The following is a 113,114-nucleotide window of genomic DNA, read 5'->3' on the forward strand; positions in this document are numbered from 1 at the left end:
GTCAAAACCCCCCACTCTATACACCAATGCCCGCCCGTAAATTAACATGAATTCCGAACTGGCATCCACCCCCAACTGTACTTTGAACCGTCATTCTCCCTATTATTTAATCCAAAGGGATTTTTTTTTTCTATGAATCAATATAACTCCCGGAATGCCTCAAAATTGAGGACTCTTGAGGAAGTAATTTTGAGGAATCAATTCTTTTTGCCAAACGCTTTGGAAGACTTGAGATTTTTTCCATGAAACACATTCCAATCTGAACCTAACCCAATTTTGGAGATTTCTTGTGGTCCATATTGTTGTACTATCATATATACGTACTGTCTCAGAAGTGTTTCCTTGTCCTCGGCCATTAAAAAAATACTGTGAAAAACACCACCATTTAAGGCTTGCATTTGATGCCATACTGAATCAAATGTGGGTCCTATATCATGATTCTGCATGTTTTGTATTCACATCAGATCTGGTCTCATTTGATTTGATCTTACATAAGAGAAGGCCAAGTACCCTTAGAGGTGGCAATTTTGATCTAACCCACCTTATCCATCCAAACCCATCCATTTAAGACGTGGATTGAATTTGAATTTCATGGATGTATCCATTTGGATCTGTTATGAAAGAAATTCTTTCTCCTTTAGTTAAAATGAATTCACCCAAATAACCAAAAGAATGAAAGAAACTACACAACCAAGAGGTGAAACAATCTAAGGAGGAAGATGTTCCCAATCAGCTGTACATTGGGAACACCTTCCCATGAATGACATCTTATATACCCTAATTTTCATGTTCAATTTCTGTGGCTCTTCTTTAAAATTCATTATTTACACTCAACTCCAATCTTATTCCTATCAAAATCTCTTAAACCCGAAATATTATACTTCTGGAAAGACATGATATCAGATGGGCTTTAACCAATCAATTTCCAGTGAATTTTGATAAATACCACCTGATTGATTACCACTTTAGTGATATTCATCAATTGGTTACAAGTTTTTTCAGTATCATAGTTGAACCCCTTCTAAACATACCTGAAATAAGAATCAGTACACAATACTGGTCCAACTATCAGAGGACTTAGGAGGGGTGAATTAGATACAAACCTAACTTTCAGCATCATTAGAAAGAAATGATCACTCTCAGATTCAAGCCTTCATTCCCATCACACCAAGCAATGACCTCTATCAACCACATAGAACTCAGACCATTCACTATTTGGAATGTACTAAACCCAATCCACATCAAGGTTGTGTTTGGTACCATTGCTGTTTCCACAATGTTCTGTGTTGATTAATACAAATTGGTGAAAAATTATGTATTAATTGTCAAATAAGATATGAGAGTCATTTCAATTAGAAATATGAATGTATGAGATTAATAATTGACATTTATAGCAAGTAAAAACAATAATTTGTTTGGATCAATCGAAAATGTTTCACCATAATATCAAACACAAAAAAAAAGTTAGGCTCAGTTTGGAAAGAGTACAAATGTAAATATGTATAGCGTAAATACAACAAAATAATACAAAATATAAGGTCTTGCACTTTACATCATGGTTTTCAAAACCGGATCGGACCGAACGGTCGAACTGGAAAACTGGAACCGGTTATCTGACTGGTTCCGTTTTTTCCCAAAATCGTTGATTTTGATCAGCAAACTGCTGAACCGGTCGATTAACCATTCGAACGATTTTGACCATTTTTTAATATTTTATTTATTTTTTATTTTTTGCCAGAATGGGCCGACCATTCAGGTTGAATGATCAGACCATTCGACCCAGTGACCGAACCTCAGACCGGTTCGATCACCGGGTCAGTTTTAAAAACCATGCTCTACATATTTATATTTGTACTCCTTCCAAACTCAGCCTTAAGGAGGGTTTTGTCAACCTGGAGACCAAGATGCCTACTGAATTATATGTCAGGAAGAGGAAATGTATGAGCAATTGAGCACTAACCAAAGTCTAAATTGGGGAGTTATCCAAAGGCAACCTCCATGGTTTTCTGGACCTTCTTGGTTCCTGAAGATTACATTAGTTCTAAAATTGCAAGTTGCATTAGGTAAAGCATCAATCAGTCAATTTTCTTGAGACCAAAAACTGACACTGGGACTCCATCAATGAGACCAACCCCACTAGGACTACGATGTCGGAGGGACGTCAATCGACAGACCACAGTTTTGATTATTATATATTTATATTAAGAGCTTTGCTGCAAAGAGAACTTAGCCCAGATAAAGTCATCTCTGCAACTGCAAGAGCTCCTTATCAGGGAGTCAAGGCTCCCTTTGTTTGTTTGCACTGGTGTAAATGCAAATTAGTTCAGTTTTGTTATGGTTCGGTTTTGACTATTTTTTTTAAGTATCAATAATGCTTGATAAATTGAGTATTGAGCATATAAACCATTCCATGCTCATATATATATATATATATTGTTTTAGTTTTATAATATGCAAATAAGTATATTAGGATTATAAGTATAATTTAATTTTATTAAAAAGCCCAAACTTCATGTATTTCACATATCATTGAGCCTGTTAATACTTTGAACTTTTGTTTGTAAAAATTAAAATACAAAGTAAAATTATGTAGTCCCCATCTTATTAGAAAGAGGATGGAGGTAAGAGGAAAGTTATTTGTCTGGGAGTGAGGTAGGAAATAATATGATGTGGTCCCTAGTCTCCATTTTAATTATGAGAGAGAATTGAAGTAGGAGTACAAATGAAATTTGCATTGCCAGTGAGCATAAATGAGACAAAACAATACAAATTTTACCTTAGATAAGAGTGCAAAACTGAATTGAGTGTAAAATTTGTATCCAATTCAGATTAACACTGCAAACACATAGAGCCCAAAGGAGGAAATTATATGTACAAGACTGCTCTCTTATACTTAAACTTTATGGATAATTAACTTCCTAATCTACTGAAATTTTGAGGAAAACCAACTTAGTAGCAAGATTTACCCTTTATTTCTCATTTGCCTTGTTCTCGCTAGATTTTCCAAACAATGTTACCAGCTATATATGCTACAGATGCATTTGTATTTAACTAAATTTTGCATTAAAAGATTGGACCTAAAACCGATTTAGCTCCAAGTAGGGGTGTCAACGGTATTCAAAAATCCGATTGCGAATTATTGATTTGACATAATCAAATCGAATTCAGATCATTCGAATATCTAATCGGTCGAATTCAGATATTCTATTCATACCGAATAGTTAATCAGATTCAAGTTCAGATATCACTTGATTCAATTCGATAAGTATCCAAATTTGATTGATTATTTAATTCTTATATATAATATATAAAATTTTTAAATATTTTATATAATTTATGTATATAATAATTAAATTATATAAATAATTTATATATTTATATAAATAAAATATTTATTTTATATATTTATTAATTACCTAAAATAATTAATTAATCGAGTCTGAATCAAATTGAATATTTAATCGGATTCGAATTCAAATATTAATTGTCAATATCCACTAGATATCAAATCAAATTCGGATATTGAAATTTTTAATGAGATTCAAATTTGAATATTATTTGATCTGATTCGAATTCAATCCATTTACGCCCTAACTCCAAGCTTAAGTTTTTAAGTATATTTTGTATATTAGTGGGTATTCTAAGTAAATAGGTTTGCAAGAGTAATAACTGCAAGAGAAGGTAGTTTTCTTTAGTAAATATGATGGGGAGGAAATGGATCACATTAGGGAGATTAGCAATGCTGAAAGTGGGGCCAATTTATGATCCTGGGCCAGCAAGCATGAGAATGCATGTTTTAGTTTGAGACGGGCCACATCGTGTCAGTTTGATGGGGACATTAATAAATAGAAACAAGCAACAATTAGTTCGTAGCTCTTCTTCAAGTTCATTTAATAAACTTCATTTTTATTTATAAAATGATTTTAAAAGCTTCCTCATATCTAAGGAATTGAAAAATTTTACTTTTAGTCCAATAGAAAGCATGCGAACATAATTATGACATGTTTGTCGCTATGGCTTGTAATCCACTAATCCCTCTGATGTTTATATTGAAGTATTGTTTTAGTGCTGATATAACAGAGCATTGGATGATAGGAGACGCCATATGACATATAAACTTTGGAAGTGTATATATGTCTCGAAGATTGGCTAAATACAAAGGATAGATTACAATATCATGACACTTCATCGAGTGGAACACTAGAAGACCCAATCAAGGAGATGGAACTTGAAGACCCAATAATTGCACAAAATTTTTAATATTATTTCAAATTTTGATTTTCAATTTTATTTGTAAATTGTAATCTAAGTTATTTATGATTTTTTTTTTCAATTCCATTGTAAATTTTTATTTTTAATTTTATTATATCATTTTATTCCAATTTCTTTGTATATTTTTTTCCAATTTTAATTTATTGTTTCATATACGAATAATCATATATATTAAAATTTATATGGATTAAAATTTTAAGATTTTTTTTTCAATTTGTTGTCTATCTTGTTAAGTTACTTTTTCAAGTTTCGTTCGTTATTCTTTCAATTTTTCCTTTCATAGAAAAATGTTTTGGACCCATACTAGGCCTCCTTCCTTGCTCTACTGTGCCTTGTCATGCGGAATGGAAACAGGGTTTGGGGTGGGGACCATACTCCCCGTCCCTAACTCTGATCCCCATTGGGGATAAAAAAGACCTTTCATCCCTGATCTTGAATAGGGACCTGAATCCCCAAATTTTTGAATTTAAAATTATTATATATAATGCATGCGTGCATGTAATATTTATAATCAGGGTCGGGACAGGGCAAGGAATTCATTCTCCATCCCCGTCTCCATCTCCATGTCATTATGAATCTCATCCCTGCCAAGAAAATCTCCATCCCTGATTCCATCGGGCCGGGGAAGCTGGATAGCGGATACCCAATAAGGACGAGAAAAATTGCCATTCTATCGAGACCACATTACACCTAATCGCGAGGGCTGCAAGGGGTTAGGTAAAAAAAGTGATGATCCCATAAAAGAGACACATGCCACAAACCCATTTGAATCAAATCGTCTCAAATCTCATTATCTCTGTGTTCATTATCTTTGTGCTGATATATGCACCAAGGCGATTTAAAGCTAATAGCTGCTTCAGAGGTCAACAACTTGGAGATGGTGTTTGATCAGGTTAGACTATTAATATCAGGCTCACTTCATACCCAAATATCAATGTGAAGAACACACAGCTCACCCGTTTATATATGCTGAAGAATCAGATTTAGAAATGAGACTGATATTAAAGGTGCCCATGTGAATATATAGCATGGTTTTGAAAGTAGAGCTAGACCGGACGGTCAGATCGATCTATAATCGGTCAGGTAATGGGATTTGTTTCATCCTAAAACTGTCTTTTGTTCAAAAACCTTTGATTTGGTCAGCAGTCTGCTGAATTAGGCAGTCTATTCATCAATCCGGATAATGGTTTTTTGACTTTTTTAATTTATTTATTATTTTTTTTAATTTTTAAAATCAGAACAGGCTATCTGTTCGAACCAAATGATTGGACTATTCAAATTGGGGATCGGTTCACAGAGCGGTTTCATGTCTAATCCGATTTTTAAAACCTTGATATATGGTTTCTTTATCCCACCCTTTGTTCCCCATTCAAGCTAGGTTACTCGCACTATCAATATGGATTTTTCTAGGTTTTCCTTTCTATGGTTACTGCAACTGTGTTCTAGTTTGAACTCAGGGTTGGTTAATTTATAGATTGAAAGAATGAAGGGAAGCAAACTGAACTTTTCTAAGCTTCAGTTCATGTAGTGTTTCTATTTGAGAAGAAGTCCTAATCACCATGGTATTCTTCTTTCTTTTAGAAACTAGAGGTGTAAATTGGGCTGTGCCGCCTGTGGCCTGGCATGGCCTGGCACGAATTTGGACCGGCCCGGTACGATGGTCTGTGGGCTATGCCAGGCCCAGTACGATCATGCGGGCTGTGTTGGGCTTAGGGTTTTAGGTCCATGGGCCGGCATGACCTATATATATTATTTATATTTATATAATAATATACATTATATAATATATTAATAAAATAAATATTTTTTAATTTTATATACTAATTTATTTAATTGTTGTATATATAAGCAATTTTATACACAAAATTCATATAAAATTAAAGTTTTAAGTTTTTTTATCAATTTTTTTAAATAAATAGCATTGACCCGATACACGGCTCGGCACAACACAGCATGGGCTAGACCGGGCCTAAGACTCGACACAACACAACACGGGCCCGCATGAGCCTGGATTGTAGGCTGGGCCGGGCTGATTTCCAAATTTTTCACCGAAAAGGGCAACATGGCCCGTAACGGCCCACGGCCAACACGGCAAGCGCGGGGTTGGAGCCACTTTACACCTCTTTAATCACCATAGTTGTAGCTAGCTAGAAAAGAGCTTAATTATTGTATCTATGTTTTCTCTCAAAGGTTCAGTATTTTGCTTATTTTTTATCTTTTGCCGTTTTGGAGTATTCCAATATCTGAAAGTGCTGACCACAGTAATCTCTCTCAATTAGTCACGACTCACGAGCTCTGTCGGGTGAAATAAAGAGAGGTGGAACGATTCTAAGGGATTGGATTAGTGCTTCAAAATTCAGTTCAGTCTCAATCAGAGGGAGAGAGAGAGAATGTTTAGTTGGTCACGGGTGTAAGTCTGAAACAGGACCCAGTTATATTATTCTCTCTGAATTATTTTGTCTTTGATGAATTGAGTTCGGCACCTATCCATTATTTATTCTCTGGTGCTGAGTCATCTGGTATTGACTACCAACTCCTGCTCATTTTTGGTCAAGAGACAAACCATTTGATGTTTACAGCTATTTATTTTCTTTTGCAGCGACCCATCACCATCCATCTTTATCACAGCCTCTTTGATGAAAGATGATGGAAAATCAGAAGTTAAAAAGTTATAAAAAGAAGGGATATTATTTAATGACTTTTTTTTTTCATATTTTTCTTAAATTCATCAATGATTTTCAAAATCTGGAGAGAGCCCCATTTATGTTAAAAAATAAACTGTTTTATCAAATTCCCCATACTATCCTTATAAAAATTGTTTATTTTTTTGGTATTTGATGTCATATACCACTAATAATTATGTTTTTCCCCGTATCCATGGTTGCAGGAATCGATTCTACGTCAATACCCGAACAAACCACTTAACATATTAAGAAAATAGCCACTCCTTGGTTGATATAGCATGTGTTTGGTATAGCTTCCGTTTATTAAATAAATATTTGTATTTGATTTTTTTTCAAATTCGAAAAAAAGTACTTGATAAACCGTTTATTAACAATTAGGCACCACATCAGCAGAACAGTGAATAAACACTTAACCGTCGGAAGAAGCTTCCTCCAATAATTGATGCACATATAAATCAAGACCAAATTTTATTAATACCTATACATAGGAATCGGCATAATGGGATAAATGTTGATTTGACAATGATATAACACCATTTGTCAAATAAACCAAAATCATACCAAACACCACCATAAATATCATAAAGCTTCATTACCTTCTACCTTAGACACCCGAATCTCTCTCTCCAGAGAACCCAAAGTTGGACTAACCCAATTAAGAACTTTGTACTGGGGCCTTGTTTTACTCTAGCTAAACACAAATTCACCAGTCATTCTTGTTTTACTCTAACTCTATTTATTATTATGCTTGCGAATCCATTTCTAATTAACTATGTAACAAATTAAAAGGTTTCCTGTTTGAGATGAGCTTCTGGAGTCGATGTTGCTGTATCACACTGTCACTGCTTTTTGAGATATATAACAACATCCATCCATTCTACTATTTCTCAAAGAAAAAATATGGAGAAATTGCAAGTGACTGTTGAAAACATTGAAACACCAGTATTGTAGTCAATGGCACTCATCACCAAACCCTCCTGAGAGAAGAAATGTTTGAAGATTTTAGTTGTTTTCCTCTGCCCTTTTCCAAAATGGTAAATAGGGGCTTGCCGTTTTACATGAATAACTCTTCTAGCAGAGATGATGAAAGCAAAGCCAAGATGATAATGAACTTGTTAGTTCATTAAAATCAACCACAGTGGGGTTTTCATTATTACTGACATTTACTTCTGATTTATCAAACTTGGATTTTCAAAGTCATAGTGTGATTCTGAAGTTCCTGCCATCAATCTAATGGTCAGAAATTAGATCACTATTTAGGGGTAGTTTGGTCATGCAAATTACTTAAATGTTTATGTGTACAATTTCTCTTATGGTCACTAACAATTATTTGACCAAAGATGAGATTTAAATAATAAAAATTTACTGACATGGGGCTTTTTATAAATTTTGAAAAGTCATGGTGAATTTCAAATAATATCCCTAAAAAGAAAAATTGAGAGAGAGAAAGAGAATTGTACAGCCCACAGCTGTCACATCCTTAGATTTTATACTTTATCCCAAAGATTTGATGATTCAATGAACGTGCTCTCAGGGAGTAAAGCCATGAACTAGGTAGCTAAAATTGATTGCTCAGTTGGTTTAGGGTGCAAATTTCATATGTATTGGTGTATGAAGAGAAAATTGAGGTGAGGTAAGGTGAAGGTGGTGTAAAATTTGCATCAGTTTTTAAGATAAAAAAATTATACCACCGATAAATACAAATGACACAAAAATATAAATTTCCACTAGAAAAAAAGAGGAACACAAACCATAATTACATATAAATGGATGTAAAACTGAAGTGGATGCAAATTTTGTATTTTGTTCAGATTTTTTTAAGCAATGTAGACGGTTGGCTATGCATTATGTTCAGAGTTATACTGCAAACCAAGGTTCAAAATTGATACACCCCGAAACACCAAAACATTCACATCAAGTGTTTCAATCACCCTCTACCCTTTTTTAGTTTTTTTTTAGAAAATTTACAGAGATCAGTCTATTTAATTTCTATTACATCAACATATTACCGATATATTATCATTATACACCCGATACGCTTCGATACAGAACGCCCTGGTTGGATGACCGGCCTTATATGAAAACATGGCCCCACTTCCCATACCTGCATGTAGTGAGTACTAAAGTGGAACAGAAGGAAGGAAGGCAGTCATGGTTGGGTGCACCACACGTGAGGAACACATGAAAGATGGCCAATATCACCAACATACAACATGGGTGGGCCCCTGACTCCCTCTTGCGTATATCCACAATCCTCCACCATCATCATCATCATCAGCAGCATCCGCATCCGCATTTTATATTATTTATATTCCCCACTTGAGAGTAGAGACCCAGAGGCAACCCTGTCTGTGCTCTTATCAAACGTTTGATTATTGATAAATTGACCTGAGCAGTTGAGCATTCTTCTCAACCACAACCAGTCAACCACCACACATGGCTGTTCCGCCTGAGAGAAGGAAGAGCAGCAGCATCTGCAACATTGTGAGGCTCAGACGCATTGCGTTGCTGTGGCGTAAGCTTGCTGGAGGGAAGAGGAAACTGCCCATTGACGTCCCTCCTGGCCACTTGGCCGTCATCGTTGGAGATGCTGGCCGGAGGTTTGTCATCAGGGCGTCTTACTTGAACCACCCACTGTTCAGGCAGCTCTTGGATCAAGCCTATGAAGAATATGGCCACAGTCACAGCGGCCCTCTTGCTCTCCCCTGCGACGAATTTCTTTTCCAAGAGATCCTGCGTTTTCTTAGAGATGGCCATGGCCAGAGTTTGAGTCTCTGCTCCTATCAGGCAGCTGAGAAGGAACCTGGGCTAAGCCCGTGGAGAGATTCTAGACCTCTTCTCCATGGTTTTCAGAGAAGATCAACATGGTAGCCAGAGAGCCGAGGGAGGGCGATGCACGCACATTTCTCATTAGAATTAGATAAGCTGTGGACAACAGAGACCCAGTTCGCGATTCGCATTCCAATTCCACTCTGCATTATTCAAGTAAACAAGGGAGCCCAAATTCGAACCTTGCTCGGCCAACCCAGAGCAGTCACACACATTTGATGCGGGATTTCACTGCGCGCTCATCCAGCTGCATTACTTTACAGCGTGAAAAGCTGCTGTCAACGCTGGATAGGAGCTTGGTATTATTTTTATTTTTTCCATGTTGAAAATTATTAGCCTCGTCGTGTACTGTACGCAATTTTCCAGGAATCGTAGGTTTTAATTTCACCTCACCTGTACATATTTGTTGCATTGGTCAAAGACGCCAGCTCAAGAACAGTAGAACATCTCACCATGAGTTAGCTACTAGCTACTCTTTGAGAACATCAAACCTTTAGAGCGGGGCAAGCCTGTTTTAAAGATGTAGTTCCAACCCTTGAATTTGAATGATTATAAAATAAAAAATGAGGATGACAGTAAATATTAATTTGTATAGATATCGATATTTTAAGAACTATCAATTTGGCTTTCAAAAAGCACTGAAAATGATCAGTTTTTCATTCGCTAAGCCCTCATTATCCTGTTGCTTGATCATATCTGCTCAAAGAACAACCAAGCATTGAAAACGATTCTCTCGATTCTATTTTTAACGTTAAGCTCAAAGAAACACTGTTGTAGTCTTGTAGAAGGTCCCAAGTCCCAACTTGCTTCAATTGGTAAGGTCTAAGGTATCTGAATTAGCCAACAACGACTGAACTAGCCATTGCATCGGGAATGATAAGAGTTCGAAAGGACTCCCCATAGACTGCACCCACAGCCCATCTCCCTCGCATTAGGAATCAAGAGTATCGGTATCGGGTATCGTAACGTTTTGAAAACGCATGGATACTGACAAAAGATATAAAAACACATGAATACACTAAGAAAATGATACAAATTTCATAAATATATCAATTACACTAATTTTAAAAGTCAAAATAACTACATCAAGAATCCAAGACTCATATTATATAGCTTTTACAAAGTAAAATATGCACAAAGTCATTATCATGTTAAATTCTATAGGTCCAAAGTCACAAAACATATGCAATTATTATATTTTAATTACTGTATCAATTATTTTATATTTTTACTTTTCAACATTACCAAAAAAGTCAATTAAATATTAAATTTTGAAATGTTTGATAGTATCAAAATTACTATTATATGAAATTTAAAATTTTTCTAAGATACATATATTATTATTATTATTATGTTTTTACTTTTAATCTTAACTAAAAGTATATCAAAATTATTAAAATTTCTAAGATACACATCATATGAAATTCATAATTTTTAATTATTAAAGTAATGATTCCATCATTAACATTTTTATTTTCTATAGTTTTTTTCTGAAATAACAAATCATTTTTTATATAAATTTAAATTAGTGGATTTGATAAATTCAATTTACTATTATATTCTTGAATATTTTGTAAATAGTTCTTTTTATTTTTGTAAATAATAAATATGTTATTTTTAGTCTAAATTAAAATATCAATGAAATTTATAAACAAATATTAAAACTTGAAGATACATATAATGTACAAATTTATGAAATTTAAGTACTAAAATAATTATCTAATATTAATATTTTTATTTGTATAAAGTTATTGAGAGTAAAAAACAAATTTTGATATAAATGTAAATTTGATAGATTATTTACTTCATTAATGTTTATAAAATAGAAATTTTTAATACTATTTTTTATTTTAAGTTAGAATCATTGAACATAAACATATAATATTTGTCTAGGTTCATGTCAATGATAAAGTTAATAAGTTTTATTTTATATCACTTAATATCACAAATTGAATGATGGCATAGTGGCTTAGAATGTTAGCGCACAATGGCATCGTTGCCAATACTTGAGTTTGAATCTTCGTAAGAGTGCTTTTTAAACAAGACAAGAGATGCATGCGTATCGTGTATCAAAACTTATCGATCTATATCGGCCAATACGATGCGATACACTGATACTGATCTATATCTTGTTGATACACATGACTGGACATGAATTGTAACAATCGTAGCATATCTCGTATCTATTCATATTGATATTGCATCAGGAATATCATGTCGATATTTTAATCCTTGCTGGGAACATCTCACGTGCATGTCATGGGAAGATGATCACAATGCATGGGAGGGATAGGGGAGCCCATCCAAATTTAAAAGTATCGTTACATATCGGCCCATATCGGTCGACACGTATCGTTCTGGGACCCTTCTGATATGCCCCTACAGTGGGTCTATCGGGGGTTTGACCGGTTCAGAGGATGGAAGGGTCCTAGACCGGCTCCCCTGAACCCGCTTTGAAAAAAATAAAAAAAGGTAAAAAAACGAGTATCGAAACGCCGATACCAGCATATCGGGTGTATCGATATTTTGAACTTGAGCCCATCCCATCTTAAATAAGGGAGATGTTCCTAATGCTTGACTATAGTGGCCCGTTGGGACATATTGGAAACGTTTAGTTGGTAGCAGATCCCTACCCAGGTTGGGGGGTGTCAGGGGTAGCCCCATGAAACAAATAAATAACAAAGAAATACAGACATAAGATGTATAATCATAAATGTTATAGTCCTTGAGAAGATTATCAAGATCGACTTCCACTATGTCTCCCCTACTGTTGCCTCAAAATGACAGCAACAGTGACAATAAAAACAATAAAGCCCAAAAGGTTTACATATAGCTCTCTATACAAACAATTAGTACATTTAAAATAAAAATGACATCCCGAATGCTGGTTACAGTTATCCAGGGTCTTCCGAGAGGTGAACTGGATACAGACCTAACCTCTGGCATTTTAGCATGTAGTGACCACTCTTGGACTCAGACCTACGTTCTCATGCTTGTCAGCCCAAGATTTTACCATCTCACCAAGCATTGACCCCTAATTAACACATTAAGAATCTGTACACAATCTTCAGCCATGTATTAATTAAAAAGAGGGCCACAACAAGCCCCTGCTGAATATAAAGAATGAAAACAAAGGAAGCGGGATCCACCAGAATATGTACTTGAGCATGGGACAAAGAGTTAAGCCATTCTTGTATCATCCTTCAGCATTAGTACCAATACTGAGTGGCGTGGTGTATAATTAGTCCACCGTCTATCTACACATAACAGAGACCTTTCTCAGGTGACACTACCTTCCCCAAAGTTCTATTATACCGTCAAATACCTGCTCATTCTCTTCATTGTGGATGGGAGTAAGCATACTTTTGTCCAATAAAATCAGTAACCAAAATGCAGTATATATGATACAGCTGAACGCAATACTACATTTGATTCCTTGAGAAAATCCCAAACTGAAAAATTCTTTGAAGAATTTGTCCCTAAATCCCAGATCTTGAGAACCACTTGGTTAAACTGTGAAATAGATGAAGTGAAATTTTTTGTGGAACATCCTATTCTGATCCAAAATAACAATCATAAATAGAAAGACTATCAAATGCATCAAAGTTTGCTTTCAGCCCAACAAACTGGCTCCCAAATTGTGCACAACCAGCATCTGGCCACTTGCAACCACCTTCCCTAGTGCGCAGTGGACATAGTGTTTCACATACCCAACTGATTGGGTTGTCAGAAACAGTATCATCTGACAGAAGAGAGACAGATACAGAAAGATCTGATTTCTCTTTCACTTGTCTATTTCCATACGAGTCTCCCTTTGGAGGATATATAACGTTCTGCTGTATTTCTTCTAGAGTGCTTCCTATTTCCAAGGAACAGTCACCATTACTTGAGAAGTTAACCTTGCATCCTAGTGACTGTATTGCCCGTTTTATGGCTGCATTCTCCCTGCAGGCCCTCTTAGTCAAATCCATTGTAGTGCTGCTAAGCTGCTTTTCTTTTTGTAGTTCAGCAGTTAAGGATTCCATGCTTGTTATGATGTCTTTAGCCTTCCTTTCTGCCACTTCTTTCGCCTGTATTCTCCATGCAAAATAATAACAATAATAATAATGTGCATCAGTGAGATCGTATAGTTATAGACTTGTAGCAATAGCAGTCTATATAGCCACTATGAAATCTTGAGTAAATTTATCTTTCCACTTGTCTGGAAAGTTTGACGAATGGTGCTAAAAGATGCTATATTGTTCCAAAACTATCAAAAGTCTTGCTCATCAAAAGTTAAATAAATAGAACAAATTATCAAATGTCTCAATAAAGACACTAAAGGATTAGGTAGGGAGAAATATTTGATAATCCCAAGCAGCAAAGGTACTTGCAGTGATCATAATACATGTTGTGCACTCTTCCATCTATTTAACAACACCTTTCACCTACCAAAACCACCTCTTTGGCCCAGAATTCTTGCCAATTTATTTAGTCGATTTTCTGAAAATTTTCTCTACAAGCATGAATTCAGTGAACCAAGTTCTGGTTTCAAGCTTTCTGGAGCAGAGGATTAACAAATCCAAGTAGTATGTCCTACCTAAAATATACCACTAATTGATGGGTTCAAATTGACACATAGACTGCTACATCTACAAGTCAGGGTGGAATCACAAATACAAATTCAAACTGGTATGCTTAGAATCAGATGTCAAAGAAAGAAAAACAGAGAAGAAATTAGAAGCAGGTATAACAATCACAAATTTATAATTACCTTTTGCATTTCAGAAAATTTTTTAGCCAAAATCCTACATTGAGCTTCGAGCTCTCCAGCTTGTGCCCCTGAGGGACAGGCCCACCGAAGATGGAATTGAGGCCATAGGGTTGGAGCCAGTGCTGCTGCTGGAGGTAATAATGGCCCCTCATGTTTCAATGGATCATAGAAGGGGTTATAGTGTGCATGAGACTTTCCCTCAGATGCACACAACTCATCCAGGTAGATCCATAAGCATCCACAAGCATTGGAAACACCAGCCTGCTGCCTTTCCTTTTCACTGAAATTTTACATTAACCATCAGAGAAATTAGTATGTAATTTCAATCAGTTTCAATATAGTCAAAATAGCATTTGCAATTGCCTTTGATGAACATTAGTTATACTTCAACCAAAAAAAGAAACAAACATCAGTTATAAATTTATGAATGTCCTACAGAATGTCAAGGAACTGGATGGTTACAATCAAGTACGATTGTGGGCCTAGGACACACAAGTAGGATCTACACACATATCTCACCCCTAATGTTTTGATGCTATATACTACCTGTAAGGTCTAATAATTGGGTGTCTAAAAGTTTCCTATTTCATTTAACTAATGTTTATACTAGGTCTAAACCTAATTTGTAGAACCAGATCCAGACATTTAGGAGGGGATCTTGCATTGCACCAAGGGATGATGTGATCCTTCCTTAATGAACAAACCTAGATACTGTATGTCCTCTTTGAGATTAACAGAAGCAGTCTCCATACTGTATCTCTCTCTCTCTCTCTCTCTCTCTGTATATATATATATATATATATATCAGAGAGAGTTTTAGATGATCTCTTCTTTAACCGACAATAGCCGACCTCTTCTTTAACCAGTGGCATATTACAGAGGTCTCTCTCTCCAGCAGTATTACAGAGAGTGTTTTCAAACCATTTCAGTAACGATCTCTCTCCTTCTATGTTACAGAGGCTTTATCTCCAGCAACGATTCTAGCCTGAGGCTTTATCGCCCTCCGGCAACGGTCACCCATAGAAAGGCACGGGATGCGACCTTTCCTTTAAAGTTAGTTATAGAGTTATAAGTACAAAAGAAATTACACAGAAGCCCAAAATAAAGTATCCCGGAGAACCCCTTGTTTTGCAAGTGAATCAGCCATTGAATTTGCTGATCTGCCTACCCACTGAACTCTGATTGTCATATTCCTTGTTAACCATTTAACCTTTTTGAGAAGATCTCTAGAACCCCAAATCACAGTGTCCTGATCCTTCAGCCAACCCACTATGACCTGGGAATCCCCTTCAATGATTAGATGCTCTATGCCTAGCTGATTTGCAAGCTGGATTCCTTGTACAGCAGCAAGTAATTCAGCCCTTAACGAGTCTCCCACACCCGCAGGACCTGAGTACAAAGAAATAATGTTACTATCTTTGTCTCAGCACTCCTCCTATGCCTGAAGGTCCTGGATTTCCTCGGCTACTCCCATCAAAGTTCAGCTTGATAAACTCCTCCCCTAGTGGCATCCATTCAACCCCACGTCTGTCCTTCCTGGTAGAAGTATTAGCCACTGCTAACCAGCTTCTCCATAGGTCATCAAAAGAGTATGCACCAAAGAGCTTTAGAGTTTTCAGTCACTGAATTGCCCTTGTCAGAATACATTCTTTTCCGAGAAGCTCCTTTCTTTTTCACAAAATATTCTGGTGTTCCTTTCTTCCCAAACTATCCACAACAAAGCTGCTCTTATGCACTCCCACATAATTCTCCCTCTTTGTATGCCATTCAAAAATAGACGGACTAAACAATAAGCTAGTATCAGATGGAAGGTTCCACCTACACTCAAACAACATAAGAATCCAACTCCATAAAGCTGTAGCAAAGGAGCAAGAGATCAGTAAGTGGTGACAGTCCTCATTCTGAGATTTATAAAGAACACACTAATTAGGGGATAAGCACCAATTTGACCCTCAACTGGGTCACCTATCCCCTTGACCCAGTTCGTCCCATTACACCATGACTACAAGCTTCACCTGAGAATCCATCATGTGCTCGGATTGGAGAAAGCAAGTTCAGAGAGAAGAAGTTGAAGGCCACTCGCTCAAAGCTAATGTGCACTGAACGATCTCTATCATTGTGGAAATTGATTTTCTTTTTATATTTTTATTTTCTATTTTGATACATTTTATATTTTGTGAAATTTTTAATCAATGTTTTAAAAACCGATCTGCAACTGGAATCGCTTTGGCCACCGGTTTTTGGGTCAGCGGTTTAACCGTTCAATTCAAATGGATGGCCCCTTCCAATTTAAAAAATAATAATAATAATTAAAATAAAAAATGACCAAAAATGGTTAACAGTTCAACTGCCCAGTCCAACTGACTGGGTTTGGTCCAATCCATTTATAAATGGATCAATATTGGATTGGACTGGATTGGACCAAATCCAGTCCAATTGACAGCCCTACCAAGTGCAAATTCACTTTAGTTCAGCATTTGCACCCATACCAAACGCAACCTAACACACATGCATAGTTGTCAAGGCAATGCCTAGGCGACAAGGCGTCCTTGGAGGCTTGCCTCGCCCAGTCGCCAAGCAGTTTTGGCATACTGTGTAATAAAATACTTTTATATTGTTATTTTTGAGATTATAATTATAAAATATACATTATTAAAGAAAAATATTCATTTTTTGTGTTTATAAACTAATTTCTTTTTATTATTTTCTTATTTGTTATGGTTTAATCAACACAAACATTGCTAACTGCTGTATTGAACCCTCAATGACTTGAAAATCTGAACCAATAAGGGAAGAACTTAAAATTTTGTCTAATCAACACATTTCTTCTTCCACATGTTCTTCTTCTTCTTCTTCTTCTTCTTCTTCTTCTTCTTCTTCTTCTTCTTCTTCTTCTTCCACCTTTTCTTCTTTTCCTATAACAAAAATAGGGTTCAGCCCCTATATTTTTTGAATTTTCTTTCCTTTCTTCTTTTTCTTCTCATAAATATGTTGATTTTCTAGTCTTAAACATGAAGTTTATAATTTTCTTATGAAAATTATGGATAATTATTAAAGAAAGTTGGTCATGGAACCTAGGGAACTACCCTAGGATATGTGATATTTACTTAAAAAAATCCATCGCCTAGGCGACTAGGCGACAAGGCGCCCCCCCTGTCACCTAGCCTCACCTTGGCGCCTTGAAAACTATGCACACATGTGATGTGAGGCATTCCACTACCTGGAGGCACAAGGTGTAGTTCAGAACACAAGAGGCGTAAGCCTCCAGAGCACAAGGAAGTGTAAGCCTCCACAAAACAAAAGCTTAATCTAGATAGACAGGTCTGTTAGCTTGTCATATAAATGCAAACTCTTCAAGAAATGCATTCTGAGAAACCTTGGAAGATTTAGAAATGGAGGAATACTTGGCATCAAAGTTGAGAGCACCTGTTGCATAAGAAGTTTCCAAAACGACATGAAAGTATGCAGTCCAAGAAATCAACCAAGAATGCCTGGATCACCAAATAAAAGTCAAAGATCAGCAAGTAATCCTCCAAAACAACAGGAAGCATGTAGTCGAAGAAATGTGCAGTTATCTCATTAAAAACATGTAAATTTCATAAATTGAAGAAACACACATACCGAGGAGAACTCAAAAGCAAAAGGATACATCCGAAGTAACTGTGAAACACAATCAACCCACTGCATACCAAGTAAGCACATTATGAGCATTTTAATATTCAGAAGCATAAGCAAATCAAAATAGCAATAGCATATGTCCTATTCTACATCTGTTTGGGAATAACTAATAGCATAAACTACTGAGACCCAGTACTGAAATAATGTTAATATATGATAGATGCAGCCAGTGGTTCAAGGAAAGTGGTCTCCAAATGATTTCATGGACTTGCAAGGAAACAAAGATGTACTCAGTTTATTTTAGTCATCATCCATATTTTGTTAACAGAAGTAATCCAATATGCAAAAACGCAGTCCATGATTGGCAAATCAACAAAAGTATGATTGCACTCTATGTATAGTTGACCATGTGTTTCTATGTAATCCAATTTGTAGTTCATTGTTGTATCTTCCTCCTATTACCTATACTTCTTAACATTTATTTTAAATAACAACCAAGATATAAGAATAATTTCATTTATCAAAAAAACATATAAGAATAATTTCTGCAGTAAGAGATATCCCATAAACCGAAATTCTTTTTTTAGTAATAAATAAAAAAAAACTATTAAAAAGAAGAAAGATTACAAGTTATTAGAGTCAAGGGTCAGAGGTATTCTAGTCTTCATACCTTATTTTATTAAGAGGTGCTTTGTTCTTTTTGTTTAAGTAATATGCCCCATACCTAAGTATTCACCCACGAGAAAAGAAAAAAACACCCCAAATCAAAACTAACCCCCAAAACAGACATCCAAACACATTCACAAAACCAAAATCAAAGAACACCAAAAACTACAACACTAGCCTCTACACCCCCAACAACCAACAAAACCAAACAAAAGAGCAAAAAAACATTACGGAGCCAGCAGACATCCTCTTATACTTGCAACTCAGATACTTCAGACCAAGGTTCTAAATATCAATACGCCCGATACGCCGGTAGGGGTGTATCAGGCAGTATCGGTACTTTTTTTTTTACTTTTTTTATTTTTTTGTAAAACTGGTTCAGGGGAGCGGTTTAAGGTTCCTCCACCCCCTGAACCAGTCAGAACCCCGATACACCCTCTGTAGGGGCATATCAGGGTGCTCCTGATACGATACATATCGGCCTATACGTGTGGATTTTTTGAACCTTGCTTCAGACTCTTGAATAGGATTTTCTTTGCTCCACTTGCACCCCTTCTTTGCCTTCTTTGCCTTCTTTGCCTTCTTCACCATTTTGCAAGGCCTAATACCAAATAATCCCCCGTTTAATCTTGTGAAAACCTTTGAAACCTTAACAGGTCAATGTGTTTTTTTACTTCTGAATCATCTAATGGCATTGGGAACCTTCTCATACATCTGCAAGTCTTTTGATCTGGCATTGATTCTTTCCGTCTCTAAGACCACATTCTTCTTTAAGATTTGACCAGAAGCCATCTCAGCAGCCCCTTTGTCAAGAGCCCTGCTACTCCAATTGATCTCAATTTACTGTGTTCATTTCCCTTTTTATTTTCCACTTTATCAGCAGATCCAACACCGCTCCTATTCATAGGCATCCTATATTTCTCCTCCAGTTCTTTCAAGATTCCCCTAGCAAACACCTTCCCTCCTGAGAAAAACAACCTCAATGACTTTTTCTAAGTCAATTGACCCGTCAACAACATGAGTCTATTCCACTCTAACATCGTCATCACTCAATTCACTTGAATCACTATCTCCATCATTTCCTTTTTTGTCCATTTCAAGAGTGTTATTTTGTTAAGAACTTGACAACTAATTGCTATTCAACGAGAGCTGGTTCAAGGGAGATCACCCTCCTGAAATGGATGGAAGAAAAAAGAGGAAAGAAGAAGAATAGAACTGAGGAAGAAGTAGGGTTTTCTCTTGTTGAAGATTAATCAGTTTTATGATGTTTTTTATGAGTAGATGTTTTATGTTAGTTGTTAGATAGGAGGTGGGGACCACAGTAGTTATGTGAGTCCAAATTTTATTATGTTTTGGTGTCTTATATATGCTGTTTTATGTCTTGCCACCCTATAAGGGCATAGTTGTCTTTGTACTGCTCTATTATTTTTAGTATAAATAATAAGTGAAGGGGGTGGCCAGATTATTGCTCTCCTTTCTTTTCAACTTCTCTTCTTCTCCTTCTCTCTTCCTTCTTTCTTCAAGAAACTCCTTTTATTTCATATTTTTTAATTCAGCAAGCTTTCTACTTCTCTCATTGCCTTCTTGAGCTTATTACAATGATATTTATATATGCTTTTCACATCGAAGGATAGTGACGGCTAACAACCCATGTCCACTCCTCTTGACGTGGATGACGCATGTAAACAAATCTCAAGGGAGGCTTTGAGTGGGTGATCCAAGGGACACCCGAATAATTGGTCATGTTATTCTGGGCCCGGGCTCTATGGGCCTGACTGGGTGTCAACCAAAATCTATCATCCCCCTCTTCATCAAGTATGACCTTGGCCTCAAGGTCAACAATAAGGAACTGCCGTTGTAGTTGCTCAAAATCTTCCCGGGTGGCATCTTCCTTGGGCAGGTGGTTCCAGATGACTTGTGTTTGTTATTGGGTTTTCTTGCCACGTTTAACCCATTGAAAATTGATGGTCCTCTGGGGTTCCATCACTGTTTTCCCCTCATCTATGTACTGGGGAAGGGAAGGGCTCACAACATCCGATGTAGCTAGGCATGGTTTCAAGAGACTGACGTGGAAAACTAGCTGCAGCTTGGAGTCTAGTGGATGAGCCAAGCGATACGCCACCTGCCCTATGTGCTCCACCACTTGGAAGGGCCCAAAATAACGTGAAGCCAGCTTCTATTGGGCCAAAGAGGTCTTCCTGTATGGTTGGAGCTTTAAGTAAACCCAATCACCCAAAGAGAACTCCAGCTCCCAATGCTTCTTATCATAGGCCAACTTCATGCGTTGTTGGGCTTGTTGGTGGTGGAATTTGAGTGATTTCAGTATTTGATCTCTGGCAGTCAACTGTGCTCCCACTTCAGCTACAGCAGAGGTGCCTTGCTCATAAGGTAGGAGGGAGGGTGGGTCATGGTCATAGAGTACCTTCAAAGGGTGTGATCCTGGCTGAGACTTGATAGGTAATGTTGTACCAGTACCTTCAAAGGGTCACTTCAGCTACAGCAACTACAGCAGAGGTGCCTTGCTCTTAAGTAGGTCTCAAGACATCTGTTCACTGCCTCCGATTGGCCATCAGTTTGGAGGTGATAACTGGTGGTATGTAGCATTTGCACTCCTTGAGCCGAAAAGTAGGCATCCCAAAATTGACTCATGAAAAGAGGGTCTCAGTCTGTGAGTATAGAGTGGGGCATCCCGTGAAGCTTGGCAGCCTCTTGTATGTATGTACAGACTACGGTCACTGTTGTGTATGAATGGGGAAGGGCTATGAAATGTGCATATTTACTCAGTTTATCCACTACTACCAACACAACAGACTTCTCTGCTGATTTGGGTAGGTCGGTTATGAAATCCATGGTTATTTCTTCCCAAACTCTCTCTGGTATAGGTCAGGGTTCTAACAGCCCTACTGGGCTTGGGTGTTTTTTGTATTTTTTCTGTTGGAAAATCTCACACCTGGCTATATAGTCCCAAACCATTTGGTTCATCCCTTTCCAATGGTAGCGGGCTGCCAGTCTTTTACGGGTCCTAAGGACCCCTGATTGACCCCCAAGTACGGAGTCATGGAAGAGTCTCAGTAATTCTTGATGGAGTTGCGACTTTTCTAGCACTACTAATCTTCCCTTGTAGAAGAGGGTATCATTCTTAACTTCATACTGTTACGATCCATTTGTCCCATGTTGGTAGTATGGGATGCTAATGTGAGGTATCCCACATCGGTAGTATGGGAAGCTGTTGTGCTTGGGTTCCCTCCCTCTAACAGCTGGCTTTTAGGGGTGAGTTCTCCTAAGGCACATAACAAATGGTATCAGAGCCTACACTATGCCTCCCAGTTGCAATTGTGTGGCGCAGGTGGTGACGTCGGTATTGCAGTGTTCGGCCGAGACTAGATGGACTAGTGCAAAGCCAGCCTGCGTGGGCGCCAGGACTGTGGAAGCATGGTGGGGTGTTACGATCCATTTGTCCCATGTTGGTAGTATGGGATGCTAATGTGAGGTATCCCACATAGGTAGTATGGGATGCTGTTGTGGGGTATATATGTGCTTGGGTTCCCTCCCTCTAACAACTAGCTTTTAGGGGTGAGTTCTCCTAAGGCACATATCACATACCTTGGGGATTGTTGAGACACTGGGCCCTGAGATGAGATAGGTGGGGGTCTTCTTGGGCCTCCTATCTTACCCAATCAAGTAGTGGATAAATGGGTCGAGATAGGCCCAACTGATTAAACCCTTCCACCCAAGAAAGGGCATCAACCACTGCATTAGAAGGCCTTGGCTTGTATTCGATTTGAAAGTCACACCTTAACAACTTGTAAACCCATTTTTGTTGGTTTGGGTCCAATACCCTCTGCTCCAACAAGTGTTTAATGCTCTTATGGCCTGTTCTTACCGTGAACCTGCAGCCCAAGAGGTAAGTGAAGGGATGAGAGATCCATCGTATGGATGGCCGAACCCTACAGGAAGGTTGGGCGAAATTTCAAAAATTTCTCTCTCCCATCTGGGAATCACATTCCCTATTTTAGAAAACTGCATTTTCAAGGAGAAAACCAAAAACTGCTTCCACTGAAGATGACACAGTGTGAGGTGAAGCAGGATTAGCAGGACGACTCTTCAGCAAGAATGGGGTAGAGGGCTGGTGAGCACGACTTCAGATTGCTTCTTCTACCAAGAAGCAATATCAAGAACAATTCTTGATCACTCCCACAAGTGGAGATCGAACTGGGTAGGGGCAACAAGAACAAGGAAGAACTCTACAAATTGCTATGTCTTGTCTGGTGTGTTTTGCATGTCCGCCCTGCTCTCTTATTTATAGCCTTAAAGAGACAACCTCCTAATCTGATTAGGAGTTTATTGATCCAAATCTCTATTTGGATCTGGACTCTTTAAGTGATAAGGATAATCCCTTATCTTATCTGCAGTTTAAGATCAGCTTAATCCTAATTAAATTAGGAGTTTCCTGATCCAAATCTTTATTTGGATCTGGACTCTTTAAGTGGATAAGACTTATCCTCTTATCCTTATCTGTTGATCCAAACCCAAATTTGCCCCTATTTAATTAATCTAATTAACCCAGTTCGAAAATGGGCTTTAGGCCCATTAAGTTTATGTGCTCACTTAACCTCTTAACCTGCTGCCCCGTTGGCTCTCCTTGTATGGCATGGGACCCAAATGTTGATCTACACATCAGCCACATGGGTTCAGCCCAGCCTTTGTTACAAGGCCTGGCCGAATTCACTATAGGAGACAGTGTGTTATGGACGCATTCCTCGGGAAGACGTACCGTCGCCACCGGCAGCAATAGGCACCTGACCCACCGCCAGCAACAGCAGTGATTCAATGATTCTCATCCTACCCAGTTCGGCAACAACAACCTTATCTAGATTGGATTAGATCATCTTGCTTGTTCTTATCTTATTCTATTGCTCTTATCTTATCTTGTTAGTAGCTTATTAGATTAGGATTAGCTTATCTTATCCTTAGCAAGATAGTACTGGAAGTTTCCCTATTCAACAAGGAGACTCCCTTTGATTAGGACTCTTGTAATCTCCTATTTAAGGAGACCCCATAATTGAATGAGGATATCAAATTTCCAGTCAAGAAAGAGAGTAAAAGAAGAGTTCGGTGATCTCTTGGACAAATCACCCTCTAGGACGCCAAGATAGGTTCGGTTAGGAAGGGGAGGAACAAGGGAAAACAGGAGCTTTTCCCCGTGGACCGACCCGTGACGCGATCCTACGCCCGGGCCCATAACACAATGAACCCCTGAGTCCATCACCATGGGCTCTTAATGGGCCCAACATTGACACTAAATGGTCCTTGGGTCCAGCCACTTTATGAAAACCCAAGGACTGTGGGCAGATGCAAGATTAGCAAATCAGGTATTACCCTCAATGGTCTTACACTTAACCTCTCAGCCCATAATGATCAAACACTGCCCGACAAGAGAGGACCTCTCCCTCGGCTACAAGGAATAGTGTTGCACTCTCTACTCACATGGATCCCGGGAATTAAAACCTTCTGCAAACATTTTGAAACTGTTAGTGGTGTTAGTGAAGGGGTATTTCGGTCTTTGTACTTGTTGAGAATGTTGATGTGTACTGTTATGTTAGTTCGAGTGCCTCTTACTTAAAGAAGGGCACTTAAGTCTTTTCCAATAAGTTAATAATATAATAACAGGTCTGGCCAAATCTAGGGATTACTTTTTTCTCTAATTCGAACCAGCCTTTCTCTCTTTCCTCTCTTTTCTCTCTTCCTCTTTCCTCTTCTACTTCTTGCTGTTTACTTTACAATCAACGAACAAGACAGAATTCTAGGGCAAGTCAAACTTTAACATGGTATCAGAGCGAGGTTCAACAAATCAGACTTGCTAGAATTTTGTCTTCTGCGCATTCGAATTAGGGTTTCTCTTGGGTTCTCAGCTGTGAGTTGGAGACTGGGAAAAGGGCTGAAAAGGAGTGATCGCCCTCTTCCCTAGGAGGTTCCTATGCCTCCGATTGTGTCGTTGGTGATTGGTTGCTGTGGTTTCTAAGCCCTAGTTAGGGCTGGTACGTGTGGTGCAGTGGTGTCTCAGCTCTTCGTGTGGTTGGCCTTCAGACGATGAGGTAAAGTTTTGTTTTTATGCATATTATCTGTTATGGAATACATGAGAGGTGTAGTACAGTTCGCATGATGGGTTTTCAGATTGCAGTATGCTAGGGTTTATTCTGATTTGTGTGTGATTCGAAGGGCAATAGTGTCTACTTAATGGTGTTGCAGTTTTCAGCATTTAATACTGCTGAAACCAGTGTGCAGATTTCGGTGAGTAGGGTTTGTGGTGTTGCAGTTCTCAGCATTTATTACTGTTGAAATCAGTGTGCAGATTTCGGTGAAGTGTCTGTGTGTAGTGTGCAGTGTGTAGTGCTCAGAATTCAGTGATAAGGGAGTTCGGCAATGGCAGATAATAGTGATAGTAAACCTAGTGTCATGATATCTACTGACTACCTGAATGTCCAAATGACCTCCATTAAACTGAATGGAGAGAATTATGTCCCTTGGGCCAAGTCTGTAGAGGTTTTTCTGAAGGCGAAGAAGAAAGTGAAGCATATAAGAGAGGAGAAACCCCCTGCTAATTCTCAGGAGTATGAAGACTGGGAACAGGAAGATGCACAGATCATTACATGGTTGTGGAACAGTATGGAACCCAAAATCAGTGTGAACTTCATGTTTCTTGACACAGCCAAAGAGGTGTGGGATCATGCTAAGAAACTGTATTCGGGTCAGGATAATACCACTAGGGTATATCAACTGTATCAGGAATACTTCAATCTGCAACAGGGAAACCAGAGCCTTGAGGAGTACTATGCCAGTGTGAGGAATATCCGTAATGAGTTAAATGTCTATCATCCTCTCACTTCTGATGTCAAAGTTCAATAGCAACAGCGAGATCAGCTTGATGTGACACGGTTTCTGGTGGGGCTGAAGTCTGAGTATGAACCAGTACGAGCCCAGATACTAGGGGGATATGCTCTTCCATCTTTAGAGGAGGTGTTTGCTCGTCTTCGGAGGGCTTCCATTGGATTTATGGATTCTAATGTCTCCGATAAATCAGCATTCGCAGTGTCGAGAGGTCGAGGTGGCAGAAGTGGGGCTCGAGGAGCCCAGTCTGGCAGGAGTGGTAGTGGTGAATCTACACATATCCGTGGTGGTGGTCGTACTGGAGGCAGAGATTCAGGGGGAGCTCATGGTAGAGGACGTGGCTCGGGTCCACGGAAGTGTACTCATTGTGGTTTGGATGGACATACCATTAACTACTGCTATGACTTACATGGTTCTCCCTCGACGTGGGCCAACCATGCCACGACTAGTGACACCAGTTTTAGCTCTAGACAGGAGAACCGTTCAGCTGACCCGATGCCTTCTACTCCCTCAGATGGTCCAAGCAAGGAGATGGTGAGTGTTCCTCGGGATGAGTATGAGAGGTTTGTTCAATCCAAGTCGCAGCAGAACACAGCTTCCTTTGCACACTCAGGTATGGCTTGTTTGGCATCCACACCCAACCCCTGGATTATTGACTGTGGAGCCTCCGATCACATGACGGGAACTCCAGGTGTGTTTTCATCTCTCACTCATTGCTCAACATCACAATCTGTTACCCTTGCTAATGGCTCCACATCATCTATATGTGGTGTTGGTAATGTTGACCTAGACCCTGTATCCCTATCCTCTGTTTTATATGTACCTAAGCTTCCATTTAATCTTATGTCTGTTAGTAAGCTGACCAAGTCCCTTAAGTGCTCCATCACTTTTTACCCTTCTATGTGTGTTTTTCAGGATCTCAAGACGGGGATGAAGATTGGTGGAGGGCATGAAGCCGGTGGACTGTATTATCTTGATGGTGGTGGACGAACGTCAACGGCCCTTCAGTCATCCATTTCTCCTCTCCAATGGCATTGTAGATTTGGTCATCCTTCGCTGAAAGTGTTGCAGTCCTTAGTCCCTTCATTGAGTCAACTTTCTGTTTTAGATTGTGAGTCATGTCAATTTGGGAAACACCATCGTGTTCCCTTTCGTTCTAGGGTCGATAACCGTGTGTCGAGTCTTTTTTCTTTAATTCATTCAGATGTTTGGGGTCCTTATAAAGTGATGTCATATAATGGATACCGATATTTTGTTATTTTTGTTGATGACTGTTCAAGAATGACGTGGCTCTATTTAATGAAAGAAAGAAGTGAATTATTTGCCATCTTCCAAAAATTTTATGCTGAGATCCGCAATCAATTTGGCGTTCACATCAAAATTTTCCGTTCTGATAATGGTTGTGAATACTTGTCTTCATCTTTTCAAGAATACTTGGACCAACATGGCATTACACACCAAACTTCATGTACCTACACTCCGCAACAAAATGGGGTTGCTGAGAGAAAGCACCGCCATCTTGTAGAAACGGCACGCTTCCTCATGCACCACATGAATGTTCCCAAAATCTTTTGGAGCGATGCAATGCTCACCTCTTGTTTCTTAATTAATTGGATGCCCACGTCTATCCTTGATGGCCGTTCTCCTTTTAGTGTCTTATTTCCCAACATGTCTCCGTTCCTTGGTATGTGCTGATGTTACATTCTTCGAGTCTACTCCGTTCTTCGTGGGGTCCGGTGCTGCTACTTCCTCCACATCACCACCTCCTCTTCCTCTTCCTGTGGTTGATCCACCTCCTCTGGTTCCAGTCATGCCTACGTCCTTGCCTCCGGTGCCACCGTCGGTTGACCGTCCACCCATCCGTCACGTGTATACACATCGCCCGCGTGTACCAGCTGCAGCTCCTCCAGCTTCACCGTCGACAGATCCAGCTCCAGCTCCGACACCAGCCTCCGACCTAGATCTTCCTATTGCCTTCCGGAAAGGTAAACGTACTTGCACCCTTCACCCTATTTCCAATTTTGTTTCACTTACCCACCTCTCCGCCTCCCATCGCTAGTTCATCTCTTTGTTATCCTCCGTGGTTGTTCCTAAGGATGTCCAAGAAGCCCTTACCTCTCCAAAGTGGTGTCGTGCTATGGAAGAAGAGCTCTCTGCTCTGCATCATAATCACACTTGGGATCTCACCGCTCTCCCTCCTGGGAAGCAGGTTGTCGGTTGTAAGTGGGTGTATAGTGTTAAGTACTTGCCAGATGGTCGTGCTGAGCGCCTGAAGGCACGGCTGGTTGCCAAAGGGTACTCCCAAACCTATGCCATTGACTACACAAAGACATTCTCCCCGGTTGCTAAGATAGGGTCAGTTCGTGTCGTCATCTCCCTTGCAACTATGTATGATTGGCCTCTCCATCAGCTAGATATCAAAAATGCTTTTTTGCATGGTGATTTGCTCGAGGAGGTCTACATGGAGCAACCACTAGGGTTTGTTGCTCAGGGGGAGGATGGTAAGGTATGCAGACTTAAGAAGGCTATTTATGGACTTAAACAGTCCCCTCGAGCATGGTTTGGTAGGTTCAGTGAGGTGGTCAAGAAGTTTGGTATGAAACAGTGCCAAGTTGATCACTCTGTCTTCAGTTTTGACTCGTCGGCAAGCAAAATAATATTGGTGGTGTATGTGGATGATATCGTTGTGACTGGGAATGATAAAATAGGCATTGACAGATTGAAGGCATTCCTACAGGAACACTTTCAGACAAAGGACCTTGGCAAGTTGAAATACTTTTTGGGCATAGAGGTAGCAAGATCTAAGCATGGCATTAATTTGTGTCAAAGGAAATATGTGCTTGATTTACTGGAAGAAACAGGGTTGTTGGGTACTAAACCGGCTGAGACACCTATGGAAACAAATACGAGGCTGAGCAGTGATATAGGTGAAGTATTTGAAGACCCTGGCAGATACCGACGACTTGTAGGCAAACTAAACTATCTAACCATTACTCGGCCAGATATTTCATTTGCGGTTAGTGTGGTGAGTCAGTTCATGCAGAAACCTTTGGTCCCACATTGGAATGCAGTGCTAAGGATTGTGAGGTATCTGAAAGGAGCTCCTGGTCGTGGTTTGCTGTATAGGAGTGGTGGAAAACTGGTAGTAGAAGGATACACTAATGCTGATTGGGCAGGTTCTATGTCTGATAGACGATCTACCACAGGCTATTGCACCCTTCTGGGGGTAACCTGGTAACGTAGAAAAGTAAGAAGCAAACAGTTGTGGCAAGAAGCAGTGCAGAAGCAGAATATAGGGCCATGGCACATACTGCTTGTGAATTAGTGTGGCTGAGGAACCTTCTACAGGAGATAGGATATGACATCAGTACTCTAATGAAGCTCTATTGTGACAATCAGGCAGCGGTTCATATCTCTTCCAATCCGGTGTTTCATGAAAGAACCAAGCACATCGAAGTTGACTGTCATTTTGTGAGAGAGAAGGTGCTGAATGGGGTGATAGAAACTGCATATGTTAGTACGGGAAACCAGTGGGCAGACTTGTTTACAAAAGGTTTGAGTCGGGGGAGAGTGGACTACATATGTAACAAGCTGGGATTATATGATATATATTCACCAGCTTGAGGGAGAGTGTTAGTGGTGTTAGTGAAGGGGTATTTCGGTCTTTGTACTTGTTGAGAATGTTGATGTGTACTGTTATGTTAGTTTGAGTGCCTCTTACTTAAAGAAGGGCACTTAAGTCTTTTCCAATAACTTAATAATATAATAACAGGTCTGGCCGAATCTAGGGATTACTTTTTTCTCTAATTCGAACCAGCCTTTCTCTCTTTCCTCTCTTTTCTCTCTTCCTCTTTCCTCTTCTACTTCTTGCTGTTTACTTTACAGTCAACGAACAAGACAGAATTCTAGGGCAGGTCAAACTTTAACAAAAACCATAATATATATGTATGTATATCTTTATATAAATATATTTTGCAAAAACAAATTTCAACGGTTGAAATCAACCGCCGGCAGTTTTAGGTTTCCATCAAAGAGAGTGCATCCCCAATCGTTCACTTTGTCCGACAAAGGAGCTGATCCTGTCACTATGATCACCCACTAAGATGAATTCTCGGACTGTCCCAACATAGCCAGGTTTTGACCCCCTCAAAGGATCTCACTGATTGGCATATTAAAGACAACCCAATCCAACACCTGGTGTAGTACCATAATCGAGTCTAGGGGTTAGGTGTAACATTCCAGTTTTGTCCATCTATCTCCAAGGTCCAGGGCAATACTGGAATTTCGATCTGGTTCAGGGCTTCAAGAAAACCCACACTGCATGTACCTCAGGTCTCACCCTGGTAGCTGAGACAAGCCACCCCAACCAACTTGGCAATACATCAGTGTCAGCCTTGGCAGGATAAATCTCCCCAGATCTATCCAACGGCTGTGAAGATTCTAAACTAACACGAGTCTCATAAGTGTCCAGTTTAAGGGTATTACACAGAAACACACCACAATGACATGAATCAATTATGTACTTTATTCATTTACAATAAATGTCAAAAGGTACATCAATCTGATTGGAGCTAAGGGCATAACTGTCTAACAGTAAGCCCTCCATTTTTGGATGTTTAGTGTGACTGCCATTAACTCCTCATAGGTTGATTTGGCCTAAGCTTGGAGAGACAATGCCTTGCTAAAGTAAGCCATCGGCTGCCCTTGTTGCATCAAGACAGCCCTGATGCCCCTTCCCGAAGAATCAGTTTTCACCACAAACTCCTGAAATCGAGCAAGGCCAATGTGGGAGGAGAGGTCACAGCTTTTTTGAGTAGTTGAAAGGCCTCATCAACCTGATTATCCTATGTAAAGGCTTGCTTCTTTAGAAAACTAGTGAATGGGGCAGCTAAGAGCTCATACCCCTGGATGAACCAATGATAGTACCCATCAACCCTAGGAAGCCCCTTAGAGATCTGGGTGAAGTGGGTCGGCCCAAATAGCCATGCAATCAATCTTTTCTGGGTCGGTAAAAACCCTCTTGTTAGTTATCACATGCCCAAGGTAGTTCACCTGAGTTTGCCCAAAGGAACACTTAGTGGACTTGGTAAATAATTGGTGTTGACAGAGGAGGTCTAGAGTGCATTGTAGATGCTCCATATGGGTGGCCCAGTTTGGTCTGTAAATGAATATGTTATCAAAAAAGACCAGTATGAAACGACAGAGGTGGGGCTTGAAGATTTCACTCATCAACCACTGGAATGTGGAGGGAGCATTGGTTAAACCAAAGGGCATCACCACAAATTCATAGTGTCCATCCGATGTCCAAAACGCAGTCTTATGTATGTCCTCAAGGTGGACTCAGATCTAGTGGTATCTCGACCTTTGGTCTAGCTTAGAGAAGTATTGGGCCTGGCCTGGTTCATCAAACAACTCTTCAACTAAGGGAATAGGGTACCAGTTTAATGGTGACATTGTTTAGGGATTTGTAATCAACGCAAAACCTCTAGTTTTCGTCCTTAACCAGTATCACAGAGGATGAAAAGGGACTACTACCGGGCCTAATAAAACCCTTATCTAACAGCTTCTTCACCAAGCGGTCCACTTCCACCCTTTGATACTAAGAGTACCGATATAGCCTCACGTTAGCTGGTGGGGCCCCAAGGAGTAGAGAGATTTGATGATCCTGGTCTCAAGTAGGGGGCAAGGTGATAGGCTCTTGGAAAATATCTCCATAGGTTTGCAGCAGTTGTTGTAGTTGGTGGGTTTGGGTTGGGTTTGTTTGACTATATTCAAGAGAGGTTATGGTAGGCCCAACCATCATTGAGCATGTGTTCATCAATAGAGGGGTGTTTGTGTGCAAGCAATTCTTGAGGATCACGTGAGGGGCAGTTGAGGTCACTGGAGAAGTTTTGGTTCCCTTCAAGGTACATGGTTTCCCATCATGTGAAAATTCCATGGCTAGACCAATTGTATATGACTGGGCCCAATAACTATAGCCATTGCACTCCCAACACAATATTAGCCCCTGAAAACTCCAAAGGGTGGAGATCGATACTAAGTACATGCCCTTGGATTTTAATCTCTATGGCTCGACACCTTCCTTCACAAGTAAGGTAGTGGCCATTGGCCACATTGACGGCAATAGTGGCATGGGTTCAACCATCAATCCCAATCTCCTAATAAGTTTAGATGGGATGAAATTTAGCGAACTACCACTATTGATCAACACAACCATCTTTCCACCAAGCACAATCCTGTGAACTCTCATTGTTTTTGGAGTCTAGTGACCTGTTAAGGCCTATAGGGAAATAATGTAATACTCCACTTCTGGAATCACTTCCATCTGTTGAACCCCTGGCTCCTCTTCCGGCCCATCTGATTCATCCTCCCCTTTAACTTGCAATAGATAAACATGTTGGGCGTTGCATTTGTGCCTCAAGACAAATTTATCGTCGCAATTATAGCAAAGCCCCTTCTCATGAAGGGCATGCGTTTCAGCCTAAGATAATTTTCGATGGGGTAGGGTCATCAATCCAAGTTTCTTAAAGGATTGGGGGCCTGTAGCAGTTTTGGGTGTTAGCAGAAGGGGGTCGAGGCCCGGTTCAGCCTTGGGTGGTGGAGTCTTCAAGACCAGTCCAGTCATGGGCCAACTGGGCCGGGATATTTTTCTTAATTTGTTCAACATGTCCTCCTGTAACTTCGCCAACCCCACTGCATCTATTAGAGTTGAGGGTTGCATGGCCTTCACCTCTACCCTTATGCCATCCCAGAATCCACCAATGAAACACCCGACCAAAGCCCTTTCTGGCCAACCGGGAACCCAGTTAGCCAACCTTTCGAACTCAATCTGGTATTCCCTCACTGTGCCAATCTGTCTCAGCCTGGAGAGGGATTCATCAAAGTTCTCATATCTAGAGGGGCTGAATCTCACACACAAAGCCTCGGTAAAGTCTAGTCAAATGGTCTGGGGATGAGTTCAACAGTATTGGTACCACATACAGATCTCCCCATCCATATGGATGGAAGCAATAGGCACCCAATGGTTAAATGGGGTAATGAAATTCAAAATAACGCTCAGCTCTATATATCCAAGGAACAAGGTCGTCACCTGGATATGTAGGGAAGATAAGCTCAATGGTCTTGCCTGGAAACCCTCCACTTCGATGGCCGTTGTTGCTACTGCTGGAACTGTTTGGTTCAACCTCCTTAGTCATCGAGGACATCCACTCAAACTAACCAACCAAAGCTGATAGGGTCTCCTTGATATCTCGAAGTTCACCGGAGGTCTTGTGAAACCTCCACTTCAATCTGATCAATCTGCTCATCAGCTGCCATGGATATCGTGTTTGGCATCAAGTAAGTTGGGCTCTAATACCAATTGCTAAGAACTTGACAACTAATTTCTATTCAACGAGAACTGGTTCAAGGGAGCTCACCCTCCTAAAATCGGCAGAAGAAAAAAGAGGAAAAAGGAACAGAAGAAGAGAAGAATAATAGAACAGAGGAAGAAGTAGAGTTTTCGCTCATTGCCTTCTTGAGATTACAATGATATCTATATATGCTTTTTGCATGGGAGGATAGTAACAACTAACAACCCACATCCACTCCTCTTGACGTGGACGACGGATGTAAACAAACCTCAAGGAAGGCTTCGAGCGGGTGGTCTAAGGGACACTTGAATAATTGGCCATGTCATTATGGGCTTGGGTTGTATGGGCCTGATTGGGTGTCAACCAAGCTCTATCATATTTTTTTGCAAAGGTTTAGTTTGATACATCCTCTCTCTCCATCTAGAACTTCCACCTTAATTCCTTCCTCTTCAATCTCTACAGACATTTCGCCACTTCTGCTTCATTCAATCTCTCAACTAATCTCCTCCCAATCCCTATTTCCTTTTTTTAATCAGCAACACAAAAAGATTCATTAGATTATCAGAATGTTTACAACAAGAAGTTGTGGGTAGACTTAAAGTCCACCTAAACCCCACCAATTACAATACAGACCCAAGCTTAACCAACAAAGAAATTCATTAGTTACAAACAAGCCCCAAAAGGACCCGAGGGATATCCCACTAGCTACAATGTAGCCCAGAACATAGATTGCCTTTGGACTCCTTGCTTAGCTAGACCATTAGCTATGCTATTAGCTGACCTCCTAATCCGTCTTATGTGAATCTCCATGTCTTTAGAAGCCTGCTTAAAGCGCCTGAACTCATTTCTTAATCTCCAGATTGCTCCTTCCTCTTTTTTCAGCCAGTTTACAACAACTTTTGATTTCCCTTCAATAATCAACCTGTTAATCCCCAACTCTTTAGCTTTCTCAACACCAAAAACTGCTGCCTTCAATTCTGAATTCACCACATCACCATACTGGGTAGGGCCTGAGAACATGACAATGATATTTCCATTCTCCTCCCTTATTACCCCACCAATGCCCGATGGGCCAGGGTTTCCCAAACAGCTCCCATCAAAGTTTAGCTACAATAGATCTTCTAGAAGCCAAACGTGCAATTGTTCCCCATGATCTGAAGAAACCTTTTGTCTTAAAATCTGCAAATATTTACAGAGTTTTCACCCAATGGCCCACCCTTATAGTTATCCTATTTCCTTATTTTGGTCTTGCTAAGGCAACTCTTCTACTTCAAAATTATTGAAACCCAATTTTGAACCACCAGACAGCACCCCTCTGACATCAACACCAGATCTCTCCTCCCCAAGCCCAACCCCTCTTCTTTCTCTTCTAAGTCTCGATTCCCTGAACTTTACAATCTCAGCTCTTATGAATCTAACAACCCATGACTTATCATTGGAAATATCATTTGGATCCCCTGACCCTTCCAAGCTATAAATATTTACCTATGTTGGATCTTTGGGCTCTAAATCTATCCTTTTTTTTTTTGATCAATAACACTTTCATTAAATCATCAATAGAAGATTTACAAGAGGAAGACAAACACACTTATCTTCCAAGAGCAACAAAGAACCTCAAGAAAAGGAAAAAAAGAAAAAAAAAAAAAACACTAAAGTTACAGATTATCCCAAAACAGTGAATCCCTTTCTGCCCCTTGTTTAGCTAAACCGTCAGCTAGGAATTAGCTGATCTTTTAACCCAACATGTCTTGACTTCCATCTCCCGCACCAGCCACTTGAATTTCCTCCTCTCATTGTTGTACTTCCATAAGCCATTGTGATCTTTAATCAGCCACCCTATCACCACCTCTGAATCCCCTTCAATTATGAGTTTCCTGATGTTCAACTCTTTAGCTTTCCGGACTCCTTCCATAACTGCAAAGATCTCAGCTCTAAGGAAGTCACCCACTCCAATTGGGCCTGAGAAAATGACAGAAATGACCCCATTTTCATCCCTTAAAACACCCCCAATCCCCGATTGTCCCGGATTTCCCCTACTACACCCATCAAAGTTTAATTTCAAGAATACACCAGGTGGAGGGGTCCAAACCACACACATTACTGATTTGGTCTGTGTGCAATTTGCAATTTCACCCTGCTTCCTCAACATGTCATCCACAGTGTAATCTGTGAATAGCTCCAAAGATTTCAGCCACTGTACCGCCCTAATATGTATGATAGCCCTCAGATCTGCTGCTCCTCTCTCCGCTTCTGAGAATATCCTGGAGTTTCTTTCTTCCCAAAGTGTCCAACATACTGCAGCCCTTAGTCCTCTTCACATAGTCCTTCCCCTTTTTATCCGCCACCTGAAAAAAGAAGGGGAAAAAAGGCCCTGCAAGTCTGATGGAGGATTCCAGCTACATCCAAATAGGGAGAAAGCCCAAACCCAAATTGACCTCACAAAATGGCAAGACACCAGTAGGTGAAAACCAGTCTCCTCATCCGCTTTACAAAGAACACACCACTGAGGTGACAAGCAAGTATTGGGTCACTTCTTTTGGAGTAGATCACCAGTGTTGATTCTTTCCAGATAGGCTTCCCAACAAAAACTACCAACCCTACGAGGTATTGCTCTGCACCAAACCTCATCAACAGGGAAAGGGGGGAAAGTAGGACTGGTGGACTGACTTAAGACTTTGAAGAAAGAAGCACAAGAAAAGATGCCATTGGGGGTAGGTGTCCAAATTCTAGAATCCGCCCTAGTGGGGTCTAAGACAACGTTATCAAGAAGTGCAATAAGACTCGAAATACTGTCGAAGTCTGAGTCCCTCAAATCCCTTCTTAGACTCAAGTTCCACCCAATCCCAGAAGTGGAAGAGGAACGGGTGGTGAAAGACGAGATTGGCTCATTTTTCAAATCAGAAAGAGCATACAAAGAAGGAAACTGGTCCTTTAGAGGGGCATTCCCCACCCAGGTTTGTTCCCAAAATTTTATGGAGTTATCGGAATTCAAATCATACCTGATATTAGGGGTGAAAACTGGTAGCAGGTCATGAATGGCTTTCCAAGGAGAATTGCTTGTGGTCCTAGCTCTGATTCCAGTGTCCCATCCATTGTGCTCCAGCCCATGTATACTTGCCACTATTCTAGCCCATAGCTTCTCCTTCTCCATAGGAAACCTCCACAACCACTTTCCCAACAGAGTCATATTCCTTCTCCTAATACTCCCAAGCCCCAAACCACCACAAGTCTTACTCCTACACACTATCTCCCAGCTAACTCTATGATCCCTCTTCTCCTCTCCCGGCTCCCACAGGAAATCTCTCATTAGCTTCTCCAATCTGTTAGCAACCTTCACTGGGATTTTAAACACCGACAGGAAAAAGATGGGTAAGTTAGCAAGCGTGGCCTTAATTAGTGTAATTCTCCCACCAAGAGAGAGGTAGTTCTTTTTCCAGGATACCAGTCTTTTTTCAAACCTTTCCACCACCGGGTTCCAAAAGCTCTCTCTCATAGGATTATCACCTAATGGCAACCCTAAGTAGTTCAAAGGCCACCCCGAGACTTCACACCCCAGCACTTCAGCACTCTCCCTGACCTCTCCCTCCTCCAAATTCACCCCCACTACACAGCTCTTCCCAAGGTTAACCTTCAAGTTGGACATTTGCTCAAACAGTTGTATCACCGACTTCAAGTTCCTGATAAAGCTCACATTACCGCCTTCACAAAACAGAATTGTGTCATCAGCAAACTGTAAGTGAGTGAGGGGGGTTTCCACCCTCCCAACTCTCCAGCCTTTAATGAGCCCCCTAGAATCTGCTCTGTGAATCAGTTTCCCCAAAACCTCCGCAATTAGAATGAACAAGAAAGGAGAAAGGGGGTCTCCTTGTCCTATACCCCTACTGGCCTGGAAAGAAATCTACCATTGTCCCATTCACTAGCACTGAATAATGACAATTCCGGAAACAACCCATGATCCACTTACACCATCTAGCCCCAAACCCAAATTTAGTCAAAACTTTCCTCAAGAAATCCCTGTCCACCAAGTCATAAGCCTTTTCCAGGACCAATTTACAAACCACTCCCTTCTTCTTATCCCTCTTAAAGTTCTCCACACTCTCATTAGCAATTAAAATCTGATCAGTAATTTGTCTTCCACTCACAAAAGCTCCTTGAAAGTGTGCAATGATATCTGGCAATACCTTCTTCAGCCTCAAAGACAACACTTTTGCAATGATCTTATACAAGCTATTAACCAAGCTAATTGGCCTAAAATCCTTCGGGTGGGATGCATCTTTCTTTTTCGGAATTAAGGCTATAAATGTAGAGTTCACACCCGGATTGACAATTCCTCTCCCGAAAAACTCCTCAAACACCTGCAAAAGATCATCTTTCAAGATATCCCAACAGTCCTAATAAAAAGCCATTGAGAACCCATCCGGCCCTGGAGCTTTTGTTCTATCCATAGAAAACACAACCTCCTTGATCTCTTCTAAATTAAAGCTTCTTTCCAACCTTCTCCTGTTCTCCACCCCTACATCTGGCCAATCCAATCCTTCTACCCACACCCTTCTACTCACAGGCCTTCTTAGGATAGACAATTCCTTCTACTCATAGGCCCTAAATCTATCCTACTAGTCGTATCGCAACCTTCCACTTGGTGTTCTGCACTATTCTCAAGGTTTACAAAATTTTCATCACATCTTACCTCTTTTCTCCTTCCTTAATAATCATTGACTTGACCTCACCTCCTATTTCATTCTCTTGCATTTTTTTTCCTTTGAACTGAAGGCTTCAGTTGATCCTCTCACATCTTTCTCTTTGTTTTCTCTTCTCTTCTCACCATGCGTTTGAAGACTCTGACCAGTTGAAATGATCTTTTGTTTATTCCTTATCTTGTAAAAAATTTCATAATGCACCAGATGTAATCTCCCTCACCTTCAATCTTCAAGTCTTTCTTCTCTCCTTCCTTCAACTCTCCTTTCTTCCTTTCCCAGTCATTTTGGTCAAATCTCGCCCTAGTCTCAACTTCCCAACCATAACCAAACAAGTCCTGTTAAAATCAACCTACCCGCAGCTCAAAGCAACATAAAAGCAAAAGAGGCCCATCTCTATTTAATCCCCTGTCTGGCCCACCTCAATGCCCCAAACCAGATGGCCCACATCGCTCCCCCCCTCCCCTTTCTCTGACCCCTAAACATTACTCAGCCCACTTTTAAAGTCAAAAACACTTTTCATAGTATCCTCCTTCATTTCCAAAATTACCACTTTAAACTCCCCAACCTTTCATCTTCATCCCTTACCTCTCACCCCCCCCCCCCCCATCTTGACTCCACTTGTTCATCTTCCTTACCCTCATTGTCCTCTAAACTTCGCTTAGAGAAACCTTATTATTCTTCTCTACCCCTTTCAAAATTGTAACGGAAAATGTAGGATCTGTTTCTTTAAGCATTATTCTCTAAGGGTGCAACTTGGGTTGCCCAAGTTAGCATTTTACACTGCTTTGGATTGGGCTTTCAGGTAGGGCCCATTCAAATTTTGATAAAAGCCCAACCCAAGCCCACCCAAGTTGCACCCCTACTGTTCTCAATTCAAGTTGTTCCCCTGCATAAAGTAAGTCTATTCTTGTAGGAATCAAACATAAATCTTCAACATCAATCAGTATTCCCACATACTGCACCTGAAGCCAGAACCTATTGCAAAAATCAAACCTCTAAAATTTTCCAACAGCTTCATCAACCGATCTGAAAGTCTGGCTACCCCAAGAATGCAATAGAACCCAAACACATTTTATCCAAATAAATGATGTCTCCTCTGAAGTCTTCAATTGCCCAACCTCGACCTATCTATCAAGTCTTAGCTTCGGAAATCTCACCGCACCTCTTCTCTCCCTCTCCAAAACTCTCTGCTCTTTTTCTCTTGAAGCTAAACAAAAATAAGCCTGTGTTTAACCTTCTTACCTGCAAGAAACCAAAACGAAACCACTCTGTGTGTGCCCATCTCTGAACATCAACAGTATCTGGATCTGAGTGCATAAACCATCTGACCAAGCATCAATAAAGAAACCCTATCCTTTGACAGCTTCCCAACCTCTTTCACCACCACTTTGACCAATGCCATCTTTTGTTCTTCAAATCAAAAAAATAAAAAAAAATCCTTTGTCTGAGAAAATTTTTCTGAAAAAAAATTCTCAAACAATACTTGTAACTGTTTATTGGAGACAACTAAACTAAATATACTAACAATTGGCTATAGGGCTCAAAAAATTCAGACTCGAACCTTCTGATTGTAACTGTTTTGTGAGAAAAGGTTTTACAACCCTGTCAATTTCTAGAGATTTCTAAAAAAGTTTATAAACTATATTATGCACAGCTTCTCATAATTCATAGCAAATTTGGTCCAAGCTTCGTCTCAATACACTATTTCTTCACTGCTGAAAGGTTTTTTCTTTCACCTACATGGAAAACTCCATAATTAGTAAGAATATATCAATAGATGTTCATGCACTAAAAAATTATTTGATAACGTCTGATATGCAACAGCCATCCTGTATTCTTGTAATTAGCGCACCTGCAAAAATATGGGAGAATAGTTGCTTGATGTTTGTGCAGGCGATGAACTACCAGCTGGTGATGATCCTGATGAGGAGCGCATGGGTGATGTTGGAATATTCCCACCTGAAGATTGTCGAAAGAGCTCTGGAGGCATGTTACTGTTTCCAGATATTGTTGGCATTCCCATGCGATCTGAAAATGGATGGCCAAATGCAAGCCAATCCTTTTCAACTAGTGCCTGTAAGATGCCACATTCTAATTACTATTTTAGGCAATTCCGATATGTGCAACTAAGCTAATGATATTATGTTTGTAACCTAAATTACATTTCTAACATTGTATCTGTCCAGGAGCATAAATGTAAAAAGACCGGGCCGAATGGGCCCTAACAGCCTCTCATGTGATATCCTTTATTTTATCTCTTATTTTATGTTGATGGGCCTCACTTAATGGGCATGTTATTTGTACTTATTTTACTTTCTTTATGTAACTGCCAAGCTGGCCGCCCACTTAAGGGTATACTTGTCATCATCAATTTTTTAGAGATTAATAAAAAATAGGGTTAGAGGAGAAGGGTGATTAATTCGACCTCTTCTTCTCTTACCTCTTCTCTTCGCCATCTTCCTCTCTTATACAGTTATTCAGATCTGTTCTATTCTGCTAATCACTAAATTTAATCTTGATATTAGAGGACTGATTTACATCTTGGTATCAGAGCGGGTTCAGTTCCTCTTTCTTCTTTTTTTCTTTATTCCTGTACACTCTAAAATCAAGAGTGTATGGAGAGATAGGTTCTCTATAGTATAGAGAATCACTTGCCTAGTTGGTATAAGGGTTTGGAGAGTTTAGTTCTGGCCAGATTTTGCCAAGAAGTGATGCTGTTTTGCTGCTGCCCAAAACCCTAGCCGACTGGAGATTTTCGAGTTACCAGGAAAGGTGAAGCTTGGGTGTGGCACTCTGTGCTTGGAAGGTGTCTTGTGACTGCTAAAGGAGGGCGGTTCAGGTTTGGAAGAGTTTGGGTTACTCTGGTAGGTGCGGCAGTGTCTTCTCTCTCCCGCCCATCTGTTGGACGGAGCAAAACCCTAGTTTTTCAAGCACCCAAGTTCTGGTTTGACTTCAAGTAAGTTTACATAGTCAAAATTTTTTGTTCTTTGATTTTCGTTTGATTAATGGAGACATACGGAAGTGAGTTCAAGCAAGTGCCAAATTCTGGACCTGCTCCAGTAGATTCCGTTTTGACAGGTGTTACCACAATTAAGCTATATGGGACGAACTATCTTGCTTGGGCACAGTCTATAAAAATCTATGTTTGTAGTAGAGGAAAAATCGGGTATCTCACAGGAAGCAAGGTGAAACCTGAAGAGGCAGACCCTGAATTTGAAAGATGGATGCAAGAGAACTATACTGTTATAGGATGGTTAGTCAACTCTATGCAACCTCATATAAGCCAGCACTATCTTTGGATGTCTACGACTAAGGAGATATGGGACAGTGTAACTAAGACCTATTCACAGAAACTGAATGTAGCCAGAGCATACAAATTGAAAAGTGATGTGAAGAACCTGAGACAGGGGGAGAAGAGTGTGGCAATCTACTACTCTATACTAAAGTCCCTATGGCAGGAAATTGATGTTATGGAAACAGTGGTATGGGAGAGTAAAAAGGATGCTGAAATGTATAGAAAGCTAGTGGAGAGAAATAGGGTGTTTGAGTTTCTCACTGGACTCAACCCTGAGTTTGATATTATCAGACAGAACATTTTGGCCAGGGATGAGGTTACTCTTTCACAAGCATATGCTATGATAAGTAGTGAGGAGAGTAGGCGGCAGGTGCAGTTGCAGAGTCCATCTACAGAACATTTTGCACATGCGGGAATGAAACCGAAGGGCCCTACTGAGAAAAGAGAGCAATTGTGTGAATATTGCAAGAAACCACGGCATACAAAGGACACCTGCTGGAAGCTTCATCCTGAACTTCTTCCTGATAGATTTAAGAACAATAATAACCCTAAGAAGGGCAGTCAGGTGGGAAAATCCAAGACTGCTAATGTTGCTACAGTGCCTGAAGGGGGAAGTAAGGAAAGCGAAGAAAAATCAACTATTGAGCAGTTGGCTGCAATGAAGCTGGATTTTGAGAAGTATAGGAGGCTCCTAAATCACCTGGAAGCTACGGTTTCTTCAACTCACCCTTCCGACAGTACATCATCTTCATCGGCTTTTGCCCACTCAGGTACTCGTGCTTCTACGAATCATGCTTTAGCTTCAGGTAATCGTAAAATCCCTTGGATTATTGATTCCGGTGCATCAGACCATATGACCAGCCTATCTAACATGTTTTGCTCATATCACCTCCTCTCAGGGAAAGAGAAAATATCCCTTGCCGATGGGTCCATTGCCCCCATCTCTAGTAAAGGTGATATAAAGACCTCTGAAACCATGTTCTTATCTTCTGTTCTTCATGTCCCTAAGCTTAACACAAACCTCTTATCTGTTAGTAGCTTAACAAAGTCAATGAATTGCAGCATAACTTTCTTTCCCACTCATTGTGTTTTTCAAGACCTGCAGTCTCAGAGGATAATTGGGAGGGGCCATGAGGCGAACGGAATATACTTGCTGGACACACCAGATCAAGCTTTGGGACCACCTCATGGAGTTACCTTAGAGTCAGTCGTGTCAGAGTCTGTTAACAAAATTTTATTATGTCATTTTCGGTTTGGTCACTTGTCCTTTTTTTGCTTTGAGTCATCTGTTCCCATATATGTTTAAAGGAGTGTCTTTATCGAGTCTTCATTGTGAATCATGTGAGCTGGCAAAGCATTGTAGACATTCCTATTCAATTAGCAATAAAAGATCATTTTCTCCTTTCCATATTGTTCACTCTGATGTGTGGGGGCTATATCACATGCCAACCATGGGGGGTTACAGGTACTTTATCCTTTTCATTGATGATTACTCACGTTACACTTGGATTTATCTCATGAAATCCAGGGATGAAGTACCAGCTATTGTGAAAAATTTTCATGAACTCATCCTCACCTAGTTTAATACCCGTATCAAAATATTCTGCTCTGACAATTCTAAGGAGTATTTTGAGCGAACCCTCTTCACCTATCTTGAAACTTTTGGGGTTATTCATCAAAGTTCTTGTTCCTACACTCCACAACAAAACGGGGTGGCGGAAAGAAAGAACAAGCATGTGGTTGAGGTTGCCAGATCCTCCCGGGTCCTTTCTGATCAACCGTATGCCCTCCCGGGTCCTTGGCTTTAAAACCCCTTTTAGTCTTCTCTTCCCGGATGAGGATCTCTTTTCTCTTCCTCTCCATGTGTTTGGGTGTACTTGCTATGTGCATATTCATAGTCACCAAAGGCACAAGTTTGAACCCAAGGCTCATAAGTGCGTGTTTCTGGGATATGCTTCCACACAGAAGGGTTATTACTGTTTTGATCCGGTTCGTGGCACCCGCTTTGTATCTCGGGATATCACCTTTCCAGAGTTGACTCCCTTCTTCTGTATTCCTCCTGAGGGGGAGAAATCTGATGAGTACTTTGCTATGTCTCCAGCTGTTCCGCTTCCCATTCCTTGTGAGTCCGATCATGGGGTGTCCACCTCTTCCACTGGACCTACCCCTGATGTCCCTACTCCCCCTCCTGCTTCTGCTCCTGCTCTCCAAAGGTGGTACCAAAGGCGGAGATTCAGACATGTGCAGGTTGTTTCCACTCCTTCAGAAGAGCATCTTGCCACTCCCATCATTCCTGAGGAAACAGGTCAGCCCTCTACTGACCCATCTCTGACTGTTCCAGACCTTGACCTTCCTATTGCTCTTCGCAAGGGCAAGCGGAAGTGCACAGCCCATTGTATATCCAAACACTTATCTTACAGCCTTCTCTTCCCTTCCTACTACTCTTTTCTTGCCTCTGTTTCTTCCCATAAGATACCCAGGTCTATACCGGAAGCTTTATCTCAAGCTGAATGGAGGGATGCTATGATGACCGAACTTGATGCACTGCATAAGAATCATACCTGGGACATTGTGGACTTGCCGGAAGGAAAGGAACCAGTGGGTTGTAAATGGGTGTTTACTATTAAATATCACTCTAATGGCTCTATTGAGAGGTTTAAGGCTCAGTTGGTTGCTAAGGGTTACACCCAAATGTATGGCATTGACTATCTGGAGACATTTGCTCCTGTAGCTAAGATGACTTCAGTCAGGGTTTTACTTTCTCTAGCAGCTACTTTTGACTAGCCCCTACACCAGTTTGATGTTAAAAATGCCTTCTTGAATGAAGAACTGCATGAAGAGGTCTACATGTCTCTACCTCTAGGAGTGTATGGGAAAGAAATGAAAGGCAAGGTGTGTAAACTACACAAATCCCTTTATGGTCTCAAACAATCTCCTCGGGTTTGGTTTGAGAGATTTCGGGCTGCTCTTGTCTCCTTTGGCTACATTCAAACACAATCTGATCATACACTGTTCTTGAAGAGAAATGACTCTCTGGTGACCTTCTTGATTGTTTATGTTGATGATATTGTGGTCACGGGTAATGACATTGAAGAGGCCAGTAAACTAAAAGCATTTCTCAACTCTGAATTTGACATCAAAGATTTGGGAGATCTTCGGTATTTCTTGGGCATTGAAGTTGCTCGATCTAAGGATGGTATATTCATATCTCAGCGCAAATATGTCCTTGATCTTCTTGCTGAAACTGGTAAACTTGGAACTAAACCCATCTCCACTCCCATTGATCCTAATCATAAGCTTTCTGCCATAGATGGTGCATCTTTGTCTGATAAAGAAGTGTTTCAGAGACTGCTTGGGAAGTTGTTATTACCTTTGCATGACTCGGCCAGATATTTCCTATGCAGTAAGTGTTCTCAGTCAGTTTATGCATTCTCCCAGAGATACTCATCTAGCTGTTGCAGAAAGGGTTTTGTGCTACTTGAAAGGTACTCCAGGGAAAGGTATTCTATTTGCTAAGCATGGTCACATGAAGCTGGAAGCCTTTACTGATGCAGATTGGGCAGGATGTATTGATGACAGAAGGTCCACCTCTGGTTATTGTGTGCTCTAGTTGCTGGGAATATTGTGTCTTGGAGTAAGAAACAATCAGTAGTTGCTAGATCTTCAACTGAAGCAGAATACAGGGCAATGGCTCATGGTGTGTCAGAATTACAATGGCTACGATCCCTTCTAGAGGAGTTGGGGGTGGACTACGAAAAACCAATGATGCTCTATTGTGACAACCAAGCTGCTACCAACATTGCACATAATCCTGTCCAGCATGACAGAACTAAGCACATTGAGGTTGATAGGCATTTCATAAGGGAAAGAGTCTCTTCAGGAGAAGTTTTTTTACCATTTATCACATCAGAAGAGCAACTAGCTGATATCTTGACCAAGGGAGTTCCCAGGGGGAAATTGACACACTATATAAGCAAGCTGAGCATGATTGACATCTATGCTCATCTTGAGGGGGAGTGTAAAGAGACTGAGCCGAATGGGCCCTAACAGCCTTCCATGTGATATCCTTTATTTTATCTCTTATTTTATGTTGATGGGCCTCACTTAATGGGCCTGTTATTTGTTCTTATTTTACTTTCTTTATGTAACTGCCAAGTTGGCCGCCCACTTAAGGGTATACTTGTCATCATCAATTTCCTCTCTTAGACAGTTATTCAGATTTGTTCTATTCTGCTAATCACTAAATTTAATCTTGATATTAGAGGACTGATTTACATCTATAAGCATTGATGATTCATACGTCTTACAATCAAGCATAAAACCAAAAGTAAGACTATGCAACAAACTTTAAAAAAAAAAAAAAGACTCAGAATGTAATACCTGAAATCCCTTAAACGTCCGATAATAAGAATCAAGCAGCAAACTAGCAAGTGAGACCAACTGTGTTGTTCTATCCCACCCATCACTATGCAAAACAATAAGCTTGTGACAGTCAAAATCTAATGCTTGTTCCAATAAAAAAACTTTAAAAAATATAGAAGGGCTCAAGGTTTCTAATAAAGGCATTTTTTTCCAATCTGCACAAGATGGGTAAGAATAGAAACAAGGAATCAAATAGATAAATTCAGGGTGCAAAGCTTCACAAAAAGCAGTAACAAGAAAAGATTTGCATTCCTCACATGAAGATTGGAATTCTGTAAAACCAACCAATCTAAATATCAAAGATAATAGTTTAAGCCTGTTGTCACTGCGACCTCATTGAGAGAGAACTAGTGCTTATGACCAATGTTTTCGAACCACCATTGACCCAGACAATCGGACCGTTCAGCTCGGGAACTGTCCAGGCAACCGGTTCCATTTTACCCCAAACCTGGTCCCTGGCCAAAAACCTATGAATTGGTCAATGACCCATTGACCTAGGTGGTCGAACCATCGATCATTCGACGCGTTCAATGATTTTTGACCATTTGTAATTTTAATTTTTTTTTTTTGTTAGAATGGAGGCGGTCGAACCATCGACCCGAAAACCGGTGGCCAGAACAGTTCCTACTCTGGATCTGAGTCGTTTTTTAAAACATTGCTTATGACTATAGTATTTTTTATTAGTAATGATACCAGAAGAGCTTTATTATCTCTGAAAAATAAAGTATAGAAGACAATAACCATCTTGGCCCATCATTGACTGAGATATATCTTCAAAGGTATAGGCTAACAACACTTATAAAGCAAAGCAATAATTAAGGAAACACGTCTTCTAAAGCAATAATAGAAGAGATGCATCAAGATTGAGAAGCAGAAAGAGAAAGAAGAAGATAGAAGAAAATAGTTAAGAAAAAACTCCAAATTGTAGGAGCCATTAGGTCTCCCACTGCCTTTTATAATTGTTGTGGGAAATAAAGGAAAATTACAAATATGCCCCTGGTTAGGAGGCAGCTATAGAAAAGTAAAAACAAAAGGCCCATAACAAGAAAAACAAGCCCACTAACAAGTAATAATAAGAAGAAAAGCAAGCAATTATAGCCCACTTTCAACAGAAACCATACCAATAGGGATACTTCCCAATACAAAATTCCCTTTCCACACCATCACTAGTTATCCCATCAGAAAGGGAGTTAGCTGATCTCCAGATCCACCTAAATGAGATCTTCACATTAGAAACCATAGCTCTATCCGATTTTGCCAGTGTTTTTTAAAAGGGTAGTGGCCAATACACATGAAAATAACAGACGGATCCAACCCAAGTGGAGTCATAAGTCATAACCAATCTAAATAGAGAAGACATGGCAAGGGACCTAGTTTAGGCACTACATGACAACACGTCCATGTCAAGTATGACTTACAAAGTTAGCTATGTGGTTAACTACAGCTAGTAAGACACTGTAGAGATGTAACATATGCAGACAATGGTTTCGTGTGGTAACCTAAAGCCAAAAAAATAACCTAACCTGTGGTCTGGATCTTGTATTCAACATAGGACATGATGATGGTTAGTCAAAGGACTGGATCAATGAATGACACTTATATGCATTTTTCTTCTTATTTTGAACAATAGTGTCTTAGTGAATGATATGAAAATAGTAAACAATTATCCAATCACCAATTCTCCATTTGGTTCTTTTAGAAAAATGCTTTTAAAAATTATGATGATTTTAATGAAATATCAAAAATTTTTTAATAGTATTCTAAAATTTTAAACCTTAAAAATATAGTCTATCAATGAAATTTGAAATATCACCAATATATCAGCAAAATATCAGGATATTTGGAAAAAAAGATTCTAAGAAAATTCCATTTCGCCTAGCAAAATGGGATATATCAGAGATATTTCACCAAATATCATTGATATTGCAAACCATGTTCCCACTTGGAAAGAATCCTATTTCACAAAACCATTCCTCTCCTAGAAGGAATGATACTGTAGTAACCCATCCACAGTCTACTAATGATACAATTATATTCTTTGAGGATGGTGATCACCAAAAGGCAATGAGTTTAAAATGGGTGGTGAAATTATTTGAGCAGTTATTAAACTTTAAAATAAATTTCAAGAAGAATTGTGTGGTTGGAGCGAATCTGGAGAGGAGATGAGATTTATAGTAGCATCATTAGGGTGTGTAGTGGTGTACCAATGCTTCTTAGCCCTTAAAATACTTGGGTATGCCTTTAGAAGATAACCATCAGAAGGGAAGGTTTTAGATCCCAATTATAGAAACGTGTGGTTTGGCTGCTTGGAAGAGGAGCTACATTTCCTTGGGTGATAGGGTAACCCTAATAAAGTCTACCTTAGCTAGCCTACAGATTTATTATTGCTGCCTTTAGGATTCCTCAAAAGGTGGTGTACAAGTTAGAAAAAATTATGAAAGATTTCTTGTGGGAGCTAGGTAAAGATAGAAAGGACCATTTGTTAAGTGGAAAATTATTTGTGGAAGGAGGGAACAGGGGACTTGGGCATAAGTAACATAGGAAAGAAGAATAGAGCACTATTGGGTAAATGGTTGTGGATATGACCTTTGGATAGGGTAAGATTGTGGCACCAGGTGGTGGATAGCATACATGGACAAGCTGACAATGGTTAAGATATTGTTCTGTCTTTGTGGGCTATGATGGTCTCACCTTGGAAGGCTATTCATGGTGTCCTTCCTAACTTCTTAAGCCATACAAGGTATGATGCGTGTATTGGAAAATATCCTCTTAAGGATCGTTTTCTCTCTTTACACTCTTTCCTTTTTCAAGATGGAACCTATTTCAAGGATAGACTTCAATCTCCCTTGTGAATTGATTAAGTTGGAATTTGGGTTATAGGAGATGGTTGAGAGATCATGAGTTTTGACTCAGCTTCTTTGTTACTATAACCTCTTGATCTGTTTCTTTGGACCTTTCTAAACCTGATAATCAGATTTGGGTTCCTAGCCCCAATGGCCTATTCTCTTGTGCTTCTTTTTGCTCTTCCCCCCTCTCCTCTCAGCCTTTCCCTATCAAAGAAGTTTGGTGTAGACCTGTCTCACCAAAGATCGGTGGAAGATTTTCATGGGAAGATAAATACCTTGGATATCTTGCAAAGAAGACCTTTCTTGTGCATCTCTCCAAGCTGATGTATCCTTTGCAAAGTCAACAGTGAGAGATGTTACTGCCTACTAATCTCCTATCCTTTTGTTGTAGGTATTTGGTAGAGGTTATTTTTGGACTTTGCCTTTGCAGAGGAGTAGCTTATTTGACCCATCTACCATCATATGGCCCAAGAAGAGGGGAAGGGATCTTGTGCAGATGTGTTACGGCTGTGGTGATTTGGACAATTTTGGGAGGAGAGAAATGCAAGATTGTTCCTTGAAAAGGAAAGAAATGAGGTTGCAATAATTGATTGTATTGTACAAACTACACTAGGTCAAATCCATGGTCGTCTTCTCTCCTTTCTCCTTTAATGACATTTGGAGAGGAACTAGGAAGCTTTAAATGGATGACTATCATAAGCAAGCATACCTAGCACAACAGCTTTCTCTTGGACAAACCATTTGTTTTAATACCCCTATGGAGTCTATTTCTGATTAATTTGGTGTTCCATCCTCATTCTTAAATCTCAGCTGGTGTTGAGTTCTCAAAAATGTGATAGCCATTCAGCTACAAGGTCCAGATTTCAAAACCACTAAGAGAAGTAACAGTGTAATATTCGAGTACATAAATAACATAATACCTTGAACAACCACCTAGCAAGCAAATAAGTAGCAAGTGTGTTCTACAATTGTTTGCAATCGTTGACACAAGAAAGACATCAGAAAGAGGATTCAAACAAACCTGCAATGCACAAGAACTGAGGATGACTCCAAAGCAACACGTGCTGCAATCCAAGCAGAACCAGCTAGAACACTTTGAATATGTATTAGCCATCCACTATCTCCCAGGGTGGAAACTGAAGCTGACATACTGCTAAGATGTCCCCCACCCCAGGTCCATCCACCATTTCTCTGATCAATTTAAATAATATAAATGGTTATAATAACATTTACGACATCTAAGTCATTATACATTATTGAAACAGCAATACAACTTCAGAAGACAGTGAAATAGTGTAAAGATACCCTTCAACCTTTTTATTTTCTTATTGGATCAAGATAATTGCACATATACTCCAATAAGATTACAGGTTTGGTTCACAAAAAAATTTAGCTTCTGAACTTTATTAATTTACTTGCATCTGCCCTACATCCTTTCCCATAAAAAATTCAGCTAATATTGTAATAAACCGACAAATTGAGGGCAATACCAACCACACCAATCAAGAATCAATTGATGCCCAATACACAGTTGGCTAGGATGATTAAGCATCCACTAGGTTGACTAGCAACTACCTAACATAGATAACCACAAAATTATGGCTCAGGACTGCCATAGTTTTTGATGGTCCAGGACAGGTTGGACATTGGGCCAGCAATGGCCCAGTATTCAGCCCTAACCACCAAGTTACAAACACGAAGAATAAAGCCACCAAGTTACAGACATGAACAATAATACATATGACATCCTTTAATGATATCGGATGAAGTGGACTCTCTCCTCCCATATGTGTTTTTCATGTGAGGCAGACAGCGAATTGACAATATCACCCCTTCAACCAATATGAGTATGCTGCAACTAAAGTTTTTGACTTTATATCTATCTTGGGAAGACAATGGCATATTTCAGACATGGAGGACCTTTTTAAGAATGGTTGGGGTGGTTAATGTACATGCCTGTAGGAATTTCATTTCATGTTTCTATTTCTTTATATCCTTCTCAAATATTGACCCCCAACCCCAGTGGGCAACCTGAGCTCCTTTTGCTTCAGACCAAATCCCTGACTTATATGTGTTCCTTGTATCCTCATTTGCTCATCTATGATCTCTTAACTTCTTTTATTGTTGATAGAGAGAAGCATGATATTGTTTTGCAAGGGAGCGTATTGGATGTGTGCCCAGGGTTTGGGGGCTTAACTGCATTTTTTGCACAGGGAGATGTAATGTCATCGTTTCATTTTCAGGGTTTGGGGGCTTAACTGTATTGGGAGTTCTACTCTCCCTCTTTGCTTCTTTGTTGCCTTGTATCATTCACTCCCAATCTTTAATTGGATCCTATTAACTACCATAAAAAAGTTCATGGAACACTCATTTCTAATCCACCCTTTCTACTCTCACCACTTCTATCTCAATTCCCCATTTCTGTGCTATGCACATTTTACATTCTGTTTCATTCAACTCATTTTATAATTTCTCCTCAGTCTTCATGGTTCATGGCATCCCCCAACTCTCTAAATACATGTCACCATCTTTTCGAACCCTCTCTCTTATACAGGCATTTTCCTCTCTTTGGTTTCCTCTTTGCTATGGATTCAAACAAGGCAGTGAAAATGGTTGTGTTGAGCTTGAGTACCTTGGTTGACATATTTAAATGAAATAATAAGATTGTGGTCTGTGGAAAGCCTATCAAAAGAGCAGGAATAAAATAGTATTGGTAAAACCATCAATTCTCACAAACCGTGAATAACATGAAGAACATCACATGCCTTCTATATCAAAACTTTTAATTTGAACTGTAGAATTTCCCTAGGGTAATCGCCAGTACAGAAAACTAGACAAACATTCTTCAAAACTAAGTTACTAATACCATATTCCAACAAAAACACATAAATTATAACTGCAAAGTTATCTTAGTAACTTAGTGATTGACATGCAAAAGGCACTAGTATCAACAATTTCAAGTTCATACATAACTAACATTTGTCTCATTTGTTTCTAAATTAATGTATTTCCATAAATCGTCATCATCCATGCCCTATCCCAACTATATGGGGAATGTATTTCCATAAACAATAAATGAAATATATCCAAAAAAGAAACTCAGTACGGTTAAATCCCATATAACTGACCAAAAATGACGACACTCCATCTGAAGAAGTGGCACCGTGAGTATCTAAGTAGTCCCTGAGTCGAGCAAGACTATCCCTCATGGCATGGATATTGTCTATTCCAAAGAAAACTATCTGATGGCATAGTACAAATGCATCAATAGTATAAATAGAAACATCACAAAAAAAAACAAGGAAGAAATACAGGCACAAGTCAAACCAATGACAGACCTCAGATTGGAAATAATTAGAAGGTGACTCAGAACCACCTCCCATTGCCCCATTCGCTAAAGCATTTTTTCTTGGTCTTGCATCAGCAATATAGAGTTTCCTACCAAAACAAAACTTCGTTTCTTAGAAAAAACAGAAATAACAGGAGAGACATTACATAAAAGCAAGCTGAACAAGAAGCTATTATTTGTATTACAGTCAGGGAAAAGATCATGCAAAAGTTTCTCCCTTTTTTATAAGTTAAATGGTAGCATTTTCAGGGCCTCAGATGAGAGATCACTATGGTTCTCGAGCCCAATAGCAGAAGGTGATGCAAAGATGGAAGCAAGGAAAGCAACCACAGAAGAAGATTCTCAACAAATCTCAAAGAGAAAAAAAAAAAGACTATTTGGTCGGTCAAACCTTGGCCAATTTGATTAAAATTTGGTGGAGTAAAATACACTTAAAGTACTTAAATACTGTAAAATATCAGCTCAATCAGATGCAGAAGTGTCCCAACTGAAGTCTTCAAAATGACTATTATGGATTCTGTATGTCATGGTCAAAGTCAAAGCCAATGTTAGACCAGTACTGGCTGTGTCGTATAGTAGAGTTGTGTCAAGTTTAGTCCATGTTAGTTTAGCCATTTGAGAGTTAAACTTCAATATTCTAGAATTTATCATTTATAGTAAAGTCCAAGCTTACTATTTAGTAATTCCCCATATTTTTGCAATTATTGTTTATGGTAAAATCATGATTTGCTGTTTTTAGTAATTTCTGATTTCTTATATAAATTGAATTTTTATTTTTAATGAAATCTGTACACAAAGAGTTAAGAGTCTAAATACAAGTAGGAATTTGTATCTAATTGGTCTATAAAAGAATGTTTACAGGGCTTGTAAAGAAAGCATTCTATTCTATGGCTTTCTTCCACTAAGGTGTGAATAAACAGTTCTTTTCCTTATTCTTTTTTACTTGTTAATACCTGTGGCCAAAACCTACTGCTGTGAGTCTGAAATTTTCTGCTTTAAAGGGGTCTTGATTAGAGCAGAGACGGAGGCGTATTGTGCCGATATGCATGGCTCATGAGATACATACCTAATCATGGCATATCCCATATCTGTGGCCATGGATATGGATACGGATACAATATGCCCCATATCAGGAGTATCATATCAATACTTTAATCCTTGATTCTTATTGTATAGGGGGTATTTATATCGTTCCTCTTTACTTTAGTTAACCTAATTCTTCCTCTCAATCACATACTACCAAAATCAAGAAATAAAGCTCATCTTGGTATCAGATCATCACAACAAAGGATCTAGAGGACCTGAAGCCGAGCTTGCTCCACAGATGGCCTGCTGACATCATCAGGCCATAACAATGATGTCAGCAGCCATACTAGGCAGGGACCTTGGAATTCAAAAAGAATGCACACATAAGTAGTACTCAATCTATTAAGTTTTTAAATATATTGGTCATTTGGTCAGGCCTGTTTGGGAAAAAAGTACAGTTTGTCAGCCCAAGTTTTTCATTAAGGCTATTTCCCTGTTTTTCCCTTTCTTTGACTGCTTTATCAGTTCCTTTGATTTGGTGGCTGTTTGCAATTGGTTATTGTTGAGGAGTTGTTTGTCTTAGATTATAGTCATGTCATATTGTATATCAGCCAGAGGCTGTTTATGTGATGGCTTGTGTAGTGTTGGGCAGCAGGGTAGTTTAGTCTTTTCCCTTTCTTTAATGAAGAACCCATCTGCCTTTTGGGAGAGATTAATTAATTGTATTCTCAACTGAACAGAGCAAGAGGGTTCTCTTTTCGCTACAAGGAACTAACAGGTTTCATGGTATAAGAGTGTTAGCAAAACCTGGTTGGTGTCCTCCCTCATCTTTCTTGTCCTCTTGTTCTGCTTCTCCTCTCTTCTTTTATTTGTTTTCTGAGGAATTGAGGATTAAAGCAGAATTGCTTGCTTCTTAAGACAGTTTATGGTGGTTCTAACCATCACTGTGAGCATGGAGATGTGAGATTGATAAGTTCCCACTGCTACTCTGCTTCCAGTGAGCTGGTTCGAGGGAGCTCGCCCTCCTGAAGTGGTCATGAGGTTGAAGACGAGAGAGAGAGAGAGAGAGAGAGAGAGAGAGGGAGGGAGAGAAAATATCAAGGGAGTTATTCACTGTCTTTCATGCATTCGTTGATTGGCCTATATAGCGCATGGCCAGCTAACAACTTGTAACCAACTCTGAGCGTCTTACACAGACTATGATTGCTTTCCATTACGTGGACGTCGGGGTATACACGAATGTAATGGGTGGTGCCGTACGCGTGATGTGTGGTGTTCTGGGCTGACACTTGGGCCTGCTGGGCCTGAGTTGCTCCGTCTGGGTTTTCTCCTCCACTGGGCTTAACAGAGACCCTTCATTCAGACTATCCAATAGGGGTTTTGTGATTGTTAGTGAATGGAACAGGCTGTGATGTGTGATGTACATGTCAACTGAGTTGAGTGTGGCTGTGAGAGTATTGTTGCAGATCATCTGTGTTTGTGAAGTTGAGTTAGGTGGTCCTGTGATCAGAGAAGAAAAACAGTCCCAAAAGAAATAAGAAATCAGAAAAGAAAGAAGAAACAAAAGGAGACAGCAAGAAGAGAATAAGAGGAAGGGAACGATTGAGAAGAAAGGGTGAAATAGAAGAGTTGTTCATACATCTCCTCCTTTCCCTAATCCTTTTCATTATAGAATAATCACTAATAATTGGAAATTACAAGTAAATCCTTAGTTAATTAAACATAACAGAAACTAAAGTTAACAGGCCCATAAGAAAGAGGCATGTTAACAAAATAGAACATAAACATAAAATTAAAACACAATTGTGGACTATGGGCCATTCGGCCCATCTTCTCTATACTCCCCGTCAAGCTGAGCATAGATGTCAATCATGCCCAGCATGCTTGTATCATGTTGTAGCTTGGCCTTCGAGACTCCTTTGGTAAGAATATCAGCTAACTGTCCTTCAGATGTAATGAAGGGTAGACAAACTTCTCCAGAAGCCACTCTTTCTTTGATGAAATTCCTGTCAACTTCAATGTGCTTCATTCTATCATGTTGTACAGGATTGTGGGCAATGTTAATGGCGGTCTGATTGTCACAATACAGCATCAGTGGTCTGTCATACTCAACACCCAACTCCTCCATCAGGGATCAAAGCCAAAGTAACTCAGAAACTCCATGAGCCATAGCTCTGTACTCTACCTCAATTGAAGATCTAGCAACCACAAATTGTTTCTTTCTTCTCCAAGAAACAATATTACCTGCCACCATACTATAGTACCCCTAGTTTCACCTGGCATGTTTAGCAAAAAGAATACCTTTCCTCAGAGTACTCTTCAAGTAACATAAAATCCTCTCCGCTGCTGCCATATGTGTATCTCTAGGGGCATGCATGAACTGGCTAATGCAACTAACAGCATATGCAATGTCAGGGCGAGTCATACATAAATATAGCAATTTCCCTAGCAACCTTTGAAACGCTCCCCTATCCTTTAACAGTTCTCCACCAGAAGCAGAAAGTTTGTGTCTCGTATCAATAGGGATAGCCACCAGTCTTGCACCCATTTTACCTGTTTCAGTGAGCAACTCTAGCACATACTTGCGTTGGGATATGAAGATTCCATCTTTAGATCGAGCCACTTCAATACCTAAGAAATACCTTAATTCCTCCAAATCTTTGATCTCAAACTCTGTATGGAGGAAGGCTTTAAGGTTAGCAATCCCTGTCACATCAGTGCCAATCACTACAATGTCATCCACATAAACTATAAGATACACCACCAATGAACCTCTCCTCTTCACAAAGAGAGTATGATCAAATTGAGTTTGTGTGTAACCAAAGTTAACAAGAGTAGCTCTAAACCTCTCAAACCAAGCTCTAGGTGACTATTTGAACCCATAGAGAGGCTTTTTCAGCTTGCACACTTTACCCTCCATGTCTGGGCCATACATCCCTGGTGAAAGAGACATATACGCCTCCTCATGTAACTCTCCATTCAAGAAGGCATTTTTCACATCTAGCTGATAGAGGGGCCAATTTGAATGAGCTGCCAAAGATTGTAGGACCCTCACAGAGATCATCTTCGCAACAGGGGCAAAAGTCTCCAGGTAGTCAATCCCATACGCCTGTGTATAGCCTTTTGCAACTAGTCGGGCTTTATACCTCTCAATAGAGCCATCAGCATGATATTTGATGGTATACACCCACTTACAGCCTGTTGGCTCCTTCCCTTCAGGAAAATCCAGTGTTTTAAAAGTGCAAGGCGCAAAAAATGCGCAAGGGCCATTTTGCGCTTGAGGCACAAGGTGAGGCACGCGCCTTTTTGAGGCAAGGTGAACAATTTAAAAAAAAAAAAGCTAAAAAATCAAAAAAATCAAAAAATTATAAAACATAATATTAATAAAAATATAAACTTAAGTTTTAAAATAAATGTTTTAAAAAAACTATTATCTAAAATTAAAATACATAAACATAATATGTAAAGCATATTCAAATGAGAATTTAAAAATGAAATCAAACATATAAAACATTTTCAAGCATATAAAACCAACAATCTCTTTTTTTCTCAATTGCATCAAGTAGTTAATGTGACAAACTTAAGTTTTCGGCTACTCCTTTTTATTCATGAGTACGAATGCAGGAGCTTTGGTGGATAACCCCAAAGTCAGTGAGATAAAAAGTAAAGGTTTTTCCCAAAGTATTCTTTTGCATTACCGAACCGAAATATCTCGATTCTTGTACCAAACTGGGTAAGAACAAATTCATGGAATTGTCTCACAAGTTTGGGAACTTCATCACGAGATTTCATCAAGAATAACCAAGTATACCAAGAAAAATCGTCAATGAACACGATAAAATATCGATAGCCACCCATAGAAGGTAAGTGGTACAGCCCCCATACATCAGAGTGCACAATATGAAAAGGAAAAGTGGATCTCTTATTACTCAAAGGATGAGTGCTTTTACAATGTTTTGATAACTCACATGACTCACAATGAAGACTAGACAAGTTAATTCCCTTAAACAACTCTGGGAATAAATGATTCAAAGCAGAAAATGATAAATGACCCAAACAAAAATGACATAACATGACACGACTAAAAGACTCTGAAAAGTAAACCCAAAAGCAACTCTCTCAGGTTGTCCTTGCCTTTGTCCAGAAATATCCAACAGATATATTCCATTCGCCTCATGGCCACCCCCAATTACTTTCTGAGACATCAGGTTCTAAAAAACACAATAAGACAGGAAAAAGGTTATACTACAGTTTAAGGATTTAGTTAGGTTGTTCACTGACATCAAATTAGTGTGCAACTTAGGGACATTAAGGACAAAAGTAAGGGAAAGGAAGTCGAAGGCCTTAATGACTCCCTTGCCAGAGATAGGAGCAAAAGAGCCACCGGCTAGGGTAATCTTATCACGGTTAGAAAGTAAGTCATAAGAACTAAATAAGGTAGAAATGTTGGTCATATGATCAGAAGCACCAAAGTCTATAATCCCAGGGATCCTACTTGAATAAGGTAGAAATGTTGGTCATGTGATGTGTTCTCTCTACTTGAATAGTGGTGAAACTATTTCCCATATCTTTACTTCTTGTTCCTTTGTGCATTATGTTTGGGAGCAGCTATTTTTTCTATTTGTGTGCAGACGGATTTCTCCTCAGCATGCAGTGGGCCTTTTTGATCCTCATTTCTTGAGACAGCCAACAAAAAGACGAAGATTACTTTGGAAAGCAATGAGAGCAGCAATGGTTTGGACCATTTGGAAAGAAAGAAGTGGGAGAACTTTCAATGATAAGAATAAGACCCGGGTATAAATCCTCAAGTTAGTTAGGCTGAAAGCTGCATGTTGGGTGAAAACTTTGCATTATTTCAAAGTCTTTTCACTTAATGGTATCTTGAGAACCTGGAAAGATGTGGCCCTATCAGCTATAGGCAAGGCAAGGACAGTGATGGAATGGAAGCCCCTGGCCCCCAATTTTATAAAACTCAACTTTGATGGAAGCTTCATTGATAATAGGGGATTGGCAAGAGGTAGGGGTGTCTTTAGAGATATAAAAGGTAGAGTGGTGACTTTATATTCAGGACACTCGGTACATAGCGATGCATTGACAGCTGAACTGGTTAGTCTACTGCAGGGGCTAAGGCTTGTGAAACAACTAGGCTTCCATAATCTAGAGGTGGAAGGGGATTCCCAAGTAGTCACCTCATGGACCAGAAATAACTCCCAGATTCCTTGGGTATTCCGGTATAAATTCAGGGAGATAGTAAGCCTAACAAGGGAACTAAATGTTTTCTTTAAGTGGGTAAGAAGAATAGCAAATGGAATGACAGATTCTCTGGCCAAAGAAGGGGCTGTGAGATGGCAAATGTTTTGGGAAAATCTGTAATCTTTGTTGATTTGGGGTGGAACCTACACCCTAGATCTTGTAATTCCTAATCTTTCATTAATAAAATTCCTTTTCTGCTAATAAAAAAAACTGCATTCTGCATAGATGCTTATATATTACATGCACAATCACATATACTTTACCAACCAATAAAAGGAGATCACGTATGACCTATAATAGGATTTGGACCAGCTTTAATTAATTTTTTAATTAGTAAATTTTGAATTTTATTGATTATAAGAAATATAAAGAAATGATGTACAAGGTGTAAATTCTTTTATACAGAGCAGAAAAATGAAATCAACTAGCATCATGCTTCCCTTGCTCCACTATAGAGCTCCCACCCCATACATAGATCAGTATTAGCTCAATGGGTATTTACCCCACCTCGATTCTTGTCTACCCACTCTCTCTTGGGAAAGAGAGTCTACCATTGAGTTAGCAGACCAAGGGGTCGAGGGATTTCTGCTTGTGCCACATGACATAGGGCAGTGCCAGGGATTGGTTTTCTTGGTGTTGCCCACTTTTTTCTTCAACCCCACATTGATTCTGTCTTTCAGCTTCAATGGTTATTGGCATTGATTGATTCTCATCCTCATGGACCACATTCCAGCCTCTCACTTTGACATACCCATTTCCTGTTATAGTATCTTTTTTTGACATCATTTACTTGATCTTGATGCTCTAGATCTTTGCAAATTTCTAGACCAAAATGTTCTTTTTGTTGTGGACATTGATTGCTTTTGTTACTTTTTTTTTCTTTCTTTTCCTATACCAATCATTACAGGAAATTGGAGCTCAGAAATACAAAAGTTGAAACAGTTCCTAGAATCTCAATTTGAGGTGAAAGATTTGGGTCCATTAAAGTACTTTCTTGGAATTGAAGTTGCCCACTCAAAAAGGGGCATCTTCATTTCTCAGAGAAAGTACACCCTTGATCTGTTACAAGACACAGGCAAGTTAGGTGCAAAGCCAGCAGATACTCTTATGGATGTCAACCATAAATTGGGTGACTGTGATGGTGAACCTCTGAAAGATGTAAAATAGTTCCAAAGGTTAGTGGGAAGGTTGCTTTATTTGTCCATGACTCTTCCAGACATTGCTTTTTCAGTTGGGGTTCTAAGCCAACTCATGCATTCCCCTAAGAGACCACACATGGAGGCAGCAGAGAGGATTCTTAGGTATTTGAAAAAGTATCCAGGATCAAGTCTACTATTTAGTATACATAATCATTTGAAGGTGGAAGTCTATATAGATGCTGATTGGGCAGGTGTTGTGGATTACAGAAAGTCCACAAGTGGGTATTGCACATTTGTGGGAGGAAATCTAGTGACATGGAGAAGCAAAAAACAAAGTGTGGTAGCAAAGTCAAGTGATGAAGCGGAGTATAAGGCTATGGCACATGGGGTGGCTGAAGTACTTTGGCTAAAATATCTTCTAAGGGAGCTTGGAGTAGCTTGGAGTTACTGCTCATAATCCTATGTCTCTTTACTATGACAACAAGGCAGCCATAAGCATTGCCAGCAATCCGGTCCTACACGAGAGGACCAAGCACATTGAAGTGGACAAACACTTCATAAGGGAAAAAATGGAAAAGGGAGAATTATGTCAACTCCAAGGAGCAACTAGCTGATGTCCTCATAAAGGGGCTTCCATACTCGCGGCACAATGAGTTGTGTGACAAGTTGGGCATGATAAGACATATTCAGCCCAACTTAAGGGGGAGTGTTGTTAGTGTGCTGTCAGCCTTTTCTTCTTTTAATTAGTTTATTATTAGGGTGTGCCGCCAGGGGTATAAATGTAATCTCCCATTTATTATTATATTATATCATTATAAATAAGAAGTTAAGTGCCGCCAGCAAAACTTTTTGACTCCCAAACTATTTTCCCTCTCTCTTCTTCTCTTCTCCTCTCTTTTCTCTCTCCAAGAAAGAAACTTCAAAGAGGGATGGGCATTCCCAACAGCTTACATGCTTTGCCCCCCCCCCAAGATCCAGAATCATCAAATCTTCTTGCACTGCCCCAGCACCACAATTTGGTCCTACTCCCACCTCACAGCCTTATTTGGCCTTAGTAAGTGATGATGGATCTATAGCCAGGTTGGTACCAAATATCTTGAACTAATCTCCACTTATAATCAAAAAATCTTTAGACCTAATATTTTCTTTTCTTTTAACAATTCAATACAATTTCCTCAAAAGCCTACATACACAGCACATGTTACTTTTGGCTCTTAAATTGTCCAACATATCCAAATATCTTACCCCCATTTTCACTTGGAAACCAAAAATTCTTAGTCTTTGTTCCGCTTTATTAGTTCCCATTAACACACTAATTCATCCTATTAAATTAAACTGAAACACAATGAACCAAAAAGTCTACAGCCTTCTAACTCACTCAACCAAGCTATGGTGAAATAATGAAATCTCAGGCTGACAAACATGAGAATGTGGGCACTAGTCTGAGAGCAGCCACCTCATGCTAAAAATTCCAGAGATTAGGTCCTTATCCAACCAACCCCTCTCAACACCTCTGATAGCCATTACCAGCATCGGAAATGACCTACTTTTGGTCCAAGTTGAACATCACTTCCACTAACGTTTGAGTTGTTAATCATCTCACTATAATTTGTAATTTGTAAAATTCTTCTGATTTCTCCTCAAGGCAATCATCTTCACCTTTTTCTTGCATTCTCTTCTTTCTTGAATGAAATGTTCTACTGGCAAAAAAACCCACCAATGCATTTAATCCTTGAGATACTCTATTTTCTTTTTTTTTTTTCTTTTTGCAATCAACACATTGATCCCAAGTATTAAATTTCTCTTTTGATGAATAATCTCAAATATAACATTTTACACATAATAAAAGGCATGATGAAATTTCACCTTCATGTGCAATATTTGTGGAGAACAGAAAAACAAAATTCATATAGAGAAAATCTGAACCCCAAAATAAAATAGAATATAGATGAAAAAAATAATAGAGAAGACAAATACACACCTTCGTGGTCCCCTCATACTTGCAGTTTGAGTGCAAAGTGCAGCAACAAGCTTTTCATCAGCATTGCTGCAGACCAATTCAAAGAAGCAGATCAAAGAAATCTCAACCAAGAAACAAAATGAAATAAAAGAAAATAGGATGGTTACCAAACCAAAGCAGTTAGGCTGAACATCTAATTCAGCCAACTTAAAAAAGCACACAAGAATCCTAAACTAAGAAATTTTAAATGTTTAAAAAAGGGGGAAAATGTCCCTTAACCTTGCATTAATAAGAAAAAACACCAACAATAATTACCTCCTCATATTCATCATGAGACCAACTAAAGGTTGGGATGAACGTGCAATAACAGCACCAGTTCCTACAACACAAAATGATTTTAGAACTAATAGAAAAGTTGAATGGCATGCATAGTAAATAAAGGAATGGCATTAGATGAAGACCTGGATGACACCACGAAATCACAGGTAACCGACACCTTGCACGAAAAGTAGAAGCCTGTAGCACTTCTTCATCACTAGTAGCAGCATTCCAGAGAGTTATTAGGATGGCAAAATCTCCCATAAAGTTATATTTCTTACAGTTAAGGGAGCAGAAGACAAATAATGACTTGCTCACAAGTCCAACAACCTACCTTACACTTTTAGGGACAATGAAGGAGAATGGATATGTTGGACACATTGTATAATTGGAATTCACCCAACTTATTCTCCACCACTCATTGGACAAAGACGACGACCCATCTTCCACTATACTACTTGATACATGGTAGGAGCTTTTTCCAAGGAGCCGACAATACTCATCCAATAACCGTGCCTTTGGATTGGTATTGGTTGACTTAGAAGGTCCGTGTATGAAGGTATAAAGATCCCCTAGTCGTGCGGGCCTTGTACATCTCCATAATGCATCAAAAATAGCATGCCTCTGTAGGAGTTGGAAGTTACAAAATAGAATAAGCAAATTTTGGAATTCATATGGAACATGGAACTAGAAAGATCAAATGCAAACAAGAAGCAGATCAAGACACATTTTACAAGTTTTATTTGAATGATATGTTAGCAACAATTAGCTTAGTTTTGTTAAAAATATAATTGGATATAAAGTAAAGTGGACAGCATGTATTTACCCTTATAAAAGAAAAGTGGGCTGCATGTATTTACCCTTATAAAAGAAAAGTGGACGGCATGTAACCCCAAAATGCTTTGTTACCATCTTTAAGTCAACCGGTTACAACTTTAGAATCACCTTCAATGACAAGTTTTGTGATATTCAATTCTCTTGCCCACTGTAAACCTTGTAACACTGCCAAGAAGCTCAGCCTTTGTGAAGTCCCCATGGCCAAATGGTCCTAAACACAAAGCAATGATGTGCCCTTGCACATTTCTAAAAATACCTCCCACTCCTGAAGGACCCAGATTTCCAGCACTGCTCCCATCAAAGCTTGATGAACTACTCCTCAAGTGGTGTCCAAAGTATATGGACCTTTGGTTTCTTTAATGAAGATGCTGGCATTTCTCCCCACTTCCTCCACAAATCATCATGTGTATAAGCTAAGAAAAGCTTCAGAGACTAAACCATGAAGAGAAGACTAAAAGTCATGTAAAGTCATCATAAGCTCCAATCAGATTAAACCATTCCTCCACAAATCTGTTAGACAGTTATGCCCTTAGCTCCAATCAGATTGAAGTATCTTTTGACATTTATTGTAAATGAATAAAGTACATAATTGATTCATGTCATTGTGGTGTGTTTCTGTGTAATACCCTTAAACTGAACACTTATGAGACTCGTGTTAGTTTAGAATCTTCACAGCCGTTGGATAGATCTAGGGAGATTTATCCTACCAAGGCTGACACTGATGTGCCGCCAAGTTGGTTGGGGTGGCTTGTCTCAGCTGCCAGGGTGAGACCTGAGGTACATGTAGTGTGGGTTTTCTTGAAACCCTGAACTGGACCAAATTCCAGTATTGCCCTGGACCTTGGAGATAGATGGGCAAAACTGGAATGTTACACCTGACCCCTAGACTCGATTATGGTACTACACTAGGTGTCGGATTGGGCTTGTCTCAGCTGCCAAGGTGAGACCTGAGGTACATGCAGTGTGGGTTTTCTTGAAACCCTAAACTGGACCAAATTCCAGTATTGCCCTAGACCTTGAAGATAGAAGGGCAAAACCGGAATGTTACACCTGACCCCTAGACTCGATTATGGTACAGCACTAGGTGTCGGATTGGGTTGTCTTTGATATGCCAATCAGTGAGATCCTTAGAGGGGGTCAAAACCTGGGTATATTGGGACAGTCTGAGAATTCACCTGAGTGGGTGATCAAAGTGACAGAATCAGCCCCTTTGTCGGACAAAGTGAATGATCGGGGAATGCACTCTCTCTGATGGAAACCTAAACTGTCGACAGTTGATTTCAAACGTTGAAATTTGTTTTTGCAAAATATATTTATATAGAGATATACATATATATTATGGTTTCAAAATGTTTGCAAAAGGTTTTAATTCCCGAGATCCATGTGAGTAGAGAGTGCAGCACTGTACCTTGCAGCCGAGGGAGAGGTCCTCTCTTATCAGGCAGTGCTTGATCATTATGGGCTGAGAGGTTAAGTGTAAGACCATTGAGGGTAATACCTGATGGGCTAATCTTGCATCTGCCCACAGTTCTTGGGTTTTCATAAGGTGGTTGGATCCAAGAACCATTTAGTGTAAATTTTAAGCCCATTAAGAGCCCGTGGTGATGGACTCAGGGGTTCACTGTCTCCTACAGTGAATTCGGCTAGGCCTTGTAACAAAGGTTGGGCTGAACCCATGTGGCTGATGTGGAGATCAATGTAAGGGTCCCACGCCATACAAAGAGAGCTAACTGGGCAGCAGGTTAATGAGTAAGTGAGCACATAAGCTTAATGGGCATAAAGCCCAACTCGAATTAGGCTTAAGTTAGTTAATTAAAAAGGGCAAGATCTGATTTATAATCTGATGAGGATTAGCTGAAGGATAAGATAAGTCTTATCCATTTAAGAGTCCAGATCCAAATATCAGATTCGGATCAAGAAACTCTCTCCTAATTAGATTAGGAGGCTGATTCAAAGAAGACTATAAATAGGGGGCGAATTCCTCAGTTTTATACATAGCAATCTGCAGAGTTCTCTCTTGTTCTTGCCATCCCTACCCAGTTCGATCTCCACTTGTGGATCTGATCAAGAAAGGTTCTTGATATTGTTTCTTGGCTGAAGAAACAATCTGAAGTCGTGCTCACCAGCCCTTGTTTCATTCTTGCTGAAGAATTTTAGTTCTTACTGAAGAGCCGTCCTGCTGATCCTGCTTCACCACACACTGTGTCATCTTCAGTGGAGGCGGGTTTTGGTCTTCTCCTTGGGCGTGAACACCTTCATTGGGAGTTACTGTTACTTCGTATCAGGTATATCCCTCTCCTCCCTTTTGCTTTCAGATCTGGTTCGGTTTTGGATTCAAGAACGAAATTTAAAAATGCAGTTTTCAAAATTAGTGAATGTGATCCCCGGATGGGAGAAAAGAAACTTTTGAAATTTCACCCAACCTTCCTGCAGGGTTCGGCCATCCATATGATGGATCTCCCATCCCTTCAAAATCATCATGTGAATGCCTCCACAAAAAGCCATGAAGATGCTGGAAGAAGGCCATGAATGTATTTCCAAGGAGAGACAAAGGTAGTCCAACTGCCAACGTGATAAGCCTGCACCTCTCGCTTTCAAAAGGAAACCTTCACAACCATTTGCCTATTACACAAGATGTTTGTTCCAAAAATTCTTAAAAGTAACGCTATCCTTATTTCTTGTTTCTTGATAAAACTGCATGCCTTCTTCAAAGTTCAGTCATTGATGAGAAATCCCCCTTCCCCATTTTGATTGCATCCTTAGCACCCTTTTCCCTTCCTCATGTATTGGTTGTATATGTACTATACAAACAGTTGGGTCCAAGTTCTGATAAGCTAGACTCCCAAGCTATATTCCTTAATTCTTTTCTTTTCTTTTTTTATAGAAAAGGTAATTTTACAAGTAGGATATACAAGAGCTACATTCCTTGGTTATTCCAGAACCAAAAAGGGCTATAAGTTATAGTCTAGAGCTACGTTGTGAATGCATGTCACTTTCTTTGAGAATGTCCCTTTTTTTCTTTGAGAATGTCCCTCTTGCAACCTTTTATTGCACATCTTCTTTTGATTCTTTGACATCACCGTCTTAAATCCATATGCACCATCCACCATATCAGTAGAAATCTGCTGAATTAAAAAATATGAAAGAAAAGTAGTTTCTTGAAGAGAGAAGGAAGAGAGAAGAAGAAGAAGAGAAGCTGAAAAGAAAACAGAGCAATAATCTGGCCGCCACTTATTATTTATACTAAAAATAATAGAACAGTACAATGACAACTATGCCCTTATAGGGCGGCAAAACATAAAACAACATATAAAACACTCAAAAACAAAATAAAATTTGGACTCACATAATTACTGTGGTCCCCACTTCCTATCTAACAACTAACATAAAACATCTACTCAGAAAAACATCATAAAACTGATTAATCTTCAACACTCCCCCTCAAGTTGGGAGTAAATGTCACACATTCCCAACTTGCGTAGATCATGTTCAAGCTTGTTCTTTCCCACCCCATTAGTGAGAACATCAGCCAGCTGCAACTCTAAAGAGACATAAGGCAAACAAACTTCTCCGGTTGTTACCCTTTCTCTTATAAAGTGTCTATCAACTTCAACGTGTTTTGTCCTATCATGCTGAATTGGATTGTGGGCAATATTGATTGCAGCCTGATTGTCACAGTATAACATCATAGGTTCCTCTACTTTCACCCCAATCTCACTCAAAAGAGATAACCCAAAGAAGTTCTGAGACACCATGAGCCATGGATCTGTACTCAGCCTCTGCACTTGACCTTGCCACAACCGCTTACTTCTTACTCTTCCAGGAGATCAAGTTTCCACCTACAAAGGTACACAGTCCTGATGTAGAACTCCTGTCATCTAAGCATCCTGCCCAGTCTGCATCTGTATAGGATTCTAGCTTCAGATTCTCATGATTTGAGAAAAAAATGCCTCTGTGAGGGTGTTTTTTCAGATATGCAAGTATTCACTCAATAGCTTCTCAATCTGAACCCGAGGTGCATGCATGTACTGACTCACAACATTGACAACATAAGAAATATCTGGTCATGTCATACACAAATACAGCAATCGGCCCACCATTCTTTGATATCTCCCATCCTTTACCAACTCACCATCCACAGCATTAATTCTGTGATTTGGATCTGTTAGTGGTGTTAGTGAAGGGGTATTTCAGTCTTTGTACTTGTTGAGAATGCTGATGTGTACTGTTATGTTAGTTCGAGTGCCTCTTACTTAAAGAAGGGCACTCAAGTCTTTTTCAATAAGTCAATAATATAATAATAGGTCTGGCCGAATCAAGGGATTAACTTTTTTCCCTAATTCGAACCAGCCTTTCTCTCTTTTCTCTCTTCTCTCTTTTCTTCTTTCCTCTCCTACTTCTTGCTGTCTACTTTACTCTACAGTCAACGAACAAGACAGAATTCTATGGCAGGTCAAACTTCAACATGGTATCAGAGCTAGGTTCACCAAATCAGACTTGCTAGAATTCTGCCTTCTGCGCATTCGAATTAGGGTTTCACTTGGGGTTCTCAGTTGTGAGTTGGAGACTGGGAAAAGGGCTGAAAAGGAGTGATCGCCCTCTTCCCTAGGAGGTCTCTATGCCTCCGATTGTGTCGTTGGTGATTGGTTGCTGTGGTTTCTAAGCCCTAGTTAGGGCTGGTACGTGTGGTGCAGTGGTGTCTCAGCCCTTCGTATGGTTGGCCTTCAGGCGATGAGGTAAAGTTTTTTTTTTTTTTGTTATGGAATACATGAGAGGTGTAGTACAGTTCGCATGATGGGTTCTCAGATTGCAGTATGCTAGGGTTTATGCTAGGGTTTATTCTGGTTTGTGTGTGATTCGAATGGCAATAGTGTCTACTTAATGGTGAAGCTTCCTATAGTTGTGGATTAATGTTGGTGGTGTTACAAGTGTGGTTTTCAGCTTTTGATATCGCTGAAATCAGTGTGTAGACCTCGGTGAGTAGGGGTTGTGGTGTTGTAGTTTTCAACATTTAATACTGCTGAAATCAGTGTACAGACTTCGGTGAGTAGGGTTTGTGGTGTTGCAGTTCTCAGCTGTTGAAATCAGTGTGCAGATTTCGATGAAGTGTCTGTGTGTAGTGTGCAGTGTGTAGTGCTCCTAATTCAGTGCTCAGAATTAAGGGAGTTCGGCAATGGCAGATAACAGTGATAGTAAACCTAGTGTCATGATATCTACTGACTACCTGAATGTCCAAATGACCTCCATTAAACTGAATGGAGAGAATTATGTCCCTTGGGCCAAGTCTGTAGAGGTTTTTCTGAAGGCGAAGAAGAAAGTGAAGCATATAAGAGAGGAGAAACCCCCCGCTAATTCTCAGGAGTATGAAGACTGGGAACAGGAAGATGCACAGATCATTACATGGTTGTGGAACAGTATGGAACCCAAAATCAGTGTGAACTTCATGTTTCTTGACACAGCCAAAGAGGTGTGGGATCATGCCAAGAAACTGTATTCAGGTCAGGATAATACCACTAGGGTATATCAACTGTATCAGGAATACTTCAATCTGCAACAGGGAAATCAGAGCCTTGAGGAGTACTATGCCAATGTGAGGAATATCCGTAATGAGTTAAATGTCTATCATCCTCTCACTTCAGATGTCAAAGTTCAACAGCAACAGCGAGAGCAGCTGGATGTAACACGGTTTCTGGTGGGGCTGAAGTCTGAGTATGAACCAGTACGAGCCCAGATACTAGGGGGATCTGCTCTTCCATCTTTAGAGGAGGTGTTTGCTCGTCTTCGGAGGGCTTCCATTGGATCTATGGACTCTAATGTCTCCGATAAATCAGCATTTGCAGTGTCAAGAGGCCGAGGTGGCAGAAGTGGGACTCGAGGAACCCAGCCTGGCAGGAGTGGTAGTGGTGGATCTACACACATCCGTGGTGGTGGTCGTACTGGAGGCAGAGATTCAGGGGGAGCTCGTGGTAGAGGACGTGGCTCGGGTCCACGGAAGTGTACTCACTGTGGTTTGGATGGACATACCATTAACTACTGCTATGACTTACATGGTCCTCCCTCGACGTGGGCCAACCATGCCATGACTAGTGACACCAGTTTCAGCCCTACACAGGAGAAACGGTCAGCTGACCCGATGCCTTCTACTCCCTCAGATGGTCCAGGCAAGGAGATGGTGAGTGTTCCTCGTGATGAGTATGAGAGGTTTGTTCAATCCAAGTCGCAGCAGAACACAGCTTCCTTTGCACACTCAGGTATGGCTTGTTTGGCATCCACACCCAACCCCTGGATTATTGACTCTGGAGCCTCCGATCACATGACGGGAACTCCAGGTGTGTTTTCATCTCTCACTCATTGCTCAACATCACAATCTGTTACCCTTGCTAATGGCTCCACGTCATCTATCTGTGGTGTTGGTAATGTTGACCTAGACCCTGTATCCCTATCCTCTGTTTTATATGTACCTAAGCTTCCATTTAATCTTATGTCTGTTAGTAAGCTGACCAAGTCACTTAAGTGCTCCATCACTTTTTACCCTTCTATGTGTGTTTTTCAGGATCTCAAGACGGGGATGAAGATTGGTGGAGGGCATGAAGCCGGTGGACTGTATTATCTTGATGGTGGTGGACGAACGTCAACGGCTCTTCAGTCATCCATTTCTCCTCTCCAGTGGCACTGTAGATTTGGTCATCCTTCGCTGAAAGTGTTGCAGTCCTTAGTCCCTTCATTGAGTCAACTTTCTGTTTTAGATTGTGAGTCTTGTCAATTTGGGAAACACCATCGTGTTCCCTTTCGTTCTAGGGTCGATAACCGTGTGTCGAGTCTTTTTTCTTTAATTCATTCAGATGTTTGGGGTCCTTATAAAGTGATGTCATATAATGGATACCGATATTTTGTTATTTTTGTTGATGACTGTTCAAGAATGACGTGGCTCTATTTAATGAAAGAAAGAAGTGAATTATTTTCCATCTTCCAGAAATTTTATGCTGAGATCCGCAATCAATTTGGTGTTCACATCAAAATTTTCCGTTCTGATAATGGTCGTGAATACTTGTCCTCATCTTTTCGAGAATACTTGGACCACCATGGGATTATACACCAAACTTCATGTACCTATACTCCGCAACAAAATGGGGTTGCTGAGAGAAAGAACCGCCATCTTGTAGAAACGGCACGCTCCCTCATGCACCACATGAATGTTCCCAAAACTTTTTGGAGCGATGCAATGCTCACCTCTTGTTTCTTAATTAATCGGATGCCCACGTCTATCCTTGATGGTCGTTCTCCTTTTAGTGTCTTATTCCCCAACATGTCTCCGTTTCCGCTTTCTCCTCGGGTATTTGGGTGTGTCTGCTTCGTTCATAATCTGAGTCCCGGGACTGACAAGTTAGATGCACGTTCCCTGAAGTGTATCTTCCTTGGTTATTCCCGAACTCAGAAAGGGTACAAGTGTTATCATCCTAGTTCTCGTCGTTCCTTGGTATGTGCTGATGTTACATTCTTTGAGTCTACTCCGTTCTTCGTGGGGTCCGGTGCTGCTACTTCCCCCACATCACCACCTCCTCTTCCTCTTCCTGTGGCTGATCCACCTCCTTTGGTTCCAGTCATGCCTACGTCCTTGCCTCCGGTGCCACCATTGGTTGACCGTCCACCCATCCGTCACGTGTATACACATCGCCCACGTGTACCGGCTGCAGCTCCTCCAGCTTCATCACCGTCGACAGATCCAGCTCCAGCTTCGACACCAGCCTCCGACCTAGATCTTCCTATTGCCTTACGGAAAGGTAAGCGTACTTGCACCCTTCACCCTATTTCCAATTTTGTTTCACTTACCCACCTCTCCGCTTCCCATCGCCAGTTCATATCTTTGTTATCCTCCGTGGTTGTTCCTAAGGATGTCCAGGAAGCCCTTACCTCTCCAGAGTGGTGCCGTGCTATGGAAGAAGAGCTCTCTGCTTTGCATCATAATCACACTTGGGATCTCACCGCTCTTCCTCCTGGGAAGCAGGCTGTCGGTTGTAAGTGGGTGTATAGTGTTAAGTACTTGCCAGATGGTCGTGTTGAGCGCCTGAAGGCGCGGCTGGTTGCCAAAGGGTACTCCCAAACCTATGGCATTGACTACACGGAGACGTTCTCCCCGGTTGCTAAGATAGGATCAGTTCGTGTCGTCATCTCCCTTGCAGCTATGTCTGGTTGGCCTCTCCATCAGCTCGATATCAAAAATGCCTTTTTGCATGGGGATTTGCTCGAGGAGGTCTACATGGAGCAACCACCTGGGTTTGTTGCTCAGGGGGAGGATGGTAAGGTATGTAGACTTAAGAAGGCTATTTATGGACTTAAACAGTCCCCTCGAGCATGGTTTGGTAGGTTCAGTGAGGTGGTCAAGAAGTTTGGTCTGAAACAGTGCCAAGTTGATCACTCTGTCTTCAGTCTTGACTCTTCGGCAGGTAAAATAATATTGGTGGTGTATGTGGATGATATCGTTGTGACTGGGAATGATAAAATGGGCATTGACAGATTGAAGGCATTCCTACAGGAACACTTTCAGACAAAGGACCTTGGCAAGTTGAAATACTTTTTGGGCATAGAGGTAGCAAGATCTAAGCATGGCATTAATTTGTGCCAGAGGAAATATGTGCTTGATTTACTGGAAGAAACAGGATTGTTGGGTACTAAACCGGCTGAGACACCTATGGAAACAAATACGAGGCTGAGCAGTGATATAGGTGAAGTGTTTGAAGAGCCTGGCAGATACCGACGACTTGTAGGCAAACTAAACTATCTAACCATTACTCGGCCAGATATTTCATTTGCGGTTAGTGTGGTGAGTCAGTTCATGCAGAAACCTTTGGTCCCACATTGGAATGCAGTGCTAAGGATTGTGAGGTATCTGAAAGGAGCTCCTGGTCGTGGTTTGCTGTACAGAAGTGGTGGAAAACTGGTAGTAGAAGGATACACCGATGCTGATTGGGCAGGTTCTATGTCTGATAGACGATCTACCACAGGCTATTGCACCTTTCTGGGGGGTAACCTGGTAACATGGAAAAGTAAGAAGCAAACAGTTGTGGCAAGAAGCAGTGCAGAAGCGGAATATAGGGCCATGGCACATACTGCTTGTGAACTAGTGTAGCTGAGGAACCTTCTACAGGAGATAGGATATGACATCAGTACTCCAATGAAGCTCTACTGTGACAATCAGGCAGCGGTTCATATCTCTTCCAATCCAGTGTTTCATGAAAGAACCAAGCACATCGAAGTTGACTGTCATTTTGTGAGAGAGAAGGTGCTGAATGGGGTGATAGAAACTGCATATGTTAGTACGGGAAACTAGTGGGCAGACTTGTTTACAAAAGGCTTGAGTCGGGGGAGAGTGGACTACATATGTAACAAGCTGGGATTATATGATATATACTCACCAGCTTGAGGGGGAGTGTTAGTGGTGTTAGTGAAGGGGTATTTCAGTCTTTGTACTTGTTGAGAATGCTGATGTGTACTGTTATGTTAGTTCGAGTGCCTCTTACTTAAAGAAGGGCACTCAAGTCTTTTTCAATAAGTCAATAATATAATAATAGGTCTGGCCGAATCAAGGGATTAACTTTTTTCCCTAATTCGAACCAGCCTTTCTCTCTTTTCTCTCTTCTCTCTTTTCTTCTTTCCTCTCCTACTTCTTGCTGTCTACTTTACTCTACAGTCAACGAACAAGACAGAATTCTATGGCAGGTCAAACTTCAACAGGATCAATAGGAGTGTCTGTTGGTTTGATCCCCAGCTTCCCAGTCTCCCGCAGTAGGTCAAGTACATACTTTCTCTGTGAAACGAAGATCCCATGCTTGGATCTTGCGACTTCAATCCCTAAGAAGTATTTGAGCTCACCAAGATCTTTGATCTCAAATTCTTGCTGCAATGATTTTTTGAGATCATCAATCTCCTCTAAATCATTTCCTGTCACCACTATATCATCCACATACACAATCAGAATTGACACCAGAGCATCTCTCCTCTTCACAAAGAGGGTGTGATCAGACTGTGTCTGTGTGTATCCAAAATGGATGAGTGCCCCTCTGAACTTGTCAAACCAAGCCCTAGGTGACTGTTTCAGTCCATACAAAGATTTTCTGAGTCTGCACACCTTTCCTTTACCAACATTTTCATAAAAGCCTGTTGGAATGTCCATATATACCTCCTCCTGTAAAACACCATTGAGGAAAGCATTTTTTACAACAAACTGGAACAAGGGCCATGAATAGGTGGCTGCTAGAGATAAAAGGATACGAACTGAACTCATCTTGGCTACTGGTGCAAAGGTTTCCAGATAATCAATACCATAGGTCTGAGTATACCCGTTTGCTACCAACCTTGCCTTGTACCTCTCTATCTTGCCATCGGCTTTATACTTCACTGTGAATACCCATCTACATCTGACTGTCTCTTTGTCTGGGGGGAGATCAACTATTTCCCAAGTTTGGTTTTTTACCAAAGCATCTATCTCATCTTGTATGGATGTTTTCCACTCAGGTTTGGAGAGAGCCTCAGTAACATTCCTAGGTATAGACAGAATCCAGGGAAGAAAGAAAAGCATGGTAGGAGGTTGATAAGGCACTGTAGGAAAAGATGGTATGAAATGCAACAGGCTGTACACTTTCTCTTCCTCTTACGAAGTGCAATGGGAAGATCAAGGTCAATGGGATCAGCTGCAACAATGGAGTTAGGGACAGGAACATTATCATCAGAAAACATAACAGGCTCAGGCTCAAGAGGAATACCTGGAACTGTATCTGCCGAATTTGGAGTTTCAGAAGGACTGATAGAGAGTGATGTGGGTTGAGGATGTGTGGAGTCAACCATCATTTGCCGGCGTTGATATTTCTGTGAGGCTGCCCATAGTGGCTCAAGTAATGAAACTTGAGATGCAGGTGCTGGTTGAACTGATGCAAGTGCTGGCTGAACTGATGGGGGCACCAAAGAAACAGGAAGAGGAACAGATTGTGAGTTCTCCTCCCCAAAACTCTCCCCCTGAGGAAAACCAATCGAGAAGAATAAGGTGGATTCAAATAAGGTAATATCCATAGTGACAAATCTGCTCTTTGACATTGGGTCATAACAACAATACCCCTTTTGGTTCTGAGCATACCCAAGAAAAACACATTTCTTGGCCTTAGGATCCAATTTCTTGTGATGAGGGCCAAGAATGTGAACAAAGGAAATACAGCCAAAAACCCTCAGAGGTATATGAAATATCTCCCCATCTAGAAAAAGAAGATTAAATGGCACCTTAAGCCCCAAAGTCCGTGAAGGAACACGGCTGTAAAAACTGCATCTCCCCAAAACTGCACAGGAACTGAAGCACACACCATAAGACTCCTTGCCACCTCCCCAATGTGTTTGTTTTTCCTCTCAACAACTCCATTCTGTTGCAGTGTATATGCAAAACTGCTCTGATGAACTACACCATGTTCTAAGAGATGTGTGGTCAGGTCCTTCTCAAAGTACTCTCTAGCATTATCTGATCTAAAAGCCTTAGTTCTCACTCCAAATTGTGTGAGAACCATCTGGTGGAACTGTCGTACCAAATTAGGAACCTCATCACGTGATCTCATCAAATATATCCAAGAATATCGTGTATAATCATCCACAAACAAGAGAAAGTAACGGAATCCTCCCATGGATGGAATATGATATAGCCCCCATACATCAATGTGAACAATATTAAAAGTAGAAGTACTTCTTTTATTACTTGGTTTAAAAGACTGTCTACAATGCTTTTCTAACTGACAACTTTCACACTCTAAAGTAGAGAACTGAATAGACTCAAACAACTTTCAAAAAAGACATTTCAAAGAACTAAAAGAAAGATGTCCCAAGCGATTGTGCCAAAGCATAATCTGGTTCACTAACTCTGACCCACTACTACTGTTGTTGCTAACATGATAGCCCTAATGTCTCGGAATCTCGTCCAGAAGGTAGACTCCATTCACCTCACGACCACTCTCAATCATCTAATTTGACTCCAAATCCTGCAAAACACAATTACAAGGAAGAATGGTCACGGAACAATTCAACTTTTTTGTCAAAGAACTAATAGACAGTAGGTTGGTATGAAGTCTAGGGACATGTAAAACAAAAGACAGAGTTATATCATTGGTCACTCTAATTGTCCCCTTCCCAGCAATGGGCATATGTGAACCATCTGCTGTAGAGACTCTGTCTCTATCAAAGCACAACTGATAGGAATTGAAAAGGGTAGGGGCATTAGTCATGTGCTCAGATGCTCCTGAGTCTAGAATCCAGGGAGGTCCCTCCTGACTTGAAGTGGATGCAAGATTTGCATTTGCATATGAACTACCTGTATGTGCAAAGGAAGTGGTGTAGTTGGCTCCTGCATTCTGTTGTCCATCTGGAAGGCTAGAGCTAGGTGAACCTTTTTTACTCGTAAGCTATCCAAACCTCTCCAATTATGTTCTCATTGTTGCTACTGCAATGGATTCCCAATCAGTTTGGGAAAGAGGGGTCGAAGAGTCTCTTACAGTGGCTACATTTGCATTTCCCTTCTTGTTCCTTATCTGAGCAGGCATAAGATTTGGATGAATCTTCCAACAAGTGTCCCTAGTATGCTTAGGCTTCTTGCAATAATCACACACCAAGTCCTTCTTATCTTCCCTTCTACTCTTACTACTCCCCCTGTCTTCATTCGGCTTAGGTTTTGTTGTACCAACCATAGCTAACTGGTCAATCTCAGGCTGTCTCAGCATTACATTCCTCCTACTCTCCTCTCCAAAGACAAATGCATAGGCCTGAGAGAGTGTCACACCCTCCCTAGAAAGAATATGTTGCCTAGCTATGTCAAATTCAGGGTTCAGCCCTACCAAGAACTCAAAAACCCTATTCCTCTCTACTAGTCTGTGATAAGTTGTTGCATCATTTACACTTTCCCATACCACAGTTTCTAAGTGATCTATTTCCTACCATAGGGTTTGCAGCATGGAGAAATACACAGCAAGAGCTTTTTCTCCCTGTTTCATACATATCACCTGATTTCTTAACTGATAGGCTCTGGCTTCATTTTGCTTCTGAGAGTAGGTTTCAGTCACTCCATCCCAAATCTCCTTAGCAGTATTAACCCATAGGAAATTTTTTGCAATATGAGGTAACATAGAATTACATAGTCAGGACATTACCATGTAATTCTCCTACACCCATCGGGAAACGTCTGTATCAAGTTTCTTCTCCTCCCCAGTAAGATACCCTAATTTTCCACGGGCACCAATAGCCATCTTAGCTGATTCTGCCCACTCCAAATAATTTGTACCATCAAGTTTTATTGTAGTAACGATCCTAGACCCAAAAATAACACTACTACCTCCAACACCCAGTCCCACGGTACCGGTAAATTTCATCTCGGTATTCCAACTCTTCATCTTACTTCAAATAGTTCAACAGTAAGAAAAAATAGATTGGAGACCTTCAAAAAATAGTTTAATATCACACACAAAGAAACCAACCCTTCCGGAGGAAAAAAAAAAAACCCTAGCTGGAGAGAAATCTCTCTCCTCCCCACACCTCCCAACAGAGAGAAGAGTGAATCGATCACTCCAAGAGGCTCAGAAAATTCCAGAAACCAAACCGCCCTCTTCAGAAAATCAAAAGAAAACTAACAATACCTAAGCGCCCAAGATCAAACCAAAAACAAAGAGTCCAACATTTCTGGGACTCTTCCCCGAACTCCAGTTCTTCCTGATTTTGATGTCGAACAGTAGATCACCTTCCTGATGACTAGATCCCACCAAAAAATCCAAGAACTGGGCAATCTATAGCAGATCAGTCAGCCCTTTACTACTTCATGCAATTGGCTGATCTAGGGCTGCATGAGAATGTTTCAATAAACCCTAGTTGATGCTCTGATACCAAGTAGGAATCTGCTGAATTAAAAAAATATGAAAGAAAAGTAGTTTCTTGAAGAGAGAAGGAGAAGAAGAGAAGAGAAGTTGAAAAGAAAAGAGAGCAATAATCTGGCCGCCCCCTTCACTTATTACTTATACTAAAAATAATAGAACAGTACAAAGACAACTATGCCCTTATAGGGCAGCAAAACATAAAACAGCATATATAACACTCAAAAATATAATAAAATTTGGACTCACATAACTACTGTAGTCCCCACCTCCTATCTAACAACTAACATAAAACATATACTCAGAAAAACATCATAAAACTGATTAATCTTCAACAATATCTCTCATATTTTGCTAAAAGAAAACATGTACAAACTCTAAAATCATGTCCTTGGGACAAGTTTAATTACTATGAACTCAGAATCAGAAGGCTTATGGGTCAGAAGATTGAACACATTTTTTCTTTGTTCAATTTACATATAAAGAAGAAGCCATAAGTGTGTATTAGAATTAGAGGGAGAAGGAAAGCAGATCAAATGGCCAGATTTTTGTATGAGTCACGGGTATCCTTTGGCGGGATCACTGAAGTAGATTCAGGGCTTGATGCTACTGTGGATTAACATTGTCAACATTCCTCTACATGCCTGGTGTATGCAACACTTTTTCTGCCATTGGGATTGTATATGAATTGATCATAGAAACCTTACTTTGGAACAACCTTCAGTCAGCAAGAATTATAATGAAGATAGAAGATTACTATTCAATGGCTCACTACCATCACTCATAGAGATGATTTTTACAGGGTAAATCTAGAAAGTTAGGATGTTGATTAAAGGATATATACCATTGGGCAGGTCAGAAAAGGAAGGGAATCCAGTGGCAGTACAATGACAGAAAATGAATATCTCAGAAATCTTGTGTGCACAAGGGAAAAAGCCAGTTGAGAAAGAGGTAGAATATGATGCAATGTCATGTATGGAGGGCAAAATAGTATATTCATCAGGGGTATTAAAGAACCAACAAATATAAAAGATAAGTGATGAGTAATGATAATCACCATCATCATCATCATCTAAGCCTTGTCCCAACTACATGGGGTTGGCTACACAAATCCCGTTTCACCATCTCGTTCTGTTTAGTGCCATATCCATTGTTAAATTATGTGCGCTTAAATAATTTTTCACTACTAGAACCCATGCCCTTTTAGATCTGTCCCTAGCCCATCTAGCCCTTTCAACTTGCAAGTTGCAACAGGTTGCTTTGTCTTGCTGGGTGATGTAGATGGTCTTCTATGCATGTAACAAAACCATCTTTGTCTACTTTCTCTCATTTTATCACTTATTAGGACTACTCTAGGTTTCTTCAACTGACTTCATTTCTGACCCTATCCTCTAGTTTTTCCACTCATCCATATTAACATATGCATTTCTGCTGCACTCATTTTTTGGATATTTTGTTTCTTGACAACCCAATACTCAGCTCCATACAAATGTGGGTGAGGCACCAATAGAGAATAGTAAGAGCCCAAAAGGTGATTGGTACAGGAAATGAAAGAAAAAAAAGTAACAACCGCAATCAATGTCCACAACAAAGAGAACATTTTGGTCTGCTAATTTGCAAAGATCCAATAGAGCATCAAGATCAAGTAAACGATGTTAACAAAAGATACTATAACAGGAAATGGGTATGTCAAAGTGAGAGGCTGTGATGTGGTCCATGAGGATGAGAATCAATCAATGTCAATAACCATTGAAGCTGAAAGACAGAATCAATGTGGGGTTGAAGAAAAAAGTGGGTGACTCCAAGAAAACCAATCCCTGGCACAGCCCTATGTCATGTGGCACTGGTAGAAATCCCTCGACCCCTTGGTCTGCTAACAAAATGGCAGACTCTCTTTCCCATGAGAGAGTGGGTAGACAAGAATCAAGGTGGGGTAAATACCCATTGAGCTAATACTGATCTATGTATGGGGTGGGGGCTCTATAGTGGAGCAAGGGAAGCATGATGCTAGTTGATTTCATTTTTCTGCTCTGTATAAAAGAATTTACACTTTGTACATCATTTCTTTACATTTCTTATAATCAATAAAATGCAAAATTTACTAATTAAAAAATTAATTAAAGCTGGTCCAAATCCTATTATAGGTCATACGTGATCTCCTTTTATTGGTTGGTAAAGTATATGTGATTGTGCATGTAATATATAAGCATCTATGCAAAATGCATTTTCTTTTAATAGCAGAAAAGGAATTTTATTAATGAAAGATTAGGAATTACAAGATCTAGGGTGTAGGTTCCACCCCAAATCAACAAAGAATAAAGATTTTCCCAAAACATTTGCCATCTCACAGCCCCTTCTTTGGCCAGAGAATCTGTCATTCCATTTGCTATTCTTCTTACCCACTTAAAGAAAACATTTAGTTCCCTTGTTAGGCTTACTATCTCCCTGAATTTATACCGGAATACCCAAGGAACCTGGGAGCTATTTCTGGTCCATGAGGTGACTACTTGGGAATCCCCATCCACCTCTAGATTATGGAAGCCTAGTTGTTTCACAAGCCTTAGCCCCTGCAGTAGACTAACCAGTTCAGCTGTCAATGCATCGCTATGTACCGAGTGTCCTGAATATAAAGCCACCTCTCTACCTTTTATATCTCTAAAGACACCCCCTACCTCTGCCAATCCCCTATTACCAATGAAGCTTCCATCAAAGTTGAGTTTTATAAAATTGGGGGCCAGGGGCTTCCATTCCATCACTGTCCTTGCCTTGCCTATAGCTGATAGGGCCACCTCTTTCCAGGTTCTCAAGATATCATTAAGTGAAAAGACTGTGAAATCATCCAAATTTTTCACCCAATGTGCAGCTTTCAGTTTAACTGACTTGAGGATTTTTACCCAGGTCCTATTCGTATCATTGAAAGGTCTCCCACTTCTTTCTTCCCAAATGGTCCAAACCACCGCTGCTCTCGTTGCTTTCCAAAATAATCTTCCTCTTTTTGCTGGCTGTCTCAAGAAATGAGGATCAAAAAGGCCCACTGCATCCTGAGGAGAAATCCATCTGCACCCAAAAAGAAAAGATAGCTGCTCCCAAACATAACGCACAAAGGAACAAGAAGTGAAGATATGGGAAATAGTTTCACCACTATTCAAGTAAAGATATGGGATAGGCATCTGTTTGGCCTTCTTTTCTGCAACACATCACAGGTGTTGACCTTTTCAAGAAAGAGCTCCCAACAAAGGGCCTGAATTTTAGGAGGGATAGGCTTGCTCCAAATTTCTTTCACCAAGAAGTTCATCCCCAAATCATTCGATTGTGTTAAGAAATTGAAAAAAGAGGAACAAGTGAAAAATCCATCCGATGAAACTGATAACACCCTATTGTCCTCCAAAGTTTGATCCAAATAAACTGACTCAAGTTTAGCTAACAAAAGCATAAGAGAGTCACAATTCTGAATCCCTAAGCCCTCTTCTAAAGCCAAAATCCCAACTTAAATCCAATTCAGAGAAAAACACAAATTTTAATTGAAGGAAACATTTCATCATGAGACATTTTTATAGGAGCAAGGAGAAGAATAGTAAAATCAATTAATCAATTGAAGGGTTGTATGCAAAAGCAAAAAGGAAGGAGGGTTAGGTTTGAGAAGAATCATCCTCATAAGTTCTACTCCCCTTAGATTCTGACAAGTTGTGGCAAGCTGTTACAAGAGTATACATGAGCTGTTGGCCTATGGCTGGGACACAAGTTTTAACAAGAGAATTTCTAGACTCTAGGTTCTCCAAGAAAGCTATCATCACCATGCTTCTAGTTTTTATGCACAATGCATGTTATGATGCCCTTTCCATAAATAGAACTAAATTCTAGGAACACTCTTGATTGGAGGATATACCACTTAGGGAAAATTTTCCTACCCTTTATTCCATACCCATGCAAAAAATAAATAACTTGATTTTAGTTAAAAGAATGTATGAATCAATATCCAATCTGAGTTCCATAAGTACATGGCATGAACCCTAAAGATCCATGGAGGAGCCATATGACTGACCTGTTTTGTTCGTGGGCGAAATCCAAAGACAATTATTCTCATGTCTTTACCTGTAAAAAGGAAAACCAAATGAGGAAATGAGGAATCATGCTTTACCTTAAGCAAAGCCCCATTTCTATGCAAAAACAAAAATGAAAAGAAATTAAGCCCAGACTATGCCTTAGCAAGAAAACTTATTCCATACTGCAAAAAAGAGATATGAAAATATACAAAAAAAAAATCCATGCTGCATAGAATAGAAATATCGGTCTGCAAAAACCACCAAACTGATGCCCCTCATTTATGCTACATGTGGAATTCATGACAGAAAACCAAGGATAGACAGAGAAATAGGGGTGATCATGGACCTAGAAATATTGGGCCAAAGCCCAGCCTGCAAATTCCCAGGCCTGGTATGGATCTGGACACAAAACCTTGGCCAAGGCCAGAACATTTGTGGGTCTCCAAGTAGGACAAAGAATAATCACCCCAACAGAGAAAACGAACAATTAATGACAATATTTGCAAGAACTGTCAGTTTCTAATTGCTCCATACCATTAAAAACAAATTTGAAAAGGAATGAATTGTAAAGTTTAGAGATGTTGAAGAAGAAGAAGAAGAAGAAGAAGAAGAAGAAGAAGGAGGAGAAGGAGAAGGAGAAGAAGAAGAAGGAATTGTCGAGAATGCTTGGTGTGGCACTATTCACACCAAGGGACTTTTCATTTCTTCTTCATAAGAAAAATTACAAAGGTGTCCTTGAATAGGCGCCCAAATACAAAAAAACACAAACGGACAGAAATGCCCTCACACTCTTAACACTCCCCCTCAAGCTGAGCATAGATATTTATCATGCCCAGCTTGTTCAAATTGTTGTCAAGCTTTGATTTGGGAACACCTTTAGTAATACAATCAGCCAACTGGTCTTTAGACCTCACATAAGGTCGACAAATCTCTCCACCGGTAACTCTTTCTCTAATGAAATGTCAATCAACCTCTATATGCTTTGTAAGATCATGTTGAACAGGGTTGTGGGCTATGTTTATGGTAGCTTGATTGTCACAATGTAATATCATTGGAGTATCAATTTGCACTCTCATTTCTGTCAACAAGTTCTTCAACCACAACAATTCTGAGACTCCATGTGCCATAGCTCTGTACTATGCCTCTACACTAGAACGAGCCACAACTAATTGCTTCTTACTTCTCCAAGATACAACATTACCACCCACCAAAGTATAATAGCCAGAAGTAGACCACCTATCATCAATAGAACCTGACCAATTAGCATCAGAATGGGCCTCTACCTTCAAAGACCCATTATTAGAATATAATATCCCCATTCCTGGACATCCCTTCAAATAGGCAAGTATTCTATTCACTGCTTGCATATGAGATGATCTAGGCTTGTGCATGTAATGGCTGACCACACTCACAACATATGATATATCCGGTCTAGTCAAACACCAGTAGAGAAGGCGACCAACAAGTCTCTGATACACACCTTTGTCAGGAAGAACATCTCCATCATCAACTCCCAACTTATGATTGGGATCAATTGGAGTTTTAGCTGGTTTACAATCCAATTTTCCTACCTCCTGGAGTAAATCAAGGACATATTTCCTCTGAGAAATATAAATGCCCCTCTTTGACTTTGCCACCTCAATCCCTAAGAAATACCGGAGAATTCTGAAGATCCTTAATTTCGAATTCGGTAGCAAGGAAAGACTTTAGTTCAGCAATCCTAGAGATACCATCCCCTGTGATAACAATATCATTGACATATACTATCAACATAGTTATTTTTCCATTTGCTCTCCTAATAAACAGGGTATGGTCAACTTGTGATTGTGAGAAGCCAATTTTTAAGACAGCTTTCCTGAATCTGTCAAACCAAGCTCGAGGGGACTGTTTAAGGCCATAAAGGGATTTGTTCAAACGACAAACCTTTCCTTCACTCCCAGGGATGTTCACTCTTAGAGGAAGTTCCATGTAAACTTCTTCCTGAAGGTCTCCATTAAGAAGGCGTTCTTAACATCCATTTGATACAAGGGCCAAGAATAGTGGGCAGCAAAAGACATGATAACTCAGATTGAATTCATCTTGGCTACTGCCGCAAATGTTTCCTGGTAATCAATGCCATAAGACTAGGTGTACCCTTTTACCACAAGTCGATCTTTGTACCTTTCAATTGAACCATCAGCTTTATGCTTCACTGTGTAAACCCACTCGCATCCAACAGGAATTTTGCCTTCTGGAAGATAAACAATTTCCCATTCTGGTTTTTTTTTTTAAGTGCCTCCATTTCCTAGTTCAAAGCATCCTTCCAATGAGAAAACTGCATTGCCTCAGTAACATTGTGAGGGATAAAAACAAAAGCAATAGAAGAGATATAGGCACAATAAGAGGGTGAAAAAGTATCATAAGAGACATAGTTTGAGATGGGATACTTAGCACATGTCCGTCTTGCTTTACGAATTGGAATAGGAAGGTTAAGGTCAAAATCTACAAGAGGAGGCTCAACAATAGATTCAACACAGCCATTGGAAATAGGAAGAGGCTCAGAATCCAAATTACCTAAGTCCGGGAGGTCAAATTGTAAGGAACGTTCAATCTTTGAAGTCATCCTCTTTCTTCGTCTGATGAACCAATGATGCCAAGACCGAGGAATAGGAGGCAAAGGAGGAGGCACGGGAGGAGGACTACTACGACCACAGGGAGGAGGAGAAGGATTGATAGCATCAGTTGTAGGAATTGGCATACAAAAGGGAGTCCGATCTTCACTAACATCCTCCCCCTTAAGAGAAAGACGAGAGACAGAGAAGAAGGGAGTAGGCTCAAAGAATGTGACATCTTTGGACACATACCTTTTTCCAGAACAAGGGTCATAACAACGATACCCCTTTTGGACTGAAGAATATCCCAAGAAGACACACTTGATAGACTTTGGATCAAATTTCAGCCTAGAAGGACTCATGTCATGGACGAAGCAAACACACCCAAAAACCTTGGGAGGAAGATGGAATGTATCCTCATCAGGAAAAAGAAGTTGATGAGGAGACTGGAGATGCAAAGTCCGCGAGGGAAATCTGTTAATAAGATATGCAGTTGTTTGAGCAGCATCCCCCCAAAACCGAGTTGGAACATGCATCTGGAATAACAAGCCTCTAGTAACTTCAATCACATGTCAGTTTTTCCTCTCCAATACCCCATTTTGTTGGGGAGTATGACGGCAAGAACTCTAGTGAATCACTCCTTGTTCTTCAAGGATGGTTTGTAAGTGCTTCTCAAAGTACTCCTTGGCGTTGTCAGATCTAATAATATTAATCTTCTTCTCAAACTGTCTCCACCATACTAAACAAGTCTTTCACAATTGAAGGAACTTCATCTCGGCACTTCATCAAATACAGCCAAGTATACCGCAAGTAGTCATCAACAAAAAGAATGAAATATTTCTAGCCATCCATACATGGAATGGAATAAGGTCCCCAAACATCAGTATGTATTAAATGAAAAGCAACATTACTTTTTTTGTTACTTGCAAAAAAGGTTGTTCTACATTGCTTTGATAGTTGACAGACTTCATATTGCAGACCAGAACTAGACAATGACTCAAACAAACTAGGAAACAAAAACTTCAAAGAACCAAAAGACACATGCCCAAGACAATGATGCCACAATTTCAATTGACTTAGTTTCTCATCATGACAAGACACAGGCTAACACATCAACCCTAACATTGGAGACTGATCAAGAAGATAAACTCCATCGGCTTCATGTCCACTGCCAATCGTCTTCCCCGTACTCAGGTCCTAAAAGACACAATGAGATGCAAAGAAGGTTACAGAGCAATTATGAGACTTTGTAAGAGAACTAACAGATAAGAGACTTCTATGCAATTGTAGAACATGGAGTATAGAATTCAAAGAAAGGCTATTGGTAAGTTTAACTTCACCCGAATCCGATATTGGGGTCTGGGATCCATCGGCAATGGTAATCGTACCTTTCAAAAAAGTCTATAAGTGGTAAGTAGGAAGGCATACCAATCATATGATCACTAGCTCCTATGTCAATTATCCAAGAGGTAGAGGGTGGGACACGACACGCAAGTGCAGTACCTAATTTTGCAAAGGCACTAGAAGAAGCATTTGAACCAGTAGATGTAGGCAACCCGCTCTTATCAAGATGGAGTAAGATGCCTCTCAATTTTTCCATCACATCAGAGGTGTCATGAGTAGATGCCGAAGCAGGAGGATTTCCCTCAAGCATGCGAGTCTGAGAATCATGACTTGCAGTAGTAACATGAGCATTTACTTTCTTTCCAGTTTAAAACTTCTCACGTTTCAGGTGGGGATTTAGCTTCTAGCATCTATCCTTGGTATGCTTCGACTTCTTACAGTATTCACAAAAAACCTCTTCATGTTTATCAAAACTCTACTTAGGCTTTGTGGACACAAGAGCAGTGTGCTCACCTACAAACACTTGCATCAGCACTAAGGATGTGTTGCCTAGTGAAGTCATAATCAGTATTCAGCCCAACAAGAAAAGCAAAAACTCGAGTTTTTTCAATGTACTTCCTGTATTGTTCAGCATCAACAGGATATTTCCACTCCAATGCCTCAAAATGATCAATTTCTTCCCAAATTGATTGTAAGGAGGAGAAATACATAGCCATTGATTTCTCCCCCTATCGCATATTACATGCTTCTCTTCGCAACTGATAGATTCTAACAGTGTTTTTCGCTTGAGAATAAGTTGCAGTTAGTATGTCCCAAATATCTTTAACTGTTGGAAGGAACATATAGTTACGGGCGATGTGTGGCTACATAGAGCATACAAGCCATGACATAACCAGCAAATATTCCTGCTCCCATTTGGAATAGTGTGGATCTTCAGGCTTCGGCTTAGCTTCCTTACCGGTAATAAATCCGAGCTTACCTCTTCCACTGATTGTAAGCTTGGCTGATTGAGACCATTCAAGAAAATTTGTCCCATCAAGTTTACAGTAGTAATATGTCCTTCAGCATTGTCATTGCTTCCCGGGAGAACATAGGTAGGTACGCAGACGTCTTTGTGTGAGTCCATTGATAACAGCCCCTCCAAAAAAAATTTCCCACCAGCACCACAGTCTTGCAACAACAGCTGAACTCCCAAACACTTTTTCCACAAGGTTAGACACAAGTTACAGCAAAAAACCTAGGAGAAATAGGTACTAACGGAAAAATATGGGAAGAAAAAAATTCCCAAAAAAAAGTTTTAGGGCTCTAAAAAATTCAGGACTACTTCCTAGAGTCCCAGGGGTTTACCACGACTCAAACACAAGAGGTTTCAGCAGCAACCAATCCACCATACGAGCATGCAAGCCCTAAATTCCAAATCTGGATTTTTCACCAATTTTCATCCGAAAAATCCAAAACAACTTCAAACCACCATGAAACTAATACCAAAATTCCCCTAAAATCAGCGCAAATAGGCGACCATCAAAAACCCATGAAGATGTCACCAACTATACTGAGTGCTGACATCGACCGGCGGCGTGCTGACGTCAACAGATCAGTTTGTGAGTCACGACCAGTAGCAGAGATTTTTATTGATCATGCGTAGCTCTAATACCAAGTTGTAAAGTTTAGAGATGTTGAAGAGAGAAGAAAAGAAGAAGTGTCGAGAATGCTTGGTGTGGCACTGTTCACACCAAGAGACTTTTCACTTCTTCATAAGCAAAATTACAAAGGTGCCCTTGAATAGGTGCTCAGATACAAAAAAAACACAAAAGGACAGAAATGCCCTCACACTCTTAACAGAATGTAAAAAAATGCTAATAAAATAAATTATTAAAAGGAAAAAAGAAAACTACAAGGAAGGTGACCAGAAGTCACTCAAGAGGGAAAAAGAAAAGGCACTCCAAAACCCCAACATAGTTCCTTACCCAAATAGACCAACCAAACGACCAAAAAAAAGACAACCTGACCCGATCCCCAAGATTATAGGCTTCCTAACAACATAAACATTAATACAACAACAACCCCACTCAGCAACCAAAAAAGAAACAAATACACCCCAACCAAAGCCGAACTCCCAGTAACTTGAGAATAATCATACCAGGACTAACATTCACTACTTTTTCCTTAGAATTTTCTTGGTCTCATTATCTTCTTGTTTGGCCCAAACCCAAAAAAGCCCTCTTAATCTATCAAACACTTTTGACACCAAGACATTTCAATGCTTTCTCTGACTTCAAAATTTATTAATTGCCATAGCCATCCTGATATCTTTCAGCTTCTTAGAATCCCCATTAATCATTTCCAATTCCAAGATCATGTCACCCACTTCATACTTTTCAAGAACATTCTCTACCAATCTTACTAAACTCTAAGTCTCACAAATGTCTTGACAACATGAATAATTTCCATCTGAATCTGCATCATAAACAGGTATTGGATATTTCTCTTTGAATCCTCCGAACATCTTTTTGGCAAATTCCTCTCTTCCCATGGAAACAAGTCAATGACTTGCTTGCTCACATGAACCTCTGTGTTTACTACCTTCTCCAAATCAACTGACCTTTCAATTGTGTGAATTTTATCTTCAGTTTGATCACTTGAGACACCCTCAACCTCATATGCTTCACTATTAGGCCTGTCAATGATACCTGAAAATCTAAGGCCTGATCCGACATCCGACCCGATTATCTCAATTTTGGATGATGTATTTATGTAATTGGATTGGATTTGGATGTTACAATCTACATCCGATAAATAATTGGGTCAGATTCGAATTTGACCCATCCGGTCCAATTAGAATCCAAACCCAATTATCTTATAATATTTATTGATTTTAACATATAAGTTTTATACAATTATATTTAAAATTATAAAAAATATTTTATATATTATGTTTTTTTTGGTATTTTAAAAAGTTAAAGCAAAGTTGGATTAAATCCAAATCCAACCTGAGTCCATTAGGATTCAAATTTGAACCCAAGGTCTTCAAATCCGATTGGATTTCAGATCAGATCCAGATCCGATCAGATTACAGCCCTATTCACTATCAAGCCTTGTGATATCACAATCTTGCAATGGCCTTGTTTGGTACTTCCTTTTTAAACCAGGGCACACAACACCCATCTTCCATCATCACCCCCTTCTTCTAGGGTCAAGCCTCTACTATTCCTCCTGCCTTTTCTTCTAAAATTTCCTTAAACCCTTTTTCTCCACCACAAACTTGGTTCACTTCTTCAATTCCTTCCTTCCCATTAATAGAGCTTCTAAGTTTTTCATCATTATCTTCTATGAGTTCACGAACAATTTTCCTTCCTTTCAACATAGAACCTAATGTCTCTTCCTCTTAAAACTTTCTACTTAAACCCTTCAAACTTCTTGTAATCTCCAAGCAATGAGCACCAATAATCTCCTCCACCCCCTTGCCTAAACTAGGAATGCAAGCTATCACTAAATCAATTAACAAATCCCTCATCCATCGCAAGTCTCTTGTTTTTTTTCTATAATATCCCCAATTAACTCTTTCTTTGCTCCAAACATGTTCATCTCTATCTCAATAGAATCTTCCTTTTGATCAGATCCTCTAACCACCATAGTATCACATGCTTTTTTGAAACCCTCGATCAAGTTTACCTTTGCATTCTATGGATTTAAATCACCATCAAATTTATTGTTGCTATTTCTTTCTTATGTATCGATGTCCTTGTATTTTATGGTAAACCATAAGAACTCACCCTTCCCTCTTACTTCCATCTCCTTGCTCTCCAAAACGCTCGCACCGGCCAAAATTTCTTGATTTTCTTTTCAAACGAGAGAACCCATAGACATTCCCACATTTGTCCCTTTACCTCCAAAAACCTAACCTTCTTCTTTTCGGAATCTTCTTTTAGTTTGACCAAAGCATATTATCCTCGCACCTTATCAACTCTTTTGGGTTGGGCCATTGTTTGTCTTGATCCCCAATTCCTTAATGGGCCCAAAAGACTTGGAGTCTTTGCTCGAGCAATTGCAATAAGATTTATATTCATCCCACCTGCAACCATTCCCTTAAATTTTTCTTTTTTGTCTTTGCCCCTCTCATTTTTCATAATTTCATTTTTTTATAGATAATAGGAAAGTATTGTATTAACGAAAAGGAGGGCAAGAAGCCCGCAATCATATACAAAAGGAGAGTGCCTTTGATATGCACATATCATGTACAAAGAGAGATCAAGAAAATAACTCAAAAAATGACGGACTGCCACTGATCAAAAAAGGAACTATCAGGCACATCCACAAAAAGCTTCGAGCACCTAGCCCTACTCACAAGCAGACTTTACACTTTTCCTAGAACCACCTCCACTTCAATGGATTTAGACACAAAAATCCTCTGGTTGCTCTCTTTCCACACCACCCAGAAAATTGCAAAAGGCAGGCACTTCCACAAGAACTGGCCTTTGTCTAAGAAGCATTTTACCCTCCAGCCTGAGATTAGATCGGCCACATATGCGGGGGAAACCCTAACCACTTGGAACAGCCTGAAGAAACAGCACCAAACTTGGTAGGTGTAGGGGCAGTGGATCAAGAGATGATGGATGGACTCAGAAGCTACTCCACAAAGGCTGCAAGTGGAATCCAGCTCCATTCCACGTCTCAACAGATATTCAGCAGACTGAACCTTGTCCTTAACAGCCAGCCAAACAAAGAATTTGATCTTCAAAGGGACCTGAACTTTCCAAAGCCAGAACCATGGAACCTAACCACCTGTATCAGCAGAAACTAACTGGGAATTGATCCTCCTTCCCGATCGTCCATAGCCTGACATCCCTGGAGTTGGGATTGGGTTGGATAGCACTCAAGCTGCTTACAGCCCTCCTAAGAGATCCACTTCCTAGTAGTTTAAATTTCTAAGAAATCTGGGAGCCCACACCACAATGGTGTTGTTAAGGATTTCTATAGTTTCAAGATGATCCTCCTCTCGACCCAACCCTTCACCTTTTTCTTCAATGTCTATACCTCTTCCTTTTATCTCTGCAAAAATTGTATTGCACATAAAAAAGAAATATCACTCTGCAAAGAAACATCAAATTGATGCCCTTCACCTCTTATGATATATATGAATTTCAGATACCAAACAATGGTAAGCAAACAAGCCAACCAATTAATAGTAGTATTTTTGAACTTTTTTTGATAGTAAAAGAATTTTTATTAAAATAAAAAAGAAAACCAATTACAACCACTTAATAGGTCCTAAGGTGACACCTTCCAAACTAGATAAAAGCAAACCTTCCGACCAATTTAAAAGGAAAAACTACAAAGCATACTAAATGAGAGTCCTTTAATCACCAAGGAGAATCCCCAAGTAGCTCCTCCAAGTCCTAACAACTAAATTAAGTCCTCCCCATTAAAAAATAAAAAAACAAACCTGCCCTCTTTCCTCATTCCAAATCTCTCCCCCTTCCCCTAATGTGGTTTTCTTAAGACTCACTTCCTTCCCTTCTCTGAAATTCTTCAAAATATCTTCTAGCAAATATCTCTCCTCCCCAAAAGAACAAACCCAAAGACTTGCCAACCTCCACCACCCTGTCAATTTTCTTTAGATCCATACTTCCTTGCTTCAACTCCTCCCCTTCTAGTAGCACCTCCTTAGCTTCATCTCTCCCCTTTTTTGCATCCGCCTTCCCTTCCCTTCTCCTCCAGACCTTCATGCCTCCCCACCTCCCCCTCAAAAGGAGGCATCAAGGGGAACTCCTTCCTAGTTGGGATACCAAAATTTTGATTCTCCCTATTTGATGTCCTTTGTTTTGTCACTCTGAATTTTACCCCCTTTCTCTTGTATAACCTTTTATATTTGTTGTTGGTACCTGCCCTAACAAGACCCTCTTTAAACTGTGAGAACACCTTGATAACAAGCACAATTTAAGGACTGCTTGAACTTCTAATTTTCTTCAAAGACGTTTGAGCATCCGCAATTTCAACCTCATCAGGTCCTTCCTCCTCCGGCCCAAGTCAACTCCTACTTTTCCAACTACCACTTCATCAACCAAAAAGTCTTGACTGCAGCAATTAATCACCTCCTCTACACCATCGCCCCTCCCTGCTTCAATGTTGTTCGATTGAGAAAGAATATCACTCACTTGGTCATGTTCTCCCCCCCCCCCACCCACCCACCCACCTCCTTCCTACCTCATCCCCTCCTCCCCCCCTTGTCTTCCTCACAGGACATCCCCAACCCTAAATTTGAGACAGGATCAATGCATACCTCTTTTGAAATCACCCCAACTCCATCTTGACCAAAACAACTGCTCACCACCACTTCTATAGAATCCACCACATTGACTACCTCTCTTGTCCCTTCCCTCACTTCTACCCTGCTAGATCTGCCAACCGCTACCACCTTTATCGAATCCCAGTTAATCTTGCCAACTACATTTAACTCAACTCCTTTGCTAATCCCAGAAATGTCTTCGATTTCTCAATTGTTGGGCTGAAATTTACCATTTTTTTCTTTCTTTATCCTTTGTCACCTTCAAACCATCCTTCTTCTTTCTTGCACCATCGTATCTGGTTAGAATCCAGGCCCATTCTTTTTCTCTTCTCTAAGGACTTAAGTTCCTCCTCTTCTCCTGTTCGAAGCTCAAAACTTCTTCAACTAGTCCTAAGACCTCATTATCTCCTTCACCTTTTCCACTTCAGCCCTTTAACAAGACCTCCCCCCACGTATTTCTCTAAAGCCACTTCATCTTCACCATCCCTCCCAACATTACAACTTTGCCCCTAGCCCTGTTTGCACATCGTCTTCTTCCTCCAACCAACTTTTCATATTCTTTCCACTCTCAACCCTCTGGTTTTGCACTTCAACACTCCCTTCTTTCTCCCCTCCTCTAACTTTCTACTTTTCAAACATCATTGGTTCCTACAATCCAAACCCTTTCTTTTTCTTATTGACAATAAAGCATGTTTAACAAAAAAGGGGAAAAAGAAAGAAAGAAAGGACTACAAGAGGAGAATAAATATAAGAAAGGGAGCCTAAAATTCTCACACCTGGGTGAGAGGAGGAGCCTCCCAAACCCTTTCATGTATCACATGATTTACACATTAAGAACCTCAAGAAAGTTAAGAAATTGAAATCTCAAAACTCCAATCAGGAACAGTAGTTGGTTACCCATCTCATTAAGGATAGAGAAGATAAAGCCTCAAAGTTATAAGTCAACAGATGAAAAACAGTCCCCTTGATGTATGGAACTGCTTGAGATTAGATGCAAACCAAAAAATAAACAAACAAGAGATGATTAAGAGGAAGAAGAGAGAGAGAGCTGGCGGCAATGAGAGTTAGAGAGTGAGAGGTTCGAACTTAACCTCCCTCTAACACTCTAAACATTTTATTAAGAAGTTAATCTTTGAAATATTACAGAGAGGCCCTTGAGTGGGCAAGAAAATACAAAAACAGAACATTACAGAGCATGGGCCCAGAATAAGGCCCATTACAGAGGGAAACATAACATAACATGAAATGACAGTCTATGGGCCATTCGGCCCATCTCCTCTACACTCCCCCTCAAGCTGAGCATAGATGCTAATCATGCCCAGCTTGCCAGTGTCATGTTGAAGCCTTGCCTTGGAAATGCCCTTGGTGAGGAAATCTGCCAATTGTCTTTCAGAAGTAATGAATGGAAGACACACTTCACCGGAGAAGACTCTTTCTCGAATAAAGTGTCTATCAACCTCAATATGTTTGGTTCTATCATGTTGTACCGGGTTGTGAGCAATGTTGATGACAGCCTGATTATCACAGTACAACATCATGGGTTTGCCATGATCAATCCCAAGTTCTTCCATTAAGGACCTTAGCCACAACAATTCCGAGACTCCATGTGCCATGGCTCTATACTCTACTTCTGCGGAGGATCGGGCCACAACTGACTGTTTCTTACTCCTCCAAGAGACAACATTACCAGCCACCAGACTGCAATACCCTAAAGTAGATCTTCTATCATCAATATTTTCAGCCCAATCAGCATCAGTATAGGCTTCAAGTTCAGATGACCATGCTTGGTAAATAGAATTCCTTTTCCTAGAAGAACACTAACAAACAAAAGAAGAAGATTGATGGATAGCAATTTAAGTAACAATTTGGAACCCCATGATTGACCATTAGAAAGAAGATTGTCTTCCTAGAAATCAAATTATTTATCTAAGGTAGGGGAAATGACTCTAACAAAAAGCACTCTATTTAACTTCCCCTTGTATTCTCTTTCTTTGTTCCCCATCCCACCAAGGTGGCTAACAAGTTAAGAAAAAGACTAAGGCATTTCTTATGCAAGGATTGGAAGAATGAATATAATTTCCATTTAGTGGTTTGGAATAACGATTGGTGATAATGGTGGTCTTGGTTTTTGTGAAGTTAAGGATATGAATCTGAAATTCATTTGAAGTGGCATTGGCAGTATAACGTGAATGTGGAAAGTAGCTGGAAGCATCTGATTGAGGCTAAATTTGGAACAAAAAATGGGGGCTAGAATCCAGGACAGACACCATTACCTTTTAGCTGCTAATTGTGTTATGGAATAGAAAGAGTATATGATACATTTAACAAGGGGCAGCTTACAAGTTAGGTAATGGAAATAGAGGTCCTTTCTTATGGACTCTTGGTGTGAAAACAGAGCCCTCAAGGACCTCTGCCCAAACCTATATGCAGTTACAATCATGGTTCGTAATTTCGATATCGATGAACATTACACCATGTAGAGTTGGAGAAATTTTGGAGATATTTTGTTAATTTCACTAAGATATTGGAAAATCTAAAAAATCAGAAAAGTTTTCTAGAAAATTGAATTAGTTAATAAACCTTCAACAAATCATTATAAGAAATATATTACACATTTAAGACTCAAAACATAGAAAAAACTACATAAGTCAAATAAGAAAAATTAAGAGACTATAATTGGTATATTTCTCTCTCCCTTTTGGCCTTTAGCCATCTTCTTTTCTTTAGACATGTCAATTATTTGACATTTTAATTTTTGTCTTTATTGATACTATATGTTTTGATTAGATTGAGAATACTCCATTTTTTTCTTTTTCTTCTGAATTAAAGTGACCTAGTAAGTGAATCATATCTAAGTAGTAATCCAGTTATACAATCACCAATTCCGTGTTGGTTCTTTTAGGAAAATATTTTTAAAAAATTATGATGATTTTAATAAAATGTTGAAAAGTTTTTAATAATATTCTAAAAATTTTAATTGTAAATATATAGTTTATCGATGGAATTTGAAATATCCCCGACATATCAGCAAAATATCGAGGATACTTGAAAAAAAAAGATTCCCATAAGGTTTCACATCACTGCCTAGAAAATGGGAACATTTCGGGGATATATCATCAATATTGAAAACCATGGTTACAATAGATTAGGAGGGAGTTATTGCTCAAAATTTTGATTGGGTGGTAGGGGTGCAACTTGGGCAGGCTTGGATTTGGAATTTGTTAAAATTTTAATGGGTCATCCATGGGGTTGGGAGACTCTTTGAGATATGAACTGATGGTGCTGTTGCAAGGTTTAAAGCTTGCTAAACAATCAAATTTTCTGCACTTGGAAGTAGAGGGAGATTCAAAGTTGATCATTTCTTGGGCTAGGAATAAAAAGCTCATGCCTTGGATCTATAGGCATGAATTTAGGGAAATAGAAAGCATTACACAAGAACTGAACATCACTTTCAATTGGGTAAGAAGGACTGCAAATGAGATGAACAAAACTCTAGCAAAACAAGGGGTATATAAACAACAGCTGTTTTGGTCGCTGGTGTAACAGTTGTAATCTGTGGGGAGTGGAACTGCTTCCTTTGTAATAACCAGAGTTAACATCATTTGATAAAATCTTAAGTTTCTTGCTGATCAAAAAAAAATGAATGGGCCCAGCCTAAAAGCCAGGGCTCTCAATACAGTGTAAATTCTTCAAATTAGATAGCCAACTTGCACCTATTGGATGAGAGAGCATACTATTTGGACCCCAAAGAAACCTGCAAGACTGGGAGATTCATGTAGTGATTGACCTCCTAGCTGAGCTGTGCAAGGTCCTCCCTAGAGCAGGTATATTCTGAACCAGCAAAGTTGGAAATGGGCTACTTCGGGTCTGTTCCCAGTCAGTTCCTTCCAAAAACACTTGGCTAATTCAGTAAGCAGCTCTTTTCCCTACAAGTAGAAGTATGGAATACTGGAACATCCAGGTCCCTTCCAAGACAGCATTCATGGTAAGGACTGCTGTCTTGGAGAAATGTCTGACTAGAGACAATTTGTTGAATAGAGGTAATGGATCTCCCAACTGCCATCCCACTTTGTGCATCTGGGGATTGGAAATGGTAGATCATCTATTTCTCCATTGCCAAATCAGTTCATTGATTTGGCTCCATTTTCTTAGAACCCTTGATATCAGTTGGTGCTTCCCCAAAATGTTCTATGAAGCCTTGATTTGTTGGCAGATTATAGGTCTTAGCAAGAGGAGAAAGACATCATGGAATTCCACCCCGGATGCAATAATCTGAGCTATCTGGAAGGAAAGAAATGTGCAAATATTTTACAAGAAATAGTCCCAAGAAAGATTTTGAGAAGGGCTATAGCTTTGGTTCACTTTCAGCTCTCAGAGACATGGGTCATTATAGAAGCTCCACATTTTCTTTCTTTTCAATTGATGTTATTTATCGAGTTATGATGGGATTGTTTTCAGGCCCCATCGGAATGGAAAATTCCACTACAGCTGAACTGAAAGCAGTAGTTTATGGGATACAAAAAGCTAAGGAGATGGGGGGTGAGAAAGCTGGTTGTGGAAGGTGATTCCAAAGTGATTATCAGTTGGCTAAAGCAAAATGAAAGAATACCCTGGCTATTCAGGAATGACATCAAAAAGATTAAAAGCTAATTCAAGAACATGCAATTATCAATTCAGTGGACCCCAAGAGCAGCAAATGGATTTGCAGACCAGCTAGCTAAACAAGGGGTAAATAGGGATCAATGTTTTTGGGCTCCGTTGTAAGAATGAAAAATCACTCTGATAGTTAACATGTTAATTATAATGGGGTAGCCGAGGCTACTCGTAAGCTGTAATTTCTGTAATTCTGTTTATATTAAGGGAATTTCCTTTCACTGATCAAAAAAAGTTGTTTATTGAGTTATGGGGTGTATAATAAGGGGGTAGTATCTTCTCCACACATTGTATATGGATCTTTGTAGTTTCTTTTTTGCACATTCCTTGAAAAATTTATAAAAGCATTACTTTACCATTCTTCCATTAAAACGCAAAAAGATCAATGGTACAGTGTGGAATTACTAAAAGTTGCAACACAGAATGTTAAAAATTCATGCAATTTTTGGACACTTATCAACAAAGAGATACAAAACCTATAGCATGATGTTGCTATTAGCTCAGTATACCAAGCCACAAATTTAAAACTAGCTACATCCAACCAAGAAAAATGAACAATACTAGGATACAAGCATGGCATGGAAACCATTCATATGACCAATTTAATAAGTTAATGAAATAAAGATCATACGTAGATTAACCAAAGTAACTGCTCTATTGACATACCAACAACCTGGAGAAGTCGACGTGATGGAGTTTTATCAGATTGATGAGGGGCAGAGGGAAGCTTCAGGACCTATCAGTAGCAAATTATATAGAACATCCAAGAACTATATAAATATGGAATATATAGATAAAGATTGACAGATTTAAAAACAAAAAAAAAAAAAACAAACAACAACAACAACAACAATACGCAAGCAAATTCTGGAAATAGAAAGATGCACACAGGATGTGCCCATTACATACAACCACAGTTCTGAGCTTGTCCTTGAATTCCCTGATATTTCCACGACATAATTCCATTTCCATGGGCAGCAATACGAAATTTTACTGGAATCAACATATCCCCCAGTGAACACTACCAGCACTATGCAGAGTGCAAGAGATAGCATTATAACATAAGTTGGTGACAATATTGTAGATAATTAAAGTAGTAGCAATGTTATTACCCACCTAAATTACATGATTACCACTTTGGGCCAGCTCAATATTCATTTCAAACATGAAGTTAAAAATTACTTTTTGTTTGTGTAATAGATTATTTGATTGATCAATTAGAACCATTTACATTTTCTATGAGTTCAAATTTTGCTTTAACCCATTCTATCATTTAGTTTTGAATCTTACGGTATACAGGACAACTTCAGAATGTATTCTTTTGTCTATAACCGTAGTTTCTTAACTTTGTTTAATGATTTGGAACAAGATAATAATTTAAAAAGGTGTGCCTACGCTTCTTTTATCATTTCATAAAATATCATTCCATATTTTACAATATTTTTTGAAGATAAAGAAAAATAAAATTTTATTCAAGGAGGGAGAGGGAGAGAGAGAGAGAGAAGGTACAATAGAGGTGATAAGACATCACCCAGTCCCAATGCGCTAAAAAAAAAAAACACTAACCACAAGTGAAAGAAGAACTCCCCCACCAAACCTTACAAAAGCCAACAGCAAAAAACTATCTCCCACCCCTACAACAAGGATCAAAAAAAAAACAAAGAATCAAAACACTGCCCAACTTCATAAATACCACCCATCAAAACAAAACAATATCCCAACCTAAAAAAGACCGCCCTCTTTCAAAACTTACTAGGATCACCCCACCCTCCTACTACAGATTTGTCCCATCCTTAAGGAAGGAGACCTTCTCGCTTTTCTTCAAACTTTTCTTTGTTTTCTTCACCCTCTTTACCAGTCCCAATCCAAATAAGCTCCCCTTCAATCTGGTGAACACCTTTGAAACCTGCACTGTTCTTTGCAGCTTCTGTCTTCTCAACCTTCTAGTGGCAGTAGAAACCTTTTCAATAATTCATAATTCCTTTTGCTCGGAAGCTATCCTCTCTAACTCCAACACCACAATTTTTCCAAACAGTTGATCTGTCTCCTCAGGCTTTCTACCACTAATGAGAGTCTTCCCAACCATGAACCTACCTTCATCAACACCAATTCTGCTTGCACAGGGATTCCCCTTCTCCCCACCCATCTGAAATTCTGTTTTAGTATCCTCCTGCATACATGAGTTTTCTCCCACTTCTCTAAAGGTTTTTCTTGCAAATTCCTCACCTCTACTTCTTTTCCACCACCATCTCCAGATCAGCTGATTTTGCTACTTCATGGGTCTCATCCATCAGAATTTCATCTTCACTTGGATCCCCCTTTTCATCTTCTTCCTCCCCCATCTCTTTGTCTTGCAAAGGTTTAGTTCTATACATCCTCTTTCTTTCATAAACCTTCAACCCACCAGTCTCCTTACCACCTGAAGTTATTCCTTCTTCACTCCCTTCCCCTTCTTTTCCCCAGCCCATTCTCTCCTCCATTTCCCCACAAGTCTTTCATTCACACCTTTGCCCCTCCGTAATCTCTATCCCAATTAAATTTGATGTTGTCTCCTTCAATCCCTTCTCCTTGTCTCTTGCCTCCCTATCCCCTCCAGTACTTTCTGACTTCTGCTTTGTCAAGCACTCTCCTCCACCTTTTTATATCTCCAACACTTCCTCTTCAATTCCATCTTGAAAAAAGATTTCAGCATCAAGCTGAAAATCTTCAACTATCTCAACCTGTTCTCTACCATCTGAAGATCCTTTCAGTCTGTCATTCAAGAGCTCCCCAGAAACAGATGTTTTCTCGAGAAACCCTTTCAACTCATTCCTAAACGATCACTAGTTTACCTTCCTTAAACCAACCATCCACCACCACTTCCCCTTTCCCTGAATGAGATTCTTCACTGTTTTCTTTTGAATACGAGACATCCTCTTCACAAAGAAACTTAGTTCTAACCCAAACAAAACCCTCTGAATTCAGTAAAATAGCTCCATAATCTTCTTTACATCCCTGTATCTTTATTGGTTTCCTTCATCTTCATTCTCAGAGCTCAAGAAAAACACAGCTGGTTCCAAGTTTGGGTCAGCCCCTCGTCCAATTTCAAACTGGGCCTGACAGCCCTCTTTCCCTTTTAGGCCTTGCACGCGACAACATTAAGTGTCACATGCCCCAGTTTGACCTTCCAGGTTGAACCAGTTCACCTGCAGAGGTTCAGCAGTCCCCGACCTATCTTCTTCAATCCTTATCTGCTCCCCAATCTTCGAGGCAGCGTCTCCAATATTACTTTGTTGCTTGTATCAAAGTATTTCCCAGTGTCTCCTCCCGTCCCCTATTATTTACTACTCTCATTTAAGGCAACTGCATGTTCCTCTTTTGTTAGCCCCAAACCTTGACCTTCCATCTCCAGGAAACAGCTATTCTCATTTGAATCCATCAACATCTGCCTGCCACATCGAACTTCATACTCCAAACTCTCATCTTCCTCCCTACAACCTTCCTTCAACAGCCCAGCTTCCATGGAGGTCAGAAGCCACACTGAAAACCATCTTCCATCAGAAAAAGGCTCTAACTTTCTAGGAACCTCTTCTGGTTTCACTCCGTCCAACAAAATTTCCACAGAGCAAAAATCTTGTATGAATAATCCTGATAATCAGCTAGCACATATGGCTGCAATAGATTCAAAACATTCTTTTCTCCACAGATGAAACGGCAAGCCTAGAATTCTCATGATCACTTCATCCGAGATCATCGAATCTTCCTTATTAGAACTTGGGCACTGTTTTGATAACAAGAGTGAACCAGCTCTTGAGTGGATTGAGGATTGAAGTTGCTACCACATCCAACTTCAGATCATCCTCCAACAGAGCTATTAGATCTTTGCAATTTTCAACCAGGGTTAGAATCATTGAACCTTTCATATCGCCTACTATTTTATTCCAATCATCAACTTCATGCTTGGCTTCCACCACCATTTTTCCCCCAGTTTCCTTCGACTGATTGAAAACCAGTTTCCCTTCCGTTCTCAATCTTGCAGCCAACACCTTTTCTTCCTCAGTCACACTGAAATCTCTATCCAAGTAACTTGCTTTATCACTGTTTCTGGCTGTTAGCTCCTCTGTTTCTTGCTGCATCTCATCCCTGTTTTCCAGGAACCTTTGAAGAAGATTTCTGCTTCCTTCCACCCTTTACCTTTTGTTCCTTCTAGAAAACACCAAGTGTTTTCTTCTAATTCCAAAGTGTCCGAAGGGAGCAATAAAACTTCCATTTCTATTTGCTCTCCTTTCTGCAACATACTTCCTACAACTCCAAAGCGTCTTTCCAATCACTAATTCTCTGTGAGCTAAAAGCTGAATTTAAATATCTCAAAAACCAACTGACTGCTTCTACTGCCAAGAACAACATCGACTTCTTACACTCCTTAAGTCCTAGAAAACTCTTCTTTTTAATCCACCTTTTTTCGAAGATAAAAATCGTAGCTTCTATCTTTGCCACCCTCCAAAACATACTCTGCTCCCCTATTAATTTCCTACTATGGCATTGTTTTAAGTATGAAAAGTGTTTTTCTGACATTTCCAACATGTTTCCTATATTTGGACGACCAACATCTCCACTGACACAACACTTTAAACCCTAACTAAAAGGATTTAATAAATTAACAAATAGTACAAAGATGACAATATAAAGATCACTAATGACATTGATATCATAATAACAAACTTACAAGCTTGCTGAACTTCTCAATTGTTGCCAATGGTATTGTGCCAAGTGCAATTATTTTCCTAGTGCCCTCACTCTACAAAATTTCGCAATTAATATCAACATGTGCAAAAAAAGAAACATAGTAATAAATAAATGTACATACACATATTATAAATAATGATGATGACTGAAATTGATGCTGAAACTCAACTAGATCCATGAGAAATTAGTGCTGCAACCATGTTCAAGGATCCAAACATAACAAATTCAGTACAATTCTCGTGGCCCTTGAAGCTTCTAAGCAACAAGACCAGTAATCTTAGAATGTTGGGTGTTATTGAACATCTGAAAATTAGTACAACCACAAAAAAGTCTGACAGGTTAAGTTGAATCTACAGTCAAATTGAGCAAATAGTCACTAATAAGTAGTTATCAAGGCAGCAATCAAAAACTATGCATAGGGGTGGCAAATGGGTGGGTTGGGTTGGGTTGGGTGTGGGTTGAGTACCAACCCACCCATATTGACCCGCTAACCCATTTGCCACCCATGTCGGTGGGTCAGAGTGGGTCACAACCCACTCTGACCCTGACCCACCCTAAACCACCCATTTGACCCTCTAATTTAAAGTAGATTTTTTTTTTATTTTCTCTATTTTAATTGCATAAAAACATAGAATAAATGAATATAAAAAGTTTCAATTTTTCAAATAAAAAATAAAAACCTATAAAAACACAGAAAATGGTAAATAATATATATTTCATGTAAAACACCAGAAATTGCAAAAAAATACAGGGAAATTATTAAAAATCAGAAAATATAAAAATTTGCAAAAAGTTACAGAAAAATGTAAATACACACATATATATTTCAACTAAAAGGATGTGAAAAAAGATAAAAAGTTCAAAAATATTTTCAAATATAAAATACATAAAAACACAGAAAAATGATAAACATCAGAAATTGCAAAAAAAAAAAATACAAGTACACTGGAAAAGACAAAAAATTCAAAAAAATATATAAAATCTGGATAAAAACAGAAACTGCAAAAATACATAAAATGATAGAATATTCAAAAATCTATATATTATAGCAAAAAAGGTAAAAGAAATGCAGAAAAACAAGAAAATGATAAATTTTTCAAAAAAAAATATTTTGGAAAAAATCAGAAACTGCAAAAAATTCATATTAGAAAAAATCAAAAGTTTTTTCATGGCATTTTGTCATTGGATAATATACTATTAGATTGTGCCAATGTAAAAAATCAAATTTTTTTTCATGTAAAATGAAAATTTTACATTGTTTCCGCTTCGGTAATTGATTTTTTATCACATTACCTTGAAATAATGACAATATCAAGCTGAAACACAATGTATTACTCCAAAAGTCGGGCTCCAAGATTCGAATCTTCAATCTGGAGATTTGAGTGAGGAAGAGAGAGTGGTGGTGTGTTTGCCAATTCAAATCGGAGGTTTGAGTGGTAAAGAGAGAGGGTGGTGGTGGTGGTGCGGCAACCAACTTCAACATCTGACACAGAGAGAGGGGTGATGCCTAGTGCGGTGTCTACCTTCCATAGATCTGAGGAGTCAGTGAAGCAGCCATCTTCAAGATCTGAGAGAAAGCGATGGTGTGATGTCCACCTTCCATAGATCTGAGAAATCGGTGTGGCAATCGGCTTTGATCGAAGATATGGGCGAATAGATCTGAGAAATCGGTGCAGTAATTGGCTTTAATCGAAGATCTGGGCGAGAGAAGAGAAGGGGGATCGGCGAAATTGAGAGAGAGAGAGAAAGTGTGTGGTGGTTGGCTTCACACAGAGATCTGAGCGAGAGAAAGGCAAGGGCAGGGAGGGGTGACCGGCAACATGAGAGAGGAAGAGAGGGGTGACCGACAGCAGCGACATGAAAGAGAAAGAGAGGGAGAGGGAGGGTTTCAGGAGAATAAATCCAACCCAATGAGAGGGTTAATGGGTAACCCTTGACCCAATCAACCCTAACCCTTTTTTCCTGACCCTTATGGGTCATTTGATTCATCTTGACCCACTATTCAAATGGGTGGGTTTGGATGGATTATCAAGTGGGTGGGTTGGGTGGGTCAAGTGGGTTGGGGTCAAAATTGCTAGCCCTAACTATGCAAAAGGGTGTCACCTTGTTGCCTAATTGCTTAAGCGGGCACCTAGGGCCAGTTAGGTAGTTTTTTTTTATTTTTTTAGACAAATATAAGACCTATAGTTTATTAGGGATGACCCATGTTCAATGTGTCATATTTTCAACTTATTATTATTTTGTATTGAAATTATGAATTTTTATAAGATAATCAATTTCATTTAGCAAAGTAGTAAGACGTGCTTAAGATTATGAATTTTTATATAACAAGAATCCAATGAGCAAAACAATCAATCAATAGCATCATCATCAACCAAGCCTTATACCAACTATATGGGATCAGCTACATGATCCTGTTTTGCCATTCCATTCTGTTTCCTTATCCACAAGTCAACAACACATTGAATCCAAGCAAGGAAGTATTGGAGAAAGAATCCAAGCAAATAACTATGAAAAAATATGCTAGTATATACTATATGGTTAACTTGTTCCTTGCATTGCCTAAGCAGTGCCTATGCCCATAACACCTTTTTTTTTTCGCATTAAAACATACATTTCCTGTGCCTTCATACGCAAGGAACAAGTTAGCCAGACACCTTGTCTTATGTTGTATGCAATGTTGTATTTTATTTTTGCTCTATGATAATAATGTACCTAAGAAGTGCCTATGCAACAAGGCTTTTTCTGGAGTGTGCTCATAACACCTTTTTTTTTGCATAAAACATACATTTCCTGTGCCTTCTTAGGCAAGGAATGAGTTAGCCAGACACCTTGTCTTATGTTGTATGCAATGTTGTATTTCATTTTTCCTATACGACAATAATGTATCAATGACAAGTTTGCAATGGGTCTCTTTGGTTTTGCAAATTAAGTCACTCTGGCAACTAAACTTCAGAAGGTAATTGTACTAGCATTAGAGTTTTCCAAACTAACCAACAATAAGCAGGTTATAGACTGTACAGAATAGTGGAAGCCTCTTCCTTATAGATTTTGAAAGGCAACAACAAGAAACACTACAACACAAAACCTGATAGCATGATTTTAAACTTGTTTATATGCCAAAAAAAAAGTTAATATGAAAAGGAATCATTAATGTGGTTTAGAAACTTACCAAAAAAATAAGGCGAAAATTGGTAACAAACAAGGTGCCTGCCTCATCAGTATTCACGAGAACAACACCGTAGCCCTGGAATCATACTCCAAAATCAAAATGATGTAACAACACTTGAAAGGAAGGCATAAAAGAACTTCTTATTTAAATCATTTAGTTATCTCCTAAGAATTAGAAAATAGTATACATATGCCAGGGGGCAATGAGCTCCACGTAATAGAGTAATCATCCTAAGGCATTTCATCAACAAGAAATTTTAGCAACATAAACATAAAGTAGGGGATTATCCACTGCATTCATTTCAGTATTCTCTATTTTATATCCATCAGTCCACTTTAAACCCAAAATATTCTGTTACTCATTTACCGTTTCATTTGGAAAGTGTCTCACCTTCAGCTACTTTAATGGCCCAACTTCCTACATTCATAAGATGACCCACCATGGCACTAGCACTCATTAGATTAAATGGATAAAAAATCTTTAGAAAAGTAATTGTAAAAGCACACAACCCCAATATAGCCTTCCCACCCCCACCATGTATCTTTTTGTCTTTTCTGCTTTGAGCAATTAGTAGTTCCCACATAATAGCAATTACCCAAAAGTCCAAGCTATCCCAGGCCTTGTAAGGGTTGAACTGGATATGGACTTAACTTTTGGCATTTTCAGTGATTCCATATCTTCTTACAAAATGTCATGTTGAAACCACAAGGCTCTTGTGCTTCATAAACATATCTTGCTCCACAAAAGGAACTTCCTTGTGTTTAACAGACCTTCCAGACCGTCTCTTAATTCAGAAGCAAAAACATCCAATGCAGACTGATAAAAGCTAGATTTACTGCACGGTTTTCATTAAGCTACATAACAGCCCCATCAATCACGTTTCCTCTTTGATCAATGCCCTGCAAGCCTTCAGTCTATGCTCGTACAGAACTCGTGTATCTAATCAAGTCCATGGTACCGCCATATCTATACAGGTAAAAATCCATCTAAGCACTACAGGCAACCTCACCAAACCCAGAATTCGTGTCACAGTCCTCTCATAGTAAGCATCTAGTTCCTGATAATTTCTGATGTAGGCGCATGTGGCAAGACCTGGGATGATGCCACGTGGCATCGTCCGAATGTAATCCTGGCCGCCCATCGCCAACCACCTTCAACCACTCCCAAGGCAAGGTCAAGTAAAAATAGGGGTGCCCCTCTCTTGGTGAGGCCATCTTGCTGCTCTTCATTTCTTGCTCTCGAGTGACTTCGTCTGAGCTCTCACCTCGGACCTCGTCCAACCCCTCATACACGCTTGACTAACTTCACCATCAGAGACTCCGCCTCTGGGATAATACCCGGAGCCTCTGACTTGTTCTCCTACTCACAGGTTGGACACGTCGGCCTCGGCCGCAGGAAGCGGATTTACCTTGTTGCACTCGGCGGATAAGTCAAAAGAAATTGTTGTTGCCAAGTACCAGTTCGCCCAAACATCCCACCCCACCTCCTTCAAAAAAGAGATGATAAGAAAAGGAAATCCATCCATTAACGGAGGAGAAAAGGTCGAGACTGTAATCCAGTAATCCAACGACGTATACCAAATAATGATCAATTCAAAGGAAAAATAAAGTGGCTTCAATGAAATTTAAAATGGGAAATAGTAGTAGAAAGGAAGAAAATTAATAATTGAGTCATTAACAATCAAGCCTCTACAATTGAAAAGGCATAAAAATTCAAACAATGAAAAAAAAAATACTGTAAGACTTTTTGCGCCGACGATAAGATCGAAACAGCAAAGCATTAACATTCTTCCTCTGCTTATGAGCATACCTCCGCTATAATTTCCTCCGCCTCCAATAAAAAACCTTTCACACCAGGAGGTACGGACCTCGAAACAGGCTGCAAATTGAAGTACGAAAAAAAAAGGTGAATAAGGCACGTTTCAGAGGACTGTGACGGTGTAACCGGATTAACTTCTAAAAACCCTAGAAACACAAAACCTCGACTTTAGTCCATTCGAGTACGTCCCAGCTCCCGGCGCCCTCCATCTTCTCCGACCCAGACAATCAGATATCGGAGTTCAGTAAGAAGTCCGATCGAGAAGAACGTCGCGGTGGCACGACCATATGACAAGGAGTCCGGCTGTCTGCAGTTGTTCAAGAGATACGAGAAGTATAATTAGGACTAGAAAAGCATGCGAATCGCTCAGCCGGCGTCAGCGCCGTTGTCTTCTGCCGTTCGAAGAAATCCCCGTAGCCGTAGGTCGTGGCTCCCACGTGATCCCCGCCAACTCGTCGCCGACCGAGTTTTAGCCAATATACGTACGTAAGGAACCGGACTTTGCCCCTTGATGGTGGTTGGTCGGTTCGGTCGGATTTGATTTGCTTGTTTCGAATATCGTCGTACATCTACACTCAATCTAATATCAAACAGGCAAATGAAGTCCTCGACGTCCGATTGGAATAAGCCCGAAAGTGGTGCCCACCTACAGACGCAGCCTCATTGACGCAATGTTCATGGAATCGTGACTTCATCGTTAGCGGGCATTTTTCGGCATCAACTATGACGATTCCGTGTCCCCAAGTCCCAATGCTGAGAGGTAAAGCAGGACAACGGAAAATTCCACTTTCACTAAACCTAGCATTATAGGGCTGTTAACGTGTCGGGTTGGATCGGTTTATTGCGGTTTTTTTAACTGACCCGATCTGATCGGATTACCTGATATAGAAATCAAAATCGACCTAGTGTTAAGCAAAACTGACCTGGTCGGTTTGAATTGGGTTGGGTCGGTTTTGGTTCTAAGTTCATCCCTGTGATAAAAGCTTGCTAATTTTAAAAACAGTCATAAATTGAACATCATTTCAGCCATCTCCTATGATAAAATTTAAATGAAAAATTAATCATAAAAGTTGTTCATTAATCACTATTCACTAATCCAAAGTTTCTTGCAACCATTCAAAAGCTAGGTGGCCTAATGGGCTTTGGAACTTCATGTTTGAACTATGAACTAAGTCGGTTCGGTTCGGGTTGAGTTTCAGGTTAAGGTTGGTTCATGGGTCAATTTGGATCATCCCAATAAATAGTTAAAATTTAAAAAAAAATAAAGAATAAATACATAAAAAATGTCAAAATTAAAGGAGTTAGTCTTAAAATTCCAAATATAAAATAAAAAAATTTGAACATTTAACAATTCAATGAGTAAACAATAAAGAATAAATACTAAATGGTAAAAATTAAATAATGGAAACTTCTAACAATGCATAAATAGTCCTAATTAGACCTAAAAATCGGGTCAACTGGGCCAACAGGTTGACCCATGACCCAATCCAACTCAACCCAGCTTTTTTCGAGTTGGGTCATCTCAAGTCATTCTCAAATTCAAGTAGTTCAATATGAGACCCTAAGCCTATTTTTTCGGGTTGTGTTGGGTCGGATTAGCGGGTTGGGTCTAACTTTTTGCCAGGTCTAACTTTCAGGTATACTTATTCATAGACCGAGCCGAGTTCAATCAGGCCTAGGTCTTGACCCTAAGCCCGACCCTCATATAAAGTTTGAAACCTAAGTCCGAACCCAGCCAAGAATTTAGAAACATATTTTTTATTTTTGTTCAATAGAAAAAAAATAGTTTTGTTTATATTAAAAGTCCTCAAAACTTAAAAATAATAAATGATCTTATTATTATTTGAAAATGATAAGATAAATAAAGAAACAATATTGTATATATATTTTTATTAAATAAATATGTTTTTTATTATATAATATATATTATCAAGTTGTGATCGAGCTCAGACTGGGCTTTTTTGAGAAAGCCCAAACCTGACCTAAAAAAGGTTGAATCCAGTGTTTTAGGCCCGAGCCCATGAGCCTAAAGTAATGTTCAAACCCAACTTAAAATAGGTTGGGCCGGGTCAGCCTGTTGGGCTACGTGGCCCATTAACAAGTCTACTTTCAAGAGTCCAAATGTGCTCCTCACGTGTGAGATTGGTGTCATGAGCTATTTGTAAGGAGCAAATAATTTAGACTCACTCCGAAGACCCAATCTGGAATCAACCCACATTTGCTACGAGAGTATCATAGCCATACGCTGAAACAAGTAAATCATAAGCCTTTGATTTGTTGCCATAGCCCACCTTGAATAAGATGATGTGACTACCACTGCAATAAATTTGATGACTATGATTTTTCTGTTTTAACCTGGAGAACTGTTATATCAAAAGTGAATTCATCTCGATTCATCTTGCTGTCCCCAATAGAATACAAACACGTCAACATCAATTCAAGCACAAAATTATTCTTTTATTTTGATTTTGGTTAGATTTCTGAAACCTCCCGTGTAGTTTATGGTTATTGAAACCTCCCTTAATAATTGCAATTAGGGGCGAGAATAATTAAGTTTGGTTTTGAAACGGTAGAACCGGGAACCTACCCCTATAGGGGTTAGTTTCAAGTTTTTTTTGAACCGGAACTTATTTTGTGAAAATTAATTATAGCCTTAGTGATTTTGGAGCTGGTTCTAGGGTTTACCCGTGGAACATGTTCTTTCTTTACTCTCATCATTTAAAAAAGGGAAAATTCCCGATCAGTACCCTGTACTTTGGCTTAGGGTTGTTCACGGGTCGGGTCGGGTCGGTTTATTGATGTTTTTTCAACCGACCCGACCTGGTCGGTTTACCTAGAAATGAAACTGAAACCGACCCAGTACTAAGTAAAACCGACCTGGTCAGTTTGAATCGGGTTGGAACGATTTGGGTCGGTTTTGTGAATGATTCTCTCGGTATGAACGGTACAAGATTCAAGTCTAAGAAAACAAAGGCTGAATGCCTAAAAATTAAAAATGATTTGATGGATTAAAACTGATATTTTATATATCATAAATTTTATATATAATATGTATATTTCTGAAATAAAACTGAAATATATATATATATAATATCTGAAATATATTATATATATAATATATATCTAAGTCGGTTTGGGTCGGTTTGGTTATTTTAACCCCCTTTGAAAAGTGTAAGGCCCTTCTAGAGGCAGTAGAAGAGAAAATGGAACTCGAGGCTATGTGTTGTCAATTGGAGTCAACCTTTGTAACTGTCTCAAAATGGACTCCTCATTATAACTCTAAGGATCTGCGCACGAGGGACAAAGTAATTGTTCAAATCTTGGGGCCACCGTTTCACCTATGGATTTCTGATGTTTTTGTCTCAATAACTACTATGTGTAAAGCATGGTTAGAGGGTTTTTTTGTTTAAGACCTCCACTCAGCTGTAGTATGTTTGAGTAATGTAAACTCGGAAGATATCCCACGTTCAGCAAAGGTACTGGTTGATGGAATCTTTTATTCAGCTTGGCTAGTAACAGCCATTGAAGCTGAGCTTTGGGTGAAGGGAAAAAGGGACGAAGATGAGGAGGTAGAAGAAGAGTGGCTATGTGGAAGAAGTAAAGTGGATGCAGGAAAGGATAAAGGAAATTACACTTAAATGGCAAAGCAAAATCTGGGGAGAGGAAAAGGTGAATTAAAAGAGGAAGAGGTTTATAAGGCAAGGAAAGAAAGGGATGAGACACACAGCTAGTCTTATGCTGAGGTGCTGACAAATGGACCTAGACGTGTGAATCAGTCCAAATTTCAAATTTCAAAAGAAGGGGTGGGTCAGCTAGCTGGTGGATCGGATTTGAACAAAACTGAGCCATTAGGGTCAAAGGCTATTAACCCATCATGTGGCGCTTTAAGTTATCACGTGATGGGTAATAAGAAAGATGGGTATGGGCTAGTGAAAACAGGGGTTGGGTAACTTAAAACTTAATTTGGGTCCAATTGTTGGGCCTCAAAGGGCAGCAACACATGACAACTTAAAAGGGCACGTGAGTCAGAAGGAAAGCCCTTTGATGGACGATAATATTGGTCCATCTTCTTCCTATTCGATCAGGTCAGTGACAAAATGAAACTGAAAATACCAGAGACAATGTTCGGCAATGATTTGGGTACAAAGTAAAGGGAAAACTCTGGTTTCCCCTAAAAAGCAAAACCCAAAATTTAAAAGATGTGGTGGTAAAGGAAAGGAGAATGTGAGATCTAGCGAGGATGAGTCAGACTTGAGTGAATACTCAAGCTTGGGCAGTATAGATCAAACAATGCAGATTGATATGAACGAAGCAGAGTTTCAACACTGAATAGCTGTTATTCGGAGAAAAAAAGGAAAAGTCAACCAATACAAAAGAAAAAAAGGAATTTGGGTGGGCAATACATGCAGTCGAAGTTGAGCAGATGACATCTTCCCCTGATTTAGAGAGACTACCTCCGGTGTTCCAGCAAGAATAGGATGCACAGGAAGTGAGACGAGGAAACTTTGAAGATGAGTATGGAGGAAATAGAGAGGGGTGCACTTGAAAAGGTTTTAGGCGCAACCAGAATTGTTAATGATCCCATCCCCACTCAACACATGCAAATTTCAAGGGCCAATTCTGATTTTCTGGTCTCCAAACAGAATTTACCACCAACAATTGTCTTCAATCCTCATCCAATGTCTCCAAGTAAGTAGGTCCTTACAGTTTTGGCTACTGATTTGTGTGCTCTGCCTGAAACAGGTACACCAGCTAACCAACTTGATTGGTTAAGGAGAGAGGGCGGAGATGGGACAGTGGGATTAGAAGAGGGAGAGGTAGAAGATAGAAGGGGGAGGGAAGAGGAAGTGGAAAGGATTTTGGTCTTAATTAGTGAGCTTCTTGCGGATTGGAAACAAAAAATGAAGAGACAAGTCAAAAGGGTGTGCAAGAAATGAGTGACCCAACCTTAAGGGAGAATACAAAAGATAAAGGAATTCAAAAGGCAAAGAAGCTTTATAGAAAGAGTGAAGAAAAAAAAACAAAAAGCGGAAGAAGAAAAAGATAGAAGTGGAAAGGCTAATATTTGATGTAGAGGGTGATATCAAATTTAGTGGGAGAGGATATAGATGGAAGCAACAAAAGTATGGAGGAAAAATAAAAAGAGGGTTTAGATTAAAAAGTGAAAACATTAAATTAATTAGTTGGAATGTAAGAGGTTTGGGGAGTGCAAGGAAAAGAAGTGTGATAAAAGACCTAATAAAAAGAGAGGATCCTAATGTGGTAATGCTACACGAGACCAAATTAACAGAATTGGATCGAAGGTAGATCAGGAGTTTGTGGAGAGCAAGAGGAATAAGATGGGTTGAGGCTCCATCTTGGGGGCTTTCAGGGGGTATAGTGATTTTGTGAAATGATGAAGTGCTTGAAGCAATGGAAGAATTGATAGGTAGGTATACTATATTAGTAAAATTCAAGAGCGTGGAGGATGGATTCAATTGGGTTTTAACTAATGTCTATGGACCAAATACTTATAGAGAGAGAAGTGATATGTGGGAGGAACTGTGTGCAATTTGGGGTTTGTAGGAAGGTGCTTGGTGTTTGGGAGGGGACTTCAATGTGATAAGATTTCCCAATGAAACTTTTAATCCTAATTGGTCTATCACCACTACTATGAGGAAATTTAATGAATTCATAGACGTGTGAATTGAAGGAAATCTCCCTGTTGCAATCCAATTTCACTTGGTCAAATTTTTAGAAAAAACCACTATGCTCAAAGCTGGATAGATTTCTGTTTAATAGAGGATGGAAAAATCATTATGAAGGTTTGGTTTCCAAGGTGTTGCCGAGAGTCACTTTAGATCACCACCCCATTAGATTATGAACATAAATCTTTTTACATAGCCCTGCTCCTTTCAAATTTAAAAACATGTGGTTGGTGCATATGGATTTTATTCGAAGGGTTGGTGGAATGAGAAACTAAGAAGAATAAGGTGGGAATGAATCAAATTCCATAAGAAATTGCAAATATTAATATCTAAAATAAAGAAGTAGAATATGGATCATTTTGGAATGTTAAAATAAAGCTAATTTCCCATATTGAAGAGTTGGACAATGTGGAAATTGAGAGAAATCTCTATGCGGAAGAGAGGGACTTAAGATGGAAATCAAAAAAATAATTGGAAGAAGTCCTCAAGAGATAGGAAATATCTTAGAGACAAAAGTCAAGACAATAATGGATAAAGGAAGGGGATGGGAATACACAATTCTTTCATGCGATCACTAATGGAAGAAGGTGCAAAAACTTTATGGCTAGGGTGGAAATCAATGAAAAAATAATCTCAAATCAAGATGAAAATGCAAGAATCTTTGTGAACCAATGTAAATCCCTTTACAGGAGACCTCTGGAGGATATATTGAGATTGGAAGGTTTGGAGTGGCTTTTACTAGATGAGGAGGTAGAAAATTGGCTGGAAATAGATTTTGAGGAAGAATAAATAAGAAAGGTAGTGTTCTCCATGAATAGGTCTAAAGCACCATACCCAAATGGATCCACAATGGCTTTCTATAAAGATTGTTGGGAATTGTTAAAAGATGATTTAATGAGAGTCTTTAAGGAATTCACAAATACACATATTGTTAGCCATGGAGTTAATGCAACTTTCTTCGCCTTGATTCCAAAGAAAGGTGATGCTAGCCATCGAAGTAATTCTCTCTTCCCTCATCAATGGGTATCAAGGAGCTTTTGTTCAAAGGAGACAAATAGTTGATCAAATTCTAATAGCCAATGAATGTGTAGAGGTGATGAAGAGATCTAGGAATGAAGGTTTTGTGTGCAAATTTGACTTAGAAAAGGCCTATGATATGGTGGATTGGGGTTTTTTGAAATAAGTTATGCATCGACAGGGGTTTGGGAAGAGATGGTGCAATTGGATACTTGGGTGTGTACGATCTTGTCATTTTTCTATCCTTGTTAACGGAGTGGTAAAAGACTTCTTCCCAACTTATAGAGGGTTAAGGCAAGGTGATCCCCTATCACCCTTCCTTTTTACTTTAGTGGCAAATGTCTTCAATAGACTTATCTCTAAGGCAGACAGAGAAGATGAATTTAGGGGTTGGAGAGTGGGTAGAGACAATGTCCCGCTTACTCATCTCCAATTTGCAGATGATGTCATTATTTTTTGTGGAGGAGACATTAGGAAAGTCGGGAGATTGAAAAATCTAATCAAAAAATTTGAAAAAGTGTCAAATATGAAAATCAATTTGGATAAGAGTTGCATAACAGGGATTAATATGTAGGGGATGGTCCTACATAGGATAGCAGATTGCCTAGAATGTCATATCACCCCCCCCCCCCCCCGTGGCCTCTGACCTACCTAGGGCTTCCCCTATGTAAAAAGAGATTGGCTGCTTTGTATAGAAGTTACATCTCTTTGGGAGTTATAATCACGTTGATAAGATCTACTATGGCTAACCTACCCATCTACTTTCTCTCTGTCTTTAGGATTTCACCAAGAGAAGAAAATAAATTAGAAAAAATGACGAGGGATTTCCTTTGGGAGTCGGGAGAGACTAGAAATGACCACTTAATAAAATGGGAGGTTGTGTGTAAAAGAAATAAAGAAGGTGGTTTAGGTATGGGGAATTTAAGGGAGAATAATACATCTCTGTTAGGGAAATGGTTATGAAGATGGCCTCTTGAGTGAGAAAATTTGTGGGTTGAAGTAATGGCAAGTATACATAGTAGATTGGAGAATGGGTGGAATGCTGGTGTATCGCATAGGGCAACCTTGGCAGCACCTTAGAAAGCAATTCATAGCCTCCTCCCTCAGTTTCTCAGGTACATCAGGTATGATGTTGGCTCAGGGAATTTAATTTGATTATGGGAAGACATTTGGTTTGGTGACCGACCTTTAAAGGAGGTTTTTCCTTCTTTGTATTCTATTTCATTGTATAAAAATAAGGTCATTTCAAATTTTTTGGTTCTTCCATCATTGCCTTTGAGTCTTAATTGGGATCTCGGATTCCGTAGGGGTTTTATGGATGAGGAAGCAACTTGTTTGTCAGAGCTTCTCCTTCTCCTTGATAGTGTTTGCTTAGATATTTCTTGTCTAGATAGAAGAATTTGGTTCCCAAGTTCTAAAGGTTCCCTTTATTGTGCCTTCTTTTGTAAAGCTCTTTGTTAGTCCTCTTCCTCTCTGTCATTTCCTTGGAAGGAAGTGTGATTTCCATTGATTCCCCCTAAAATTCAAGCATTCTGTTGGGAAGTGGCTTTTGGGAAAATCAACACTCTGGATTATTTGCAAAAGAATAAGCCTTTTCGATGTATTTCCCCAAATTGGTGCACTCTATGAAAATCTGATGGTGAATCTTGTTACTATTTACTAATTTCCTGTTCATTTTCTATATATAT

At 39.6% G+C, this 113,114-nt stretch overlaps 1 protein-coding gene and 1 pseudogene across 3 annotated transcripts; one reads left to right on the top strand and one right to left on the bottom strand.

The window, feature by feature from the left end:
- The first annotated feature begins 9,392 nt into the window (after window positions 1-9,392).
- Window positions 9,393-9,827, top strand: LOC104587436 (auxin-responsive protein SAUR50 pseudogene; annotated as a pseudogene).
- A 2,658-nt stretch (window positions 9,828-12,485) lies between these two features.
- Window positions 12,486-105,172, bottom strand: LOC104587444 (phosphatidylinositol-3-phosphatase myotubularin-1). 3 transcript variants are annotated; one of them, XM_010245059.3, is made up of 19 exons: window positions 104,884-105,172; window positions 104,714-104,782; window positions 102,905-102,979; window positions 99,713-99,784; window positions 95,674-95,743; window positions 80,133-80,182; window positions 61,702-61,991; window positions 61,511-61,584; window positions 61,365-61,428; window positions 61,071-61,136; window positions 51,661-51,760; window positions 51,451-51,564; window positions 49,344-49,513; window positions 45,435-45,519; window positions 39,612-39,833; window positions 18,160-18,219; window positions 17,965-18,029; window positions 14,539-14,818; window positions 12,486-13,855 (listed from the first exon to the last, which is right to left on the bottom strand). In XM_010245059.3, exons 1-19 carry the CDS (start codon window positions 104,929-104,931, stop codon window positions 13,337-13,339), a joined length of 2,493 nt encoding a protein of 830 aa, XP_010243361.1. In that variant the 5' UTR covers window positions 104,932-105,172; the 3' UTR covers window positions 12,486-13,336. The 3 variants fall into 3 exon arrangements, with proteins under 3 accessions (XP_010243361.1, XP_088745651.1, XP_088745650.1); XM_088889525.1 differs by lacking the exon at window positions 51,451-51,564 and having other exon boundaries at window positions 104,884-105,164; XM_088889524.1 differs by lacking the exon at window positions 99,713-99,784 and having other exon boundaries at window positions 104,884-105,076.
- Window positions 105,173-113,114: the final 7,942 nt, after the last annotated feature.

The sequence above is a fragment of the Nelumbo nucifera genome, chromosome 6 (genome assembly GCF_055504915.1).
Source record: "Nelumbo nucifera cultivar China Antique chromosome 6, China Antique-T2T, whole genome shotgun sequence".
Classification (NCBI taxonomy): Eukaryota; Viridiplantae; Streptophyta; class Magnoliopsida; order Proteales; family Nelumbonaceae; genus Nelumbo; species Nelumbo nucifera.

Coding starts and splice junctions, on each gene's coding strand:
- LOC104587444 (XM_010245059.3), bottom strand. CDS start 104,931: ATGGAGGGCGCCGGGAGCTGGGACGTACTCGAATGGACTAAAGTCGAG. Junction 102,980..104,713: donor CGGAGGAAATTATAGCGGAG/GTATGCTCATAA, acceptor GTATGATTCCAG/GGCTACGGTGTTGTTCTCGT. Junction 18,030..18,159: donor TTGCTTTTGAGTTCTCCTCG/GTATGTGTGTTT, acceptor TTGGTGATCCAG/GCATTCTTGGTTGATTTCTT.